General features: G+C 38.0%; 3 protein-coding genes and 2 non-coding genes across 7 annotated transcripts; 2 read left to right on the top strand and 3 right to left on the bottom strand.

Moving 5' to 3' along the window:
- Nucleotides 1–28,476: 28,476 nt before the first annotated feature.
- Nucleotides 28,477–28,584, bottom strand: LOC112752546 (small nucleolar RNA R71). The gene has a single exon (XR_003176978.1). It is a non-coding gene; the product is annotated as a small nucleolar RNA R71 (small nucleolar RNA).
- Nucleotides 28,585–68,811: 40,227 nt separating this feature from the next.
- LOC112750670 (E2F transcription factor-like E2FE) lies at nt 68,812–75,042 on the top strand. 3 transcript variants are annotated; one of them, XR_003175962.3, is made up of 12 exons: nt 68,889–69,127; nt 69,238–69,305; nt 69,392–69,444; nt 69,582–69,659; nt 69,850–69,906; nt 70,243–70,348; nt 70,576–70,643; nt 70,803–70,875; nt 70,991–71,052; nt 71,674–72,112; nt 73,805–73,868; nt 74,712–75,042. XR_003175962.3 is itself a non-coding variant. In XM_025799481.3 (11 exons), the coding sequence occupies exons 1-11, from the start codon at nt 69,027–69,029 to the stop codon at nt 74,798–74,800; spliced, it is 1,194 nt and encodes a 397-aa protein (XP_025655266.1). In that variant the 5' UTR covers nt 68,812–69,026; the 3' UTR covers nt 74,801–75,042. The 3 variants fall into 3 exon arrangements, 1 of the variants encoding a protein (XP_025655266.1); XR_003175963.3 differs by having other exon boundaries at nt 73,805–73,861; XM_025799481.3 differs by lacking the exon at nt 73,805–73,868 and having other exon boundaries at nt 68,812–69,127.
- A 4,152-nt stretch (nt 75,043–79,194) lies between these two features.
- LOC112748884 (protein MAIN-LIKE 2-like) lies at nt 79,195–79,827 on the top strand. The gene has a single exon (XM_025797132.1). The coding sequence runs from the start codon at nt 79,195–79,197 to the stop codon at nt 79,825–79,827; it is 633 nt and encodes a 210-aa protein (XP_025652917.1).
- Nucleotides 79,828–99,504: 19,677 nt separating this feature from the next.
- On the bottom strand, nt 99,505–99,613 carry LOC112752981 (small nucleolar RNA R71). The gene has a single exon (XR_003177386.1). It is a non-coding gene; the product is annotated as a small nucleolar RNA R71 (small nucleolar RNA).
- An 11,183-nt stretch (nt 99,614–110,796) lies between these two features.
- Nucleotides 110,797–134,678, bottom strand: LOC112750671 (uncharacterized). The gene is made up of 15 exons (XM_025799483.3): nt 134,086–134,678; nt 133,609–133,706; nt 133,431–133,531; nt 133,235–133,313; nt 133,028–133,088; nt 132,784–132,830; nt 132,594–132,686; nt 132,393–132,483; nt 132,160–132,208; nt 112,770–112,886; nt 112,541–112,688; nt 112,320–112,412; nt 112,174–112,242; nt 111,354–111,396; nt 110,797–111,208 (listed from the first exon to the last, which is right to left on the bottom strand). Exons 1-15 carry the CDS (start codon nt 134,141–134,143, stop codon nt 111,108–111,110), a joined length of 1,248 nt encoding a protein of 415 aa, XP_025655268.1. The 5' UTR covers nt 134,144–134,678; the 3' UTR covers nt 110,797–111,107.
- Nucleotides 134,679–144,179: the final 9,501 nt, after the last annotated feature.

The following is a 144,179-nucleotide window of genomic DNA, read 5'->3' on the forward strand; positions in this document are numbered from 1 at the left end:
AATAATAGGATTACCATTGCAATTATTTTTTTAGTTAGAGTACATAGTATATAAGGTGTAATAACTCAACAAATATTTTCTAAGGGAGATTTTTCATTCTCTTTAACAATGAGAAGAACTTATTTCTCTCCCTCTCTTAATCCCTTCTGGTTCATCAAATCATCAACATTACAGCTTGAACAGCTTAGGGTATGAGATTTTCTTCATGGTGGGGTGAGCGTGGAGAGCAACCAAGCTGTGAATCAAATTAAAAAAAAAAGTTGTGAATTGAGATCAATCCAATTTTGCCATTTTCTTTTTATCCCTAATTTTTCTTTCGACATTTTCTTTTCCCCATTCTTACCTCTTCCTCCAAACTCATCCAATAGAGTTTGATGAGAGGGTATTTCACAAGATTCTTTCTTGGTGAACATAGCTGTTCCGATCAACGAGTTGGAAAGAAGAAGATCTGAATCCTTATTACTCTGTGATTCATTGATTTCTCAAAATGGCGAACATGGTAAACAGATCCTCCCATTGTAGAGGTTATGGAGCTATATTGGCTTACTCTCATTGCAACAAGCAAGGCCACACAGAAGATGTATGCTATAAGAAGCATGGGTACTCCTCCCATTTCTATCAACGGCAGCAACATAACACCACCATCAATCACGTGATCACTGAGGGGCATGATGATATACTCAGTAACAAATAATCCCAGCTCAATTGTCTCCAAGAGAACACTGAAATATCAAGATCTGGGTTTACTCTAGAGCAAAGATTTGCCTTGTTAGAGTTGATCAAAGACAAAAGTGTGCAGCAACAACCTCATAATGCAAATCAAATTTTGACTAATTCCATTCAAACTTCGACTCCAGGTAAAACCATTTCATTACATTTTAATGCGAGAATTATGAGATTATCACTCCAAAATCTGCACTATAGGTCATTGATTCCAGTGCAACAGATCATGTGACTTTTGACTTAAAAGATTTTGTAAGTTTTCAAAATATTGCTCCAATCAATGTGATATTGCCAAATGGAACTGTTCCGAGGGTTACCTGAAACTGTAGGTCGATCTCGGACGAGATCTGCGGTGGTGGTCGGAGTTGACGTGTCTGACTTGTTGAACCTAGTGGTGCTGCTGATCCTTCGTCACCGGAGGGTGGTGGTACCTGCAAGAGACTCCGATGCTTAAGTTAGCATGGGATTTAAACAGGTTTTTAGTAGAATCAGAGTATGAGTTATACCTGGGTGCTCCAGTGTATTTATAATAGTGTGGAGTGACCTTTCTGGAGATAAGATAGTTATCTTATCTTATCTTTGAGTGAGGTCATCTTATCTTTAAGGGGAATCGCCCTTATCTTTCTGGGCTTTAGTTGCCTTTAGATTGGGCTATGTTCCTTTATTTGGGCCTGCTTGGGCTCCTTGTAGCGTTCTGGCCGAACTCCTTGAGAGGAGGTCGGGTAATCCTGACCTGAAGAGGTCGGTCGACTTGTCTTCAATCAGCCCGGGTCATACAGCTCGACCTATTTTAATAGGGGTGTCGATATCCCTCTCTTGTATAGGATGTTGTTTATGATGGTGTAGTATTGTGCTTCTCGTCTTAATCTCCTCGCTTCCTTCTTATCTGCAGGGAGTGTCTCTGATTTGAGGTAGCGGATTATGGGGGCCATCCACCCTTGATCCTGACCTGATATGGCTAGGACCTCTTCTTCCTCCGAAATTGATGGGCTCTGCAGTATTTCCTGGATGAGGCTTCTGTTATTGCCCCGTGGTTTGGTGCTGGCTAATTTTGAGAGTGCATCAGCTCGAGCATTCTGTTCCCGAGGTATGTGGCGGACCTCATGTTCCCCGATTTGCCCGAGATGTTCCTTGGTTTTGTCCAAGTAATTTTTCATGGTAGGGTCCTTAGCTTGGTAGCTTCCTGCTATTTGTGAGGTGACTACTTACGAATCGCTGAAGATGATAAGCTTTTGGACTCCAACTTCCTTAGCCATTCTCAAACCAGCTAGTAATGCCTTGTATTCAGGCTGGTTATTTGAAGTAGGGAATTCAAACTTAAGGGAGAGTTCAATTTGGGTTTCCTGGTTGCTTTCTATTATTACACCTGCACCGCTCCTGGTTTTGTTTGAAGAGCCGTCTACATAGAGATTCCATGTTGTAGGAGTTTCCGGGGTGTCAGTGTACTCAGCAATGAAACCGGCCAAATGCTGAGACTTGATGGCCGTCCGAGCTTCGTATTGAAGATAGAATTCAGATAGCTCGACTGCCCACTGTAGAATTCTTCCAGCTAAGTCTGTCTTCTGTAGAATGCCTTTTATGGGTTGGTTAGTCCGAACCTTGATGGTGTGAGCTTGAAAATATTGGCGAAGTCGTCGAGAAGTTAGTATGAGAGCGTAGGCAAACTTTTCTATCTTTTGATAGTTCAGTTCGGTCCCTTGTAGGGCTTTGCTGATGAAGTAGATGGGTTGCTGCCCACTTTTATCTTCTCTTACTAACGCTGAAGCTATTGCCCGACTTCCCACTACGAGGTATAATATGAGTGCTTCTCCTTCTCGTGGTCGAGTAAGAATGGGTGGTTGTCCCAGGAATTTTTTGAAATCCTGGAAGGCTTGTTTGCACTCTGTGGTCCATTCAAACCTCTTTCCCTTCCTTAGTGTGGCGTAAAAGGGAAGAGATCTTATGGCCAATCCGGCTAGAAATCTGGACAAGGCTGCCAGTCTTTCGTTGAGTTGTTGTACTTCTTTGACACAGGTCGGACTTTTCATGTTGAGTATAGCTCGGCATTTATCCGGGTTCACCTCGATTCCTCGTTGTGTTAGCATGAAACCCAGGAATTTGTCGGCTTCTACTGCAAATGTGCACTTTGCGGGATTAAGTCGCATGCCATGCTTTCTAATGGTGTTGAACACTTTGGCGAGGTCGGACAGTAATGATTCCTCACTTTGTGTTTTTATCAACATGTCATCCACATATACCTCCATGAGTTTCCCTATATGGTCCGCAAAGACCATATTCATTAATCTTTGGTAGGTAGCTCCTGCGTTTTTGAGTCCGAATGACATGACGACATAACAGTAATTCGCTTTCGGGGTTAGAAATGAGGTCTTTTCTTGATCAGGTGGGTACATCGGGATTTGATTATATCCCGAATTCGCATCCATAAAGGAAAGGTACTTGTATCCGGAGGAGGCATCCACTAGAGTGTCTATGCTTGGGAGTGGATAAGGATCTTTTGGATAGGCTTTATTGAGGTCGGTGTAATCAGTGCACATTTGCCATTTTTCATTTAACTTTTTCACCAATACAACGTTGGCCAGCCATAGTGGGTACTTGTTTTCTCTTATAAATCCTGCCTCCAGTAGGGCTTGTACCTGTTCTTCCACAGCTTAGGATCTTTCTAATCCGAGCTTCCGACGCCTCTGTTGTACTAGCTGAGATCCTGGGTATACTGCTAGTTTGTGGCATATTAGTTTGGGATCTATGCCCGGAATGTCTGCAGCTTTTCATGCAAAGAGGTCGACATTATCTCTTAGGAACTGTATTAGAGACTCCTTTATGTCTCCTTTCAAAGTCGCCCCAATACGTATTGTCTTATATGGGACATCCTCGATCTGGACTTCCTCGATCTCGCCCTCCGGTTGTGGACGAAGTTCTTCTCGACCTCGAACTCCCCCGAGCTCGATAGTGTTGACTTCTCCTCCTTTGCCTCTAAGGTTCAGACTTTCGTTGTAACATCGTCACGCGATTTTCTGGTCTCCTTTTATCGTGGCAATCCCTTCTGAAGTTGGAAATTTCATGCATAGATGCGGAGTCGAAACTACCGCGGCGAGCTGATTCAGTGTTGTCCAACCTATCAAGGCATTGTAGGCTGAGCTAACATCGACTACAATGTAGTCTATGTTGAGCGTCCTTGATTGAGTTCCCTTGCCAAAGGTTGTGTGTAGTGAGATGTATCCAAGTGGTTGGATTGGAGTATCTCCTAGTCCAAACAACCTGTTTGGATATGCTCTGAGCTCTTTTTCTTGTAGGCCGAGTTTGTCGAAGGCGGATTTGAACAAGATATCTGTAGAGCTCCCTTGATCCACCAGTGTGCGGTGGAGGTTGGCATTGGCCAATATGATAGAAATGACCATGGGATCATCGTGTCCCGGGATGTCGCCTGCCGCGTCTTCTTGGGTAAAGGCAATAGTGGGGAGGTCGGGTGATCCTTCCTCTCCTGCAACATGATATACTTCTTTAAGGTGCCTTTTGCGAGATGATTTAGAGATTCCTCCTCTTGCGAATCCTCCATTTATCATATGAACGTGCCTTTTCGGGGTGCGGGGTGGTCGTTCAGCTCGTCCGCCCTCTTCATCCCTTCTTCTTTTTCTGGGTTCGTCTGTTTTGTTGGCTAAGTACCGATCTATTCGTCCTTCTCTTACCAATTTTTCTATGACATTCTTTAGGTCGAAGCACTCGTTTGTAGGATGTCCATAGATTTGGTGGTATTCATAGTATTATGTCCGATTTCCTCCTCCCTTTTTGCTTTTGATTGGACGAGGTGGTGGAATCTTCTCAGTGTGGCATACTTCTCAGAAAACGTCCACAAGAGACACCCGAAGAGGGGTGTAATTGTGGTATTTTTTAGCTTTCTCTCCATGTTGATCTTCTTTTTTCTTGGACTCTTTATCCTTATCCTGGGAGGAGTACGAGAATCCAGACTTTGAGGTTTCTCCTAGCCGAGAGTTTTTTTCCATGTTGATATACTTCTCTGCCCGTTCTTGCACTTCATTTAAAGATGTTGGGTGTTTTTTTGATATGGAATGACTGAAGGGTCCTTCTCGTAGGCCATTGATGAGTCCCATGATGGTCGCTTCTGTTGGTAGGCTTTGTATGTCCAGGCAAGCTTTGTTGAATTTTTCCATGTAAGAGCGAAGATTCTCCCGATCTCCTTGTTTGATTCCTAGTAAGCTCGGGGTGTGTTTGGCTTTGTCCTTCTGAATGGAAAATCTAACAAGAAACTTCTTGGCTAATTCGTCAAAACTTGTGATGGATCTAGGAGGCAAACTGTCGAACCACTTAATTGTTGTCTTTGTTAGGGTAGTCGGAAAGGCTTTGCATCGAATAGCATCGAGGCGTCGGTGAGGTACATTCTGCTTCTGAAGTTGCTGAGATGATGGCTTGGATCGGAGGTCCCGTCGTATGAGGTCATGTCAGGAGCTTTAAAATCTTTGGGAACTTTAGCTTTCATGATTTCTTTGGAGAAGGGATCTTGATCTTTGGAGGTGTTGACCTCGTGACCAGACTGAACTGTTTTAGTTTTGAGATCAGCTTCAAGCTTTAGGAGCTTATCTTCTAGCTCTCGACGTCGTCTAGTTTCTCTCCGGAGGTCCCTCTCAGCTTTGCGTTGGTGTTCTGCTTCCTGTTCGAGCTGTTTGAGACGGTCTTGTTATTCTCGGAGAGCTTCTAGAATTTCTGAATTTGGAGGATGTTTTTCTCCGTTTTGCTGAGGTGTATCTTTCGGTGTAGTGTCCGCGTTCTTATGCGGCATTCTATTTTCTAAATCAGAGTTGTGGTCATTGTCATGGTCGTCCTCCATGGTGATGGGATGACTTCCAGGTTCCCCGGCAACGGCGCCAATGTTTCGAGGGTTACCTGAAACTGTAGGTCATTCTCGGACGAGATCTGTGGTGGTGGTCGGAGTTGACGTGTCCGACTTGTTGAATCTGGTGGTGCTGCTGATCCTTCGTCACTGGAGGGTGCTGGTACCTGCAAGAGACTCCGATGCTTAAGTTAGCATGGACTTTAAGCAGGTTTTTAGTAGAAGCAGAGTATGAGTTATACCTGGGTGCTCCAGTGTATTTATAATAGTGTAGAGTGACCTTTCTGGAGATAAGATAGTTATTTTATCTTATCTTTGAGTGAGGTCATCTTATCTTTAAGGGGAACCACCCTTATCTTTCTGGGCTTTAGTTGCCTTTAGATTGGGCTATGTTCCTTTATTTAGGCCTGCTTGGGCTCCTTGTAGCGTTCTGGCCGAACTCCTTGAGAGGAGGTCGGGTAATCCTGACCTGAAGAGGTTGGTTGACTTGTCTTCAATCAGCCCGGGTCATACAGGTCGACCCAAGGCATGAACAGGAACCAAAACTGTTAGCACCATCATTGGTACAATCATATTCTCTAAAAAAATTTTTCTCAAAAATGTTTTATACATTTCTTCTTTTGATTTTAAACTGATATCTGTGTCAAAGTTAACCTCAAACTTACATTGTCAACTATTAATCAATGATAAGTGTTGTGAGATACAAGATAGATCCACATCAAAGATGATTGGCATTGTTGAGTGTATAGAAGGGTTATATACAATGAGTAGTGTTCCGAGGGTTACCTGAAACTCTAGGTCGATCCAGGATGAGATCTTCTGTACTGGTCGGTGCTGATGTCTCCGACTTGTAGGTGGAGGCCGGAGCCGCCGTGTCCGATTTGTGGGACTTGGTGGTGCTGCTGATCCTTTGTCACCGGAGGGTGGGGGTACTTGCAAGGGACTCCGATGCCTAAGTTAGCAAGGGTATTAAGCAGGTTTTTAGTAGAATCAGAGTATGAGTTATACTTGGGTGCTCCAGTGTATTTATATTATTGTAGAGTGATCTTTCTGGAGATAAGATAGTTATCTTATCTTATGTTTTAGTGAAGTCATCTTATCTTCAAGGGAACCGCCCTTATCTCTCAAGGCTTAGGCTGCCTTTGGATTTGGGTCGTGCTCCTCTGTTTGGGCCCTTTTTTGGGCTTTCCTAGTAATTTGGCCGAACTCTTTGGGAAGAGGTCGGATAGTCCTGACCTGAAGAGGTCGGTCGACTTGTCTTCAATCAGCCCGGGTCGTACAGCTCGACCCAGGGTATGAACAGTGCCCCTGCTTGAGTTTGGTCTTTTTAAGGTCGAGTCCCTTAGACTTCGATCCTTTCCGGAGAAGCCGAGCTAGAGCACTTTTAGTTAGGTCTTCTCTGGGTAGCTTTTTCCACATAGTGGCTTTAAATGCGGAACATTTCTCTCTTTATAGCGCACGTTTTGCACTTTCTTGGGAACGTGCGAGGGTTTTTAAAACCCATTAACCTCCCCCTTTGCCGTTTCCTTTTCCCATTTTGAATTTTTTCCAAAGCCTTTCTCTTCCACTTCTCTTCTCCTTGCTTACTGCAACTTTTCTTTTCTCCTTACTCCCTCCGTTTCTGCGCTTTTGTGCTTTTTCTTCGAGAAGGCGATCGTTAGCGTGGTTATTATTTTAGACTTTTGACTGCTTCACCATTCCCTTTTCGCTGCAGGTTGGTTCTCTGTCTTCCTTTCTTTCTTTCACGCCATTCTTCTTTTATGCTTTGGATATTGTGAAAGTTTGAATCTTTGTTTGGAAAAAGTTGGAAAGTTTGAATCTTCCTTTGCTTGCTATGTCTGATCGTTTCTGCCATGTACGCTATTTTTAGGGCTTCTTTAATTTGTAGGACCCTTCGTTGTTTTCTTGGTAGTTGACATATTTAGGGTTTTTGAAATGTTGTTACTGCTTCTATTTGTGTCATCGCATTTGAGGTTTTGGGATGATGAACTTGTTTGATTCTTTGAAAAGGTTGCTTCTTTGATGATTTCCCTTTGGCATGTTTGATGCATTGATAGTTCCCTTTGCTAAAAAGGCTACGCTTTTGACGACTTTTTTGATTTTGTGACTTTCTTCTCAGAGTGTCTTTTGTTTGAAAGAAGGCTATTTTTCTTGCTGAGGTAACCTCGTAGATTTTCCTGAGTCCTTATTCTGTTACTGCCTCCAAAGGATGCCCCTGGACCTTGGGTTGTGTCCTGGGGTTTCCTTTTGCTATTGCTTCTATCCTTAGGTCGAGTTATATCTGTTTTTGTCCGAGCTGTTTTCTTTGTTATGCCTGAGCTGTTTATTTAGTAATCCCTCTCTCTTTTCTTTGCTGTAGGACTCGTTGACCATGTCTTCTTGCAAAAATATTGTCGAAACATCTTCCAAGGTCCCCGAGGGCATGTCCGACTGGCTGGACTCCCTCGTCCTGATGTGTGTTTCCGTAGTTAATTCTGAGTTCTGCTCGGAGCTTAGAAAACATCACCGAATCTGTAGTAGTAGGGATCAGGAGAAGAACTACGAGTTGGTGGCGCCAGATTCTAGCGAGAAGGTTTGCTTTCCTTCTCTAACCCAGGGGGAACGCCCCTTCTTTTATGCTTACTTTTTCAGCCAAATGAACATCACCCTTCCTTTTACCTCCTTTGAGACCGACTTGTTGTGGTCGTGTAATGTAGCTCCATCCCAGCTCCATCCGAACTCCTGGGGCTTTATCAAGATCTTTCAGTTGCTTTGCCAAGAATTGGATGTCACCCCCTCTCAAACTCTCTTTCTTTACCTCTTTGTCTTGACCAAACCTGGGACTACCAAAAAGAAAGCTTCTTGGATTTCTTTTAGGTCTGCCCAAGGACATAAAGTGTTTTCTATGTACGATGAGTCTTTTAGGGATTTTAAGAACTACTTTTTTAAGGTCCGATCTGTTGAGGGGGCTCAACCATTTTTTTTGGAGTCGAATAATGCGCCTGCCTTTCCCTTATATTGGCAAAAGAAAGTTGTAGTATCTAGATATACATGGGAGATGCTTGATGAGGTCGAGCAGGCCTTTGTGACTTTGTTGGAGGAAATTTGAGGACAACCTCCTCATCTTGACGCAAAAAGATTTTTAGGAGACCCTTTTCCTTGTCCGAGCTGAGCTGGGTAGTGGTTGACTTCTTGTTACTTGGTTTGCTTGTTTTTTGTTTCTGTTTCTTCTAGTTTTGTAACTTGTTTTGTTGTATTTTTCAGAGATGGTTAAAAATAATGACTCCATGAGGGCCTTTAAGAAGGCGAGAAAAGCTACAACTACCCAGAACATCTCGGCTAAGGCTGTAGGGGAGGGATCTTCTCAAGTTCTTCCTAAGAAGCCGATGTCTAGCTCTGTTGGGCCGAGGAGGATGATTCCAACTCCTCAGGTCCATTTGGTTGATCTTCCCTAGACTTCTGCTGCTACTTCTTCTCCTACTGTTGGCCCTCCTCCAAAAAGACAGAGGACTGTTGAGCCTTTCAATTTGGACGCCCCTGACTTTGATGCCGTTGGATTTATTGATCAACAAATTGCTTCTTATGGAGTTGTTCCTACTGACGATGTCTCCCTCCTTCGTCATTTGGACTTCATTACCCGGAGTAGTATTAAGATGGCACATATGGGGGCAGCTTTATGCCGAACTGCCCAGGATCTTCCTATTCATGCAACAAAGGCTTTTATAGAGGAGGCCAAATCGGAGTTCGACAGGATCAAGGGTTTGAAAGAGGAGCTTGAGGTGAAGGTGGTGAAGCTGGAAAAAGAGTTGGAGGGTGAGAAGACTCGGGCTACTGCTGTTGTGGCTTCTGCGAAGTTGGCTGAGGATATGGCGCTGAAGCAAAACGAGAGCTATGTCTTGACTTATGGTGAAATGATGGAGCTTAGGGAGAGTTTGGAATCTGCTCGTGCTGACTATGCCGAGCTTTAGGGCCATCTCATGGGCAGTGTGACTGCTGCTTATGAGAATTTGAAGGATCAGGTCCGAGTTCTTGCTCCCGAGCTCGACCTTTCTCTCTTTAACTTAGATAACATTGTGGAAAATGGGAAGATCGTCCCTGCTCTGGATGAAGATGATGATGATACGGATCCACCTCCTGTGCCATCCACCAAGACTCCTGTTGCCCCGACTTCTTCAACGCCTGCTGCCGAGGTCGAACACCCTGATTCGGATCCCGATGTTCAGATCCTAAATCGGGCGGATGGGACTGTCGACGCCATCCCCCTTCAGACTCGTCCTCCTTCACCCCGAAATGCTGCCACTAGGGAGTCTTTGAATTCTTTATAGTTTTCTTTGGTGTATTGTGTACAGCCCAGTCTGTGGGCTTTTTAAACTCTTATTTCTGTAACTTTGTGGTCTGCTTGACTTGGATATTTTGGTTGCTTTTCTATAGCAACTCTATGTAGAAAAACAAAGTGGTTTCTTTGAGCGCTTGAGGTCAGCTTTTTCGGGTGGCCTCTTGAGCCTTTTATTATGCCAGCTTTGTTCTTTTGTGATATGCTATGTATATAGCTTTTTTCAGCACTCCCTAGTATCTTTAGAGTGTTGGCATCTTAATACCCGACCTCTTTTAATATACTTTTATTTTGGTTTCTGCTTTTGTTCGAAATGGCCTTTGAGGCTAGCTTTGTCCGACTTGCTCTTCTTCGCATTCTTTGATATAATACTTGTAGATTGAGGTCATGGCTTTCTAGGTCCAGCTTGAGTCCCTTATAGCGCACGCCTTCTGTCGGTCGATTTCTTTTGCGAATTATTCTTAGTAATCCCTTGGGATTTACTTTTTATAATTCTGTTGTTTTGCTCCGACTTCTTCATGTCTGTCCCTTCTAAGCTATTTTTGGTAATCTTACTTTTTAGCTGGACCTTGCCAGGTCTCCCTTTTTGCAGCTTCAGTTGGTTTGGGCCGACTTCTTCATGTCGGTTGATGAGCGGATAATTTATACGCTTTTTGGCATTGTTTTTAGTATGTTCTTAGTATATTTTAGTTAGTTTTTATTATATTTTTATTAGTTTTTATTTAAAAATCATATTTTTGGACTTTACTATGAGTTTATGCATTTTTCTGTGATTTCAGGTATTTTCTGGCTAAAATTGAGGGACCTGAGCAAAAATCTGATTCAGAGGCTGAAAAAGGACTACAGATGCTGTTGGATTCTGACCTCCCTGCACTCGAAGTGGATTTTCTAGAACTACAGAAGCCCAATTGGCTCGCTCTTAATTACGTTGGAAAGTAGACACCCTGCGCTTTCTAGAAATATATAATAGTCCATACTTTGCCCGAGATTTGATGGCCCAAACTGGCGTTCCAAGTCAACACAAATTCTGGCGTCAAAACGCCAGAACTGGCATAAAAGCTGGAGTTAAACGCCCAAACTGGCACAAAAGCTGACGTTTAACTCCAAGAAAAGTCTCTACATGTGAAAGCTTCAATACTCAGCCCAAGCACACACCAAGTGGGCCCGGAAGTGGATTTCTGCATCATTTACTCATTTCTGTAAACCCTAGGTTACTAGTTCTCTATAAATAGGACCTTTTGCTATTGTATTTACAAACTTGATCAGACTTTATCAGATACCTTTTGATCTTTATGTTCACGTTTTGGGGCTGGCCTCACGGCCATGCCTAGACCCTGTACTTATGTATTTTCAACGGTGGAGTTTCTACACACCATAGATTAAGGTGTGGAGCTCTGCTGTTCTTTAAGAATTAATACAATTACTGTTGTTCTTCTATTCAATTCACGCCTACTTCTTCTCTAAGATATTCATTCGCACTCAAGAACATGATGAATGTGATGATTATGTGACACTCACCACCATTCTCACCTATGAACGCGTGCCTGACAACCACTTCGTTCTACATGCAAACAAGCTTGAATGTGTATCTCTTGGGTTTCTAATCTAAGATTGGAACCTTCGTGGTATAGGCTAGAATTATTGGCGGTCATTCTTGAGATCCGGAAAGTCTAAACCTTGTCTGTGGTATTCCGAGTATGAACCCTCCTTGCTCACCAAAAAACTGGATGACTTGACTAGGCAGAAATTACCTCTAAAGAGACAAGATCCTGGAAAGTTCTCAATACCTTGTACCATAGGCACCATGACCTTTGAGAAGGCTCTGTGTGACCTAGGGTCAAGCATAAACCTCATGCCTCTCTCTATAATGGAGAAGCTAGGAATCATTGAGGTACAAGCTGCAAGAATCTCACTAGAGATGGCAGACAATTCAAGGAAACAGGCTTATGGACTTGTAGAGGATGTCTTAGTAAAGGTTGAAGACCATTACATCCCTGCTGATTTCATAATTCTAGAGACTGGGAAGTGTATGGATGAATCTATCATCCTTGGCAGACCCTTCCTAGTCACAGCAAAAGCTGTGATTGATGTTGACAGAGGAGAATTGGTCCTTCAAGTGAATGAGGACTCCCTTGTGTTTAAAGCTCAAGGATCTCCCTCTGTAATCATGGAGAAGAAGCATGAAAATCTTCTCTCAATGCAGAGTCAAACAGAGCTCCCACATTCAAACTCTAAGTTTGGTGTTGGGAGGCCATGCTCTGAGTATTTGTGAGGCTCCATAAGAGCCCACTGTCAAGCTATTGACATTAAAGAAGCGCTTGTTAGGAGGCAACCCAATTTTTACTTATCTATGTTAAATTTCTATTTTCTATTGTTATTTTATGTTTTCTGTAGGTTGATGATCATGTGAAGTCACAAAAACAACTGAAAAAGCAAAAACAGAATGAAAAATAGTATTAAAAAATAGAACACCCTGGAGAAGAAACTTACTGGCGTTTAAACGCCAGTAAGGGTAGCAGAATGGGCGTTAAACGCCCAGTCTGGCACCATTCTGGGCATTTAACGCCAGAAAGGGGTACAGAGCTGGCGTTTAACGCCAGAAAAGGGCAAGAAGCTGGCGTTAAACACCAAAAATGGGCAGCAACCTGGCGTTTAATGCCAGGATTGGCAGAGAAGGGCGTTTTGTATGCCACTTGGTGCAGGGATGAAAAATTTTTGACACCTCAGGATCTGTTGACCCTACAGGATCCCCACCTACCCCACCTCTCTCTCTCTTCTTCAACCATTCACTAATCACCTCAATACTTCTTCCCCAAAAATCCCTCACCTATCAAATCCTACCCTCTTCTCCATAAACCCTTCACCAATCCACATCCATCCACCTACCCCACTACCTCACCATTCAAATTCAAACCACTTTCCCTCCCAAACCCACCCTATATGGCCGAACCCCAACCCTCTCTCCACCCCTATATAAACCCATCTTCACTACTTCATTTTCACACAACATAAACACTACTTCTCCTCCTTGGCCGAAACACCAACCCACCTCCATCTCCTCTATTTCTTCTTCTTCTACTCTCTTCTTTCTTCTTTTGCTCGAGGACGAGCAAACCTTCTAAGTTTGGTGTGGGAAAAGCTAAAGCTTTTTGTTTTTCCATAACCATTTATGGCACCTAAGGCTGGAGAAACCTCTAGAAAGAGGAAAGGGAAGGCAAAAGCTTCCGCCTCTGAGTCATGGGAGATGGAGAGATTCATCTCAAGGGTCTATCAAGACCACTTCTATGAAGTTGTGGCCAAGAAGAAGGTGATCCCTGAGGTCCCTTTCAAACTCAAAAAGGGTGAATATCCAGAGATCAGACATGAGATTCGAAGAAGAGGTTGGAAAACTCTCACCAACCCCATTCAACAAGTCGGGATCTTAATGGTTCAAGAGTTCTATGCCAATGCATGGATCACCAAGAACCATGATCAAAGTGTGAACTCAGACCCTAAGAATTGGCTTACAATGGTCCGAGAAAAATACTTAGATTTCAGTCCGAAAAATGTAAGGTTGGTATTCAACTTGCCCATGATGCAAGGAGATGCACACCTACACTAGAAGGGTCAACTTTGATCAAAGTTTGGACCAAGTCCTCATAGACATTTGTGAAGAGGGCGCTCAATGGAAGAGAGATTCAAGAGGGAAGCCGGTTCAACTAAGAAGGCATGACCTCAAGCTCGTGGCTAGGGGATGGTTGGAGTTCATCCAACGCTCAATCATTCCCACTTGCAACCGGTCTGAAGTTACTATAGACCGGGCTATCATGATTCATAGCATCATGATCAGAGAGGAAGTAGAAGTTCATGAGGTTATATCCCAAGAACTCTACAAGGTGGCGGACAAGTCCTCTACTTTGGCAAGGTTAGCCTTCCCTCATCTTATTTGTCACATTTGCAATTCGGCTGGAATTGACATAGAGGAAGACATCCTCATTGATGAGGACAAGCCCATCACTAAGAAAAGGATGAAGCAAACAAGAGATCCCACTCATGGGCAAGAGCATGAGGAAATTCCTCATTATGAAATCCCTGAGATGCCTCAAGGGATGCATTTTCCTCCACAAAACTATTGGGTGCAAATCAACACCTCCCTAGGAGAATTAAGTTCCAATATGGGACAACTAAGGGTGGAGCACCAAGAGCATTCCATCCTCCTCCATGAAATTAGAGAAGACCAAAGAACCATGAGAGAGGAGCAACAAAGGCAAGGAAGAGACATTGAGGAGCTCAAGCACTCCATAAGATCTTCAAGAGGAAGAACAAGCCGCCATCACTAAGGTGGACCTGTTCTTTAATTTCCTTGTTCTTTATTTTCTGTTTTTCGAAAATTATGCTTTATGTTTATTTATATTTGTGTCTTTATTACATGATCATTAGTGTCTTAGTGTCTATGCCTTAAAGTTATGAATGTCCTATGAATCCATCACCTTTCTTAAATGAAAAATTCTCTTAATTGAAAAAGAAAAAGAAGTACATGAATTTCAAATTTTAAAACAGTTTAATTATTTTGATGTGGTGGCAATAATTCTTGTCTTCTGAATGAATGCTTGAACAGTGCATATTTTTGAATTTGTTGTTTATGAATATTAAAATTGTTGGCTCTTGAAAGAATGATGGAAAATGGAGAAATGTTATTTGATGATCTGAAAAATCTTAATATATATATATATATATATATATATATATATATATATATATGCGGAAAAAAAAAGAGAGAAAAAGCAAGTAGAAAAAGCCAATAACTCTTAAAACCAAAAGGCAAGGATAAAATAAAAAGGATCCAAGGCTTTAAGCATCAGTGGATAGGAGGGCCCACAGGAATAAAATCCTGGCCTAAGCGGCTAAACCAAGCTGTCCCTAACCATGTGCTTGTGGCGTGAAGGTGTCAAGTGAAAACTTGAGACTAAGCGGTTAAAGTCGTGGTCCAAAGCAAAAAAAGAGTGTGCTTAAGAGTTCTGGACACTTCTAATTGGGGACTCTAGCAAAGTTGAGTCACAATCTAAAAAGGTTCACCCAGTTATGTGTCTATGGCATTTATCTATCCGGTGGTAATACTGGAAAACAAAATGCTTAGGGTCACGGCCAAGACTCATAAAGTAGCTGTGTTCAAGAATCAACATACTTAACTAGGAGAATTAATAACACTATTTGGATTTTGAGTTCCTATAGAAGCCAATCATTCTGAACTTCAAAGGATAAAGTGAGATGCCAAAACTGTTCAGAAGCAAAAAGCTAAAAAGCCCCGCTCATCTAATTAATACTGATCTTCATAGATGTTTTTGGAATTCATTGTATATTCTCTTCTTTTTATCCTATTTGATTTTTAGTTGCTTGGGGACAAGCAACAATTTAAGTTTGGTGTTGTGATGAGCGGGTAATTTATACACTTTTTGGCATTGTTTTTAGTATGTACTTAGTATATTTTAGTTAGTTTTTATTATATTTTTATTAGTTTTTATTTAATAATCACATTTCTAGACTTTACTATGAGTTTGTGTGTTTTTCTGTGATTTCAGGTATTTTCTAGCTGAAATTGAGGGACCTGAGCAAAAATCTGATTCAGAGGCTGAAAAAGGACTGCAGATGCTGTTGGATTCTGACCTCCCTGAACTCGAAGTGGATTTTCTGGAGCTACAGATATCCAATTGGTGCGCTCTCAATTGCGTTGGAAAGTAGACATCCTGGGCTTTCCAGCAATATATAATAGTCTAGACTTTGCCCGAGATTTGATGGCCCAAACTGGCGTTCCAAGTCAGCACAAAAATTCTGGCGTCAAAACGCCAGAACTGGCATAAAAGCTGGAGTTAAACGCCCAAACTGGCACAAAAGCTGGCGTTTAACTCCAAGAAAAGTATCTACACGTGAAAGCTTTAATACTCAGCCCAAGCACACACCAAGTGGGCCCGGAAGTGGATTTCTACATCATTTACTCATTTCTGTAAACCCTAGGTTACTAGTTCTCTATAAATAGGACCTTTTGCTATTGTATTTACAGACTTGATCAGACTTTTTCAGATACCTTTTGATCTTTATGTTCACGTTTGGGGGCTGGCCTCACAGCCATGCCTAGACCCTGTACTTATGTATTTTCAACGGTGGAGTTTCTACACACCATAGATTAAGGTGTGGAGCTCTGCTGTTCTTCAAGAATTAATATAATTACTATTGTTCTTCTATTCAATTCACGCCTACTTCTTCTCTAAGATATTTATTTGCACTCAAGAACATGATGAATGTGATGATTATGTGACACTCACCACCATTCTCACCTATGAACGCGTGCCTGACAACCACTTCGTTCTACATGCAAACAAGCTTAAATGTGTATCTCTTGGGTTTCTAATCTAAGATTGGAACATTCGTGGTATAGGCTAAAATTATTGGTGGTCATTCTTGAGATTCGAAAAGTATAAACCTTGTCTGTGGTATTCCGAGTAGGATTTGGAAAGGGATGACTGTGACGAGCTTCAAACTCGCGATTGTTGGGCGTGTGACAGACGCAAAAGGATCAATGGATCCTATTCCAACATGATTGAGAACCGACAGATGATTAGCCGTGCAGTGACAGCGCATTTGGAACATTTTCACTGAGAGAACGGGAAGTAGCCATTGACAACGGTGATGCCCAACATAAAGCTTGCCATGGAAGGGAGTATGAATGATTGGATGAAGGCAATAGGAAAGCAGAGGTTCAAGAGGAACAAAGCATCTTCATACGCTTATCTGAAATTCCTACCAATGAATTACATAAGTATCTCTATCTTTATTTTATTTATATTTTATCCATCTTTTAATTATCAATTCTCCATAACCATTTGAATCTGCCTGACTGAGATTTACAAGATGACCATAGCTTACTTCAAGCCGACAGTCTCCATGGGATCGACCCTTACTCACGTAAGGTATTACTTGGACGACCCAGTGCACTTGCTGGTTAGTTGTGCGGAATTGTGACAAAGTGTGATTCACGTTTGAGAGCTCCAAGTCTTTGGCGCCATTGTTGATGATCACAATTTCGTGCACCATCGGTCTCTTCGAAGTTATTTCTAGTAATCCATTTTATTTGGATCTTATGAGGTCTCTTTTTATGGATTACTTTTTATAACTTTTTGTCATTTTGTTAGGCCGACTTCATCATGTCGGTCCCTTCTAAGTTATTTCTAGTAATCCATTTTCAGGGCTGGCCAGGCCTCTTTTTTATGGGTTACTTTGTATAACTTTTTGTCGCTTTGATCTGGTCCGACTTCTTTTATGTCGGTCCATTCTAAGTTATTTCTAGCAGTCTATTTTTTGTTTTAGACCTCGTCAGGTCTCTATTCATGGATTATTTTTTTATAACTTCTTGCATTATTATGTTTTTGTCGCTTTTCATCTTGCCGGTTTTTATCCTCACTTGGCCTGACCTTTGATGAATTCGGTTTTCATCTTCGCCGGCTTTATCATGATCGAGCAGTGAGTTTTGATTTTCACTTTGGCCGATCTGTAGCTTTGTAATCGGGCGATGAATTCTTGCGTTTCAGATTAATGCGTCTTGATAAAGAGAATTTGTAGAAAATCTGAAAAACTTTATTCAAAATAGATATACATGTGGGTGCTTTACCCTTCTAAGTCAGGCAGTTTATAGATCTTGACTTGGCGCCTCATTAAAAAAACTTTTTCAGAAAAAAGAGTGCACCTTATCCCAAGATCTTTATTGCCTCCTAACTATAATACCTTCTTAGGTTGCAGGCGTGCCATGACCTTGGTAGCTCTCGCCCTTCGAGTTCGGACAGCCTGTAGTAGCCCTTTCCGAGTACTTCTATAACTCGGTAGGGTCCCTTCCAGTTTGTTGCGAGTTTTCCCTCTCCAGGTCGACTTATTCCGATATCATTTCAGATTAGGATGAGGTTGTTCTTGGCAAAGCTTCGTTGTACTACCTTTTGATTGTATCTTGAGGCCATTCGGCGTTTTAGCACCTCCTCTCTGATCCGAGCTCTTTCCCGTATTTCTGAAATTAAGTCAAGCTCTTCTTTTTGGAGTTGGGAGTTGGCCTCGTCACTGTAGAAGATCGTTCTGGGGGACCCTTCTTCGACTTCTACTGGGATCATTGCCTCCATTCCATAAGCTAGTCGGAAGGGTGACTCCCCTGTCGTGGAGTGTGGAGTTGTCCAATATGCCCATAGGACTTGTGGGAGCTCTTCAGCCCAGGCTCCCTTTGTATCCTGTAATCTTCGTTTCAGCCCGGCTAATATAACTTTATTGGTGGCTTCTGCCTATCCATTGGCCTGAGGGTGTTCTACAAACGTGAATTGGTGCTTTATTTTCAGGTCGGCCACCAATTTTCTGAAACCTGTGTCTGTGAATTGAGTGCCATTGTCTGTGGTGATAGAGTAAGGAACCCCAAACCTTGTAACAATGTTTCTGTACAAGAATTTCTGACTTCTTTGAGCAGTGGCATTAGCTAGGGGCTCTGCCTCAATCCACTTTGTGAAATAGTCTACCCCGACGATGAGGAACTTGACCTATCCTGATCCTTGAAGGAAGGGCCTAAGGAGGTCGAGTCCCCATTTTGCAAATGGCCAGGATGAGGTTACGCTGATGAGTTCCTCTGGTGGGGCGATGTGGAAATTAGCATGTTTCTGACATGGTGGACATGTCTTTACGAACTCTGTTGCTTCCTTTTGTAAAGTCGGCCAATAGAATCCGGCTCGAAGTACTTTTTTGGTGAGAGCTTGTGCTCCGAGATGGTTGCCACAGATGCCACTGTGTATTTCTTCTAAAACTTCCTTTGTGTTGGAAGTCGGCACACATTTTAATAGTGGTGTTGAAATCCCTCTCTTGTATAGAGTATTGTTTATGATCGTGTAGTATTGTGCCTCCCGTTTTAACCTCTTCGCCTCCTTCTTATCTGTGGAGAGTGTTTCTGTTTTGAGGTAGTTAATTATAGGAGTTATCCATCCTTGATCCAGACCTGTTACGGCTAGGACCTTTTCTTCTTCCGAGATTGACGGGTTCTGTAGTATCTCCTGGATGAGGCTTCTATTGTTGCCTCCTGGTTTGGTGCTGGCTAGTTTTGAGAGTGCATCAGCTCGAGCATTCTGTTCCGGAGGTTTGTGGCGAACCTCATATTCCCCGATTTGTCCGAGCTGTTCTCTGGTTTTGTCCAAGTAATTTTTCATGGTGGGATCTTTGGCTTGGTAGCTCTCTGCTATTTGCGAGGTGACCACTTGTGAGTCGCTGAAGATGATAAGTTTTTTAGATCCGACCTCCTTAGCTAGCTTCAAACCAGTTAGTAATGCCTCATATTCGGCCTGGTTGTTTGAAGCAGGGAACCCGAATTTGAGAGAAAGTTCGATTTGGGTTCCCTGGTCACTTTCTATTATCACACCTGCTCCATTTCCAGTTTTGTTCGAGGAGCCGTCTACGTAGAGATTCCATTCTATAGGGATTTCCGAGGTGTCAGTAAACTCTGCAATAAAGTCGGCCAGATACTGTGATTTGATGGATGTCTGAGCTTCATACTAAAGGTCAAATTCGGACAACTCGACTTTCCACTATAAGATTCTTCCTGCTAAATCTGTTTTCTGCAAAATGCCTTTTATGGGTTGTTGGTCCGAACCTTGATGATATGGGCTTGGAAATATGGGCGTAGTCATCGAGACATTAGTATGAGAGCATAGGCGAATTTTTCTATCTTTTGGTAGTTCAGTTCGGACCCTTGTAGTGCTTTGATGATGAAGTATATAGGTTATTGTTTCGAGGTTACCTGAAACTGGAGGTCGATCTCGGATGAGATCTTCTGTACTGGTCGGAGATGGCATGTCTAGCTAGTTGGTGGCGGCTGGAGCTGTTGTGTCCGACTTGTTGGACTTGCTGCACTGCTGATCCTTGGCCACCGGAGGGTTGGGGGTACCTGCAAGAGACTCCAATGCTTAAGTTAGCACGGGTATTAAGCAGGTTTTTAGTAGAATCAGAGTATGAGTTATACCTGGGTGCTCCAGTGTATTTATAGTAGTTGTAGAGTGACCTTTTTAGATAAGATAAGTTAGTTATCTTATCTTATCTTATCTTTTGGCGAGGTAAGCTTATCTTCAATGGAACCGCCCTTATCTCTATAGGCTTGGACTGCCTTTGGATCTGGGTCGTATTCCTTGAGTTGGGCCCATTTTTCGGGCTTTCCTGTCGATTTGGCCGAGCTCTTTTGGGAAGAGGTCAGATAGTCTGACCTGAAGAGGTCGGTTGCTTTGTCGCCGATCATCCCGGGTCGGATAGCTCGACCCAGGATATGAACAGTGTCCCTGCTCGAGCTCGGTCTTTCTTTTGGAGGTCGAGTCTCAGTTTTAGGACTTCGATCCTTCTCGGGTGAAGCCGAACTCGAGCATTTTGTCGACTTCCTCTTTTGTAGAATCTTTTTTAATGTAGAACGTTTTCCTCTAAAAGCGCGTGCTTTTGTATTAGCACCTTGTTATGGGGAACGTGCGAGGGTTTAATGCCCCAATTAATTTGGCATTAATTGCCCCGTTTCCCTTAACTTCTTTATTTTTGAACTTTACACTCAGGAAACAGTTTCTCTTCTTCACTCTTTCTTCGTAACTTCTCCCTTTACTCTCTCACTTTCTGTTTCTGGCTTTGAGTCCATAGCTCCTTCCTACGACGCTTGCTTTGTTGCTGTTTTCGTGGAAGAGGGGTGATTCTGGATTTTGCCTTCCATTCTTCTGCTTTTTTTTTTGCAGCTTTTCTCCCATTTTCCAGGTTTGGTTCTTCTTCCTTCCTTCCTTTACGCCATTTATTTTGAGAAAGTTTTGATTTTGGCTGGAGAAAGGTTGGATCTTTCTGCCTTTGCTTATGCTTGATCGTGGTGTGTTCTGTAGTTTCTTTGTATCTTTGCATGATTTTTCGCTTTTCCTGTTGCTTGCTATTTTTAGGGCTTCTGCTTGTTGTTAGTGCTTTTGGTTTCGAAGCTTTGAGTGATAATTTTGTTTGATCCTAAAAAAGGAAGTATCTTTGACGCTTCTACTTGTCGTGCTTCGATGTTTGGGGATGCATGCTTGTTCTTTACTGATAGTCTGTAGGAAGATAGTGGTTTTGATGACTTTCTGTGCTTTTTGCGTTTTGTCTTTCTCCTATGAAAATGCTCGCTGTTTGAGGTCTTCTATTCTTGTTTGAGAGATGCTGGAATGTAAGCAGTAGTTTTTTTCCTGAAACGGTGCTTTGTTACTGCCTCCAAAGGATGCCCCAGGACCTTGGTTTGAGTCTTGGGGTTTTCCTTTCCTTTTTGTTCTTCTGTATCATATTAGTCGAGTTGTTTTACCCTTTGTCCGAGATGCTTTTTAGTAATCCATTCTTCTTTTCTTATTGTAGGATTAGTTGGTCTCATGTCTTCTCGCAATAACGTTGTAGAGATGTCTTCCCAAGTTCCTGAGGGCATGGCCGATTGGGTGGACTCAATGGTTCTTATGTGTGTCTCTTTGGTTGATTCCGAGTTTTGTGCGTAGCTTAGGCAGTTTCATAGGGTCTGTAGTAGTGTAGGTGATGAAAAGAATTATGAACTTGTCCCTTCCTCTTCTGAAGAGAGAGTTTGTTTCTCTACTCGGTTGTTAGAGATCGCCCTTATTTCTATGCTTATGACTTCTTCTTTGGTCAGTTGGGTATCACCCTCCCTTTTACTGAATTTGAGACCAACCTGTTATGGTCCTGTAATGTTGCTCCCTCTCAACTTCACCCTAATTCCTGGGGTTTCATGAAAATTTTTCAATTGTTGTGTGATGGTTTCGGTATTCCTGCCTCACAATCTCTCTTCTTCTATCTATTTTTTTTAACAAAGCCTGGAGTAGTAAAAAAGAAGGCAGCTTGGGTCTCCTTTCGATCTTCCCAGGGGAAGAAGGTCTTCTCCATATTTGACGAATAGTTTCGTGATTTTAAAAATTACTTTTTCAAGGTCCGAGCTGTTGAAGGAGCTCGGCCCTTTTTTTTGGATGAAAATGATGAGCCCGCCTTTCCCTTGGAATGGCAAAAAGATGTGAGAGTGTCCAGATACACGTGGGAGATGTTGGATGAAACTGAGTGAGCTTTTGTGACCGTCTTGGAAGAACACTGGGGTCAACCTCCCCATCCTGATACAAAGAAATTTTTAACCAATCCTTCTCTTCTTCAAACCGAGCTGGGTATTTTGTGTTCCTGATTTTCCCTTTATTATCTGTTTATATTGCTTGTAAATGCCTTTCCGACTTGCAGCTTAATTTCTTACTATTGTGTTTTATTTGCAGAGGCAATAAAGAATAATGAATCCATGAAGGCTTTTAAAAGAGCACAGAAGGCGACTGCTGCTAAAAATATCTCGGCCAAGGCGGCCGGGGAGGGATCTTCCCAAGTGCGTGTGAAGCCATCCATGCCGAGTTCTCCTAGGGCGAGGAAGGTGATCCCCACTCCCCGAGTTCGTTTGGCTGACCCTCTACCAACTTCTACCGCTCCTTCTGGTGCTCCTCCCAATAAGAAACAAAAAACGGCTGAGCCTTTCAACTTTGATGCTCCCGACTTCAATGCGATCGAATTCGTAGATCAGTAAATCGGTCCCTACGGTGCTCTTCCTATGGACGATGTGTCTATCCTTCGCCATTTGGAATTTATGGCCCAAAACAGTGTAAAAATGGCATATATGGGGGTTGCTTTGTACCGAACTGCTCAGAATATTCCTCTTCATGCCACCAAAGAGTTTATGGAGGAGGCGAAGCAGGAGTTTGACCGGATGAATGGCCTTAAAGAGGAGCTTGAGGTAAAGGTTGCCAAGTTGGAAGGATTTGGAGAACGAGAAGGTGAATTCTCTTGCTTTGGCAGCTTCTGTGTGGCTGGCCAAGGACACGGCACTGATGCATAAGAATAGCTACGTTACGTCTTATCGGGAGGTGATGCATCTGAGGGGGGAGCTGGAGAGTACCCGGGAAGATTACTCTGAGCTTCAAGGTCATCTCGTTGGCAGTGTGACTGCTGTTTACGAGAACCTGAAGGAACAAGTTTGGGTTATTGCTCCCGAGGCCGACCTTACCCTCTTCAGCCTGGATAACGTTGTCAGGGATGGCAAGATTGTCCCTGATGACGAGGATGATGATGTTGAACCTCCCCCTGTGTCCTCTGCCAAAGTGTCGACTTCTTCAGCTCCTCCGGTTGTAGCCGATCCAGATTGCCAGATTCTGAACCGGGAGGATGGAACTGTGGATGCTGTGTCTATTCAGACTCGCCCTCCTTCTCCCCCTAATGATGCTGCCAAGAAGGCTCCCGATGTTTGCTGATTTCTCTCTAAACATTTGTGTTATTGTTTTGTTAACTGCTGACACTTTCTAGTCGCTTGCCTAGCAACTTTTATTTTGAAAAACAAAGGTAGCTTTCTAGCTTTTTGAGGTAGATTTTGGTGGCCTCTGAAGCTTTCTAACTTTTGTAGATTATATCACGCTTTTTTGCATTTAACTTGCGGCTCGGCCTCTTTGGATTGCTTTGTACTTATTGTTTGTAGCTTGGATCCTTTGAGGTTGTGGTTGTGTGGGTCCAACTTGTTTTTCGGTTTTCTCACTCTTGCTTGTATCTTTAGCACTTTCATAACCGATTTCTTTACGTTAGTCCTCTTTCCAGTTATTTTTGTAGTCCTCTTTTTTGAATCTTTGCCAGATCTCTTTTTAAGGACTACTTTTATAACTTGGTTTTTGTAGGAGGCCGACTTCTTTACGTCGTTCTCTTCTAAGTTATTTTTGTAATCCTCTTTCTTGGACCTTTGTCAGGTCTCTTTCAGGGATTAATTTTATAACTTGTTTTGTAGGAGGTCGACTTCTTTACGTCGTCCTCTTCTAAGTTATTTTTGTAATCCTCTTTCTTGGACCTTTGTCAGGTCTCTTTCAGGGATTTTTATAAATTGTTTTGTAGGAGGCCAACTTCTTTACGTCGTCCTCTTCTAAGTTATTTTTGTAATCCTCTTTCTTGGACCTTTGTTAGGTCTCTTTCAGGGATTACTTTTATAACTTGTTCATTGTAGGAAACCAACTTCGTTATGTCGGTCTCTTCCAAGTTATTTTGTAATCCTCTTTCTTAGATCTTTATCAGATCTCTTTCAGGGATTACTTCTATAACTTTATCATTTTGGGCTGACTTTGTTATGTCGGGCCCTTCTAAGTTAAAGTAATCCTCTTTAATAGGGTTGGCCAGACCTCTTTTCAGGGTTTACTTGTAACTTGGGTTGACTTGGTCCGACTTCTTTACGTCGGCCAGTCTTTAAGTTATTATTTAGCAATCCATAAGACCTCGTCAGGTTCCTTTTTGGATCACTTTTGATAACTTCTTACATTATTCTGTGTTCATCTTTGCCGATTTGTAGAAGGTGGTTGCTATCTTTAGATCGTCTTTTAGGTGAATCGCGTTTTCACCTTTATCGGACGATTGTCTTTATCGTGATCGTGCAGTGAAGTTGCTATTCACTTTATGCCGATCTGTTGCTTTATAATCGGACGATGAATGCTTCAGATTAATGCGTCTTGAAAACTTGTAGAATATTGATGAGCGGATAATTTATACGCTTTTTGGCATTGTTTTTAGTATGTTTTTAGTAGGATCTAGTTATTTTTAGGGATGTTTTCATTAGTTTTTATGTTAAATTCACATTTATGGACTTTACTATGACTTTGTGTGTTTTTCTGTGATTTCAGGTATTTTCTGGCTGAAATTGAGGGACTTGAGCAGAAATCAGATTCAGAGGTTGAAGAAGGACTGCTGATGCTGTTGGATTCTGACCTCCCTGCACTCAAAGTGGATTTTGTGGAGCTACAGAACTCGAAATGGTGCGTTTCCAATTGCGTTGGAAAGTAGACATCCAGGGCTTTCCAGCAATATATAATAGTCCATACGTTGGCCAAGAATAGATGACGTAAACTGGCGTTTAACGCCAGCTTTCTACCCAAATCTGGCGTCCAGCGCCAGAAAAGGAGCCAAAACCAGAGTTGAACGCCCAAACTGGCACAAAAGCTGGCGTTCAACTCCAAGAAGGACCTCTACACGTGCAACACTCAAAGCTCAGCCCAAGCACACACCAAGTGGGTCCTGGAAGTGGATTTATGCATCAATTACTTACTCATGTAAACCCTAGTAGCTAGTTTATTATAAATAGGACCTTTTACTATTGTATTAGACATCTTTGGACGCCTGGTTCTTAGATCAGAGGGGCTGGCCATCTCGGCCATGCCTGGACCTATCACTCATATATTTTCAACGGTAGAGTTTCTACACTCCATAGATTAAGGTGTGGAGCTCTGCTGTTCCTCAAAGATTAATGCAAAGTACTTCTGTTTTCTATTCAATTCATCTTATTTCGCTTCTAAGATATCCATTCGCACCCAAGAACGTGATGAAGGTGATGATTATGTGTGACGCTCATCACCATTCTCCCCTATGAACACGTGCCTGACAAACACTTCCGTTCTACATGAAATAAGCTAGAATGAATATCTCTTAGATCTCTTAATCAGAATCTTCGTGGCGTAAGCTAGAATGATGGCGGCATTCAAGAGAATCCGGAAAGTCTAAACCTTGTCTGTGGTATTCCGAGTAGGATTCAATGATTGAATGACTGTGACGAGCTTCAAACTCGCGATTGTTGGGCGTTAGTGACAGACGCAAAAGGAGGGTGAATCCTATTCCAGCATGATCGAGAACCGATAGATGATTAGCCGTGCTGTGACAGAGCATGTGAGCATATTTTTCACTGAGAGGAGGGGATGTAGCCACTGACAACGGTGATGCCCTTGCATAAAGCCAGCCATAGAAAGGAGTAAGACTGGTTGGATGAAGATAGCAGGAAAGCAGAGGTTCAGAGGAACGAAAGCATCTCCATTCGCTTATCTGAAATTCCTACCAATGATTTACATAAGTACCTCTATCCCTATTCTATTAATTAATATTCGAAAACCACATAACTGTTTTATATCTGCCTGACTGAGATTTGCAAGGTGACCATAGCTTGCTTCATACCAACAATCTCCGTGGGATTCGACCCTTACTCACGTAAGGTATTACTTGGACGACCCAGTGCACTTGCTGGTCAGTTACACGGAGTTGTGAACCATGGTCTTGGCATCATGTTTTTGGCGCCATTTCCAGGGAAAGAAAGAGCAATGAATTCTACATAATTAAAGTGTAATCACGATTCCGCGTACCAAGTTTTTGGCGCCGTTGCCGGGGATTGTTCGAGTTTGGACAACTGACGGTTCATCTTGTTGCTCAGATTAGGTAATTTTCTTTTTGTTCTCTTTTCAAAAAATTTTCAAAGATATTTCTAAAATTTTCTCATCTGTTTTCGAAAAAAATAAAAAAATATTTTTATTCAAAATTTTTAAAGAATGAATTCTAGTGTTTCATGAAGCATGTGAAGCCTGGCTGGCTGTAAAGCCATGTCTAAATTTATTTAGACTGAGGCTTGCAATTTGTTATCAAGAGCAATATACTCTGGTGTTAAATGCAGAAGCTTGGCTGGCCATTGGCCATGTCTAGTGTCTTGGACTGAAGCTTTCATTGAAAGCTTGGCTGGCTAGTGAGCCATGTCTAATTCCTGAAGTGAAGCTTTAGACTAAGAATGCAAGATTCCTGGAATTCATGTTAAAAATTTTGGAATCCTTATTTTTTCTTTTTCATATAATTTTCGAAAAAATCCAAAAAAATTAGAAAATCATAAAAATAAAAAATATTTTTGTGTTTCTTGTTTGAGTCATGAGTCATGTCATAAGTTTGGTGTCATTTGCATGTGCATCTTGCATTTTTCGAAAATTTCATGCATTCATAGTGTTCTTCATGATCTTCAAGTTGTTCTTAGTAAGTCTTCTTGTTTGATCTTGATGATTTTTTGTTTTGTGTTGTATGGTGTTTTTCATATGCATTCTTGAATTCTTAGTGCGTAAGCATTAAAGAATTCTAAGTTTGGTGTCTTGCATGTTTTCTTTGCATTAAAATTTTTTCAAAATTGTGTCTATGATGTTCATCTTGACATTCATAGTGTTCTTGGTGTTCATCTTGACATTCATAGCATTCTTGCATGCATCACATGTTTTGATCTAAAAATTTCATGCATTGCATCTTTTTAGTGTTTTTCTCTCTCATCATAAAAATTTCAAAAATAAAAAATATATCTTTCCCTTTTTCTCTCATCAAATTCGAAAATTTGGATTGACTTTTTCAAAAATTTTTAAAATCAAATTGTTTCTCATGAGTCAAATCAAATTTTCAATTTGAAAATCTTATCTTTTTCAAAATCTTTTTCAAAAATCAAATCTTTTTCAAAATTCTTAGTTATTTTCGAAAATTCCAAAAATATTTTTCAAAAATCTTTTTCTTATTTTTATATCAAATTTTTGAAAATAACATAATCAATTAATGTTTTGATTCAAAAATTTGAAGTTTGTTACTTGCTTGTTAAGAAAGATTCAAACTTTAAGTTCTAGAATCATATCTTGTGATTTCTTATGAATCAAGTCATTAATTGTGATTTTAAAAATCAAATCTTTTTTTCAAAAACTAATTTCTATCATATCTTTTCTAACCTCCTAACTTCTTATCTTTTCAAAATTTGTTTCAACTAACTAACTAACTTTTTGTTTGTTTCTTAACTTTTTCAAAACTACCTAACTAACTATCTCTCTCCATTTTTCGAAAATATCTTCCCTCTTTTTCAAAAAATTTCTTTCTTAATTAACTAATTATTCTTATTTTTATTTTTGATTAAAAAAATTTTTCGAAAAATACTAACATTTTTCAAAAAAAAAAAAACATTTTCGAAAATCACTAACTCTTTTTCAAAAATTATTTTCGAAAATTCCTTCTCTCTCATCTTATTCTATTTATTTATTCATCTACTAACATCTCATCTCACATCTCTGCCATCCTCACAGTTGTGTTTCTTTCTTTACATCACACTCTTTGTCTCCCTCTTTTCTTCCACTCACAAAGGGATCCCTATACTGTGGTATAAAGGATCTCTATTATTATTATTATTTTTCTGTGCCCTCTTCTTTGTCATATGAGCAGGAGCAAGGATAAGAATATTCTTGTTGAAGCAGATCCGGAACCTGAAAGGACTCTGAAGAGAAAATTAAGAGAAGCTAAATTGCAACAATCCAGAAATAACCTTTCAGAAATTTTCGAACAGGAAGAGGAGATGGCAGCCGAAAATAATAATAATGTAAGGAAGATGCTTGGTGACTTTACTGCACCTAATTCCAATTTACATGGAAGAAGCATCTCCATTCCTGCCATTGGAGCAAACAACTTTGAGCTGAAACCTCAATTAGTTTCTCTGATGCAGCAGAACTGCAAGTTTCATGGACTTCCATCTGAAGATCCTTTTTAGTTCTTAACTGAATTCTTGCGGATATGTGATACTGTTAACACTAATGGAGTAGATCCTGAAGTCTACAGGCTCATGCTTTTCCCTTTTGTTGTAAGAGACAGAGCTAGATTATGGTTGGATTCTCAACCCAAAGACAGCCTGAACTCTTGGGATAAGCTGGTCACGGCTTTCTTAGCCAAGTACTTTCCTCCTCAAAAGTTGAGCAAGCTTAGAGCTGATGTTCAAACCTTCAGACAGAAAGAAGGTGAATCCCTCTATGAAGCTTGGGAAAGATACAAACAGTTGACCAAAAAGTGTCCTTCTGACATGCTTTCAGAATGGACCATCCTGGATATATTCTATGATGGTTTATCTGAGCTATCAAAGATGTCACTGGACACTTCTGCAGGTGGATCCATTCACCTAAAGAAAACGCCTACAGAAGCTCAAAAACTCATTGACATGGTTGCTAATAACCAGTTCATGTACACTTCTGAAAGGAATCCTGTGAATAATGGGACGCCTATGAAGAAGGAAGTTCTTGAAGTTGATACTCTGAATGCCATATTGGCTCAGAACAAAATATTGACTCAGCAAGTCAATATGATCTCTCAGAGTCTGAATGGAATGCAAGCTGCATCCAACAGTACTCAAGAGGCTTCTTATGAAGAAGAAGCTTATGATCCTGAGAACCCTGCAATAGCAGAGGTGAATTACTTAGGTGAACCTTATGGAAACACCTATAACTCATCATGGAGAAATCATCCAAATTTCTCATGGAAGGATCAAAAGCCTCAACAAGGCTTTAATAATGGTGGAAGAAACAGGTTTAACAATAATAAACCTTTTCCATCATCCACTCAGCAACAGACAGAGAACTCTGAACAAAATGCTTCTAATTTAGCAAATCTAGTCTCTGATCTATCCAAGGCCATTGTGAGTTTCATGAATGAAACAAGGTCTTCCATTAGAAATTTGGAAGCACAAGTGGGCCAGCTGAGTAAAAGGATCACTGAAATCCCTCCCAGTACTCTCCCAAGCAATACAGAAGAGAACCCAAAAGGAGAGTGCAAGGCCATTGACATAAGCAAAATGGCCGAACCCAATGAGGGAGAGGAGGACGTGAATCCCAAGGAGGAAGACCTCCTGGGACGTCCAGTGACCAATAAGGAGCTTCCCTCTGAGGAACCAAAGGAATCTGAGACTCATGTAGAGACCATAGAGATTCCATTGAACCTTCTTATGCCCTTCATGAGCTCTGATGAGTATTCCTCTTCTGAAGAGAATGAGGATGTTACTGAAGAGCAAACTGCCAAGTTTCTTGGTGCAATCATGAAGCTGAATGCCAAACTATTTGGCATTGATACTTGGGAAGTTGAACATCCCTTGTTCATCAATGAACTAAGTGATCTGGATCAACTGACATTGCCTCAGAAGAGACAAGATCCTGGAAAGTTCATAATACCCTGTACCATAGGCACCATGATCTTTAAGGCTCTATGTGACCTTGGTTCAGGAATAAACCTCATGCCCCTCTCTGTAATAGAGAAACTGGGAATCTATGGGGTGCAAGCTGCTAAAATCTCATTAGAGATGGCAGACAGTTCAAGAAAACAGGCATATAGACAAGTAGAGGACGTATTAGTAAAGGTTGAAGGCCTTTACATCCCTGCTGATTTCATAGTCCTGGATACTGGAAAGGAAGAGGATAAATCCATCATCCTAGGAAGACCTTTCCTGGCCACAGCAAGAGCTGTGATTGATGTTGACAGAGGTGAAATAGTCCTTCAATGGAATGAGGACTCCCTTGTGTTTAAAACTCAAGGATCTCCCTCTGCAACCATGGAGAGGAAGCAGAAAAAGCTTCTCTCAAAGCAGAGTCAACCAGAGCCCCCACAGTCAAACTCTAAGTTTGGTGTTGGGAGGCCATAACCAAACTCTAAGTTTGGTATTGAACTCCCATATCCAAACTCTAAGTTTGGTGTTGGAGAGTCTCAACAAAGCTCTGCACATCTGTGAGGCTCCATGAGAGCCCACTGTCAAGCTATTGACATTAAAGAAGCGCTTGTTGGGAGGCAACCCAATTTTTATTTATCTAACTATATTTTTCTTAATTATATGTCCTTATAGGTTCATGATCATGTGGAGTCACAAAATAAATATAAAAATTGAAAACGAAATCAAAAACAGCAGAAGAAAAATCACACCCTGGAGGAGCATCTGTCTGGCGTTCAGCGCCAGAACAGAGCATGGTTCTGGCGCTGAACGCCCAAAATGGGCAGCTTCTGGGCGCTGAACGCCAGAACAAGCATGGTTCTGGCGTTCAACGCCAGAAATGGCACACAAATGGGCGTTGAACGCCCAAAATGGCCACCAACCTGGCGCTGAACGCCCAGAGTTGTGTGCAAAGGCATTTTTACATGCCTAATGGGTGCAGGGATGTAAATCCTTGAACACCTCAGGATCTGTGGACCCCACAGGATCCCCACCTACCTCCACTCACTTCTTCTCACCACTCTCTTTCACACAACCTATAAACACTCTTCCCCAAAAACCCTTCACCAATCACCTCAAACTCTCTTCCCCATCACCTCTTCACCACTCACATCCATTCACTCTTCCCCATAAACCTACCTCATAAACTCCACCTACCTTCAAAATCCAAAACCAATTTCCCACCCAAACCCACCCATATGGCCGAAACCTTTCCCCCCTCCCTTCCCTATATAAAGCCCTCCATTCTTCATCAAATTCACACAACACAACCCCTCTATACCCTTCTTGGCCGAACCACATCACCTTCTCCCTCTCCTCCATTTCTTCTTCATCTTCTTCTATTCTTTCTTTTATTACTCGAGGGCGAGCAAAATTCTAAGTTTGGTGTGGTAAAAGCATAAGCTTTTTGTTTTTCCATTACCATTGATGGCACCTAAGACCGGAGAATCCTCTAGAAAGGGGAAAGGAAAGACAAAAGCTTCCACATCCGAGTCATGGGAGATGGAAAGGTTCATCTCCAAAGCCCATCAAGACCACTTCTATGATGTTATGGCCAAGAAGAAGGTGATCCCTGAGGTCCCTTTCAAACTCAAAAGAAATGAGTATCCGGAGATCCGACATGAAATTCAAAGAAGAGGTTGGGAAGTTCTAACAAATCCCATCCAACAAGTCGGCATCCTAATGGTTCAAGAGTTCTATGCTAATGCATGGATCACCAAGAACCATGATCAAAGTAAGAACCCGGATCCAAAGAACTATGTTACAATCGTTCGGGGGAAATACTTAGATTTTAGTCCGGAGAATGTGAGGTTGGCGTTTAACTTGCCCATGATGCAAGGAGATGAACGCCCCTACACTAGAAGGGTCAACTTTAATCAAAGGTTGGACCAAGTCCTTATGGACATATGTGTAGAAGGAGCTCAATGGAAGATTGACTCCAAAGGCAAGCCGGTTCAACTAAGAAGATTGGACCTCAAGCCTATAGCTAGAGGATGGTTGGAGTTCATTCAATGCTCAATCATTCCCACTAGCAACCGGTCTGAAGTTACTATAGACCGGGCCATCATGATCCATAGCATCATGATTGGAGAAGAGGTGGAAGTTCATGAGATTATACCTCAAGAACTCTACAAGGTGGCTGACAAGTCCTCCACTATGGCAAGGTTAGCCTTTCCTCACCTCATTTGTCATCTATGTTACTCAGCTGGAGCTTTCATAGAAGGAGATATCCTCATTAAAGAGGACAAGCCCATCACTAAGAAAAAGATGGAGCAAGCAAGAGAGCCCATTCATGGAGCTCAAGAGGTGTATGAAGCTCATCACCATGAGATCCCGGAGATGCCTCAAATGCACTTTCCTCCACAAAACTATTGGGAGCAAATCAACACCTCCCTAGGAGAATTGAGTTCCAATATGGGACAACTAAGGGTGGAACATCAAGAGCACTCCATCATGCTTCATGAAATAAGAGAAGATCAAAAAGCAATGAGGGAGGAGCAACAAAGACAAGGAAGAGACATAGAAGAGCTCAAGGACATTATTGGTTCCTCAAGAAGGAAATGCCACCATCACTAAGGTGGATTCATTCCTTGTTCTTCTTTCTTCTGTTTTTCGTTTTTTATGTTATGTGCTTATCTATGTTTGTGTCTTCATTACATGATCATTAGTAGTTAGTAACTATGTCTTAAAAGTTATAAATGTCCTATGAATCCATCACCTCTCTTAAATGAAAAAATATTTTAATTCAAAAGAACAAGAAGTACATGAGTTTCGAATTTATCCTTGAACTTAGTTTAATTATATTGATGTGGTGACAATGCTTCTTGTTTTCTGAATGTATGCTTGAACAGTGCATATGTCTTTTGAAGTTGTTGTTTAAGAATGTTAAATATGTTGGCTCTTGAAAGAATGATGACTAGGAGACATGTTATTTGATAATCTGAAAAATCATAAAAATGATTCTTGAAGCAAGAAAAAGCAGCAAAGAACAAAGCTTGCAGAAAAAAAATAGGCGGAAAAAAAATAGAAAAAAAAAGAAAAAGCAAGCAGAAAAAGCCAATAACCCTTAAAACCAAAAGGCAAGGACAAATAAAAAGGATCCCAAGGCTTTGAGAATCAGTGGATAGGAGGACCTAAAGGAATAAAATCCTGGTCTAAGCGGCTAAACCAAGCTGTCCCTAACCATGTGCTTGTGGCGTGTAGGTGTCAAGTGAAAACTTGAGACTGAGCGGTTAAAGTCAAGGTCCAAAGCAAAAAAAAGAGTGTGCTTAAGAACCCTGGACACCTCTAATCGGGGACTTTAGCAAAGCTGAGTCACAATCTGAAAAGGTTCACCCAATTATGTGTCTGTGGCATTTATGTATCTGGTGGTAATACTGGAAAACAAAGTGCTTAGGGCCACGGCCAAGACTCATAAAGAAGTTGTGTTCAAGAATCATCATACTGAACTAGGAGAGTCAATAACACTATCTGAACTCTGAGTTCCTATAGATGCCAATCATTCTGAACCTCCATGGATAAAGTGAGATGCCAAAACTATTCAAGAGGCAAAAAGCTATAAGTCCCGCTCATATGATTGAAGCTATGTTTCATTGATAATTTGGAATTTATAGTATATTCTCTTCTTTTTATCCTATTTGATTTTCAGTTGCTTGGGGACAAGCAACAATTTAAGTTTGGTGTTGTGATGAGCGGATAATTTATACGCTTTTTGGCATTGTTTTTAGTATGTTTTTAGTAGGATCTAGTTATTTTTAGGGATGTTTTCATTAGTTTTTATGTTAAATTCACATTTCTGGACTTTACTATGAGTTTGTGTATTTTTCTATGACTTCAGGTATTTTCTGGCTGAAATTGAGGGACTTGAGCAGAAATCAGATTCAGAGGTTGAAGAAGGACTGCTGATGCTGTTGGATTCTGACCTCCCTGTACTCAAAGTGGATTTTCTGGAGCTACAGAACTCGAAATGGCGCGTTTCCAATTGCGTTGGAAAGTAGACATCCAGGGCTTTTCATCAATATATAATAGTCCATACTTTGGCCAAGAATAGACGACGTAAACTGGCGTTCAACGCCAGCTTTCTACCCAAATCTGGCGTCCAGCGCCAGAAAAGGAGCCAAAACCAGAGTTGAACGCCCAAACTGGCACAAAAGCTGGCGTTCAACTCCAAGAAGGACCTCTACACGTGCAACACTCAAAGCTCAGCCCAAGCACACACCAAGTGGGCCCCGGAAGTGGATTTATGCATCAATTACTTACTCATGTAAACCCTAGTAGCTAGTTTATTATCAATAGGACCTTTCACTATTGTATTAGACATCTTTGGACGCCTGGTTCTTAGATCAGAGGGGCTGGCCATCTCGGCCATGCCTGGACCTATCACTCATGTATTTTCAACGGTAGAGTTTCTACACTCCATAGATTAAGGTGTGGAGCTCTGCTGTTCCTCAAAGATTAATGCAAAGTACTTCTGTTTTCTATTCAATTCATCTTATTTCACTTCTAAGATATCCATTCGCACCCAAGAACATGATGAAGGTGATGATTATGTGTGACGCTCATCACCATTCTCCCCTATGAACACGTGCCTGACAAACACTTCCGTTCTACATGAAATAAGCTAGAATGAATATCTCTTAGATCTCTTAATCAGAATCTTCGTGGCGTAAGCTAGAATGATGGCGGCATTCAAGAGAATCCGGAAAGTCTAAACCTTGTCTGTGGTATTCTGAGTAGGATTCAATGATTGAATGACTATGACGAGCTTCAAACTCGCGATTGTTGGGCGTTAGTGACAGACGCAAAAGGAGGGTGAATCCTATTCCAGCATGATCGAGAACCGACAGATGATTAGCCGTGCTGTGACAGAGCATGTGAGCATATTTTTTACTGAGAGGAGGGGATGTAGCCACTGACAACGGTGATGCCCTTGCATAAAGCCAGCCATGGAAAGGAGTAAGACTGGTTGGATGAAGATAGCAGGAAAGCAGAGGTTCAGAGGAACAAAAGCATCTCCATTCACTTATCTGAAATTCCTACCAATGATTTACATAAGTACCTCTATCCCTATTCTATTAATTAATATTCGAAAACCACATAACTGTTTTATATCTGCCTGACTGAGATTTGCAAGGTGACCATAGCTTGCTTCATACCAACAATCTCCGTGGGATTCGACCCTTACTCACGTAAGGTATTACTTGGACGACCCAGTGCACTTGCTGGTCAGTTACACGGAGTTGTGAACCATGGTCTTGGCATCATGTTTTTGGCGCCATTTCCAGGGAAAGAAAGAGCAATGAATTCTACATAATTAAAGTGTAATCACGATTCCGCGTACCAAATATCTAAAATATATTTTATTTAAAGGAAAGTGCAAATATATACATGTGGGAATTTTTCATCCCTTTAAGTCGAATAGTGTCTGAGTCTCAACTTGGTGCCTCATTAAAAAACCTTTTTAGGAAAAAGAGTGCATCCAGTAGTGAGATCTTTACTTTTTCTAGCTGTAGTACCTTCTTAGGTTGCAGGCATACCATGATCTGGGAAGCTCTCTTCCGTCGAGTTCGGACAGTCTGTAGTAGCCCTTCCCAAGTACTTCTACGACTCGGTATGGTCCTTTCCAGTTTGCTGCCAACTTTCCTTCTCCTGGTCGAGTTGTTCCAATATCATTTCGGATTAGGATGAGATCATTTTCTGCGAAACTTCTCGGCACTACCCTTTGATTATATCTGGAAGCCATTCGACGCTTTAGTGCTTCTTCCCTGATCCGAGCTCTTTCTTGGATTTCAGGTAGTAGGTCGAGCTCTTCCCTTTGAAGTTGGGAATTTGCTCCCTCATTGTAATGAACCACTCTAGGCGATCCTTCCTCAATCTCTACTGGAATCATTGCCTCTATTCCGTATGCTAACCGGAAGGGGGATTCCTTTGTGGTGGAGTGTGGTGTCGTTCGATACGCCCATAGAACTTGTAGAAGCTCTTCTGCCCAAGCTCCCTTTGTGTCTTGTAATCTCCGTTTTAATCTGGCCAATATAACTTTATTGGCAGCTTCAGCCTGTCCATTGGCTTACGGATGTTCCACGGAGGTGTACTGGTGCTTTATGTTTAAGTCGGCTACTAACTTTCTGAAGCCTGCATCTGTAAATTGAGTGCCATTGTCTATGGTGATGGAGTGTGGAACCCCGAACCTTGTGACAATGTTTCTATATAGGAATTTCTGGCTTCTTTGAGCAGTGGCGTTGGCTAGGGGCTCTGCCTCGATCCACTTTGTGAAATAGTCTACCCCTACTATGAGGAATGTAACTTGTCCTGATCCCTGGGGGAAGGGTCCGAGAATATCAAGTCCTCATTTTGCAAACGGTCAAGGCGAAGTTACACTGATGAGCTCTTCTGGCGGGGCGACATGAAAGTTGGCATGTTTCTGACATGGTGGGCATGTCTTTACAAATTCTGTAGCTTCTTTCTGTAGAGTTGGCCAATAAAATCCCGCCCGGAGTACTTTTTTGGCGAGAGCTCGTGCTCCGAGATGATTGCCGCAAATGCCGCCGTGTACTTCTTCTAGCACTTCCTTTGTGTTGTTGGTCGGCACACATTTTAGTAATGGTATTGAGATTCCTCTTTTGTACAGGATGTTATTTATGATAGTGTAGTACCGTGCCTCCCTTTTTAACCTCTTTGCCTCCTTTTCTTCTGCGGGGAGTGTTTCTATTTTGAGGTAGTTAATTATGGGGGTCATCCATCCTTGGTCCTGACTTGTTACGGCTAGGACTTTTTCCTCTTCTGAGATTGATGGGTTCTGTAGCATTTCCTGGATGAGGCTTCTATTGTTGCCTCCTGGTTTGGTGCTGGCTAGTTTCGAGAGTGCGTCAGCTCGGGTATTTTATTCGCGGGGTATGTGGCAGATCTTATATTCCCCGAGTTGTCCATGCTGTTCTTTGGTTTTATCCAAAAACTTTTTCATGGTGGGATCTTTGGCTTGGTAGCTCCCTGTTATCTGTGAGGTGACTACTTGTGAATCGCTGTAAATGTTGAGTTTTTGATCTCCAACCTCTTTAGCTAGCTTCAAACCAGCTAATAATGCTTCATATTCCGCCTGATTGTTTGAGGCCGGGAACCCGAATTTAAGGGAGAGCTCAATTTGGGTTCCTTGGTTGCTTTTTATTATCACACCTGCGCCGCTTCCAGTCTTATTTGAAGAACCGTCCACATAGAGATTCCATTCTGTGGGAATTTCTGGGGCATCTGTGAATTCAACGATGAAGTCGGCCAGATACTGTGATTTGATGGCCGTCCGAGCTTCATATTGAAGGTCGAACTCGGATAACTCGACTGCCCATTGTAAAATTCTGCCTGCTAAATCTGTTTTCTACAATATTCCTTTTATGGACTGGTTAGTTCGAACCTTAATTGTGTGAGCCTGGAAGTAAGGGCGAAGTCGTCGAGATGTTAGAACGAGAGTATAGGCAAACTTTTCTATTTTCTGGTAGTTCAACTCGGATCCCTGTAGCGCTTTACTAATGAAGTAGACGGGTTGTTGCCCACTTTCGTCTTCTCTGACTAGTGCTGAGGCTATTGCCCGACTTTCTACTGCGAGATATAATATAAGCGGTTCTCCTTTTCGTGGCCGAGATAGGATAGGTAGCCGTCCTAAGAAATCCTTGAAGTCTTGGAAGGCTTGTTCACATTCTGTTGTCTATTCGAACTGCTTTTCCTTTCTTAAAGTAGCATAGAAGGGGAGAGATCTTATCGCTGATCCTGCTAAGAACCTGGATAGGGCGACTAATCTCCCGTTGAGTTGCTGCACTTCTTTGACACAGGTTGGGCTTTTCATGTTGAGTATGGCTTGAAATTTATCCAAATTTACTTCAATTCATCTTTGTGTGAGCATGAAACCTAAAAATTTGCCCGCTTCTACTGCAAAGGTGCATTTTGCGGGATTGAGTCGCATGTCATGCTTCCTTATAGTGTCAAACACTTGAGCCAGGTCGGATAACAATGTCTCTTCACTTTGTGTCTTTATCAACATGTCATCCACATAGACTTCCATGATTTTCCCGATGTGATCTGAGAAGACTTTATTCATTAGCCTTTGATAAGTAGCTCCCGCATTCTTGAGACCGAAAGGCATCACAATGTAGCAGTAGTTTGCTTTCGGCGTTAAAAACGAGGTCTTTTATTGATCTTGTGGATACATGGGGATTTGGTTGTATCCCGAATATGCATCCATAAACGAGAGGTATCTATATCCGGAGGAAGCATCGACCAGAGCGTCGATACTTGGGAGTGGGTAAGGATCTTTTGGGCAGGCTTTGTTGAGATCGGTGTAATCGGTGCACATTCGCCACTTCCCATTTGATTTTCTCACCAAGACGACGTTGGCTAGCCATAGTGGGTACTTGACCTCTCTTATGAATCTTGCCTCCAGTAATGCTTGTACCTGTTCTTCCACAGCTTGGGATCGCTCTGGCCCAAGTTTTCTTCGTCTTTGCTGTACCGGCCTAGATCCTGGATAGACCGCCAACTTGTGGCACATTAGCTTGGGGTCTATGCCTGGCATGTCTGCGGCTTTCCATGCGAAGAGATCGACATTATCTCATAAGAATTGTACCAGTAATTCTTTTGAGTCTCCTCTCAGGATCGTGCCGATATTAGTCGTTTTGTCCGAGGTGTCTCCGATCTGAACCTTCTCTATCTCACCTTCTGGCTGCGGACGGAGCACTTCTCGTCTCTGAACTCCGCCAAGCTCAATTCTGTGGAATTCTTCTCCTCTGCCTCTGAGGTTTAGACTTTCATTATAACAGTGGCATGCCATCTTTTGATCTGCTTTTATTGTGGCTATCCCCTCTGTAGTTGGAAATTTCATGCATAGATGTGGAGTCGAGACTATTGCCCCGAGTTGATTTAGTGTGGTCCGACCTATTAGAGCATTGTAGGCTGAACTCACGTCGACCACAATGTAGTCTATTTTGAGTGTTCTGGACTGGTTCCCTTTTCCGAAGGTTGTATGTAGTGATACGTATCCTAATGGTTGTACCGGGGTATCTCCCAGTCCGAACAGACTGTTCGGGTATCCCTTAAGCTCCTTGTCTTCTAGGCCGAGCTTGTCGAAGGCAGTTTTGAATAAGATGTCGGCGGACCTCCCTTGGTCTATTAATGTGCGGTGCAGATTGGCGTTTTCCAGTATGATGGTGATGACCATGGGGTTGTCGTGTCCCGAGATGATACCGGATGCATCCTCTTTAGTGAATGTGATTGCAGGGATGTCGGGTGTTTCTTCCTTTCCCTCGACATGATATACTTCTTTGAGATATCTTTTGTGGGATGACTTGGAGATTCCTCCCCCTGCGAATTCGCCGTGTATCATGTGGACATGTCTTTCCGGTGTACGAGGTGATCGCGCGGTTCGTCTGATATCTTCGTCCCTTCGTCTCTTTCTTTAGTCGTCATCTCGGGTGGCTAGAAACCGATCTAGTTTTCCTTCCCTCACCAATTTTTCTATGATGTTTTTTAGATCGAAGCACTCGTTGGTGGAGTGCCCTCGCACTCGATGATATTCGCAATATTCATTCCGGTTTCCTCCTCCTCTTTTGCCTTTGAGTTGTCGAGCTGGGGGTATTTTCTCCGTATGGCAGACTTCTTTATATACGTCGACTAGGGATGCCCTGAGAGGGGTGTAATTGTGGTATTTTTTATTTTCTCTCCTTGTCGATCTTCTTTCCTTTTGGATTCCTTGTCTTTATCTCGGTAGTGGACCCCGGATTTTGAGGTTTCTCCTAACCGAGCGTTTTCTTCCATGTTGATGTATTTTTCTGCTCGCTCCTGCACTTCGTCTAAGGAGGTAGGGTACTTCTTTGATATGGATTGGCTAAAAGGTCCTTCTCGTAGGCCATTGATGACTCCCATGATGGCGGCCTCTGTTGGCAAGCTTTGTATGTCCATGCATGTTTTGTTGAATCTTTCCATGTAGTTGCGGAGGCTCTTCCGATCTCCTTGCTTGATCCCTAGTAAACTGGGGGCGTGTTTGGTCTTATCTTTTTGGATGGAGAATCTAGCTAGGAATTTTTTGGCCAGGTCGTCAAAATTTGAGATGGACTTTGGAGGTAGGTTGTCGAACCATCTGATTGCTGTCTTCGTGAGAGTTGTTGGAAAAGCTTTGCAACGAACGGCGTCTGAGGCGTCGGTGAGGTACATTCTGCTTCTGAAATTGCTGAGATGATGGTTGGGATCTGTGGTACCATCATACAAAATCATATCCGGGAGTTTGAAGTCTTTGGGGATTTTGGTTTTCATGATTTCCCTAGTGAATGGATCTTGCTCTTTGTGTGAACTTTCCTCGGGAGTGGTCTGAGGGGTTTTTGATTTGAGATCGGCTTCTAATTGTAGGAGTTTATCTTCCAATTCTCGTCGCCGCCGTACCTCTCTTTGTAGATCCTTTCTGACCTCTTGTTGTTGTTGGGTTTCTTTTTCAAGTTTCTTTAAGCGGTCTTGAAGTGCTTCTATTACCCCCAGATTTGATGAGTTTTTGTCCCCGTTGGATTCCGGAGTATCATTTAGCGTAGTGTTCGCGTTCTTGTGCGGTGTTCTGTTTTCCAGATCTGAATCGTGGTCGTTGTCATGGCCGTCCGCCATGATGTTGGGATCACTTCCAGGGTCCCCGGCAACAGCGCCAATGTTCCAGGAGTTACCTGAAACTGGAGGTTGATCTCGGATGAGATCTTCTGTACTGGTCGGAGATGGCGTGTCCGGCTAGCTGATGGTGGCTGGAGCTGTTGTGTCTGACTTGTTGGACTTGCTGCACTGCTGATCCTTGGCCACCGGAGGGTGGAGGGTACCTGTAAGAGACTCTGATGCTTAAGTTAGCACGGGTATTAAGCAGGTTTTTAGTAGAATCAGAGTATGAGTTATACCTGGGTGCTCCAGAGTATTTATAGTAGTTGTAGAGTGACCATTTTAGATAAGATAAGTTAGTTATCTTATCTTATCTTATCTTATCTTTTGGCGAGGTCAGCTTATCTTCAATGGAACCGCCCTTATCTCTATAGGCTTAGACTGCCTTTGGATCTGGGTCTATTCCTTGAGTTGGGCCCATTTTTTGGGCTTTCCTGTCGATTTGGCCGAGCTCTTTTGGGAAGAGGTCGGATAGTCTGACCTAAAGAGGTCGGTCGCTTTGTCGCCGATCATCCCGGGTCGGATAGCTCGACCCAGGGTATGAACAGTTGTTGTCCACCGTCATCCTCTCTGACCAGTGCTGAAGCTACTGCCCGATTTCCTACTGCGAGGTACAATACAAGTGGTTCTCCTTCCTGTGGCCGAGTTAGGATAGCTGGTTGTCCCAGGAATTTTTTAAAATCCTGGAAGGCCTGCTCGCACTCCGTTGTCCATTCAAACCTCTTTCCCTTCCTTAGAGTGGCGTAGAAGGGGTGAGATCTTATTGCTGATCCAGCTAGAAATCTGGACAAGGCTGCCAATCTTCCATTGAGTTGTTGTACCTCTTTGACACAGGTTGGGCTCTTCATGTCGAGTATAGCCCGGCATTTATCCAGATTTGCCTCGATTCCTCTTTGTGTGAGCATGAAACCCAAGAATTTGCCAGGTTCTACTGTGAAAGTGCATTTTGCAGGGTTAAGTCGCATGCCGTGCCTTCTTATGGTACCGAATACTTGGGTGAGGTCAGACAGTAATGACTCCTCACTTTGTGTCTTTACTAACATGTCATCCACGTATACCTCCATGATTTTCCTGACATGGTCTGCGAAGACTTTATTCATTAATCTTTGATAAGTGGCTCCTACATTTTGAGTCCGAATGGCATGACGATGTAGTAGTAATTTGCTTTTGGGGTTAAGAATGAGGTTTTTTCTTGATCAGGTGGGTACATCGGGATTTGATTGTATCCCGAATAGGTGTCCATGAATGAGAGGTATTTGTATCCGGAGGAGGCATCTACCAGAGTGTCAATACTTGCGAGTGGATAAGGATCTTTTGGGCAAGATTTGTTGAGATCGGTGTAATCAGTGCACATCCACCACTTCCCATTTGATTTTTTCACCAAGACAACGTTGGCTAGCTATAGTGGATACTTGACTTCTCTTATGAATCCTGCCTCTAGTAGAGCTTATACCTGTTCTTCCACAGTTTGAGATCGTTCTGGTCCGAGCTTTCTACGTCTCTACTGTACTGGCCGAGATCTTGGGTATACTGCCAGCTTGTGGCACATTAGCTTGGGGTCTATACCTGGCATGTCTGCGGCCTTCCATGCGAAGAGGTTGACATTATCTCTTAAGAACTGTATGAGGGACTCCTTTACGTCTCCTTTTAGGATTGTGCCAATATTGGTTGCTTTATCTGGGACATCTCTGATCTGTACTTTTTCTATCTCGCCTTCAGGTTGTGGATGAAGTTCTTCCCGCCCTCAAACTCCCCCGAGTTCGATGGTGTGGATTTCTTCTCCTTTGCCTCTGAGGTTCAGACTTTCGTTGTAACAGCGACTTTCTGGTCTCCTTTTATTGTAGCGATCCCTTCTGTAGTTGGGAACTTCATACATAGATGTGGAGTCGAGACTACTGCGCCAAGCTGATTTAGCGTTGTCCGACCTATCAGGGCGTTGTAGACTGAACTCATGTTGACTACAATGTAGTCTATGTTGAGCGTCCTTGACCGGTTTCCTTTTCCAAAGGTTGTGTGTAGTGAGATGTATCCAAGTGGTTGGACTGGAGTGTCTCCTAGTCCGAATAAGTTGTTCGGATATGCTTTGAGCTCTTTTTAATTCCTCTAATTCGAGTTTGTCGAAGGTGGTTTTGAACAAGATGTCAGCCGAGCTTCCCTGGTCCACCAGTGTGCGGTGGAGATTAGCGTTGGCTAATATGACAGTGATGACCATGGGATTGTCGTGTCCCGAGATGACGCCAGCTGCGTCCTCTTTAGTGAAAGTAATAGTGGGGAGGTTGGGTGCGTCTTCTCCTCCCTCGACATGATATACTTCTTTAAGATGTCTTTTGCGAGATGATTTGGAGATTCCTCCTCCCGCAAATTCTCCGTGAATCATATGGACATGTCTCTCCGGGGTACGAGGTGGTCGTTCAGTTCGTCCGACCTCTTCGTCCCTTCTTCTTTTTCTAGGCTCATCTGTTTTGCTGGCTAAGTAACGATCTAGTCTCCCCTCTCTCACTAATTTTTCTATGACATTCTTCAAATCAAAGCACTCGTTGGTGGGATGTCCATATATTCGATGGTATTCACAGTATTCTATCCGATTTCCTCCCCCTTTCTTGCTTTTGAGTGGGCGAGGTGGAGGCATCTTTTCAGTATGGCACACTTCTCGGTAAACATCCACAAGCGACATCCGAAAAGGGGTGTAATTGTGGTATTTCTTGATCTTTTATCCATGTTGATCTTCTTTTTTCTTGGACTCTTTATCCTTATCTCGGGAGGAGTAGGAGAATCCAGATTTTGAGGTCTCTCCTAGTTGAGAGTTTTCCTCCATGTTGATGTATTTCTCTGCTCGTTCTTGCACATCATTCAGAGATGTGGGATGTTTTTTCGATATGGAGTGATTAAAAGGTCCCTCTCGTAAGCCATTGATGAGACCCATAATGGCTGCTTCTGTTGGCAGATTTTGTATCTCCAGACATGCTTTGTTGAATCTTTCCATGTAGCTGCGAAGACTTTCCCGATCTCCTTGCTTGATCCCTAATAGGCTTGGGGCGTGCTTAGTTTTGTCTTTCTGGATGGAGAATCTGGCTAAAAACTTTTTGGCTAAGTCGTCAAAGCTTGAGATGGACCTGGGGGGCAGATTGTCGAACCATTTAACTGCTGTTTTTGTTAAGGTAGTCGGGAAGGTTTTGCACCGAGTTGCATCTGAGGCGTCGGTGAAATACATTCTACTTCTGAAATGACTGAGATGATGGCTGGGATCTGATGTACCGTCATACAGAGTCATGTCGGGGGTTTGAAGTCTTTTGGAATTTTGGCCTTCATGATCTCTTTAGTGAATGGGTCTTGGTCCTTGCAGGGGCAATCTTCGCGGCTGGATAGGGTATTTTTAGCTTTGAGATCGGCTTCTAGCTTTAGGAGCTTGTCTTCTAATTCTCGGCGTCGCCTAGCTTCCCTTCGTAGGTCTCTCTCGGCTTCCCGTTGATATTCAACCTCATTTTTGAGTTGTTTTAGGTGATCTTGTTGAGCTTGAAGTGCCTCTATGACTCCTGTGTCTGACGGATTCTTGTCTTTGTTAGGCTGAGAAGTATCATCTGGTGTGACATCTGTGTTCTTATGTGGCATTCTGTTCTCCAAATCAGAATTGTGGTCGTTGTCAAGGTTGTCTGCCATGATGATGGGATGACTTCCAGGTCCCCGGTAACGGCGCCAATGTTTCGAGGGTTACCTGAAACTGTAGGTCGATCTTGGACGAGATCTTCTGTACTGGTCGGCGCTGATGTCTCCAACTTGTAGGTGGAGGCCGGAGCCGCCGTGTCCGATTTGTAGGACTTGGTGGTGGTGTTGATCCTTCGTCACCGGAGGGTGGGGGGTACCTGCAAGGGACTCCGATGCCTAAGTTAGCAAGGGTATTAAGCAGGTTTTTAGTAGAATCAGAGTATGAGTTATACCTGGGTGTTCTAGTGTATTTATATTGTTGTAGAGTGATCTTTCTGGAGATAAGATAGTTATCTTATCTTATCTTTTAGTGAAGTCATCTTATCTTCAAGGGAGCCGCCCTTATCTCTCTAGGCTTGGGCTGACTTTGGATTTAGGTCGTGCTCCTATGTTTGGGCCCTTTTTTGGGCTTTCCTGGTGATTTGGCCGAACTCTTTGGGAAGAGGTCAGATAGTCCTAACCTGAAGAGGTCGGTCAACTTGTCTTCAATCAGCCCGGGTCGTACAGCTCGACCCAGGGTATGAACAAGTAGAGAACCATAATTCTCTCACTTTTCTCCTCTTCCAACAAAGCAAGCTTCATTGGCAGCAACTACGACTACTACTCATCCCACCACACTTTCACACAGTGAGCACAACAACATTTGGCATCTTAGATTAGGACACATGCCCATGCATAAATTGATTTTTTTAAAGAAGTATTATCCTTTTATAGATTGTATTGCTTTAAAACTTCCTTGTGATTCATGTCATTTTGCAAAACAAAAGAAATTATCTTTTAATCTTAGTACAACTAAAATAAAAGATTGTTTTGACATAATTCATATGGATATCTGGGGTCCTATTTCTGTCCCTTCTAATGAAGGACATAGATTTTCTTCATATATGTATGTTCTTCTTCGAAAGATGTGTCTTGAATTTGTATAGTTTTCTCTCTCATTAATCTCTTGATGGGTATGTGATCTTCGTCTGATGATATTAGTGTTGGCGAAGTTGGATTTTATAATCAATGAATAATTTAAATTAGAAATAAAAACGATGTCTTGAATAAGTGATTTTTTTAGTATTACCTGTTTTATTTGTTGTAATAGGTGTTAAAGTTCAGTATTTTTGGTTGGAACAAATGTTTTGGTAACAATGTATTGCTGAGAACCTTCTTTGAGATTAAAGTTATTTACTTTGACTTTAAATATAAGTGTGAGGTTGCACAAATTTTTCACTTGGGTGGTGCTTCAATGTCATTACTTTTTTGGAGTGTCATTAGATTTGAAGCAGTTGTGCACAATGTTGAGTTTGAAAAACTTATATGATGATCAAACATTATTAAAATATAAATTAGAAAATTATTAAAATTATTATTAAATATTTTATTTAATAATTTTTGATAAGTTGTTTGATGATTTTTGTTCAAGTGTGCAGGAAGCAAATTAGTTTCCTATTGGGCCAAAGCCACACAAGCCCAAATGAATCATTGAAGAAAATTCAGTCTTGGGCAAAATTATTTGGTTTAATTTGGTTTAATTCCATTCAATGCTTCCTTTGAAAGTTTTCTCTCTCTTCTCTCTCCTCTCTCTTGCTCTCAATCACGTTAATCATCGGAGAAGAAGATAGAAGAAGATATCAGAAGAAAAGTCTATGAAGAAGAAAGGCTAGGAAAGATATTTGCTACAGAAGGAAAGATTTGAAGAAAGGCTTCAAGATTTTCTTTGCCAAGAAAGGAAGAGATTTGCCTTGGTTAGGAAGCAAATCTATCTTGGTAAAAAGTTCATTTCCGTTTTTGTACATCAAAAAAGAAGATAGCCTCTGAGTCTCAAGTAGATAGAAGCGAAAATGGAATGCTTGAAGCTATCTAAGGTCAGAAGCCCATCAATGATCCAAATCCATTCTTGGGGCCAAAGTCAAAATCAATGGCCAAGATGGAAGAAGCTTGAAGAAAAAGAGTGAGAGTGATGAGGTAAGCTTGCATTCATCAGCCTCAGTCGTCTCAATCCTCTTTGATGAAGCTGCTGCTATTCTTTTTAGGAGAAAAAGTTGCTGGGTTAGGGTTTCAACCTTGGAGGCTTCCCCTTCTATATTAAGAGTGAACGGCCAAGAGTTGAGATCAAGGAGAGAAAGTAAAAAAGCACAGAGTTCTCATAGCTACCAGAGCTTCCTGAGTTTTTTTTCCTTCAATGTTGTTCATTTAGTTTCTTTTTCTTAGTATTGTCTGTCTGAGTCTCATGGTAAAAGGCAAACATGGTGAGGTTTGTAAGAAAAAGCCAGTGAGAGGTAAAAGGCAGTGAGCAATATTAGAGAAAATGCCATAGATGTCTCAAAGTTTCTGTGTACATCTGCCCTGTTGTGTATCATGATCCTATGGGAATTCTCTTACAAGTTGGATTAGCACTTTGCTGTTGAAAGCTAGATTGAGGTCTAGTCAAATTCAGATTAGGGTTAGAATATGGATTTGTCCCATATAGGAATGGGTAGTTCCTAGGGAGAAATTGATGTTTGTAATATTGTGAAAACATAGTGGAATTCCATCATTGTTGTGATGGAGACTGGATGTAGGCTACATTGCACCTAGTAGCTGAACTAGGATACATTTGGTGTTACTTCATCTTCCCTACTCCTTTCTCTGTTTTTGTTTATCAGGAGACAAAAATAAAAGTGTCTCTCAACTTGGCATGAGACAAAACAAAAGTGTCTCTCAACCTGATACAAGATAAAAAGCAGAAATATCTTCTAAAGTTATGTGAAAATTAGAAATTAATATTCAGTGAAAAAGGGGCTAAGATTCAACCCCCTTCTCTTAGCCACTGATTACCATCAATTGGTATCAGAGCTTGGTCTCAAAGAGATCAAGCTTTGTAACTTGGAGAAAAGATCCTGATGGAGAACAACAGTGGTACTAATCTGGTAGCCTATACTCTGATAGAAGGGCAATCAAACAACAGACCTCCATTCTTTAGTGGGAAGAACTACAGTTACTGGAAAGAAAGAATGAAGATTTTTGTTCAGTCTGTAGATTACAGACTTTGAAAGATAATCGTGGAAGGTCCACAATTTCCAACCACAATAGGAGTTGATGGTGTGGTTGTTCCTAAGGCTGAGGCAGATTGGAATGATGATGACAGGAAGAAAATAGAACTCAATGCTAAAGCTATTAACCTGTTAAATTGTGCTGTCAGCTTCGAAGAATACCGACGGGTATCAAGATGTACAACAGCAAAGCAAATCTGGAATAAGCTCCAAGTTACTCATGAAGGTACAACTCAAGTCAAAAGATCCAGAATAGACATGATAAACAGAGAATACGAAATGTTTTCAATGAAGGAAGGAGAAACAATCGATGAAATGTTTGAAAGACTCAACATTATCATCACTGGCTTGGATGCTATGGGAATCACACATTTAGAATCTGTGCTCGTGAGAAAAATATTGAGATGTCTCACTAAAGAGTGAGAAACCAAGGCTATAGTAATAGCTGAGAGTAGTGGCATTGATGAAATGACCTATGATGATCTGAGAGGAAACTTACTTGCTTTTGAAAAAAGATACTAAAAAGAAAGGAGTTGCTCTCAGATCTATTACTGACTCTCTGGATGATGAATCCAGCGATGATTTATCTAACGATGATTTTGTTTTGTTTGCTAAGAAATTCAGAAGAATGATGAAGCAAAAGGAATGAAACAAAGGAGGCAGTTCAAGAAAACCTAAGAGGGATTTAAGCAAGGTCATTTGCCACAACTACAGAGAAGTTGGGCATTACAAGTTTTACTGCCCAAAACTGAAGAAGGAGGACAAGCCAAAAAGGAAAAAGAGGAAGGGACTCATGGCATCTTGGGAAGTCTTGGAAAATGACTCTGAAGATGAAAATGAATCTAAGACTAAATCCCAAACTTGTCTCATGGCCGACCACATTGATGAGGTAACCTTCAATGAACCCTCTAATGAAGACCTTCATCTTATGATGGATCATCTAAATGAAAAAATCAGATGCTTCCTAAATGAAAACTATGAACTTGAATCTCAAGTTACCATTCTAAAAGTAGAAAATAGTTTTCTCAAAGATAAATTAAGGGAAGCTGAAACTGCTGTTGATCTTGTTGAAGAAAATAAGCAGTTAAAGGCTGTAATTAAGAGCTGTGAATTCCATCATTCTGTGATTGCAAATCTAAATTATTTTAAGGAAAATGAAAGGTTGCATAATGAGGTAAAAAGACTAAAAGAAGACCTAGCTAACTTTGCTCAAAGTTATGAAAAGTTGAATCAACTTTTAATTAGTCAAAAACCTCTCTATGACAAAGTGGTGCACGGAATTGTGATCACACTTTTCACAACTCTGATACAACTAACCAGCAAGTGCACTGGGTCGTCCAAGTAATAAAACCTTACGTGAGTAAGGGTCGATCCCACGGAGATTGCCGGCTTGAAGCAAGCTATGGTCATCCTGTAAATCTTAGTCAGGCAGATTCAATTGGTTATGAGTTTTGATAATTGAAAGGTAAATAAAACGTAAATTAAAATAAAGATACTTATGTAATTCATTGATGGGAATTTCAGATAAGCATTTGGAGATGCTTTGTTGCTTCTAAACCTCTGCTTTCCTATTGTCTTCATCCAATCATGCGTGCTCCCTTCCATGGCAAACTGTATGTTGGTGGATCACCATTGTCAATGGCTACCATCCGTCCTCTCAGTGAAAATGGTCCAGGTACGGTTTCTGTACAGCTAATCAACTGTCGGATCTCTCGTCTCGAATGAAAAATACCAGGCACAGCTACCGCACGGCTAATCATCTATCGGTTCTCACTTGTGTCGGAATAGGATCTCTCTATCCTTTTGCACACTGTCACTGCGCCCAACATTCGTGAGTTTGAAGCTTGTCACAGTCATCCCGTCCCATATCCTACTCGAAATACCACAGACAAGGTTTAGACTTTCCGGATCTCAGGAATGCTGCCAATTGGTTCTAGCCTCTACCACGAAGGTTCTAATCTCACGGATTCGAATGCTCTATTGGCAGGAGAGGCAAGTCAAATCCGTGGATCAGAGACCCAAGAGACTATACTCCGGCTGTCGTCCAATGAATACGTTGAACATCATGTAGACCGCTTGTGGTTGTCAGGCACGCGGATCTTGGCTAAGCGAGTAACGAAGATAGTGGGTGATTGTCACGGGTCACCCCTTCATTCTGACTTAATTGAATTAAGTACGAGAGTATATCTTGGAGAAGAAGTAAGTGTGAATTGAAAGAGAAACAATAGTACTTGCATTAATTCATGAAGAACAGCAAAGCTCCGCACCTTAATCTATGAGGTGTAGAAACTCCACCATTGGAAAATACATAAGAGAAAAAAGTCTAGGCATGGCCGAATGGCCAGCCTCCCAAATGTGAAAAATGGCATAAGCTCCTGAATACAATAGTAAAAAGTGCTATTTATACTAAACTAGTTACTAAGGATTACAGAAAATAAGTAACTAAGTGCAGATAGTGCAGAAATTCACTTTCGGGGCCCACTTGGTGTGCGCTTGGGCTGAGCATTGAGCTTTACACGTGCATAGGCCTTTTCTGGAGTTAAACACCAGCTTGGATGCCAGTTTGGGCATTTAACTCCAGTTCTGGTGCCAGTTCCGGCGTTTTATGCCAGAAAATGGTCTCTAGCTGGCGTTTAACGCCCGTTTGGGCCATCAAATCTCGGGCAAAGTACGAACTATTATATATTGATGGAAAGCCCAAGATGTCTACTTTTCCAACGCAATTGAGAGCGCGCCAATTGGGCATCTTTAACTCCAGAAAATCCACTTCAAGTGCAGGAGAGTCAGAATCCAACAACATCTGCAGTCCTTTCTCAGCCTATGAATCAGATTTTTGCTCAGGTCCCTCAATTTCAGCCAGAAAATACCTGAAATTATAGAAAAATACACAAACTCATAGTAAAGTCCAGAAATTTGATTTTTGCATAAAAACTAATAAAAATATAATAAAAAGTAACTAAAACATATTAAAAACTATGTAAAAATAATGCCAAAAAGCGTATGAATTATCCGCTCATCACAACACCAAACTTAAATTGTTGCTTGTCCCCAAGCAACCAAAAACAAAATAAGATAAAAATAAGAGAAAATACAATAAATTTCAAAAATATCAATGAAGATTAGTTTAATTAGATGAGCGGGACTAGTTGCTTTTTGCCTCTGAATAGTTTTGGCATCTCTCTATCCATTGGAGTTCAGAATTGTTGGCCTCTTTAGGAACTCAAAAATACAGATAATGTTATTGATTTTCCTAGTTAAGTTCTTTTTTATTCTTGAACACAGCTACTTTATGAGTCTTGGTCGTGACCCTAAGCATTTTGTTTTCCAGTATTACCACCGGATACATAAATGCCACAGACACATAACTGGGTAAACCTTTTTAGATTGTGACTCAGCTTTGCTAGAGTCCCCAGTTAGAGGTGCCTAGAGTTCTTAAGCACACTCTTTTGCTTGGGATCACGACTTTTACCACTCAGTCTCAAGCTTTTCACTTGGACCTTCATGACACAAGCACATGGTTAGGGACAGCTTGATTTAGCCACTTAGGCCATGATTTTATTCCTTTTGGGCCCTCCTATCCACTGATGCTCAAAGCCTTAGATCCTCTTTACCCTTGCCTTTTAGTTTCAAGGGTTACTGGCTTTTTACTCTTGCCTTTTGGTTTAAAGAGCTATTGGCTTTTTATGCTTTCTTTTTCTTTTTTTTCTTTATTTTTCGCATTTTTTTTCACAAGCTTTTGCTTTTCACTGCTTTTTCTTGCTTCAAGAATTAGTTTTATGATTTTTTAGATCACCAATAACATGTATCCTTTTTCATTATTCTTTCAAGAGTTAACTTTTCTTAATTCCAATTTTAAACATGCACTGTTTAAGCATACATTCAGAAAGCAAGAAGTATTGCCACCACATCAAAATAGTTAAACTAATTTCAAGATAAATTTCAAAATTATGCACTTCTTGTTCTTTTGCAAATAAAAATATTTTTCATTTAAGAAAGGTGAGAGATTCATGGAATCATTCATAGCTTTAAGACATAGACTCTAAACACTAATGATTATGTAATGAAGAAATAAACATAGTCAAAACATAAAGCATAAAAACCAAAAACAGAAAAGAAAATAAATAAGGAGATTAAAGAACGGGTCCACCTTAGTGATGGTGGCTTCTTCTTCCTCTTGAAGAACTAATGGAGTTCTTGAGCTCCTCTATGTCTCTTCCTTGCCTTTGTTGCTCCTCTCTCATGGCCTTTTGGTCCTCTCTGATTTCATGGAGGATGATGGAGTGCTCTTGGTGAGGTCCATGAGTGGGCTCTCTTGTTTGCTCTATCCTCTTTCTAGTGATGGGCTTTTGAGATGAATCTCTCTATCTCCCATGACTCAGAGTTGGAAGCAACTGCCTTCCCTTTCCTCTTCCTAGAGGTTTCTCCGGCCTTAGGTGCCATTAATGGTTATGGAAAAATAAAAAGCAAAGCTTTTTTCCACACCAAACTTAAAAAGTTTGCTCGTCTCCGAGCAAAAGAAGAAAGAGAGGAGGAGAAGAAGAAGAAATGGAGGAGATAGAGTGGTGTTTTGAATTCGGCCAAGAGAGAGTTTAAGTGTTTATGATGTGTGAAAAGGAGAGAGATTGAGTTGGGGTAGGTGGGGATCCTGTGGGGTCCATAGATCCTGAGGGTCAAGGAATTCTGGTCCCAGCACCTTTCTGGCATTTAAACGCCCTCTGTTGCCATTTCTGGCATTTAACGCCAGCTCTGCTGCCTTTCCTGGCATTAAACGCCAGTCTGTCTGCCAATTCTGGCGTTTAACACCCAGAATGCTGCCAGACTGGGCGTTAAACGCCCATTCTACTATCAAACGCCAGTAAGCCTGTCCTCCAGGGTGTGCTATTTTTTATGCTATTTTTGATTCCGCTTTAATTTTGTAGCTATTTTTGTGACTCCACATTATCATCAACCTAAAGAAAACATAAAATAACAATGGAAAATGAAATGAAAAAGTAATTAACATAGATAAATAAGATTGGGTTACCTCCCAATAAGCACTTCTTTAATGTCAATAACTTGACAGTGAGCTCTTATAGAGCTTCACAGACACTCAGAGCATGATGGTGGCCTCCCAACACCAAACTTAGAGTTTGAATGTAGGGGCTCTACTTGACTCTGTATGGAGAGAATTGGATGAAGCTTTTCATGCTTCTTCTCTATGTTTACAGAAGAAGATCCTTGAGCCCTAAACACAAGGTAGTCCTCATTCAATTGAAGGACTAACTCTCCTCTGTCCACATCAATCACAGCCCTTGCTGTGGCTATGAAGGGTCTTCCAAGGATGCTGGATTCATCCTCATCCTTCCCAGTGTCTAGGATTATGAAGTCAGCAGGGATGTAAAGGCCTTCAACCTTCACTAAGATATCCTCTACAAGTCCATAAGCCTGTTTCATTGATTTGTCTGCCATCTCTAGTGAGATTCTTGCAGCTTGTACCTCAAAGATCCCTAGTTTCTCCATTACAGAGAGTGGCATGAGGTTTATACCTGACCCCAGGTCACACAGAGCCTTCTCAAAGGTCATGGTGCATATGGTACAAGGTATTAAGAACCTTCCGGGATCCGGTTTCTTTTGAGGTAATTTCTGCTGAACCAAGGTATTCAGTTCCTTAATGAGCAATGGAGGTCCATCCCCCCAAGTCCCGTTACCAAATAGCTTGGCATTCAGCTTCATGATTGCTCCAAGATACCGAGCAGCTTGCTCTTCAACAAGATCTTCATCCTCATCAGAGGAAGAATCTTCATCAGAGCTCATGAACTGCAGCATTAAGTTCCATGGAATCTCTATGGTCTTTATATGAGCCTCGGATTCCTTTGGTTCCTCAATAGGGAACTCCTTATTGGTCAATGGACGTCAAACAAGGTCTTCCTCACTGGAAATCACTGCCTTTTTACTCTCTCCAGGTTCGGCCACTTTGGATATAGTTATGACTTTGCACTCTCTTTTGGGATTCTCTTTTATACTACTTGGGAGAGTACTAGGAGGAGTTTCAGTAACTCTTTTACTCAGCTGACCCACTTGTGCCTCCAGATTTCTAATGGAGGACCTTGTTTCAATCATGAAACTGTGAGTGGTCCTAGTTAGATCAGAGACTATGGTTGCTAAGTCAGAGAGGCTCTGCTTAGAATTCTCTGTCTGTTGCTGAGAAGATGATGGGAAAGGCTTGCTATTGCCAAACCTATTTCTCCCACCATTATTATTATTGAAGCCTTGTTAAGGCTTCTGTTGATCCTTCCATGAAAAATTTGGATGATTTCTCCATGAAGGATTATAGGTGTTTCCATGGGATTCTCCCATATAATTCACCTCTTCCATTGTAGGATTCTCATGGTCATAAGCTTCTCCTTCAGAGGAGGCTTCTTTAGTACTGCCGGATGTAGCTTGCATTCCAGTCAGATTCTGAGAAATTATATTGACTTGCTGAGTTAATATTTTATTCTGAGCCAATATGGCATTCAGAATATCAATCTCAAGAACTCATTTCTTCTGAGTCATCCTATTATTCACAGGATTTCTTTCAGAAGTATACATGAACTGGTTATTTGCAACCATTTCAATGAGTTCCTGGGCTTCTGCAGGTGTTTTCTTCAGATGAAGAGATCTACCAGCAGAGTAGTCCAATGACATCTTGGACAATTCAGACAGACCATCATAGAATATACATAAGATGCTCCATTCTGAAAGCATGTCAGAAGGACATACACCTTCAGATCAATGGCTTGTATCTTTCCCAAGCTTCATAGAGGGATTCACCTTCCTTCTGTCTGAAGGTTTGGACTTCCACTCTAACTTGCTCATCTTTTAAGGTGGAAAGAATTTAGCCAAGAAAGTATTGACCAACTTTTCCCAAGAGTTCAGGCTTTCTCTAGGTTGTGAGTCCAACCATATCCTAGCTCTGTCTCGTACAGCAAAGGGGAAAAGTATAAGTTTGTAGACCTCGGGATCAACCCCATTGGTCTTAACAGTGTCACATATTTGCAAGAATTCAGCTAAGAACTGATGAGGATCTTCCAATGGAAGTCCATAAAACTTGCAATTCTGCTGCATTAGAGAAACTAATTGAGGCTTAAGCTCAAAGTTGTTTGCTCCAATGGTAGGAATTGAGATGCTTCTTCCATAGAAGTTGGAAGTTGGTGCAGTAAAGTCACCAAGCATCTTCCTTGCATCTCTAGCATTGTTGTTGGGTTCGGCTGCCATATCTGCTTCTTTTTCGAAATTTTCTGTAAGATCCTCTCCGGAGTGTTGTGCTTTAGCTTCTCTTAGCTTCCTCTTCAGAGTCCTTTTAGGTTCAGGATCAGCTTCAACAAGAATGCCCTTATCCTTGTTCCTACTCATATGAAAAAAAAGAAAACAAAGAGGGAAGAGGAATCCTCTATGTCATAGTATAGAGATTCCTTTATGTGTTAGAGGAAAAAAAGAATAGAAGAATGAGGTAGAGAGAGAATAAAAAAAATTCGAACACAGAGAGAGGGAGAGAGGTCGAATTATTAGATGAGTAGAAGAGAAATGTTAGTAAATAAATAAAATAAATAGAAAGAGATGAAAGAGAGAGTATTCGAATTTTAAGAAGAGGGAAAAGAAAAATATTTTTATTTTTATTTAATTAATTAAGTTAGTTTCGAAAATATTAAAAGAAATAAAATAAAATTAAAATTTAAAACAATTAGTTAATTAAAAATATTTTTGAAAAAATGGTTAGTGATTTTCGAAAATTAGAAGTGGAAAAGTAGTTAGGTGGTTTTGAAAAAGATAAAAAATAGTAAACTTTTTAAAATTAAAACAAACAAGTCAAGTAGTTAGTTGAAAAAGATTTGAAAATAAATTTTGAAAAGATAAGAAGTTAGAAAAAGATTTTGAAATTAAAATTTTAAAAAGATATGATTGAAGTTTATTTTGAAAAATAATTGAAAAGAAAATTAAAAAGATTTTATTTTTAAAATTAAAGTTGATGACTTGACTAACAAGAAACTAAATTTTAAAAATTTTTGACCAAGTCAACTCAAAATTTCGAAAATTATGAGAAGAATAAGGAAAAGATAATTTTTTTACTTTTGAATTTTTAATGAGGAGAGAGAAAATCAACAAAATGAAATAAAACATAAAAATTTAAGATCAAAACAAATAATGCATGCAAGAACACTTTGAATGTCAAGATGAACACTAAGAACACTTTGAAGATTATGATGAATATCAAGAACATATTTTTGAAAATTTTTAAGAAAAAAAAGATATGCAAGACACCAAACTTAAGAACTTTTGTACTAGGGACACTAACAATTTGAAAATGCATATGAAAAACAAGAAAAGACACAAAACAAGAAAATTTAAAGATCAAACAAGGAAAATCATCAAGAACAACTTGAAGATCAAAGGAGAACACAATGCATGAATTTTCGAAAATCTAAGAAAAATTAAAACATGTAGTTGACACCAAACTTAAAATTTGACACTAGACTCAAACAAGAAACACAAAAAATTTTTTGGTTTTATGATTTTATTAAATTTTTTTAAAACTTTTTGAAAAGAAAATAAAGGTTGAAACAAGAAAGAAGGTTAACTAATCTAAGCAACAAGATGAACCGTCAGTTGTCCAAACTCGAACAATCCCCGACAACGGCGCCAAAAACTTGGTGCACAGAATTGTGATCACACCTTTCAAAACTCTGGTACAACTAACCAGCAAGTGTACTAGGTCGTCCAAGTAATAAAACCTTACGCAAGTAAGAGTCGATCCCACGGAGATTGCCGGCTTGAAGCAAGCTATGGTCATCCTGTAAATCTTAGTCAGGCGGATTCAATTGGTTATGAGTTTTGATAATTTAAAGATAAATAAAATGTAAATTAAAATAAAGATACTTATGTAATTGGTAATTTCAGATAAGCGTTTGAAGATGCTTTGTTGCTTCTGAACCTCTGCTTTCCTATTGTCTTCATCCAATCATGCGTGCTCCCTTCCATGGCAAGCTGTATGTTGGTGGATCACCGTTGTCAATGGCTACCATCCATCCTCTCAGTGAAAATGGTCCAGGTATGGTTTCTGTACGGCTAATCAACTGTCGGATCTCTCGTCTCAGATGAAAAATACCAGGCACAGCTACCGCACGGCTAATCATCTGTCGGTTCTCACTTGTGGCGGAATAGGATCTCTCTATCCTTTTGCACACTGTCACTGTGCCCAACATTCGTGAGTTTGAAGCTCGTCACAGTCATCCCGTCCCAGATCCTACTCGGAATACCACAGACAAGGTTTAGACTTTCTGGATCTCAGGAATGCTGCCAATTGGTTCTAGCCTCTACCACGAAGGTTCTAATCTCACGGATTTGAATGCTCTATTGTCAGGAGAGGCAAGTCAAATTCGTGGATCAGAGACCCAAGAGACTATACTCCAGCTATCGTCCAATGAATACGTTGAACATCATGTAGACCGCTTGTGGTTGTCAGGCACGCGGATCTTGGCTAAGCGAGTAACGAAGATAGTGGGTGATTGTCACGGGTTATCCCTTCATTCTGACTTAACTGAATTAAGTACGAGAGTATATCTTGGAGAAGAAGTAAGTGTGAATTGAAAGAGAAACAATAGTACTTGCATTAATTCATGAAGAACAGCAGAGCTCCGCACCTTAATCTATAAGGTGTAGAAACTCCACCGTTGGAAAATACATAAGAGAAAAAGGTCTAGGAATGGCTGAATGGCCAGCCTCCCAAATGTGAAAAATGGCATAAGCTCCTGAATACAATAGTAAAAAGTGCTATTTATACTAAACTAGTTACTAAGAATTACAGAAAATAAGTAACTAAGTGCAGATAGTGTAGAAATCCACTTCCGGGGCCCACTTGGTGTGCGCTTGGGCTGAGCATTGAGCTTTACACGTGCATAGGCCTTTTTTGGAGTTAAACGCCAGCTTGGATGCCAGTTTGAGCGTTTAACTCCAGTTCTGGTGCCAGTTCCGGCATTTTACGCCAGAAAAGGGTCTCTGGCTGGCGTTTAACGCCAATTTGGGCCATCAAATATGGGCAAAGTATGGACTATTATATATTGCTAGAAAGCCCAAGATGTCTACTTTCCAACGCAATTGAGAGCGTGCCAATTGGGCTTCTGTAGCTTTAGAAAATCTACTTCGCGTGCAGGAGAGTCAGAATCCAACAGCATCTGCAGTCCTTTCTCAGCCTCTGAATCAGATTTTTGCTCAGGTCCCTCAATTTCAGTCAGAAAATACCTGAAATTACAGAAAAATACACAAACTCATAGTAAAGTCCATAAATGTAATTTTTTCATAAAACTAATAAAAATATAATAAAAAGTAACTAAAACATATTAAAAACTATGTAAAAACAATGCCAAAAAGCGTATAAATTATCCGCTCATCACAAAGCTAGATTGGGTTTTCCTAAAAATTCAAAAACTATTTTTGAAAAATCTCCTTTTCATAATATGGCTTCCACTTTGGATGACATAATATTTCAAACCCAACCAATCTGAACAAACAGAAACCTAAAAGGTTTTGTAGATTATGCAATCGGAATGGTCACTTTCCCATTCAATGCTTCATAAGTGAAAGAATGATTGGAGATAAAATTTATAAGATTGTTGTTGAATATAATGGCTTGGGGTAAAGAAGATGGTTTGACATAAAAGGATCCAAAAAGATTTGGATACCTAAGGTCACTTAAGCTTTTTTGTAGGTTTTCCTAGCATCCAAGAGAAAAGATAACATGTGGTATATGGATATTGGATGATCTAGGCATATGACCGGAAAGTCAACATTCTTCATCAAGCTTGATAAATATGATGGAGGCTTTGTTACTTTCGGTGACAATGGAAACGGAAAAATTGTGGCCATAGGTAAAGTAGGTAAGAACTTTTCTTCATTCATAAATGATATCTTACTTGTTGATGGTTTGAAGCATAATCTTTTAAGCATTAGCCAACTTTGTGATCTTAGATATTTAGTTATTTTTAGAAAATTGGATTCCTTAGTTGTTTGTGAAAAATCGGGTGATGTTTTGTTTGAGGCAAAAAGATGAAACAATGTGTATAGACTTACTCCAGAGGATTTAAAAGATCAAAAAGTAACATGTTTTACCTCTATTGAATATGAAAAATGGCTTTGGCATAAAAAATTGGGACATGCAAGCATGTACCAAATTTCTAAGCTTGTTAAGAAAAATTTGGTTAGAGAAATTTCAAACATTAATTTTGACAAAGATATTACTTGTGAAACTTGTCAATTAGGCAAACAAGTAAAATCTTCTTTTAAATCAAAAGATGGAATCTGTACTAAAAGGCCATTAGAAATGTTGCATATTGATCTTTTTGGTCTCACTAGAACTCAAAGTTTTGGAGGTAAACACTATGGTTTGGTAGTGGTCGATGACTATTCAAGATATGGTTGGGTTCTTTTCTTGGCTCATAAAAATGATGCTTTTCATGCCTTTTCTTCACTTTGTAAAAAGATTCAAAATGAAAAGGATTTGAAAATTGCCCACATTAGAAGTGATCATGGAAAAGAATTTGAAAATTAAAATTTTGAAAGCTTTTGTGATGATTTTGGAATAGCTCATAACTTTTCATGTCCTAGAACACCTCAACAAAATGGAGTTGTTGAAAGAAGGAATAGAAGCCTTCAAGAAATGACAAGGGCAATGCTTTGTGAAAATGATGTTCCAAGATTTTTGTGGGCCGAAGCTGTAAATACAGCTTGTTATATCCTAAATAGAACCATCATTAGAAAAGGTTTGAAGAAAACCCCATATGAGCTTTGGAAAGGAACTCCCCCTAAGGTCAAGTATTTTCATATTTTTGGATGCAAATGTTTTGTTCTTAATAACAAAGAAAATCTTGGTAAATTTGATCTAAAATCTTATGAAAGAATATTTGTAGGGTACTCAACCACTAGCAAAGCATATAGAGTTTACCTTAAAGAACATAGAACTATTGAGGAGTCTATACATGTATCTTTTTGTGATACTAACTCTATACCCAGTGCTATCTTAGATGATGATGCAGGAAGTGAACCTGAAGCAAGACCTCAAGATCAAACAAATTCCAAATATGTCCTAGATGTTGAAACTGTCAGTCCAGAAACTTCTCCTCAGAACGGATGAGACATTTCTATTTTGTCTCCTGACCAAGCCAGAGAATCCAGAACAGAGAGCTCATCTGAAACTTGTCAAGGCAAAGCCTCGTCTCAAAAGCCTCGTGAATGAAAATTTTTGAAGGATTACCCTTATAAATTCACTATTGGTGATCTTTCACAAGGTATAACCACAAGATCCTCAAGAAAGAAGCAAGCGGATGCTAGCAACATTGCCTTCTTGTCCCAAATGGAACCTCTCAATGTGAAGCAAGCTCTAGAAGACCCCTTATGGGTTAAAGCCATAGAAGATGAGCTGTCCCAATTTGAGAAAAATGAGGTTTGGACACTTGTACCATACACCAATGGTAAGAAGGTAACCGGTACAAAATAGATATTTTGAAAATAAATTGGGTGAGGATGGCAGTGACGTAGTGTGGTGCATAACAAGGCTAGACTAGTGGCCCAAGGTTACGACCAAGAGAAAGACGTTGACTTTGATGAGTCATTTGCCCCGGTAGCAAGAATGGAAGTAATTAGGTTGCTTCTTGCCTATGCTGCCCATAAGGGTTTTAAAATATTTCAAATGGATGTTAAATGTATCTTTTTAAATGGATTTATTGATAGAGAAGTATTTTTGGCTCAACCCCCCAGTTTTGAAAGCAAAGATTTTTCAAATCATGTTTTTAAACTCTCTAAGGATCTTTATGGCCTTAGGCAAGCTCCAAGAGCTTGGTATAAAAGGCTTAGTGCTTTCTTATTGGAAAATAAATTTCAAAGGGGTACTACGGATACTACTTTATTTATAAAGGAATCTAATGATGACATCTTACTTGTCCAAGTTTATGTGGATGACATAGTGTTTGGTTCGGCAAATGAATCTTTGTGTGAAGAGTTTGGAAAACTAATGACTAGTGAGTTTGATGGGAGAATTAACTTTCTTTCTTAGTCTTCAAATCAAACAAACTCCTAGTGGTATTTTTGTTCACCAAGAAAAGTATGCCAAAGAATTGATTAAAAAATTTGGTTTAGAAAATGCCAAACTAATGGGAACCCCCATGCATCCAAACACTAAACTTGACAAGGATGAAAATGGCAAAGATGTTGCTTCCTTGGAAGTTTACTAAACATGTGGTCAAGCAAGAAGTAAGCCACTGTTGCACTATCCATGGCTGAAGCTGAATATATATCCGCGGCCGCTTGTTGCTCACAGTTAATTTGGTTAAAAACTCAATTAGAGGATTACAAACCGAATATTGATAGTATACCCTTGTTTTGTGACAACATGAGTGCAACAAACATTTCAAAAAATCATGTGTTGCACTCTAGAACTAAGCACATTCAAGTAAGATATCATTTTATTCGAGAACATGTGCAAAAGGGTACTATTGATATTCAATTTGTAAAGTCGGAAGAACAATTGGCTGGCATCTTTACTAAACCACTGTGTGAAGATAGATTCTGTTTGTTGAGAACCAATTTGGGGATGATAATTTAAATTCTGTTGAATGAATGTTGTGTTTTCATGTTTCTGTGTATTTTTGTCTTGTAGGCAGCAGGGAGACATTTCTGGGCAAGTGATAAACATTTCATAAAAAGGGGAAACAAGAAATCTGGTACTTTAGACCTAAGCCAGTTCAACCACCCCTGAGCCTATTCCATGATACGGGCTCATTATTTTTGGTTTCATATATTTTTTATTTTTAAAAAAAGAGGCTTTCACATCATATCTTTTAAAAGTCTTGTCAAAATCAACTTCTTCCCTCTTTTCATGAAAGAGTCTTTTCGGTTATCATGATTCAATTTTAAATTCTTTTATTAAAAATTATTTCATTAAATGCTATTGCTTTAAAAGAGATTTTCTCCGCTATGCATTTATGACAGTTTTCACTTAACCTCTCTCTCCACCTTCCTTACTCTTTGTCACTCCCTTCATCTTCTCTGTTTCTATTTCTTCCCATTCAAGATGAGAAATAAACTTCCCACAAGAAAGAGTAACCGAACACCAATCCCTCCTAAAAATCCTCCATCTTCCAAACAACCTCAAACTCATACTTACATTCACATACATTTACACTCCTCCTCTTTACCCACATCACAATCCTCTGAGTATATGGCACGTAAGGTGATTCATCCTAAAGATTCTACACCACGCAAGGAAGCGGCATCATCGCAAAGGAAAGGATCAAAGGGAAAGGAGCCTATGAATGAAGAAGATGATTCTCCATCTCCACCTTCTTGCCATTCTCCACCTCCTCGGCACTCCACTCCGCATCCCTCCAGTCGCTCTACCCCCTCTCAACGCACTAGGCGTTCTACTCTTCATCCTACCCAAGAGCCTCCAAATCTTGACTCCCTGAATTTCAAGAACAAATTTGGTAAAAATCATTCTCACTATGATCCCTTTCGCTTCATATCTTGTGCAGCCTATGAGTTTCACTCTCATGTTTTGGTAAACCGAAAGTTGTGTGCTTCCTTTGTTATTGATCTTGAAGCACTTGCTGAAAAAGGAATTGATTTTCAATCTTGTTTTCATGATTTAAAATGGTCCCCCATTTTCAAAATCAGAAAACCAATTTATCCTAATATAGTACGTGAGTTTTATGCGAACATGATCTTTCATGAGGGTGAACTTCATTCCTATGTTAAAAATACTCATTTTTCTCTGAGCAATGAAACTATCTGTGCTGCCCTGGGTTATGAAGATGTGGGGTTCAGGGCCTTCATGACTGGGAAATGGGATAACCAGGTTGGTATCTCCCATCAAGAAGCCCTGGCTCGTGTCTGAGAAAATTTCTCTGCTTTAGATGGAACCAATCTCACACACAAGGCCCTTGGACCTATTAGGGCTCTGTTACACCGAATCATTATCCATGTTATAATGCCACAGAGTGGGTCTTACCAAAGGGTGACTATCTGTGACACTCTAGTGCTGTATGCCTCTGTTCTTATTTCTTTTGCCTATCTGATGATCCGGCATATGTGGGAGTGTGTTTGCAGTGATAAAAAGAGCAATCTTCCTTATGGAATATTTTTAACGTGTGTGTTTGAGTATTTTCATGTTGATCTCAGTAATGAGCCTATGGAGAATAGGGTCTCAATGATCAAAGGTGGGGGTGTACCCGAATTTGCCAAAAGGAAAAAGGCTAAATGTTCAAAGGCATCTGTGTTTTCTGAAAGTGAAGATGAAAGTCTTCCCTCTTCTTCTGAAACTTCTGAATCATACAAGCATCACTTTTCCGGAATGGTAAAAAATGTTCTTTTAGAATTATCAATCATGTCCAAGCTGATGGAGAAATCATACAAAGATGCTAGGAAGCAAGCCTTTGAAAATGAAAAAGCTTGGAAAAAGACTCATGAAAGGCTAAATCTGCTCATTAGGCATTTGGATAAGGACATAGATCATTCTGAAAAAGAAGAAGACATTTTGGATTCTAATGCTGATTCCTCTGATGCCTAAAATTTGCTCTCTGATGTTTCTGCTGCTGAACACATTATATTTTGTTATCTTTGAACTTGTTTCATCTGCACTATTTCTGATTGGATGACTGTAACTCTTAACTTTGATACTGTTTATGTTTAAATTATTATGAACTGCATTTCTTTTCATCTATTTTGCTTGCAGGTGTCCCTCCTTGATGACAAAAGGGGGAGAAAAATAAAAGAAAAATTGGAAGGACAACACTGAATTGAAAATGCCTTCAAATCAGGCTGCCCTATTTTAATCTGCTCTGCTCTATTTTATTATATGATTTAGTGCTCTGTTTAATATTTGTGCTCTATTTTGGCTCACTGTTTTGAGCACTTTGTATTAGAAAATTTCAACTTGAGCTTTGATTATATTTGACAAATTTATTTGCTCAAGTATACATATATGTGCTGTCTGAATCATATTGTAATGGCTCGGTATTAAAGGTTCCGTTGTTTGAATTTTTTTTTTTGGAACTCTTTAGAGCTTGTATATAGGTTTTGCTTCCTTGAATATCTTGTTGAATCAGGCACATTAAGGGGGAGTACATTAAACAAAAAAAAGGGGGAGAAATTTGCAAATCTTCAAAGGGAAGTTTTCTACCCTAATCTTTTCAATTCAGTTTAATAATGTTTGTCATCAAGGGGGAAATTGTTGAGTTTGAAAATCTTATATGATAATCAAATATTATTAAAATATAAATTATAAAATTATTAGAATTATTATTAAATATTTTATTTAATAATTTCCAATAAGTTGTTTGATAATTTTTGTTCAAGTGTGCAGGAAGCAAATTAGTTTCCTATTGGGCCAAAGTCACACAAGCCCAAATGGATCATTGAAGAAAATTCATCCTTAGGCAAAATTAATTCAAATATTAATGGCTGAATATTGAAAAAGAAAGAAATCCAAAGTGGCCCATATCACAGCAAAAAAAGAAATAAAAATCAGAAAAGCCAATAGTTCTTTAAACCAAAAGGCAAGAGCAAAAAGTCAATAGCTCTTAAAACCAAAAGGCAAGAGCAAGGATCCAATGATTTGAGCATCAATGGTTAGGAGGGCCTAAAAAAAATCTTAGCCTAAACAGTTCAATTGAGCTGCTTCCCTAACTATATGCTTGTGGTGTGAAGGTGTCAAGTGAATCACAATTCGAAAGGGTTTACCCAGTTAAGTGTCTGTGCCATTTATGTATCCGGTGGTAATACTGGAAAACAAAGTGCTTAGGGTCACGACCAAGACTCTAAAGAAGCTGCATTCAAGAAAAAAAAAGAACTTAACTAAGAGAATCAATAGTATCATCTGGATTCTAAGTTCCTAAAAATGTCAACTATTCTAAGCTTCAATGGAAAGTGAGATGCCAGAACTATTCAGAAGCAAAAAGCTCTAGTCCCGCTCATCTAATTGAAACTGAGCTTCATTGAGATCTTTGAAATTTATTACATCCTTCTATTTCTTTTTATCCTGCTGTGTTTTTGGTTGCTTGGGGACAAGCAGCAGTTTAAGTTTGGTGTTCTGATGAGCGGATATTTTATACACTTTTTGGCATCATTTTCATATAGTTTTCATTATGTTTTGTTTAAGTTTTATTATGTTTTCATAGGTTTTAGTGCAAAATTCACATTTTTGGATTCTACTTTGAGTTTGTGTGTTTTATGGTGATTTAAGGTATTTTCTAACTAAAATTGAGGAGCTTGAGCAAAAGTCTGATTCAGAAGCAGAGAAATGATTGCAGATGCTGTGAGGATCTGAGCTCCGTGCACTCGAAGGAGCTTTTCTGGAGCTACAGAAGTCCAAATGGCGCGATCTCAACGGCTATAGAAAACTAACATTCAGAGCTTTCCAGAAATATATGATAACCTATACTTTACTTTGGAAATGAAGGCCCAAAACTGGCATTCAATGCCAACCACCAGCCCTATTCCTGGCGTCTAGCGCCCACAGGGGAGCAGCTGGTGTCCAACTCCCAGAATGGAGTCCCTAGCCAGCGTTTAACGCCCCTAAGGGGTACTAGCTCATGGAAAACACTCAAGCTCAGTCCAAACACTCACTAAGTGGGCCCCAGAAGTGGATTTTCGCACTACAAGACTAGTTTATCATATTTCTGTAATTCCTAGTTAGCAGATTAGTATATATATATAAGAGTTCACCCTTTTTAGAGGACTCTTACCCATTTTTACTTTTTCCATTGTATTTTCGAACAACATGAGTCACTAACCTCCTAAGGTTAAGGTTAGGAGCTCTGCTGAGTTTCATGGATCAATAATATTACTGTTTTCATTCAATATGTTTGATTCTATTCTCTTATGCAACCTCGTTCTTCATCTTATGAATTGAGGGTGACCCGTGATAATCACCCTTGCTCTACATGGGTTCCGTACGATTCCTGACCCGGATATCGTTGAACTAAAGCTAGAGATTGCATTGCGAATTCCAATAGAGCATCTGAGCAACTTTGGATATGTGACATATAATCCCGTTGACTATGGGTGCATGAGCGAGGTTTCTGTGGTGTTAAGGCTAGAGTCAGAGAAGCACCACTCTCTGATTTGGAAGATCTGCCTTGTCTGTGGCACCTTGAATAAGATCGTGGAGGGGAGTGGATTACTTAGAGCTTCATCTTCTACTACAGTGAGAAACCTAGAGGTGACTTGATGAGAGGACATGAGTCATCTCAACGTGGTAGATTGCTGTAGTAGAGGAGGTTAACTTGATGAGGGGATATGAGTTAATAATCACTTACGGTTGTCATTGAAGGAATCAGAAGGTTATTGAAGAAGACAATAAGAAAAGTTAATCTGGAAAGACAAAGCATCTCCGAAGCCTCTACCATTCTATCACTATTGAATTCCTATCTACCTAGTAACGTTCTATTTATCTATTTTATATGCTTTCGTGACAAACTATAATTTCTATCCGCTTAACTAAGATCTGCAAGGTATCCACTGCTTGCTCAAACCAACAATCTCCGTGGGATCGACCCTCGCTCACCTGAGGTATTACTTGGACGACCCGGTATACTTGCCGGTCTATCTGTCCGAATTCTGCGGAACCAATTTCGTGCACCATGAGGTTTGTAAGAAAAATTCAGTGAAAGATAAAAGGCAGTGAGCAATATTAGAGAAAAAGCCATAGATGTCTCAAAGTTTCTTTGTACATCTGTCTGTTGTGTATCATGATCCTGTGGAGATTTTCTTGCAAGTTGGGTTAGTACTTTGCTGTTAAAAGCTAGATTAAGGTCTAGTCAAATTCAGATTGGGGTTAGAATCTGGATTTGTCCCAGATAGGAATGGGTAGTTCCTAGGGAGAAATTGGTATTTGTAATGTTGTGAAAACATAGTGAAATTCCTTCATTATTGTGATGGAGACTAGATGTAGGCTACATTGCACCTAGTAGTTGAACCAGGATACATCTGGTGTTACTTCATCTTCCCTACTCCTTTCTCTATTTCTGTTTATCAGGAGACAAAAACAAAAGTGTCTCTCAACTCGGCACGAGACAAAACAAAAGTGTCTCTCAACTTGACATGAGACAAAAAGCAGAAATATCTCTTGAAGTTACATGAAAATCAGTAATTAATATTCATTAAAAAAGGGCTAAGATTCAACCCCCCTTCTCTTAGCCACTGATTATCATCACCCAATAATTTTGTTGCTTCACCATCAAATAGTACAAAAGTTGTTGTAGCACTTTGATCTGGAACCTTTAATTGAATTTTGAACCTAAAATAAGTATTGGGTTAGTAACCAATAGTTTGATAGATGGGATTATGAAAAATATATAGAGTTACCTTATTGTTGGATATTGTGATGTTTGATTACATGTGCCATAAATGCAGTTGCCATAAATGTAGTTGTCTCCTTTTTTTTATATACTTTCTTCTGACACTTTTCACATTTAACCTAGTTCCATCCAAATTTGTCATTAATTCCGTTTATAGTTGCTAAAATTGTGAAGATCTTTTCCTATTCCAATATTCAATTTATGTTATCATTAGGTATATGGTATTTGAGTAAGTATGAATATATGATGCATGTTGTGAGTTTTTTTGTCATACTTGATCATCAGATTCTCATTGCATGGTCATTAGATCTTGGATAGTTATTCAATTTCTAATCATTATGCTTTGAAGATTTATGTTGACATTGTCTTGGCTTGGTATCTCCATTATTTCTTCATGATGATCAGTCCTATTTAGAATTTTTTTTATCTTTATTAAATTAAATAATTAAATAAATGAATTAATTTTTGAGAGACTTATTAGTTATAAAATATCCATAAGTCAACTGTGCGAATTCTTCAGTTTGTGATTGATGTAGATTTTTGTACTTGAAGTTGTGCTAACCGAATAATCACCTAAAATATTATAATATATAATAGGTTATATAAAATAAAATTGTGTTGTATTTGTCACATTTAATGTATTATATAAAATATAATTGTTTGAATTAAGAAAAACAATAGATTTAAATTTTTTTGAAAAAGATCTTATCTTTGTATTCACTAATCAATGTTGACGTGAGTGCAATAATTTTTTAGCCCTTTATTTGTGTTGTAATTTTTTTGTTTATCTAACTTGAGAGATTTTTCCACAACGTGACTTTTAATACGATATTCCTAAAATTATTAATATCTTGTTAATAACTATATATATAAATGAAAAATAAATTGCTTGTATATTTTTTTACTCTTTAAGTATCAATTCCATTAGTCATATTTTTGTGGGTTTTTCTTTAATATCTACTTGTTCTTCTTCTTTTAGTGCATGCAATTTTTCAATGACATCTACAATAAAAAGAACAAAAAATGTGTAGATTTTTTTTTGAATAAGTTATTTTTAATAAGAATAATTGAAATAGTATAAAGTGAATTGACCTGTTAATATTTTTTTTGACCCACTCTGTCTCAAGTGATACAAATTCAAAATAGTGTTGAAGAATGTTCAAAATTGAATCTTTAATTTCTTTCACAACAGTTATGAGTAAAAAATTTACTTTTATTGTATCTTTAATTGGTCTATATAAATTATTTGCATTTTATATTTTCAAATTTGTTATAGTATAGTCTTTTTCTTCTTGTAACAAATGTTTGAATTTGTTCATCATATTTTTCTTCACAATTATATGAAGAGATGTTCCTTGTGGTGTTAGTAAATCATAGTTAATAATTAGTTAAAAAAATTGATTATATTTATTTTTTTTAAGTTATTAGAAAAAGAACAATGAATAGCATATTGAAAGAAGTATAATTTTAACGATATTAAAATACAATTATATATAAAGTATTATAAAATAATATAAAAGTATAAAAAACAAAAATAATTAAAGTATGTTTTCGTGAATTCAATTTAAAAATACAATAAATATAATTATTTCTAAGCAAAGAGACTCTTCTTTATTTGTGGGTGTTAATGTTTTTCATAGACGAATTATACGAACTTTGATAAACCAATTGTCTATTTGTTTGGTGATATTGTCTAACGAATGATGCTTCACTGAGTAAGTTTAAGATGTTGTGTAGTTCGAAAATAAACTTTTTATGCTAAATTTGATGTTATTTGAAGGAATAGTGATAAGAGATTTATATAAGTAATTAAAATAGTATGGAATTTGAATATTTGTAACATAAAATTTATTATGATTAATAATATTATTATGACATTTGTAATATGGATGTTTATTACATTTAATGATTTATTTATAGAAATTAATAAATTAATTATTGAGGGTATAAATTTATTATATTGTTTATAACAGTAAGATATAATAAATATAGAGATATGAATTCAATGTCTTTGTAGGTTATAAATTTGGTTAGACACTATTAATTTTAATTATTTTTGCATTTTTTAAATTTTTTGTATATTTTATTTTTTTTGTTGATTTAAAAATAATAGTTAATTTAGTAAAAATTGAGTGATTAATTCTAAAATTTTGTCAAATAAACAAAAAAAATATATCTTAAAAATAATATAGATAAACTTATTCATTTATTTTTATATATTAAGAACAAATAGATACCTAACAACAAACTACTCTCATTTCGTCCGGGTAAAGTTTTCCTTCCAATATACTGGAGGCTATAGGCAATTCATATGGTGGAAAAGTTCCCGCTTGTTAAAACTTTGAAATAACGACAAAAACAAAAAACATAAAAATAAAAAATAGAAACACAGCAGACAAACAAAGAAAACACATACGCCATGTTCCAAAATCACAGCCCCGCCATTTCCCTCCTTTCTCCATCTCATCATTCATCCTTCCCCACTTAACTCTTCTCTCTCTCTTTTTCTCTCTCTTCCTTCAGATCCATGTCTTCTCCAACACATACACCAACACCAACCATGGATCCCTCTTCACGCCACTACTCGTACAATCGCAAACAGAAATCCCTCGGCCTCTTGTGCACCAAGTATTCCATTCTTTCCTTTTTTTCCCCCCCTCTTTCTTGATACTAATTTTCTTACACCTGCTCCTTCTGTATATTTTAAATTAAAAGTATCAAATTTTGTTTGGGTGCAGTTTCTTGAAATTGTATAATAAGGACAGCATCCACTTGATCGGCCTCGACGATGCAGCTTCTCGATTAGGTATTTTATGACCTTCGATACCTAATTACTAATTTCTAATTATTGTTTTTCAATTTTTAATTGTTTTCCGGGGGCAAAATTTTCAGGTGTTGAGAGGCGGCGGATCTATGATATAGTGAACGTCTTAGAGAGTGTCGGGGTGAGGTTTCTTGTTATATTTATTTAGTTTAGTTATTTCTTGAAACAACCTTAATTTTTGTTTCAAAACTTTGTATTAATGATAATAATTGGTTCTTAGTTGTTTGTTTGTTTCGTTTAATGTTGGTTGACTTGTAGGTGCTTTCTAGAAAAGCTAAGAATCAGTATACTTGGAAAGGGTTTGCTGCTATTCCTGGGGCTTTACAAGAACTCAAGGTGATTTTTACCCTAATTTTGAAATTGAATTGTCTGTGCTTTTGTTTCTTCTACTCTTTTCTGCTTTATTTTTTATTTTTTAAATTTAAATTTGAATCACTGTTTTAAATGCAACTTATTTTTATCTTTTTTGCTTATTTATCCCGGGAGTTGGACATTAATGCTTATTTCTACCTTACCTTTTTTTCAGGACGAGGGTTTGAGGGAGAATCCCTATGGTTTTGATGGTGATAATGAAATTGCAAAAGTAGAATTTCTTTCTTATTCTCCTCTAGTGATGTTATTTTTATTTTATTCTATATTACTTGCTTTGATAAATAATCATTTCTCACAATGAGAAGTTTTAAATGCCGACAACTTTAATTATTAAAAATATAAACAAATTCGATACTCATTAAAGATTGGATTGGTTTGATGAAGCTATCCAAAATGTTTGACAAAACTTATCAAATTATCTATTTGATGAGTATTGAGTTAGTTTACATATTTTGTAGTTAAAATTGATATCATTTAAATCTTGGATGGTTTAATGATGTGGTAGTTGATTCCTACTTCCTACTTAGCATATGAATTTCTGTGATAGTTGTCAGATGACGAGGATGATGAAGAAACAATGTCAAATCCCAGTAATGGAAGTCAGAATGACAAATCAAATCCCGATGCCTCACTTATAAAATCATTGAAGCCTGGTATCTTCTATTTTATTTTCAGTTAATTATATATTTGGCAGAATTTTTGGAGTTATAATACGAAACTACTTCGGTCCAACATAGGTAATCTTGTTTAGTTAAGATTTGGATTATTTATTTGGTGTTGAAATATTCCCCAACAGTAACATTAATGGAATATTGTTATCTTGAGACGGACACTGCTGCTATAAATTTATAAAATTTCTTATTTATTTATTTTTGGGCAGAAAACAGAAGGGAAAAATCTCTGGCGCTTCTTACTCAAAATTTTGTCAAGCTCTTTGTCTGCTCTAATGTGAGTGTTTCTATAAGTTTCTTGTATATTTATAAGAGTTTAATTTGATGTTTAAATATTTATCCATTCATCCAATTAAATATTTATGACAGTACTTAACTTCTTTTATTATTACCGATTGACTTTTTAATGTCCAAATTTCCATCAATCGTTCTTCAGATCGAAATGATTTCCCTTGACGAAGCTGCAAAGCTGTTGCTTGGAAATGCCCATAATACATCAATAATGAGAAGTGAGTAAAATACTATATTACAATTCAGATTTTGATCCTTTTCTAAGAAGCATGGAACTTTTTCACTTACATTCTTTACTTTTAATTATGTTTTCCACACATTTTGGACTTTCAGCAAAAGTCAGACGCTTATATGATATTGCAAATGTTTTGTCCTCCATGAATCTAATCGAGAAGGTGATATTCTTCATAGTTTTCATTTTCAAAATTTAGCTCAAAAATATTGTAGTGGGGTTAGTTATATTGTTGTATGCTCATGAAACACGCACACGCACACGCACACGCACACACACATTTATTAATTTTAGTCAATATTTTGGGACTAATACCTTATTTTTATATTATTAGAATTTAGGATTTTAGTGTTTAAGATTTAGAATTTAGTCCTCAGTGTTTAGAGTTGGCTAATTATCTGTTAGCCTTCTATACATAGATTAATCTCATAATCATTTTCAAAATCACAAGAAAAGTTTTATAGTGATAAAAAATTTCTTTAAACCTTAAGTTTAAGAAATATCTAAGAGAGTAAACACCAAATCATCTTTTGAAGGACAGTCCTGTTCTTAATTAAAATTAAATTACAACCCGGTCCTCAAGTACGAAAAATGGCACCATGTTTTGTTATGGTTGATTAAAGAGAGGATTGTTAATTGAGAAAATAGTTAGCGACTGAATTACATTTCACTCTACCTAAAATTTATTTCCTTTAAAAATCAACATTATATTTGATAATGTGTTCTAGATCATGACATTACATTAATTAATCAATCTCACCATGACTCTACTAAATTGATGCAGACCCATACAACAGACACAAGAAAACCAGCATTCAGGTGGCTTGGTTTAAGAGGGAAACCATGGAGTGAGTCAGGTGACTCTGCTCTAAATTCGAATCACAGTGGCGAGTCAAGGAAAAGGATGTTTGGTGAAGACATCACCAACATTAGCTTCAAGAGGAACAAAGTGGATCTGTCTATGAATGCTGAGAATAGCTGCAAGAGTTACTCCAAGATGCAAGACCAACTCGAAAACGACGATGATAGTTGTTGGCAAGCTCACACGGATAAAGGCACCGTGAAACAAGAAGGAAAACAGAATTCAAAGGGCTACCATTTTGGTCCTTTTGCTCCAGAGTATGTTTCCAAGAATGGTGGAGCCTCTGAGAATACTAATGTGAAGCAGGTTCATGATTGGGAGAGTCTCTCAAATGTGTATCGTCCTCGGTATCAAAATCAAGGTAACATTTAATTTTGATCTTTGATTCATTTCTTAGTTTTGTATAAAGAATGGAAACTAAGATGGCTCTTAGTAACTAACTTTTCTTTACTTTCTTCAGCACTAAATATAAATATTTATTTCTTTAATATATACATTTTTTTTTTCTTTTGGAAAACTTCATTCGTTTTAGGGAATGTAGAGAAATACATGACATTTTCCTTTTACAAATTTTAATATATTCCATAACCAAATCCTGGAACATAGATTACAACTTCAGGAGAGTATTCGACACGAATCAGACATGAGGGATGGACTAAGGTTAAAATTATAAGACCAAGTTAGATATAATTTAAAAAAAAAAACATTACTTACAATATCGTTTATGAAAAATCAGCCTATATATCTGTCTATATTTATATGCATTTCACACATTTTTCCAACAAAGCAATCAACCACCAAAATAAATTTTTATCACAGTAAAATTAGACATTCAATAGTAGAATAATCAAAATTTTTTGCAGCAATACAATCAAAATTTTATGACCACCAAAATCAATCAAAGCAGTATATTTTTATTGTAAATATGAATCTAGTTTAATTATATTATTTATGAAGTTTGACTGTAAGTGTGAATCAAGTTTGATTATATTATATAGAGTAATGATATTGTTTTTAAAGTTTGACTATAAATGCATATATATAGTTATTTTGTATTTCAATATATATTCATATACGAGTGAATAATTTTTTGTATCAATGTACAATGATCTTTTATATATAACTTTTCTTCACACTATTAAGTATGGCTAAAAAGGGGTTGATTAATCTGAGACAATTGTACCCATGACTATGCTGGACAAATTCTTTGAAACTTTTTTTGATGGTATTCCTTTTGTTTTCTTTTCATTAATGGCCTTATTTATTAAAGTTTTGTTTTTTCTTGTAAATTCTCCATTGTTGAGGTAAAATTTTAAATCAGGAGTGGTGTTGGTAGTGAGGGAAGAGAATCAGAAAGCGAACTTATAAAATGGTACACAACACATTACACAATGTGCTAACTAAGCTTTATATACAAGCTATTATGAGACTAGCTAAGATAACCGTTAACTAAATAACTAACTATAGTTAATCTTATGAGTTAACTTATCATCTAACAACCTGCCAGTGTGGCAGTTACAATCTGTTACAGCTGTATAAAAGTCTGCTCTCACTAACCAGCAATAACTACCAAACTAGTTTGATAGTTTCAAGTATTGTAAGATGCAGCAAAACCAATTAAGTTAAGGCGGTGTGGCTTGGAGCTTGTTACTAGCAAACAATTTTAAATTGAATATATGCCCATGATTACCAAAGAAAATAGCTGTTAGAAATATATGTTTAACTGTCATCACACCCATATAATGTGTTTTAACTTGACCATTAATATTTGTTCTTTGTTTGTTTGTTTGTTTGTTTGTTTGTTTGTTTGTGTTGTTTGGTTTTGCTTCTTTCCTTTTTTTCCCCCTTTTTATTAAGGGGGAAAAAAAGAATATCCTCTAATGTTTTGTAAATATTTCACTGCAAAGTCACAAATTTGCATGACACAGCAACCTGCAAACCAGCTAACCATGCTGATCCTTAACTACACAAAAAATAAAAAATGGGCAAAATTTTTTAAAGATGCAGTTTTAATGAGAAAATCTCTAAAATGGTCTCTATCTCTCATTATCAGATTGACTCACATTCCTCCTTTGTGTGGTTTGGCTACACCAAGCTTGAAAATAGCAAGGTCTATGGTAAATTACGGTTACTTATGAATTTATTTTTTTTTTCTTTTTTGTTTTTTGGGGGGAGGGGGGGGGGTGGTTTCAATTAGTCCCATTAATTTGATCGCACATCTTTACATATATCATTCAGAGTTGATGCAGCTTCATGCTATTTACATCCACTTTTGTCATTGTAAATTAATTAATGTGATTATTATTTGTACTTAAATACATTGATTGAAAAGTCACCAAAAAATACATTGATTGAAAATGAGAGTTTAATTTTGTTGTATTAGCGGTGTAAAATCTTTTACACCGTCATCCAATCATATCTGCTATTTGTACATTAAAAAATAAATGTTTTAGAACAAGAATTGTATTTAGATACATTGATTTACTAACTTTTTAATAATCTTGTCTGAGCAGTTTATTAAACAATTCTATCGATATTATTCCTGATCAAAGAAGTTTTTATTACTTTGCTTTAAATGCATTTGATTTCAGAACTTAAAATACCTTAATTGTTTAGATTTTCTTAGCCTCACTTTGAGTTGACTATCTTGCATAACTATTAACTGGTAGTAGATCTTTCGTGTAATTAAGTGGGAGATTAAAATTGCAAGTCTTGTTAAAAAAATCAAATGTAGAAAGTTTTGATGATAAAGACAAGTTTAAGTTTCTTTCAAATGTTTTAGCAGTACTTTTGATTTTTGAGCATTGACATGATCATGAACAAACTCAATGGCATTGTGTGATCCGTTTAGTCAACTCTCCAAATGTGATAAAGCATTTTTCTGCTTTTGATTTCTTATCAAGTGGCAATAAAATTCCTGCTTCAAGCTTTGAAGCTAATCTGATGAGTTTTTGATGCAGCTTTGAGAGACCTCTTCTCCCACTACATGGAAGCATGGAAATCTTGGTACTCTGAAGTTGCAGGGAAAAGGCCAATACAAATTTTATAGTTTACTTGTGTCCAGCAATGACAAATAATAGTGCAGCTTTTCTTAAGAGATGATGATTTCATTAGGATCATGGATGCATGTTCTCCATGCACCAACACTAGAATTTCTGTGTAAGGATTTTCTTTAAATTATTGAACCCGTCTGAATGACATCTGCTCTGTATTTCTTGCAGATTCTTGTTTAGAAGCACTGTAAATTTTGGGCTTTTTTTAGCTTTAAACCTATGCATTTCGTTTGTCTCACGGCTGAACTATTCCAGAACTAGTGCCTTCTGTGTGTCATGGGGGTTCGGCTATATTTTTATGTTGGTTGCCGAAGACCTAACACAACCCTCCTTTATCCGGGCTTGGTTGCCTTCTGTGTGTAAGGAAGGAAAATGCTTTGATTTAGGTTTGCTTTCGGCATTGATGTGTAGGTTATTTGAAAACAGGACAAAAAGTTAATACACAAAATGCTATGGGAAGAACCCTAATTGAGTTTCCAACACCTAAAGGAAAAAAAATTACTAAATTGGCTTAAAAAAGTTGATATTGGGCTCATTTGTGTGAATTTCACAAATATGGGTCTTTTGTGAATTTATCAAACATGGGGCATTTTCAAAAAAGATAAAATGGAGGGGTGAATTGCAATTTTTAAATTTCATTTTTCTTTTAATTTTAAAAAATAGGAATTCAAAACAATTTAAACTCAAAAGAATGGATTTTTAGTCAATTTAGTAATTTTCAAAACAATTCAAAATTATAAAGATGAATAGAATAATTAAACCCTTTTTTTTTAATCTCATTTACTAAATTCTATATTCTTTCCTTTGATAGAGAAGAATGGGGAATGATAGATGAAGAAAAGAGAGTGGGTGAATGGATTTTACTAAATAATTTCACAAACATTTTTTATTGAATTATAAGTTAAGTCCATTTTGTTCCTTAAATTGGTGAGTTGTACCCATTTAGTCTTTAAGATTTCAATTGTTATAATTTGATCCTTCAGATTTGAAAAAGTGCACATTAGTCCCTTGTATATTTTTCGTCACTAGAGTTTAACGTCATTAGTGACGTGGCCTAACCTTTGCTACTGGATATATTAATGGCTAGTTGAACTAGATAAAAATATAATTGCACTTATTTGGTCCCTTTTATCTTTTATAACCTAAATCATAAAACATTGTTTCTAATCTTCATTCTTCTAGAAGAAGTTAGAATGTTTATTATGAGATCCATAACAAAAAATAAAATAGATTGGATAAGATGAAAAAAAAAGAATCAAATAATTGGCTACCAATCTTGACTGGAGATAATGTTTACGAGACGTTTAAGGTCCACAGATATCCAACAAATATGGTGGTTGACTTGAGGAAGAAATTATGTATCTACCAATTCTAAATGCTAACATATTATTTTTTATACAATATTCATTATTATTAATTCATAAAAAATAAATTTCGTTTATAATAGCTTAGTTTAGTTTATTAATTAAACTCTCAATCCATAAGGATATTATATCATCATGCATGTGCTGCTTTTGGCAAGGGTCAATAAAACTATAAGAGGCCAAAGGAATTTTGTCACAAATGGGTGACGATAGATGCATATAGGGATATTTATGCACATCATATAAATTCATTGTCTGACCAATCTCTGGGAAAAGTCTGAGTATAGTAGGCTACAATCACCAAAGAATAAAAGAAAGCCTAGATCATTAGCAATGAAAAGGAGAAAAGATTCGGATGAAGGTAATGGAGGAAATAAGAAATCTAAGCCTAGTGGGATATTGAAGAGGTAACTTAAACCATTCACTTGCAGATACTGTTTACAAAAGGGACACACTAAAAGGGATTGTCCTAAGAAGAGGAGTGCTGATGTAGCTACTGCTATAACAACTGCAACTGCTACTAAGAAAAAGGGGTAACAATGAAAAAAATGGTGTATAAGAAGCTGTTGCTCATTCAAGTGTTGCACCATAAATTGCTGCTAAACCTAAACCCTAACAAGAACTTGCTTATGACTTAAATAATGCACCACAACCTACTCAAGCTCCTTCTCCAAATGGTGCATCTCAGCCTACTAATGTCCAGGAAGTTGAGATTGAACTATCTCAACGAAATTACTATGATGCACAAGACTCTCAAGAGGTGGTTCAATTTTACTATATCTATTTAATTTATGTTTATTTGCACAATTTGATTAAAGTTTTTTAATCATTCCTTCAAGTAGGCACTACCAATAAGGCCACCTAAATTACAAAGTAGAAGGAAGTCCTTACCACCACCTGGTTCTGTGCCTGTAGATCCATTTGCAAAGAGCAAGCTCAGCCACATCTTACAAATTAGCCAGTTTCAAGAAGTTTGTGCCAACTTCCAGATTCAAGCAACTACACAAAAGAAGAAGTGATCATGTGGATGTATTTGTATAGTCTATTGTGGATAATGTTAGTATTACGGCACTATGCTTTTTGTTTTGCTTTTGATGGATGGATATTGTCTGTAATTAAAATCCCTTATTTTTGATGTTTTGTTGGACAAGAATTGGTATCTTATTCTGTGAAAAATGTTACTCTTGGTTGCAGATATTACGATATTGATATAGAGTAAATAGTCATTTTTGATTATAAAAAATTAAGCCGCTGACAATACTGATCATGAATAATTTAAATAACTTTGTAATCATCGAAGATTTATTCCGTTTAACATTTCTAACCAAACATCAATTTGTAAGATGCGCCATTTGTTTAACTTCTGACATGGTTGTTACTAATCCAACGTATTAATATACTATTTTAATTTGAAAATAAAATAATAATTCTATTTCGGGCAACTTTGGGCAGCAAAAGCAAAAACCTTTTCTTAGTTCATATTGTTTTTACTAAATTCGCTATCCTCTCCGTCATAATCAATAATCATAATAAAAAAGTAAAAGGAACCCAAATTAAAATCGTTTTTTTCTCTGGGTATTTACTTTCTCCCTCTCCTTTTGAGTGATTGGAACCAACAGATAATATCGCCAACCTCATGCTTCTAATTATTTGTAGATGGGAGAAATCGAAGAAATTGCAATTGATGTTTGGTATGTCTCCAAATTCTTTTTTGTTTTTTAATTCCCACTCACAACTTCAGTTTTTCATGCATGTCGACAGGGGAGACCTTTTTGCAGATGATGACAGCAAAGATCGACATGGCAACATGAAGAGGATGGATACGCGAGAGAGAGGGCCGCTATAGAGTGAGGAACGACGAAGACAGGACATTCGCAAACGAAGAATGCCAGTGAAGAGTGAAGAAGTCCGTTGGGTTAGAGGAGAATGGCAACCACCGTTGATGGAGAAGTTTTTTCTCTATGCGCTAACTCTAACCCTTTTGTGTTTCAACTTTGGAACCCAAAACTCTCAGTTCTCACTTCTCACTCAGGACAAAAGTGAACTATTATTTTATTTTCAAATTAAAATAGTATATTAACACGTTGTATTAGTAATATTCACATGAGAAGCTAACAACGCATCTCACAAATTGACATCTGGGTAGAAATGTTAAACAGAGTAAATATTTTATGCTTACAAAATTTATTTAAATTATTCATGGTTAGAATTCGGATTTTTTTATTTAAATTAAAAATATATAATATTTACTGATTTAAATAAACATACAACTATTTACTAAAATACATTTTGGGTTACATTTTGGATGCAATGGGGGAAACCACACTAAAAGCGTATCATGGATGCACTGCTACCGTGTTGTGACACGCCACGTACTAGTCATATCTCGGATGCACCCGAGATATGAACAAAATTATATCTCGGATGCAGCGCATCCGTGATATGATCATAATTAGTTTTTACTCACTGCATCCGAAATATGCACATTTAGAGTGATCAGGGGCAGTGCATCCGAGATATGGTCTGGGGCGTATATAAACCCACAGCATCCGAGATCAGCGTGGATTAGGGTCATTTTTTTCAAACTTTGAGATTCTGCACGTGTGAAAGCGAGATTCTTCACGAGCTATGGCCCCCGAGCATATGTCCGCATAGGAGACATTAATAGGCTGAATGATACTTGGCATGTAGCTGGAGCGTTGGACTTTGAGGTTAGTGTTTAATAGTTTTTTTTTAATTTAAATCGGTAAATGTTATATTTTTTAATTTAAATAAAAAAATATCCGTGTTTAATAGGTTTAAAATTTGTAGATTTATATAATTATCTTGCAATGCGTTTAGGGTGTTAGTCTTTAGTGACTTAGAAATTTATATATTTCTGTTACATTTAACGTAAACGCATAGGTTGGTACATTATAGGTTGTAGTACTGTTTAGGGACAATTAATGATTTAGATATAACTAATTTGCGTTAGTTATCTATTTTGGGAATTGCAGTGACCACGGTTACTTTTCCCACGCCATGTGATGCTAGGTCTTCCGCCGCCACCCATCCTACTTTCCTATATAAGGGAGGCTGGATTTGGGCATGCAGTGGAGTTGAAGGACTTTTTGTTTGACAGGTGCTTGATCTATGCAATTGTCGAGCAGTGGAGGCCGGAAACGTATACATTCCACCTTTTGTGGGGTGAGGCCAGCATTACGCTTGAGGATGTTGCCTACCACACTGGACTACGCACTGCCGGAGAGCCTGTTGGGGGTTGTACTAGAGACTTCCAGCGGTGGCATGGGCACCCGACATGGGAGTGGGCTGAGGACTTATTAGGGGCCAGGCCGCCACCACCACAGCAGGAAGGGAGGCAGGTGTTTGCAGTCAGGATGACATGGCTCAGGAACCAAGTGGCACATATCCCTGATGGGGCATCCCCGGAGACTCTCAGGCAGTATGCCCGATGCTACCTCATGATGCTTATTGGGGGGGTTTTTATTCACGGACAAGTTGGCAACACTTGTGCCGTTGAGATGGCTTCCACTACTAGAGGATTTCGATCGATGCAGCCAGTTGTCATGGGGGTCCGCACTTCTCTGGATCGTGACAGACATTGCAGGTTGCATGCCTCTTCTTTTATCATGGATATACCACAGGTTTCCGTGCTTTAGTCCAGCGGGTTACGACGTCGTCAAGTTCCCACTTGTGTCCAGGTATACGGAAGTTGTTATTAATTTGTTGATTATTATATGCTACACACCTAATATATGTTATCAATCTTTGCAGGTTGGCAGGGCTTGGGCAGCAGAGCCGAGATCATCATAATGGCAGGATACTTAGTTTGCGTCGTCGGATCGATGCGTTGACATTTGAGCAGGTATATCGTTCATTATTTTTCATTATTTTATGGTTGTATTTTTCATTATTTTACAATCTACCGTTGGTATATCGTTCATTATTTCATTATTTTGCAAACGGTTTCGCTGTACACCATACGACGATGCAGAGTTACGTCAGATTGCCCCAGATTGGCTCATGACTAATGCCGAGCTTTATACATGGAGGGCTGCCGTCCCTATCCTATCACATCGACAGGGTGAAGAGGCAGCTAGGGGGGCAGCAGCACATGCCCGCAGACTCAGTGAATGTTGATGAGTATCTCTTCAGGACGACCAGGGGAGATGACATCTGGTGGCCAGACCAGCATCGGTACTGGTACGATCTATTCAGGGGGCGTTACCAGCCGCAACACTTGGTTACTATCGACGGTCATCCGGATCTTTGCCCGACACATGAGTACATCACCTGGTGGCAGCAGGCCTGCAGAGTGCGACATCTTTCCGGCGATGACATCCTGGCAGATCCCAGAGCAGCAGCCCCACCGGCTGATATCCTCCTTGCAGCTCCTGGTCACAGAGATGACTTACAGTTACTGCACGATGCCCCAGATCGGAGGCGACGGGCGAGGAGGCGACCTCGTGATGATGTCCAGAGACCAGCGCAATAGGCACATGGTCAGCGCGCCCGTAGGGACGGTGGGGATCCTTATGATGCAGACCAGCAGTTGTCAGATGAGGAGGCTGAGTATGCCCGACAAGAGGAGGTACATGAGGATGTCATTCCCGATGCGCATGCAGAGCATCCCTCTGACGCATTCTTCGTTGACCATGAGGCTAACGTTGCTTCGAGGCTTATGCGGGGTACCTCAATTGACCACCCAACTGATGATAGAGCTTGGGAGCAGCCCCAGTTCGACATTGGATCTGATGATATGATGGACATCGATGACATGTTCGAGATCCTCGGGGGACCCAGTCATGCGGTGGATGCCTTGGCCAGTTGTTATTGCCATAGGAGAGACGACACCGACATACCAGGGATGTCGAGCGGTGTTTCCATCCGGCATGGGACAGCTCCTCCAGGGCACTATCAGACTCCTCCACCACCACCGCACCAGTCAGGTTCTGCTCCGTCACCACACTTTCAGACTCCATCCCTACCACCGTCGACTCCACCATCTGGTACTATCTGGAGATCACCTCCTACGCCTCCTCCCATGATTCTATCAGCTCCTCTTCCGCCACCATACTAGCGTCCACCACTCACTTCCAGCCAGCCAGGTGTTCGTCCTCGTCCATACCGTCCTCCCAGGGTGTCCCGTCCTCGTGGATGTCGGACTGGACACCACTTGGATCTTGCCGCTGGATGGCGTTAGTTGCCATTAGTCATATATATATTATGCTTAATACTTATATTTATAGACCTTCATCAAATGTATGACTCTTTTTTAGTGCATCCAAATGTATAATTTGACTTGTTTATCCATGTAAATATATGTTTTTTTAAAAAAATATTGTAATGATTATAAATAAAAATTGTCATGCACACTTGACCATATCTCGGATGCATTGCCCCTGATCACTCTAATTGTGCATATCTTGGATGCAGTGGGTAAAAACTAATTTTGGTCATATCACGGATGCACTGCATTCGAGATATAGTTTTGTTCATATCTCGGGTGCATCCGAAATATGACTAGCACGTGGCGTGTCACAACACAGTAGCAGTGCATCCGTGATACGCTTTTAGTGTGGTTTCCCCCACTGCATCCGAGATGTGACCCAAAATGTATTTTAGTAAATAGTTGTACGTTTATTTAAATTAAAAAATATTATATATTTTTAATTTAAATAAAAAAAATCCTTAAAATTGTCAGCGTCTTAATTTTTCATGGTTAAAAATGACTATTTACTCTATTAATATATTAGATGTTATAGATTTATGGTACTCTTTTCATGTTAAGACATTGTCAACGTTTACTTATTATTATTATTATTATTATTATTATTATTAAATGGTTGGAATATTTTTTTTTTGGAGAGAATTGTGTCAAAGATCAACTCTATAGCATGCATAAAAAGTTAAAAATGTTACCATGACAAATTTTTCTTTTATATGTCATACACTGTCTTCGCTTTCACACTAAATTCTACCTAAATCTTCAAGAACATCATAGCAGCCACCACTAACATTACAAACACAGCCAAAAGTAATAATTGAATCTATAATTTTTGAGTTCTCAATTCAGCTTCCAGTTTGTCAATTTTCCAAGCAAAATCTAGCCTAATTTGGTCAAATTCTCTTGTAGAATTCATATTTTCACTTCCACCCATCTTTTTCTTGTCTATTATCAGTCTATACAAACAATCCACACCACATCTTTTCAGTGTTCTGCAACAATGAATTTTTAGGAGTCAGACAAAACTTATTAATAAAGCTAAAATAATTAAGCACAATTTCTCACATTATAGTTTGGACATCCAAAAAATGGCTTGTTAAGGTTGGAATATGTCATTGACCAGCCAAGAACAGCGCGGCACCCGCAACCACACTACTTTGGTACTCTCGAAGCCCTAGTTCGATTTGGGGACCTAGTGGTTGAGCATATGGAACTCTGGCTACCACCTGAAATCATGATCCCAGACCTGCAGCGATGCAAAATAGAAAAGAACAACAACAAAAAGAAGAAGTAGAAGAAGATGAGGAAGAAGAAGAGAAAGATTGGAAATAATGTTCTGTGATTTAGGTTATAAAAGGAAAAAATGAACTAAATAAGAGCAATTATACTTTTATCCAACTTAGCTAGCCTTTAACATGTCCAATATGGCAAAGGTTAGGCCATGTCACTAACAGTGTTGAGCTCTGGTGACAAAAAATACATGAGAAACTAATGTGGTGCACTTTTCGAATATGAGGGAAGGAGGAGAAACCAAATTATAGCAATTAAAATCTTAAGAATTAAATCGATACAACTTCAAAAACCAAAGTAGAACTTAATTCCTAACATATATATTATCCAAACTATTACAATATATGAGCTTCGGGTCAACTTGATTTGAACTGCCAATTCATGGATCATCACCGAGTTAAGTTGAAGTTCTAAAGAATTGCTTGATAAAATAATCAAGTTAGGTTAGGTTTAGATTTAACTCAACTCATCCAACCCAACCTATGTGCATCCTTATTTTGAATTCCTCAACTTTTTAGTAAGAGTTGCATGAAAATGATTTAATTTTAAATTCTTATTTACACTAAATCCTGAATACATTTCCAACATAATGATACGAATTTTGTGGGATAAACGGAGAACTATCGTATACTAATTAGTCTAATTACAAGAGCAATAACTAAAAAAATAAAAGAAGGTTTTGTAAATATGGCTAAATCATTTATTCAGGAGATGCATCAAGAATTGGACAAGACAATGATTAACAATTATGGAAAGTCAAACGTCTTACTATTCAAGATGCATTGAAGACTCTCGTTAGTTAAGATGAATTAAATAGGCATCACTTTCTTAGTATTTATTTTATGTTTATTTTATTTTAGTTTATTTTAAGCCCAGTTACGCTTTGGCCCATTTTTATTTTAGTGAACTTATGAGTTAGGATTTTAAACTTAAGAGGTATAAAAACCCTCTAAAATCTGATAACCACTTTTTTTCTTAATTTTTTATGAATGAAAATTTCTTTGAGTTTCTTTGAGAAACTTGGGTGTGAACAAGAGAGATAGAGTGATTCCTTGCATCAGGAAATCAAATTGAGGTAGAAGAGTCCTTTCTTTGATTTTCCATCTTACTTTAAGTTACGTTCCGTATCATTTGGTATAAGATTTTAGGTATTAAATTAATCCTTATTAATCTATATTTGTTTTTCTTTATCCTAAAAAAAAGAAATCCTGCATCATTTCCTGCGTCGTCCATTGTTCATCTTCGTGGCTTCCTTCATCTCTTTTTGTTCCTTCTTGTTATTGTCTCTTTTATTGTTTATTATTTTCTTTCTATTCGTGGTTTTCTTTTATTTTCCCATAACATTAGCTTTTTTTGAAGGATCTCTTACCATTACCTTCTAATTCAAATTTTTGTACAAGTTAAATTGAAACATTTGGTGTCAAAAAAGAAAAAAGAAAAAAAAAGCATTCAGTGCAAAAAAATAGAGTTGTGTTATCGTAAAAAGAAACACTCAAAAAATAAAAAATAAAAAATAAAAAACAAACCTAAAAAATATCTTTAGATAATTCATGATTATTATTATTGTTGTTGTTAACTCTTTGTATTCTGTGTCTTTGTCATTTTTTTTCCGGTCTTTTCCTCTTATCGTGGTGTCGAATTCTCTTTATTTTCTTATTTTATTTGATTTCTAAAGTACAACAGCCAAAGAGATTCAAGAATGGTGCGTTCAATAGAAGATAAAAGCCAATTTTAAAAATAAATACGAGTGTCCATCCTTGAGTGAAACACGTGAGAGAGTGATTGTGATGTCCTTTCTATAACATTTTTATTACAGGTTCATTGTTATAGTGCCTCATTCAGAAGATACTTTAGTTGACATGGAGTTGATGTAAAGGGTCATTCAACACTTAACTAATCGCTTGACTGAATTGGAAGCATGGAGGCAAGAGGTGACATAGACATTGTTCAAGAATACTGTTCATACCCTGGGTCGAGCTATCCGACCTGGGATGATTGACGACAAAGCGACCGACCTCTTCAGGTCAAGCGGACCGACTTCTTCTTAAAGAACTCGGCCAAATCGACAGGAAAGCCCATAAAGGGCCCAAGTAGAGGAACACGACCCAAATCCAAAGGCCGTCCAAGCCTATAGAGATAAGGGCGGTTCCCTTAAAGATAAGCTGACCTCAACTCAAAGATAAAGATAAGATAAGATAACTAACTTATCTTATCTAGAAAGGTCACTCTACAACTACTATAAATACACTGGAGCACCCAGGTATAACTCATACTCTGATTCTACTAAAAACCTGTTTAATACCCATGCTAACTTAAGCATTAGAGTCTCTTGCAGGTACCCCCACCCTCCGGTGACGAAGGATCAGCAGTGTAGCTAGATCAACAAGTCGAACATGACAGCTCCGACCGTCTCCCACCAGCCGGACACGTCGGTACCGATCCGTACAGAGGATCTCAACCAAGATCGACCTCCAGTTTCAGGTAACCCTCGGAACATTGGCGCCGTTGCCGGGGACCTGGAAGTCATCCCATCACCATGGCGGACAACCATGACAACGACCACGATTCAGGTCTGGAAGAGAGAACACCGCACAAGAACGCGGATGTCACGCTACAAGATACTCCGGAAACCAACAAGGACAAAGACTCACCAAATTCAGGGGCAATAGAAGCGCTCCTAGATCGCCTAAAACAAATGGAAAAAAGAAACTCAACAACAACGGAAAATCGGAAGAGATCTACAAAAAGAGGTGCGGCGACGTCGGGAGTTGGAAGAAAAACTACAGCAATTAGAAGCCGATCTCAAATCAAAAGCCCCTCGAGCCAATCTCGAAGAAAATTCACGCAAAGAGCAAGACCAGTTCACCAGGGAAATCATGAAAACCAAAATTCCAAAAGACTTCAAACTCCCGGATATGACCCTGTATGATGGCACCACGGATCCCAACCACCACCTCAGTAACTTCAGAAGCAGAATGTACCTCACTGATGCCCCAGATGCTGTTCGCTGCAAAGCTTTTCCAACAACTCTCACAAAGACAGCCATTCGATGGTTCGACAACCTACCCCCAAAGTCCATCTCAAGCTTTGATGACCTAGCTAAAAAATTCCTAGCCAGATTCTCTATTCAGAAAGATAAATCCAAGCACGCCCCCAGTTTACTAGGGATCAAACAAGGGGATCGAGAGAGCCTCCGCAACTATATGGAGAGATTCAACAAAACGTGCATGGACATACAAAGTTTACCCACAGAGGCCGCCATCATGGGACTCATCAACGGCCTACGAGAAGGACCTTTAAGCCAATCTATATCAAAAAAGTACCTGACCTCCTTGGATGAAGTGCAGGAACGAGCAGAAAAATACATCAACATGGAAGAAAACGATCGGTTAGGAGAGACCTCAAAATCGGGGGCCTCTTACCGAGATAGAGACAAGGATCCAAGAGGAAAGAAGATCGACAAGGGGAGAAAATAAAAAAATACCACAATTACACTCCTCTCAGGGCATCCTTGGTCAAGATATACAAAGAAGTCTGCCATACAGAAAAAATTCCCCCAACACGGCCACTCAAAGGCAAAAAGGGAGGAGGAAACCGGAAGGAATATTGTGAATACCATCGAATCCGAGGACATTCCACAAACGAATGTTTCGACTTAAAAAATATCATAGAAAAATTGGTGAGAGAAGGAAAGTTAGATCGATTCCTGGCCACCCGAGATGATGATCAAAGAAAGAGACGAAGGGATGAAGATACCGAACAAACAGAACGATCACCTCGGACACCAGAAAGACATGTCCACATGATACATGGCGGATTCACAGCAGGTGGGATCTACAAATCCTCTCGCAAAAGATATCTCAAAGAAGTATATCATGTCGAAGGAGAGGAGGAAGCACTCAACATCCCGGCAATAACATTCACTAAAGAGGACGCATCCGGCATCATCGCAGGACACGACGATCCCATGGTCATCACCATCATATTAGCAAACGCCAACCTACACCGCACCTTAATAGACCAAGGGAGTTCTGCCGACATCTTATTCAAAACAGCCTTTGATAAACTCGGCTTAGAAGAAAAAGAACTTCAAGCATATCCAAACAGTCTGTTTGGACTAGGAGACACCCCGGTTCGACCACTAGGATACATACCACTACATACAACCTTCGGAAAAGGGAACCAATCCAGGACCCTCAAAATAGACTACATCGTGGTCGATGTAAGTTCAGCTTACAATGCTCTCATAGGTCGGACAACACTCAACCAACTCGGCGCAATAGTCTCGACCCCACACCTATGTATGAAATTCCCAACATCAAAAGGGATAGCCACGATAAAAGCAGATAAAAAAATGGCACGTCACTGTTACAACGAAAGCCTAAACCTCAGAGGCAAAGGAGAGGAGTTCCACACAATCGAGCTGGGCGGAGTTCAACGACGAGAAGAACTTCGTCCCCAGCTAGAGGGTGAGATAGAAAAGATCCAGATCGGGGACACCTCGGAAAAAATAACTAATATCGGCAATATCCTAAAAGGAGATTCAAAGGAATTACTAATACAATTCTTGCGAGATAATGTCGATCTCTTCGCGTGGAAAGCCGCAGATATGCCAGGCATAGACCCCAAGCTAATGTGTCATAAGTTGGCGGTCTATCCAGGATCTCGGCCGGTACAGCAGAGACGAAGAAAACTTGGGCCAGAGCGATCCCAGGCTGTGGAAGAACAAGTACAGGCACTACTGGAAGCTGGATTCATAAGAGAAGTCAAATATCCACTATGGCTAGCCAACGTTGTCTTGGTGAAAAAATCAAATGGGAAGTGGCGAATGTGCACCGATTACACCGATCTCAACAAGGCTTGTCCAAAAGATTCTTACCCACTCCCAAATATCGACGCTCTGGTAGACGCTTCCTCCGGATATAAATATCTCTCATTTATGGACGCATACTCGGGATACAATCAGATCCCCATGTATCCACTAGATCAAGAAAAGACTTCGTTCCTAACACCAAAAGCAAACTACTGCTACATTGTGATGCCTTTCGGTCTCAAGAACGCAGGAGCTACTTATCAAAGGCTAATGAATAAAGTCTTCTCGGATCACATTGGAAAGATCATGGAAGTCTACGTGGATGACATGCTAATAAAAACACAAAGTGAAGAGACATTATTGTCCGACCTGGCCCAAGTATTCGACACCATAAGGAAGCATGACATGCGACTCAATCCCGCAAAATGCACCTTTGCAGTAGAAGCAGGAAAATTCTTAGGTTTCATGCTCACACAAAGAGGAATTGAAGCAAATCCAGACAAATGTCAGGCCATACTCAACATGAAGAGCCCAACCTGTGTCAAAGAAGTACAGCAACTCAACGGGAGATTGGCCGCCCTATCCCGATTCTTCGCAGGAGCTGCGATAAGATCTCTCCCCTTCTATGCTACTTTAAGAAAGGGAAAGCAGTTCGAATGGACGACAGAATGTGAGCAAGCCTTCCAAGACTTTAAGAAGTTCTTAGGACAGCCACCTATCCTCTCTCGACCACGAGAAGGAGAACCACTCATATTATATCTCGCAGTAGGAAGCCGGGCAGTAGCGTCAGCACTAGTCAGAAAAGACGAAAACGGACAACAACCCGTCTACTTCATTAGTAAAGCACTGCAGGGATCCGAGTTGAACTATCAAAAAATAGAAAAATTTGCCTATACTCTCATTCTAACATCTCGACGACTTCGCCCTTACTTCCAGGCCCACACCATCAAAGTTCGCACTAACCAGCCCTTGAAAGGAATATTGCAGAAAACAGATTTAGCAGGTAGAATTCTACAATGGGCAGTCGAGCTGTCAGAGTTCTACCTCCAATATGAAACTCGGACGACCATTAAGTCACAATATCTGGCCGACTTTATCGCAGAATTCACAGATGCCCTGGAAACCCTCACAGAGTGGAATCTCTATGTGGACGGTTCGTCAAATAAAACTGGAAGCGGTGCATGAGTGATAATAGAAAGCAACCAGGGAACCCAAGTTGAGCTCTCCCTCAAGTTCGGGTTCCCGGCTTCAAATAACCAGGCGGAATACGAAGCACTGCTAGCTGGTTTGAAGCTGGCTGAAGAGGTTGGAGCTCGGAAACTCAACATCTACAGCGATTCGCAAGTTGTCACATCACAAATAACAGGGAGCTACCAAGCCAAAGATCCCACCATGAAAAGGTATTTGGATAAGACCAAGGAACAACTTGGACAAATCGGGGAATATAAGATATACCATATACCCCGAGAACAAAATGCCCGAGCTGATGCACTCTCAAAATTAGCCAGCACCAAACCGGGGGGCAACAATAGAAGTCTCATCCAGAAAATACTACAGAGCCCGTCGATCTCGGAGGAACAAAAAGTCCTAACCATAACAGGCCAGGACCAAGGATGGACGACCCCCATAATCAATTACCTCAAAACAGGAACACTCCCCATGGAAGAAAAGGAGGCAAAGAGGCTAAAAAGGGAGGCACAGTACTATACCATCATAAACAACATCCTGTACAAAAGAGGGATCTCAGTACCATTGCTAAAATGCGTGCCGACCTCCCACACCAGGGAAGTGTTAGAAGAAGTACACGGCGGCATTTGTGGCAATCATCTCGGAGCAAGGGCTCTCGCCAAAAAGATACTTCGGGCAGGGTTTTATTGGCCAACTCTACAGAAAGAATCTACAGAATTTGTAAAGACATGTCCACCATGCCAGAAACATGCCAACTTCCACATCGCCCCGCCAGAAGAACTCATCAACGTGACTTCGGCTTGGCCATTTGCAAAATGGGGACTCGACCTTCTCGGCCCCTTTCCCCAGGGATCAGGGCAAGTTAAATTCCTCATAGTAGGGGTAGATTACTTTACAAAGTGGATCGAGGCAGAGCCCCTAGCCAACGCCACCGCCCAAAGAAGTCGAAAATTCTTATATAGAAACATTGTCACAAGGTTCAGAATTCCATATTCAATAACCACAGACAATGGTACTCAATTCACAGATGCAGGCTTCAGAAAACTAGTAGCCAACTTGAATACAAAGCACCAGTACACCTCCGTCGAACATCCACAAGCCAATGGACAGGCCGAAGCCGCCAACAAAGTCATATTGGTAGGGTTAAAATGGAGACTGCAAGATGCAAAGGGAGCCTAGGTAGAGGAGCTTCCACAGGTTCTATGGGCATATCGAACGACGCCACATTCTACCACAAAGGAATCCCCCTTCCGGTTAGCATACAGAATAGAGGCAATGATTCCAATAGAGATTGAGGAAGGATCACATAGAGTAGTCCATTATAATGAGGGAGAAAACTCCCAACTTCAGAGGGAAGAGCTCGACCTACTACCTGAAATCCAAGAAAGAGCTCGAATCAAGGAAGAAGCTCTAAAGCGCCGAATGGCTTCCAGATATAATCAAAGGGTAGTACCGAGAAGTTTCGCTGAGAACGATCTCATCCTAATCCGAAATGATATTGGAACAGTTAGACCCGAAGAAGGGAAGCTGGCAGCAAACTGGAAGGGACCCTACCGAGTTATAGAAGTACTCGGGAAGGGCTACTATAGACTGTCCGAGCTTGATGGACGGGAGCTTCCCAGATCATGGCACGCCTGCAACCTAAGAAGGTACTACAGTTAAAAAAAGGTGAAGGATCTCATTAGTGGATGCGCTCTTTTTCCTGAAAAGGTTTTTTAATGAGGCACCAGGTTGAGACCTAGACCATACCCGACGTAAAGGGATGAAAAACTCCCACATGTATATATTTGCACTTTTACTTTGAATAAAGTTTATTTAGATATTCTACAAGAATTCAAGATGCATTAATCTGAAGTATTCATCATCCGATTATAAAGCAACAGGTCGGCAGAAAGTGAAAAATAATTTCACTGCACGACCACGATAAAGATAAACCGTTCGATAAAGGTGAAAGCGCGATTCACCCAAAGGACGATCTAAAGATGCCAACCACTTTCTACAAATTGGCAAAGATGAACACAGAATAATGTAAGAAGTTATCGAAAGCAATCCAAAAAAGAACCTGACAAGGTCTTACGGATAGCTAAAATAATAACTTAAAGACTGGCCGACGTCCAGAAGTCGGACCAAGTCAACCCAAGTTATAAGTAAACCCTGGAAAGAGGTCTGGCCAACCCTATTAAAGAGGATTACTTTAACTTAGAAGGGCTCGACCTAACAAAGTCAGCCCAAAATGAAAAGGTTATAAGAGTAAACCCTGAAAGAGACCTGACAAAGGTCCAAGAAAGAGGATTACAAAAATAACCTAGAAAGAGATTGACCTAACGAAGTCGATCTCCTACAAAATAAAAAGGTTATAAAAGTAATCCCTGAAAGAGACCTGACAAAGGTCCAAGAAAGAGGATTACAGAAATAACCTAAAAAGAGATCGACCTAACGAAGTCGATCTCCTACAAAATAAAAAGGTTATAAAAGTAATCCCTGAAAGAGACCTGACAAAGGTCCAAGAAAGAGGATTACAAAAATAACCTAAAAAGAGATCGACCTAACGAAGTCGATCTCCTACAAAATAAAAAGGTTATAAAAGTAATCCCTGAAAGAGACCTGACAAAGGTCCAAGAAAGAGGATTACAAAAATAACCTAAAAAGAGATTGACCTAACGAAGTCGATCTCCTACAAAATAAAAAGGTTATAAAAGTAATCCCTGAAAGAGACCTGACAAAGGTCCAAGAAAGAGGATTACAAAAATAACCTAGAAAGAGATCGACCTAACGAAGTCGATCTCCTACAAACAAGTTATAAAAGTAATCCCCGAAAAGAGACCTGACAAAGGTCCAAGAAAGAGGATTATAGAAATAACTTAAAAAGGGGACCAGTGCAAAAGAACCACCGAGAAACAAGTTGGACCCATAAATCACAACCTCAAAGGATCCAAGCTACAAACAATAAAACAAAGCAATCCAAGGAGGTCGAGATGCAAGATTTCAAGCATCAGTAGAAAACAGAAAAGATGCCAAGTCAAAAAATACCTCTTTTACTCTACAAAAGTTATAAAGCCCGGAAGGCCACCAAAACCTACAGTAAAGGGATAGCGAGCTACCTTTTGTTTTTCAAAATAAAAAGTTGCTAAACAAGCAACTAGGAAATGTCAGCAGTTAAATAAAAAGTTTTAAAAGCCCACAAGCCGGGCCAACTACATATCCAGAAAGAGATCAGCAAACATCAGGAGCCTTCTTGGCAGCATCAGGACAAGGAGAAGGAGGACGAGTCTGAATCGGCACAGCATCCACAGTTCCATCCTCCCGGTTCAGAATCTGGCAATCCAAGTCAGGCGCAACCGGAGGAGCAGAAGAGGCCGACACTTTGGTAGAGGACGCAGGGGGAGGAGCAACCTCATCATCATCATCCTCATCATCAGGAACAATCTTGCCATCCCTGACAACGTTATCCAGGCTAAAGGGGGTGAGATCGGCCTCGGGAGCAATGACCCGAACTTGCTCCTTCAAATTCTCGTAAGCAGCAGTCACGCTGCCAACAAGATGACTTTGGAGCTCAGAATAATCTTCCCGGACATTGTCGAGCTCCCCCCTCAGGCGCATTACCTCCCGATAAGATGTAACGTAACTATCCTTATGCATCATGGCTGTGTCCTCAGCCAACCTCAAAGAAGTTGCCAGTGATTGAGAACTCGCCTTCTTGTTCTCTAAGTCCTTCTCCAGCTTGGCTACCTTTATCTCAAGTTCCTCCTTCAACTCCCTCATCCGATCAAACTCTTGTTTTGCCTCCTCCATAAACGCTTTAGTGGCGTGGAGAGGGAGATTCTGAGCAGTCCGATATATGGCAGCCGCCATATACGCCATCTTTACGTGATTTCGGGCCATAAATTCCAAGTGATGGAGGATGGACACATCGTCCATGGAGAGGGCGCCATAGGGACCGATTTGCTGATCCACAAATTCAATGGCATTAAAATCAGGAGCATCGAGGTCGAAGGGCTCAGCTGTTTTTTGTTTTTTATTGGGAGGAGCAACAGATAGAGCGGCAGAAGTAGGGTGAGAATCCACCAAACGGACTCGGGGTGTAGGGATCACCTTCTTCACCCCAGGAGAACTCGGCACTGACGGCTTCTCGCGCACCTAGGAGGACCCCTCCCCAGCCGCCTTGGCCGCAATATTTCTGGCAGCAGTCGCCCTCTGCGCCCTCTTAAAAGCTTTCATGGATTCATTATTCTTCATTGCCTTTGCAAATAAAACAGAAATTAAGCTACAAGTTGGACAAGTCGGAAAGACAGCTACAAGCAACATAAAAGGAAACACAAGATACCCAGTTCAGTTTGAAGAAGAGAAGGATTGGTTAGAAATTTCTTTGTGTCAAGATGGGGAGGTTGACCCCAGCGTTCTTCCAAGACAGTCACAAAAGCTCGCTCAGCCTCATCCAACATTTCCCACGCATATCTGGAGACCCTCACATCTTTTTGCCATTCCAAGGGAAAAGCAGGTTCGTCATTTTCATCCAGAAAGAAGGGCCGAGCTCCTTCAACAGCTCGGACCTTGAAAAAGTAGTTTTTAAAAAATCACGGAATGACTCGTCAAACATGGAAAAGACCTTCTTTCCCTGGGTAGAACGAAAGGATACCCAAGCCGACTTCTATTTTACCACACCGGGCTTAGTCAAGACAAACAGATAGAAAAAGAGAGATTGGAAAGCAGAAATACCAAAACCATTGCACAACAATTGGAAAATTTTTATGAAACCCCAGGAATTGGGGTGAAGTTGAGAGGGGGCAACATTATAGGACCATAACAGGTCGGTTTCAAATTGAGTAAAAGGAAGGGTGATACCCAGCTGACCGAAGAAAAAATCATAAACATAAAAGAAAGGGCGATCATCAACAACCCGAGTAGAAAAGCAGACTCTCTCGTCAGAAGAGGGAGGGACAAGCTCATAGTTCTTCTCATCACTGGGATTACTACAAACACTATGAAATTGCCTAAGCTGCGAACAAAACTCAGAATTAACTAGAGAGACACACATAAGAACCATCGAGTCCACCCAATCGGCTATACCCTCAGGAACCTGGGAAGGCATCTCTAAAATGTTATTTCGGGAAGACATGAGGCCAACTAAATCCTACAAAAAGAAAAGAAGAACGAATTACTCAAAAACATCTTGGACAAGGGGAAAAACATCTCGATGGGCGAATACACAGAAAAGGAAAAACCCCAAGACTCAAACTGAAAGTCCTGGGGCATCCTTTGGAGGCAATAACAAAGCAAGGTATCAAGGAAAATCTACTTACGTTCTGGCACCTCGCAAACAAGAATAGAAGATCTCAAACAGCAAGCATATTTTCATAGGAGAAAGACAAAACATAAACAAAACAGAAAGTCATCTTCCTACAGTCTATCAGCAAGAAACAAACATCAAACATACCAGGCAAAAATCGTCAAAGATGCAACCTTTTTTTAGAATCAAACAAAATTATCATTCCAAAGCTTCAAAATCAAAAGCATTTCACAACATGCAAAAGCCCTAAAGGTATCAAGCAACAGGAAAAGCGAAAAAGACCATGCAAAAGACGAAGAAATTACGAGACGCACAGTGATCAGGCACAGCGAAAAGTAGAAAGATCCAAACTTTTCCCAACTAAGATAAAAACTTTCTCAAAACAAACACAAAAATGGCGTAGAGGGAGGAAGAAAGAAGAACCAAACCTGGGAAAATGAGAGAAAGCTGCAAAGAAAAGCAGAAAGGCGGAAGGCAAAATCCAGAATCACCCCTTCCCCTACGAAAAAGCAAAGTCACAAAGCAACGTCGCTGGGCTGAAACGCGAAAGCTACAGGCGGAGGCTTCAAAAAAATCAAAGGAAAAAAGTTGAAAGTGAGAAAGTAAAGGGAGAAGTTACGAAGAAGAAGCGAAGAAGAGAAACCATTTTTGATCAAGAAATTCAAAATAAAAGCCAAGAGAGAGTGGGGGCAATTAAATGCCAATTAAATGCGGATATTAAAACCGCTTGCATTCCCAAAAAAGCGCTGATATAAAAGCGCGCGCTTTTAGAGAAAAACGTTCTACATTCAAAAGCTGCTACAAAAAGGAGTCGACAAAATGCTTGAGTTCGGCTTCGCTACGAGAAGGACCGAAGTCAAGGACTCGACCTCAAGACCGAGCTCAAGCAGGGGCACTGTTCATACCCTGGGTCGAGCTATCCGACCTGGGATGATTGACAACAAAGCAACCGACCTCTTCAGGTCAAGCGGACCGACTTCTTCTTAAAGAACTCGGCCAAATCGACAGGAAAGCCCATAAAGGGCCCAAGTAGAGGAACACGACCCAAATCCAAAGGCCGTCCAAGCCTATAGAGATAAGGGCGGTTCCCTTAAAGATAAGCTGACCTCAACTCAAAGATAAAGATAAGATAAGATAACTAACTTATCTTATCTAGAAAGGTCACTCTACAACTACTATAAATACACTGGAGCACCCAGGTATAACTCATTCTCTGATTCTACTAAAAACCTGTTTAATACCCATGCTAACTTAAGCATCGGAGTCTCTTGCAGGTACCCCCACCCTCCGGTGACGAAGGATCAATATTGTAGCTAGATCAACAAGTCGGACACGACAGCTCCGGCCGTCTCCCACCAGCCGGACACGTCGGTACCGATCCGTACAGAGGATCTCAACCAAGATCGACCTCCAGTTTCAGGTAACCCTCGGAACAAATACTAAACAAGAAACTTTTCGGAATCGACGTCAGAGTGTACCTTCTGATGATGAATCTGATGGGAATATAACACGTCGACACAAAAGTCAAGATAGTAATATCAATGCCATCAAGATGAAAAATACCACCATTTAAAGGGAGAAATGATCCTGAAATTTATTTGGAATGAAAACGTAAGGTGGAAAGAATTTTTGCTTGTCATAATTACTCTGAGGCAAAGAAGGTTTGTTTGGCAGCAGTTGCATTCTCTGACTATGCCTTGCTTTGGTGGGATGAACTAGTAAAGACAAGACGACAGAATGATAATCACCCTATAGAGACTTGTGATCTTATGAAGCGCCTCATGAAGAAGAGATTTGTGCCTTCATACTACTACAGTGAAGTGCATTAGAAGTTACATCAGCTGACTCAATGCTCCAAGTCTATTGAAGACTACCATAAAGAAATAAAGATGATTATGATCACTGCCAACATAGAAGAGGACACTGAGGTTACTATGATACAATTTGTAGGAGGTTTAAATAGAGCGATTGCTGATGTGGTAGAGTTACATCATTATGTGGAGATGGAGGATTTAGTCAATATGGCAATGAAGGTGGAGAGGCAACAACAAAGAAGAGCACCAAGGGATTGTCTCATGCTAATCCAAAGTGGGAGTCTCATAGTGCTGACATAACAAAGACTAAGGGTGCTAAACCCAAGGAGTTGTTTGATGTTACTGATGAGCGGATATTTTATACGCTTTTTGACATCATTTTCATATAGTTTTTGTTATGTTTTGTTTAAGTTTTATTATATTTTCATGGATTTTAGTGTAAAATTCATATTTTTGGATTCTACTATGAGTTGTTGTATTTTATGGTGATTTCAGGTATTTTTTGGCTGAAATCTGAGAGTTTTGGCAAAGTCTGATTCAGAGGCAAGGAAAGCGTAGAAGATGCTGTCAAGATCTGACATCCGTGCATTCAAGCAAGCATTTCTGGAGCTATAGATATCCAAATGGAGCTTTCTCAACGAATATGAAAAGCTAACATCCAGGGATTTCCAGAAAAATATAATAGTTCATATTTGTCTTTGGAGATGAAGGCCCAAAACTGGCGTTCAACGCCAACCATCTACCCCATTCCTGGCGTTGGACGCCCAAAAGGGAGCAGCTAGCATCCAACGCCCAAAGAGGTGTCCCAAGCAGGCATTCAACACCCAAGGAGCATACTAGCACATGGAGACACCCTTGGCTCAGCCCAAACGCTCACCAAGTGGGCCCCGAAAGTGGATTTTCGCACTACAAGCCTAAGCCTATCATATTTCTGTAATCCTTAGTCATTAGGTTAGTATATATAGGAGAAGATCAACCATGTTTAGGATCTTCTTCCTCCCCCATTATTTTCAAATGCTATTATGTATAGTATGAGCCACTAAACCTCCTAGGTTAAGGTTAGAAGCTTTGCTGAGTTTTATGGATTAATAAAAGTACTACTGTTCTATTTCAATTCGTGTTTGATTCTCTCCTAAGATGTATCTTCGTTCTTCAACCTTATGAATGAGTTGAACCGTCAAAAGTTATCTCTATTCTACATGGGTTCAGCAAGCTTCTTTCATCGGATATCAATGAACCACTAGCTTGATTATACATCTCTTAGATGGCTAATCCACGACTTCGTTGAGGACTTCGTTGGGGACTTCTCGAGACATCAGTTCAGCCGAGGTTTGGAGAGATTAGGGTCTTTGGGGGAAAGGATAGAACCAAGGCACAACATTCTCTGATCCGAAAGATTCATCCTTGTCTGTGGCGTTTTGAGTAGGATCACCAAGGGAATGAACTGTAGGAGCTTCATCCTCATTCAGACTGGATGCGTACTAAACCTGGTGTTCAGCCTAGAGGAAGATTGGTGGCCGCTCAAATCGGCGTTGATCACATACAGCCTACTATAGAAGAAATCATTCACAGTTGGAGTAGACAGTAAGAAAGTATTGATCCAGAAGAATAAAGCACCTCCGAAGCCTTAACCATCTTCTTATCATTTAATTCATAATTAATGAGTAACGTTATCTTTATTTTACTTTTATGCGCTTAAACAACTAAACAACTTTTCTATCCGCCTAACTAAGATTTACAAGATAACCACTGTTTGATCCAAGCCAACAATCCTCGTGGAATTGACCCTGACTCACCTCAGGTATTACTTGGACGACCCAGTGCACTTGCTGGTTCAGTTGTGCGGAGTGTGGGAATCCGTGCACCAAATTTTTTGCACCGTTGTCGGAGATTGTTCGAGTTTGAACAAACTAACAGATTATTTTGTTGCTTAGATTAGGTATTGTCTTTAATTTTGTTTGAGTTTTTTATTTTCTTTTTCAAAAAAATAAAAAAATTTTCAAAAATCTTTTCCTTTCTTTATTAATCTTTATCTTTTGTTTAAGTCTTTTGTTCTTGTTCTTGTTAGAGTTCGAATTTCTTGAGTCTTTTTCCAAAAATTTTTCAAAAATAGTGTCTTTGGTTTGAGTCTAGTGTCAAATCTTAAGTTTGGTGTCTATTGTATGTTCTTTAATTGCTTTGAGTTTTTTGAATTTGTTCTTGGTGTTCTTCTTGGTCTTCAAGTTGTTCTTGTTTTTCTTTTTGTTTTGATCTTTAAAATTTTAAGTTTGGTATCTTTAGGTGTTTTTCTTTAATATTTTCGAAACTTAGTGTCTTTAGATCTAAAAATTAAGTTTGGTGTCATTTGGTTATTTTTCTCTTTCTTCATTAATTCAAAAAAATAAAAAATATATCTTTTCTATCTTTTTACTTTGATTTTCAAAAATTGCAACGAAATTTTCAAATTTTAATTTTAAAATTACTATCTTATCTTAATTTCAAATTTTTTCAAAAAATCATATCTTTTTCAAATTACTATCTTATCTTTTTATCTTTCTTTAAAATTAAAAAATCTTATCTTATCTTATTTCAAATTCAAATTTTAAAATTCAATTTCAAAATCAAATCTTTTTCAAAAATCAAATTTCAAATCTTATCTCTTTCAAATCTTTTTCAAATCTTTTTAAATTTCTATCTTATCTTTTCTGATTTCAAAATTTTAAATCAAATCTTTTTCAAATCTTTTCAACTTCTATCTTATCTTTTCTAAATTTAAATTTCAAATTCAAATCTTTTCTAATCTTCTATCTTATCTGGTTTTCAAATCTTTTCTTAATTAGTTAATTGTTTTCTCTTTCTTCTTTTTCAAAACTTCCTAACTAATTATTCTCTCTTTTGATTTTCAAAAATATATTCTCTATTTCTCCATCTTCTTTTTCAAAATTCATTATTTAATTTTCAAATATTTTTAGTTAATTAGTTTTTATCTTTGAATTTAATTAATAAATAAAATAAAAACAAAAATATTTTCTCCTTTTACTTCCAATTTTCGAATTCTTCTTCTCCTTATAGCCGAATTCTTTCTCTCTTCTCTCTATCATCATTCTTCTTTCTTCTTCACATCTCACAAGGAATTCTCTATACTGTGACATAGAGATTTCTTTTCTTCTTCTTTCTTGGTTTTTTTTTCTTGTTTATGAGCAACAACAGGGATAAAGAACCTCTCTTAAATCCTGATCCTGAACCTGAGAGGACTCTAAGGAGGCGTTTGCAACAAGCTAAGCACAACACTCTGAAGAAAATCTCACAAAGATTTTCGAACAAGAAGCTGAAAGCATGGCAGTCGAGCCTAACAATGAAGGAGATGCAAGAAAAGTTCTTGGTGACTACACCATACCAACCTCTGATTTCTATGGAAGAAGTATCTCTATACCTGCCATTAGAGCAAACAAATTTGAGCTTAAGTCTCAATTAGTCTCTCTAATGCAACAGAATTGCAAATTCCATGGACTTCCACTGGAAGATCCACATCAGTTTCTATTTGAATTCTTGTAAATCTGTGACACTGTTAAGACCAATGGAGTGGATCCTGAGGTCTACAGACTTATGCTCTTTCCCTTTGCGGTTAGAGATAGAGCTAGGATATGGTTGAATTCTCAACCTACGAAAAGCCTGGACTCTTGGAAAAAATTAGTCAATGCTTTCTTGGCCAAGTTCTTTCCACCTCAAAAGATGAGCAAAATCAGAGTGGAAGTTCAAACCTTCAGACAAAAAGAAGGTGAATCCCTCTATGAAGCTTGAGAAAGATACAAGCAATTGATTAGGAGATGTCCTTCTGACATGCTATCAGAATGGTCTATCATAGGTATATTCTATGATGGTTTGTTTGAGATGTCCAAAATATTATTGGACAGCTCTGCAGGTAGATCACTCCACTTGAAGAAAATGCCTGAAGAGGCAAAAAAACTCATTGAGATGGTTACAAACAACCAATACATGTACACCTCTGAGAGAAACTCTGTGAATAATGGAGAAGCTCAGAAGAAAGGAGTTCTTGAAGTAGACACTCTGAATGCCATATTGTCTTAGAACAAGATCTTGACCCAACAGGTCAATATGATCTCTCAGTATTTGACTGGAATGCAAGCTGCAGTTGGTAGCACCCAAGAAACTTCCTCTGAAGTAGAAGCTTATGATCCTGACCAACGCATGATGGAGAAGGTGAATTACACAGGAGAACCCTATGGAAACACCTACAATCCATCATGGAGGAATCATCCTAACCTTTCATGGAAGGATCAACAGAAGCCTCATCAAGGCTTTAATAATAATCAAGGTGGAAGAACCCAGGATAGGTTCAACAACAGGCCACCATTCCCATCTTCTCAAGAACATATGTAGACTCCTAAGCAGAGCCTTTCTGACTTAGTCACTATAGTCTCCAACCTCTCTAAGGCCACTCATAGTTTCATAACTGAAACAAGGTCCTCCATCAGAAATTTAGAGGTACAAGTTGGTCAGCTGAGCTAGAGAATCCCTGAGACTCTTCCTAACACTCTTCCTAACACTCTTCCTAGTAACACTAAAGTAAATCCAAGAGAAGAGTGCAAGGCCATCACTACTAAAGCTGAGGCCGAACCTGAAGGGAGCAATCTGGCGTTGAACGCCAATGATGAGATCCCTAATGGGCGTTCAACACCCAATGATATGGCATTCTTGGCGTTGAACGCCAGTAAGGAAGACCTTACTGGGCGTTCAACGCCCAAACTGGCACAAGAGCTGGCGTTGAAAGCCAGTAAGGAGGACCTTACTGGGCGTTCAACGCTCAAATTGGCAGAGAAGCTGGCGTTGAACGCCAGGGAAGATGTCCCCACTAAGCGTTCAACGCCCAAAAAGCCACAAGAGGTGGAGTTGAGTGCCAGTAAAAGTGTTTCTATTGAGTATTCAACACCCACTGATGAAGTCCCTATCCAAGAATTAAAGGAAACCAAGGCTCATGTAGAGACCATAGAGGTCCTTGCAAGCACTCTTGCAATGCATGAGTTCTGATGAATACTCATCCTCTGATGAGGATGAGAAAACTAGAAAAGAGCAAGTTGCTTGGTACCTAGGAGCTCTCATAAAGCTACACACCAAGTTATTTGGAATAAGGACATTAGAGGAAGAACCTCCAATGCTTACCAAAGAACTCAATGCTTTGGTTCAGCAGAAGCTGCCTCAAAAGCTTTCGGATCCCGGACGCTTCCTAATTCCTTGCACCATAGGCACCATGACCTTTGAAAAGGCTCTGTGTGACCTAGGGTCAAGTATAAACCTCATGCCACTCTTTGTAATAGAGAAGTTGGGAATCTTTGAGGTACAAGCTGTAAATATTTCACTAGAGATGGCAGACAAGTCAATGAAAAGAGCATATGGCCTTGTAGAGGATGTCTTAGTAAAGGTTGAAGACCTTTACATCCCTGTAAACTTCATAATTCTAGATACTGGGGAAGATGAGGATGAATCCATCATCCTGGGAAGACCTTTCCTAGCCACTGCCAATGCTATCATTGATGTAGCAAAGGGAGAACTGATTTTACAACTAGGGGAAAAGTACATCTTGTTCAAGATGCCTAACCCCAACTCTCCCTCTGAGAAAAGAGAGATAACTGTGCAATACTTAGTGTTCCTACCATCTCTTTCAGTGTAGAGCTTTACTAAGCCCCCAAACACCAATTCTAAGTTTGGTGTTGGGCAGCCATCAATAAGCACTGAAACCAAAGGTACTAAGAAGAAAGTACTTAAAGGCTGGAGGGACAAAAAGATCTCCACTGAAGGCCTCTCACCCGGCATGAGAGTTGTCTTCACCAAGAAACCAGTCATACCACATACAGTGAGTCATGTCTTGTCTCTAGAGCATGTGGAGCTCATCCATGAAAAGACAGGAAGGAAGTTCACTGTGAGGGGCGAAATTCTGAGCCCATATCAATCTCTGTAAGGAGCTAAATGTCAAGCTAGTGACGTTAAAGGAGTGCTTGTTGGGAGGCAACCCAACCATAATTATTAATGTTTTTCTTTGAATTTGTTTTTCTTAGTTATTTTCTTTAGGTTCATGATCATGTGCATTAGTTGGAACAGAGACAGAAATTTTTAGAGATGGAAACAGAACACTCTAGAATAAGTATGTTTCCGGCATTGAATTCCAGACAAGGAAGGCAGAGTGGGAGTTCAATGCCCATAAAGGGTAACATTACTAGCGTTGAACGCTAGCCAGGGAGCAAAGGCTGGGCGTTCAATGCCTAAAAGGAGCAGAAGACCTGGCGTTGAACGCCAGGAAGGAGGTCCCTCCTGGGAATTCAACACCTTGAGTGGAGCAGCAAGCTGGCGTTCAGCATGAGTTGGGCGTTCAACGCCCATAAAGGGGGCAGGGAATTTGAATTCCCTAGCCTCTCAGGACCAGTGGGTCCCACAACATCTTTACCTATCCCACTTTCTTCTTTCTTCTTTTCACACTTCCCCACACACTCTTCCCTATAAACTCTCAACCAATCACATCCTTACCTCTTCCCCAAAATCATCATAACTCCCACCAACCCCCACCCACTAAAATTCAAACTTTCCCACCCATATTTCCCCCCAATCTTTCGAAACCCTAACCATACTCTCCCTATAAATATCCCCTCATACCACTTATCCGACATACTACTCATACACCTTTAGCCCTCACTTGGCCGAATTGCTCTCCTCCCTCCATCTCCATCTATTTTCTTCTTCTTCTACTCCATTCTTTCCTTTTGTTTATTTTTTCTCAAGGACGAGCAAATTTTTTTATTTTGGTGTTAGAAAAGCATTGATTTTTGCTTTCCATTCCTACTTATGGCACCCAAGGTCCTAGAACCCTTTAGAAAGAGGAAAGGAAAGGCCATAGTCGTCACCTCCGAATCATGGGAGATGGAGGGATTCATCACCAAAGCCCACCAAGACCACTTCTATGAAGTAGTGGCAAAGAAAAAGGTGATCCCTGAGGTCCCTTTTAAGCTTAAGAAGAATGAGTATCCAGAGACCCGACATGAAATCCGGAGAAGAGGTTGGGAAGTCCTAACAAATCCCATCCAAGAGGTTGGAATCTTAATGGTGCAAGAGTTCTATGATAATGCATGGGTCACGAAAAACCATGACATTAGTGTGAACCCTCATCCTAAAAATTAGAGCACCATGGTTCGAGGGAGAATCTGGGACTTTAGTCCGGAAAGTGTGAGGTTAGCGTTCAACTTGCCTTTGATGCAAGGAAACCCACATCCTTACACTAGAAGGGTCAATTTTGATTAGAGGATGGATCAAGTGCTCTCAGACATCTGTGTGGGAGGAGCACAGTGGAAAAGGGATTCCCAAGGCAAGCCTACCCAACTAAGAAGAATTGACCTCAAGCCCATAGCTAGAGGATGATTGGAATTTATCCAACGCTCTATCATCCCTACTAGCAACCGCTCCGAGGTGACCATAGACCGAGCCATCATGATCCATTGCATCATGCTCGGAGAGGAGGTGGAAGTACATGAGGTGATACCTCAAGAGTTGTACAAAGTGGCGGATAAGCCCTTCACCCAAGCAAGGTTAGCTTTCCCTCATCCTATCCGTCACCTATGCAATTCAGATGGAATTGTCATAGAAGGTGACATTCTAATTGAAGAGGATAAGCCCATCACTAAAAGAAGGATGGAGCATACTAGAGAGCCGGCACATGAACTACAACATGAGCATGTGGAGCCACCTCAACATGAGATCCCTGAGATGCCTCAATGGATGTATTTTCTCCTCAAAGCTATTGGAATCAATGGCATACTTCTATGGGAGATTTAATCTCTAACATGAATCAGCTGAGGATGGAGCATCAAGAGTATTCCACCATCCTCAATGAAATTAGAGAAGATCAAAGAGCTATGGGGGAAGAACAACAGAGACAAGGGCATGACATTGAAGACATTATGCGCTCTATTGGATTCTCTAGAAGAAGTGGTAGCCGCCGTCACTAAGGTGGTCCCGTTCCATCACCCCTTGCTTTTATGTCATTTTTTTTCTATTTTCCATTATGTTTTGTTGTCTGCTCTCATGTTCTTATTGCATGATCATTTCTATCTATGTCTTAAAGTTATGAAATATTCCACATATCTCTCACCTTACTTAAAAGAAAATCTTATTTAAGAGAGATTAAGTTGCATGAATTTCGAGTTGATCTTAAGAATAGTTCAATTATCTTGATGTGGTGGCATTGCTTTTGTTTTCTGAATGTATGAATGAACAGTGCATGTTTGATATTGGAATTAAGAATGTTGGCTCTTGAAAGAATGGTGAAAAAGGAGAAGTATTATTGGTAATCTGAAAAATCAAAAGAAATTGATTCTTGAAGCAATAAAAAGCAGCAAAAAGCAAGATGCAATAAAAAGAAAAACAATTGCATGCGAAAAAAAAAAAGAAAAAAAGAAAGAAGCAATAGAAAAAGCCAATAGCTCTTTAAACCAAAAAACAAGAGCAAAAAGCCAATAACCCTTTAAACCAAAAGGCAAGGGTAAAAGGATCCAAGGCTTTGAGCATCAATGGTTAGGAGGGACTAAAAGAAACAAAATCTTGGCCTAAGAACTCCAATGGAACAGTGTCCCTAACTATATGCTTGTGGTGTGAAGGTGTCAAGTAAAAGGCTTGAGACTGAGCAGTTAAAGTCGTGATCCAAAGCAAAAAGAGTGTGCTTAAGAACTCTGGACACCTCTATCTGGGGATTCTAGCAAAGTTGAATCACAATCCGAAAGGGTTCACCCAGTTAAGTGTCTGTGACATTTATGTATCCGGTGGTAATACTGGAAAATAAAGTGCTTAGGGCCACGACCAAGACTCTAAAAGCTGTATTCAAGAATAAAAAAGAACTGAACTAGGAGAGTCAATAATATCATCTGGATTCTAAGTTCCTAAAGATGCCTACACTTTTGTGCTTCAATGGATAGTGAGATGCCAAAATTATTCAGAGGCAAAAAGCTACTAAGTCCCGCTCATCTAATTGAAACTGAGGTTTATTGAAAACTCTGAGATTTATTGTATTTTACTCTTCTTTTTTATCCTACTTTGTTTTTAGTTGCTTGGGGACAAACAACAGTTTAAGTTTGGTGTTGTGATGAGCGGATATTTTATATGCTTTTTGACATCATTTTCATATAGTTTTTGTTATGTTTTGTTTAAGTTTTATTATATTTTCATAGGTTTTAGTGTAAAATTTACATTTTTGGATTTTACTATGAGTTTTTGTGTTTTATGGTGATTTCAGGTATTTTCTGGCTGAAATATGAGAGTTTTGACAAAGTCTGATTCAGAGGCAAGGAAAGCGTAGCAGATGCTGTCAGGATCTGACCTCCATGCATTCAAGTAAGCATTTCTGGAGCTACAAATATCCAAATGGAGCGTTATCAACGGATATGGAAAGCTAACATCTAGAGCTTTCCAGAAATATATAATAGTCTATACTTGTCTTTGGAGATAAAGGCCCAAAACTGGCATTCAACGCCAGCCATCTACCTCATTCCTGGTGTTAGACGCCCAAAAGGGAGCAGCTGGCGTCCAACGCCCAAGGAGCATGCTAGCACGTGGAGACACCCTTGGCTCAGCCCAAACACTCACCAAGTGGGCCCTGGAAGTGGATTTTCGCACTACAAGCCTAAGCCTATCATATTTCTGTAATCCTTAGTCATTAGGTTAGTATATATAGGAGAAGATCAACCATGTTTAGGATCTTCTTCCTCCCCGATTATTTTCGAATGCTATTATGTACAGTATGAGCCACTAAACCTCCTAGGTTAAGATTAGGAGCTGTGCTGAGTTTTATGGATTAATAAAAGTACTACTGTTCTATTTCATTTCGTGTTTGATTCTCTCCTAAGATGTATCTTCGTTCTTTAATCTTATGAATGAGTTGAACCGTCAAAAGTTATCTCTATTCTACATGGGTTCAGCGAGCGTCTTTCATCGAATATCAATGAACTACTAGCTTGATTATATATCTCTTAGACGGCTAATCCAAGACTTCGTTGGGGACTTCTCGAGACATCAGTTCGGCCGGGGTATGGGGAGATTAGGGTCTTTGTGGTAAAGGATAGAACCAAGGAGCAGCATTCTCCGATTCGGAAGATTCGACCTTATCTATGGTGTTTTGAGTAGGATCACCAAGGGAATGAACTACAGAAGCTTCACTCTCATTCAAACTGGATACGCACTAAACCTGGTGTTCAGCCTAGAGGAAGATTGGCGGCCGCTAAAACCGGCGTTGATCACATACAGCCCGCTATAGAAGAATCATTCACAGTTGGAGTAGACAGTAAGAAAGTATTGATCTAGAAGAACAAAGCACCTCCGAAGCCTTAACCATCTTCTTGTCATTGAATTCACAATTACTGAGTAACGTTATCTTTATTTTACTTTTATGCGCTTAAACAACTAAACAACTTTTCTATCCGCCTAACTAAGATTTATAAGATAACCACTGTTTGATCCAAGCCAACAATCCTTGTGGGATCGACCCTGACTCACCTCAGGTATTATTTGGACGACCCGGTACACTTGCTGGTTCAGTTGTGCGGAGTGTGGAAATCCGTGCACCAGTTACAAAGAAGAAAGGTACTTCTAACTCTTCTTTTGCTATTTCTAAGCATCGAGATATTAAATGCTTCAAGTGTCATGATATGGGTCATTATGCTAGTGATTGTCCAAACAGGAGAATGATGATTTTTAGAGGGGATGATATTGTATCTGATTCTGATCAAGGTGATGATTCTGATCATAATAGTATGCCACCTTTGGAGGATTGTTCTGATGGTGATGTTGAGTTTGCAGTCCATAGTGAATCTCTTGTTGTTAGACGTGCTTTGAATTTGTAGGTAAAAGAAGATAGCCTAGAGCAACGTCAAAATATTTTTCACACTAAATGCTTGGTGGGTGAAAAAGTATGTAGTCTGATTATTGATGGCAGGAGTTAGACTAATATGGCTAGTACACTTATGGTGGAGAAATTGTGTTTGACATGTGTTCGCCATCCTAAACCATATACGTTGCAGTGGTTGAATGATAATGGTGAGATCAATGTTGACAAGCAGGTGACAATTGCATTCTCAATTGGAAAGTATGTTGATAAGGAATTATGTGATGTGGTGCCAATGCAAGCTTGTCATTTATTATTGGGGAGACCTTGGCAGTTCGACCGTTAAGCATTCTATGATGGTTACACAAATTGGTTCTCCTTTGATTTTAATGGTCGTAAGATCACTATTGCTCCATCATCACCTAAGGAGGTTTATCTTGACCAGTTGAAGCTCCAACAGGATACCAAAAAAAATGGAATGTGAGATCACAGAAAAATCAAAGAGAAAAGAGGCTGAGAGAAAAGAATATAGCAAAAGACCCAAAGGTGAGTGAAAAGAAAGAAAAGAGTACATGTCATGAGAATAGTGCATATACAGAGAAAAATAAGAGAGTTGAGAGCAAATTATGTTTCTTTGCAAAAGAAAGAGATTTAAAGAGTACTTTCATAGGCAAGAAAGCTTTGTTTTTGGTTCGGTTTAGGGATGCTTTTTTCTCTGATACTGAACTTGACCCAAATTTACCAAATAGTTTTGTCTCTTTGTTGCAGGAATTTGCAAATGTATTTTCTATTGACGTGCCACATGGTTTGCCTCCATTACGAGGGCTTGAGCACCAAATTAATTTTATTTCTGGTGCTAGCATTCCTAATAGACTTGCCTATAAGAGTAACTTTGAGAAGATAAAGGAGCTTCAAAGGCAAGTGGATGAGTTATTAGCCAAAGGTCACATAAGAGAGAGTATAAGTCCATGTGTTGTACCCGTTTTGTTGGTTTCAAAGAAGGACGGAACTTGGTGAATGTGTGTGGATTGTCGTGTAGTCAATAAGTTTACAGTAAAGTATTATTATCTTATCCCTAAGTTAGATGACATGCTTGATGAGTTATATGGTGCATGTATATTCACTAAAATTGATTTGAAATTCATCAAACTAGAATGAAACTAGGGAATGACTGGAAGACTGCATTTAAAACAAAACATGGGTTATATGAGTGGTTAGTAATGCCTTTTGGACTAACTAATGCACCTAATACTTTTATATGTCTAATGAACCATGTTTTACGAGAATTTTTGGGTAAATTTTTTGTTTATTTCGATAATATTCTCATTTATAGCACTTTGGATGACCACTTGTCACATGTTTTACCTGTTTTGGAAGTGCTTCAAAAAGAAAAATTATATGCCAATTTTAAAAAGTGCATATTTTATATTGATCAAGTTGTATTTTTTGGTTTTGTTGTGAGTGCGAGTGGAATTGAGGTTGATAAAGAAAAGGTGAAGGCTATTCATGAATGGCCAACTCTCAAGAATGCTTCTGAGGTAAGAAGTTTTCATGGGTTAGTTGAGTTTTACAAGAGATTTGTGAAAAATTTTTATACCATTGCTGCACCTCTCACAAAGGTTATCAAAGACGATGTTGGATTTAAATGAAAAAAGGAACAAGAAATTGCATTTCATACTCTAAAAAATTGTTTGTGTTCTGCTCCTATTTTTGTTCTACCTAACTTTGATAAAACCTTTGAGATCGAATGTGATGCTTTTGGGATTGGTATAGGTGTTGCTTTGATGCAGGAAATACAAGCCATTGTCTTTTTCAGTAAAAAGTTGAATTTAGTTCGGCACAAATATTTAACTTATGACAAAGAATTATATGCTTTGGTTCGGGCTTTGGAGGTTTGGCAACACTACCTCTTACCTAAGGAGTTTGTGATTTACATGGATCATGAATCTTTGAAGCACTTAAAAGAGACAAGGTAAGCTTGAAAATAGGTAGAACTCATTGAGACATTTTCATATGTGATTGCCTTTATACAAGGTAAAGAGAATGTCGTTGCTAATGCTTTATCTCGGAGATATGATTTGATTACTACACTTACTTCTAAGTTGTTACGATTTGAGTTTTTAAATGAGTTATATGCAACTGATTCTAACTTTTCTGCTATTTATGCCTCTTGTGAACATTGTGCATTTAACAAATTTTATAGATATAAAAATTTTCTATTTTGTGGTAATAGAAGTGGTGTGCCTGCTTGTTCTATGAGGGACTTATTTATTCTGGAATCATATAATGGGGTTTGATGGGTCATTTTAGTGTGCATAAGACATTGGATGTATTATCTGAATATTTTTACTAGACACACATGCATAGAGAAGTTGAAAAATTTTGTGTTAAGTATATTGCATGTAAATAGGTTAAATCTAAGTTTTTACCACATGGTTTGTATACCCCCTTACCTGTTCCTGTGCATCCGTGGGTTGATATTTTTATGGATTTTGTTCTTGGTTTGCCTCAAACTAGGAAAGGTAGAGATAGTATTTTTGTTGTAGTAGACAGGTTTAGTAAAATGGCTCATTTCATTGCATGCCATAAAACTGATGATGCAACAAATATTGTTGATATGTTCTTTAGAGAGGTTGTGTGATTACATGGTATTTTCCAAACTATTGTTTCTGACCGTGACGTACAATTGTTGAATCATTTTTGGAAAGTTTTATGGGGTAAATTAGGCACAAAATTATTATATTTTACTACTTGTCATTCTCAGACTGATGGTCAAATTGAAGTAGTAAATAGAATATTAGGGACCTTATTACGTGCTGTTGTTGGTAAGAATTTTAAAATTTGGAAAGATTGTTTACCTTTTATTGAGTTTACTTATAATAGAACCATTCATTCTTCTACAGATTTTTTTTCCTTTTGAACTTGTGTATGGTTTTAATCATTTAACTGTTTTGGACTTATTACCTTTGTCTTTGAGTGATCTTATTAGCTTGGATACAGAAGGTAAAACTAAAAAGGTTAAAGCAATGCACTTGAGAGCACGAGAGTTGGTTGAAAAGAAAAATATGTTGACAGTTCAAAGGGTGAATAAAGGTCGATGATAATTTGTTTTTGAACCTGGTTACTGGGTATGGGTTCATTTGAGCAAGGAAAGGTTTCCTAGTAAAAAAAATTCAAGTTAGACCATAGGGGTGATGGTCCATTTCAAGTGCTCGAAAGAATCAATAACAATGCTTACAAGATTGACCTTCCAGGTGAATATAATATGTCAGCTACTTTTAATGTCTCCGACCTATCTCCTTTTGATTTGGATGCAGATTCAAGGACGAATCTTTTTCATGAGGGAGGGAATGATACGAGCTCTGTGGGACAAACTGAGAACTGTCATATACTAATTGGTCCAATTACAAGAGTATCAACTAAGAGAATAAAAGAAGGTTTTGCAAATATGGCTAAATCATTTGTTCAGGAGATGCATCAAGAATTGGGCAAGACAATGATTAACAATTATAGAAAGTCAAACATATTACTATTTACAAGATGTATTGAAAACTCTCGTTAGTCAAGATGAATTAAATAGGCATCACTTTTTTAGTATTTATTTTATGTTTATGTTTATTTTAGTTTGTTTTGTTTGTTTTAGACCTAGTTATGATTTGATCCATTTTTATGTTAGTGAACATATGAGTTGGAGTTTTAACCTTATGAGATATAAAAACTCTTTAAAACCTGATAGCCACTTTTTTCCCCTTAATTTTTGGTGAATGAAACTTTTTTTTAATTTTTTTTGAAAAACTTAGATGTGAACGGGAGAAGTAGAATGATTCCCTTAACTGTAGCATCAGGAAATTAAATTGAAGTAGAGGAGTCCTATTCTTTAATTTTTCATCTTACTCTGAGTTACGTTCCATATCACATAAAATGTGAGGTGAGCTCATCACTTAACAGAAAAGATTTTCTTTAGTTTCAGCTATATAATTGTAACAAGAGTAGGTGAGCTCAAGTTATCATACAGATTAATAGCAGAAGTTAATTTATTATAAATTAACTATTGAAATGAATTAGTTATTAAAATGCCAATAAGTGCAAAATTACAACCATGCAATGTATACATTAAAAATCAGCTACCAAATCAGTCACATGTATAAAATATGTGTTAAAATATAAAATACATATTAAAAATAAATTAAACACCACATGTATTTATACACAAATACATAATGAGCATTTTGTGTCCATATAGTAGTTTTGTAAAACTTAATATCTACTATAAGTCAATGGCTGAAGAAATGTCATATACTTGCTAATAATTTCATTTGATAGCACCGCGGATGTGTGCATGGAATCGAGTACTAAGCACAAATGTAGCCATTTTTGGCTTCAAAACTAGAAATCATACATAATCCCATGCAAGATCACAAGCAAAAGAAGAGGCCAACACTAGGAGCAAAGCAATAAGGGGAGTTTACAAAAGAATCTCATCTTGAACTCTCACATTTAAGGTTTTGTGTGGAAGGACAATGCTATTAACAACCACAACCTCATCCTCTACTATCACAGATTCTCCTGGATTCACCAAATTAACCGAACAAAAATTCGCACAATTAGTACGTTTAATTTTTCTCTTTCATACTTCCTTAACATCAAGAAAATATTGAGGATAAAAATAAATAAATGAGAAACAATATTCAGAGGTGGTTGAGAAAAATACCAAGCAAAGTAACCCCAAGTTTTGCATTGTAATCTCCGCTAGCCTGAATTGTTTTATCAAGTTAGCTAATACATTGAAAAATAAATGAAATATAACGATAGAAGGTGAAAATGTAATGAAGTAACACTGTCAAGAGGTCATGAATGTGGCACATTGCCGTCAACATGATTGATTATAAAAATGTAAGAGGCTAGTTCAGGGAATGGATTTCTTAATTGGAAATTACATTTGATATGGTTAAATGGATTTTCCTGTTGAGAGCTAGAGGGAACATTCATGCTAGGTAAAGGCCAAGAAAAGTATATAATGTTAAATTTCAATGTTGTACAAGATTTAAAATGATTCGGTTATAGTCATAGGGATGTTTGACAACAACCCATATATTGGTTTGACAAAAGTTTCCATTATTGGATGGGGTGTGTGACCCATCCCATGTGGATCTCACGCTCTATCAGTGTATGAAACCAGAATGAGTACAAATAACATATCTCTTGTCAAAATCATATTACAACTAAATGCTAGTTGTTAAACATGTCTTCGAAAAATAAAGCAAACTAGGCCATGCCTTTTCTACGCTTAATGTTATTCGATGTAGTAACAGATTATGCTCTGGTGCTCGGGCTGAAGATGTGTGTAGTACTATTCATAAATGTGAATATCTACTTTCCAAAGTTAATGACATTATAATGAATTATTCTAAGTTTCTAACTGCCTCAATCTATCAGATATACAGATGGGGTACATTGTTCTAAGAGAAAACACAAAACATGGGTTTAGTTTTCAGAATTATTTGAATCAAAATCAAAATTTATAAACTTGCCTGGATACGGGCCCAGCGTCCAATAGAAGATTTCCATCCGACAATTGCATGAATGACAACAGCATTCTCCTGTTAAACAAAACAAAATATAAAACAACATAGTGGAAATGGTGATGCATTTCAAACTGATAACATTGTAAACCAACCTTAATTTCTGCATCATCTAGGATGATACAATTTATGAGCCTTGCACCAGCTCCGATACGAGCATTTGCAGATATTGATACACCAGGGCCAATCTGTTCAATGACACTTGCATAAGTCAATTTGCAATTTTGCATGCCATAAGGTATCTAATGTGGCAGATGATTTTTTTTATAAAATATTTGTTTTTATTTATTTATTTTCAAAGCTCTTAAACATTAACCTTTGCTGTTGGATGCACTTTAGCAGATGGGTGAATATAAACATCACCACTGATGCTGGCTTTCTTATTACCATCTCCATTTGCCAATAGTTGTGGCGAGATGTGACGAAATTGGGAAAGATACAAGGCAGAACATTTTATGGACATTCTGCAGAAATTAAGTCATCATTTCTAATGATAATTCCCCATTAAGGAAACTATGAACAAGTAACTTATTAATCAGGCATACCCAGGAGTTTTGATTTGTTCCCAGAAGTCTTTGGTTTCATAAATGTATAACTGTTTCTTCCCCGCAAGAGGTGAGAGGATATCTTGATCCAATCTGACATAATCGGAAGAAAGATTCCTGCAGAAGAGTTCTTCAAAGTCAGATGTAACAATGAACCATGGTTCTAATGCTACAAAACAGAAAGTAAACTGTCGCTGTAATTTCCTCGCTGTATGTAATTGATTTATTTCTTCCAAAAGCTTAATGATCTCAATATGTGATGAAAAATGTATCCTCAATAATGAAGGCTAAGCTGAGAAACTAAAAGAGAGAAATGAAGCAGGCAATAGCTCGTTATTCACAAGGCTCAAGTTGTACCAAAAGAAGTAGATCCTATATATAAAATTATACACAAAAAACAATTACAAATGGTTTTGAAATAAGAAAAAATTCTTCCTCCCTGGTACTGGCATTGTGGTGCATCTACCATGCATCATACCCCAGCAGCAGGGGTGGAACCTTGTGTTGCCCAATTACCATGTTTCTTGTAAAAGTACCTTCTCTTTTTCTTTTCTTTTCGCTCAAGTTGTTTTATGCATATCATAGTTTAATTACGTATCCAATAGTTTAATTCTCTTTTCCTCTCTTATATTTTTTCTCCACCATAAATGATTCTATACTTAAGAATTAGAACCTTTTATGTTTCTTGTTTGAAATGTATTACTCGTACAATATTTTATGTCACCATTGTATACGAGACTTTAAAATATCCTCTCCCCCCCTTTTTCTCTTTACACAATTCTGTAAAAAAAGACTAGCTCCGCCCCTGCCAGGCAGTGCAGGTAAAATCTACCCAATCAGTTTGCTGACTGAACCATACACCTCATGGTTATTTGAGAATGATGCCATGTGGAAAATATTCCAAACAATATATTTATGCACGACTAAAAATCAACCATGCTACGTGAATTGGCTACTGAGAACAGATACATGTATTTTTGACATCTTATAAAAGAATTGGTTAGACTACTGTACACAAGTTTGATTATTCATCCATTGCAGATTTGGTTATTCTATTATTCTGGTAAATGATTATTTAGTTGAAAAAATGTGTGAATCAATATAAATATATATAAATACATGGTGGGTGATTTAGTGGTTGATTTTTAGTGTACAAGGAGTACTTTTGGAAAAACACCTTATGACTTCATAACAAAACTCAATTAAATTCTTACTTTACCTATACCTAACAACTTAAACTTCTACGAGACATGATTTATAATATGATGTTTGAACTTTTATGATCAAAAGATCTAAAGTGTAAGAAATTATATTATATTATGTCTCGTGTGTGATATGTCTTATTTTATTGGTTTAATAAATATTTATTTAATTAAATAATAAAATAAAAAAAGTTGTATCGTTATTTAAAAAATATAACCAACTTGATAGAAGTTAGTTTTTATGAAAAGAAAGCTAGAATTTAGTCCTGTATTCCTATCAATTAAGTCTTTCTTCTTTACTCACCATTAATAACTTAATTGAAGAAAGAAATAAGGGAAAGAAATAGATAAAGTAAATTCATCCTAATACCATTATCATCATGGATTAAGATTAGTAACTTCTCATTTCTATTTGTGATAATCATGAATTTCAAGATCCTTTTTTTATGAATGATAATTTTATGATGTACACTAAAAAATTATATATTGAGTTTACATGTGGTATTAAAGCTTTTAGGTTATGAAATTTGTGATTATCCATAAAAATAAAAATTTTACTGCAAAACTAATTTAGCACGAAATCTGTAGTTATAGGAACTTGTAACTATATTTTTAGTTTACATGTTTTCGTGTATGATTATTTATTGCAAGATATTTATATGATTATAATGGATTACAATGTTTGCACATATATACGATGAATGTCGTATGAATTAAATGATCAAGGCATGGCATATTACTTTGGTGAAGTTACGTTATGCTATTATGCTTGCATATCATGTTCACATACATAATTGACCATTATGAACGGTAGATTTTGCTTTCTTTAGTAATCATATATTTTATTTAGTAAATGAATGTATATGTAGTATGGTTTTGTCTTTTATTTTTGTAATAATAAAAAAAGTTTTGTATTGAAATTTTGAGATTTGTTAATTACCAAAATGGTCAAATCTAAAAATTTTAGTTAATTCCATGTTTATAAATTTGTGTCAATTACATATAAAATAGATGTTAAATGATAATTATTTTTATGTTAATTAAAGTTCATTATTATGAGACATTTAAAGATCACCCAAAGGTTGATTAGTTAATCTTATAATTAAGGAACATGATTGTTAGCATATGTGTGTTGTTACTAGTATCTAAATATTCAAAGATATTAAATATTTTTAATTGGTGCATGTATCTTTGCTAAATAAAATTAAGTTTATTAGCATCATTGTGTTATTGTATATTGATATATCACTCAAAGAAGAATATTAATATACTTTGAATGTTTCTATGAATACTTTTTGAATATGAATAATGTGTTATCTTATGACTCAATGTTAATATTAAGTATGTATTAATTGTAGCAATTCTGCGTTGCATCTGCATGCTACATCTGTTCCAATGTTCAATGGGCTGAATTTTTTTGATTGGTCTAAAAAAATCCAATTTCACATTGGTGTATTGGATCTTGATTTGGCACTTCAAGTTCAGATAATGGGCTGAATTTTTTTATTGGTCTAAAAAAGTCCAATTTCACATTGGTGTATTGGATCTTGATTTGGCACTTCAAGTTCAGAAACCTGTTGCTATTACTGTTCTTAATAGCAACGAAGAAAAAGCTTATTATAAAGCTTGAAAAAAATCAAACAGGCTTAGTCTTATGCTCATGCAGATGAGCATAGCAAACATCAAGTCAGCTCTTTCCAAGACTGATAATGTTAAATAATTTATGAAGCTTGTGGAAGAGCACTCTTAAATTGTTGATAAGTCTCTTGTTGGGATATTAATGAATACTTTGACCACTTTGAAATTTGATGGTTCTCATACTATGCATGAGCATGTCATTGAAATGACAAATATTGCAGCACTCTTTGGGAATGAATGTGGATAAAAATTTTCTTATACAGTTCATTTTGAACTCATTAAAGTCTGAGTATAGTCCTTTCCAAATAAACTATAATACCATGAAGGACAATGGAATGTGCATGAGTTGCATAGCATGCTAGTTCAAGAGGAAACCAGACTTTAAGAATCAAGGAAATTATTCCATCCATTACTTGAACCATCAAGGAGTTGGGAAGAAAGTTGGAAAGAAGAATGGAAAGGGAAAGGGAAATGGCCATTAATTAGAGACTGCTGAGTCCTCTCCCAAAATCCAAAAGAAAGACAAGTATCATTTCTTCAAGAAACCTGGACACTTTCAAAATAATTGTCTAAAGAAGAAGACTTGGTTTGAAAAGAAAAGTAATAAGCTTAATTATGTTTATGTATGTATTGAATCAAACTTAATTGAAGTTCCTCGTAATACATGGTGGATTGATTATGGAGATACAACTCATGTTTCTAAATTGATGCAGGGATTCCTTACAACCTAAACCATAAGGTCAAATGAAAAGTTTGTCTACATGAAAAATAAAGATAAAGCTTCAGTAGAAGCTGTTGGGACTTATCGTTTGATTCTTGACATTGAATATCATTTAGATTTGCTAGATTTTTTTTTATGTACCAAGTATTTCTAAGAATTTAGTTTCTTTATCTAAATTTGATGTTGTTGGATACTCCTTTAATTTCTTTAATAGTTGTTTTAGTTTGTTTAAGCACAACTATATGATTAGATCTAGCATATTTTCTGATAGTTTATATAAATTTAATCTTGATAATTTATATGCCGAATTACTTATGACTTTACATCATAAAGTTGGCACTAAACATGGTTTAGTGAATGAACGTTTTGCTTGTGGCATAAATGTTTAGGACACATTTCTAAAAAAAGAATGGACAGATTGATAAAAAATGACATTCTTCCAAATTTGGATTTTACTGATCTTAATATTTGTGTGGATTGTATTAAAGGAAAGCAAATAGAACACACAAAGAAAGGAGCCACAAAAAATACCCAACTTAAAATTATACAATTGACATATGTGGATCCTTTGATGTAAACTCTTTCAATAAAGAAAAAATATTTTATCACCTTTATTGAGATTATTCACGTTATGGCTATGTCTATCTACTTTATGATATATCTCAGACAGTTAATGGTTTAGAAATTTATATAAATGAAGTTGAAAGACAATTGGACAAAAAGGTGAAAATTGTTTGATCTGATAGAGATGGTAAATATTATGCAAGATATGATTAAAGAGGATAAAATCCAAGTCCATTTGCTAAATTTTTTGAAAAACGTGGTATATGTGCTCAATACACAATGCTAGGTACACCTTAACAAAACAGTGTATTAGAATGGCAAAACCGTACTTTAATAGAAATGGTTAGGACAATGATGAGTAATACATTTTTACCTATATTATTGTGGATGTATGCTTTAAAAACTGCTATGTATTTATTGAATAGGATTTTTAGTAAGGCAAATCCTAAAGTTCCTTTTGAGTTATAAACCGAAAGAAAACCTAGTTTAAGGCATCTACATGTTTGGAGATGTCAAGCTTTATAATCCACAAGAAAAAAAAAACTTGATGCAAGAACAATCAATGGGTATTTCATTGGTTATCCAGAAAAATCAAAAGGGTACAGATTTTATTGTCCTACTCATAGTACAAGAATAGTTGAAACTGGCAATGCACAGTATATTGAGAATGACGAGATTAGTAGGAGTACAACTTCACAAAATATGGAGATTAAAGAAGAATACAAGTTCCTTCAACTTGTACTTCTACTTCTAGAGTTGTTATTCCATATATTATTGAGCCCAATAACAATCAACATGAACTACACATTATTAATCATGTTGTTGTTGGACTAAATAATAATCAAGAGGAACAAGAACTTATTATTCCCATGATTAATGAGGAGCTGATAATAGAACAACCACAAGAAATGTCATTAAGAAGGTTTTAAAGAAAAAGAAGATTTGCAATTTCTAATGACTATGTGGTGTATTTACAAGAGTCAGACATTGACTTGAGTATTGCTAATGATCCAGTTTCTTTCTCACAAGCCATTAATGGTGATAATGTTGATAAATGGTTAGACGCCATGAAAGATGAGCTTACAATGGAACAAAATAAAGTATGGGACCTTGTGAAAATACCTAAAAGATACAAGAGAGTTGGGTGTAAATGGGTCTTTAAGACTAAGTGTAACTCTCATGGCAACCTTGAACGCTACAAGGTTCGTCTTGTTGCCAAAGGTTTTATTTAAAAGGATGACATTGATTACAGATAAACTTTTCTACCAGTTTCTAGAAAAGACCCTTTAAGAATTATCTTGGTTTTAGTGGCTCATTATAATTTAGAGTTACACTAAATGGATGTAAAAACCGCTTTTTCTAATGGGAATTTAGAAGATGTTTACATGGATCAACTAACGAAATTTTTAGTTGAAGGAAAAAAACATGTTGTGTAAACTTAAAAAATCACTATATGGACTTAAACAAGCATCCCGCCAATGGTTTATCAAATTTAATGATACTATTATATTCTTTGGATTTAAGAAAAATACCGTTGATCGATATATATATTTGAAGGTCAGTGAGAGTAAATTCATTATTTTAGTTCTACATGGTGATATTTTGATTGCATCTAATGATCTTAGTCTATTAAGCAAGATTAAGAAATATCTCTCTAATAGCTTTGATATGAAAGATATGGGTAAGGTAAGTTACGTGATTGGAATAGAAATATTCTGAAATAGATCACAAGGATTATTAGTATTGTCTCAAGAATCATATATTAATAAAGTATTAGAGAGATTCAGAATGACACAATGCTCAACATCACCCGTTCCAATTCAAAAAGGGGACACGTTTAGTCTCATGCAATGTCCAAAGAATGATTTGGAATGGAAACAGATGGAAAGAATTCCATATGCATATGTTGTTGGGAGTTTGATGTATGCTCAGACTTGTACAAGGCTAGATATCAATTTTACAGTTGGTATGCTTGGCAGATATCAAAGTAATACAGGATTGGATCATTGGAAAGGTGCAAAGAAAGTTTTAAGATATCTGCAAGGGACAAATAAACACATGCTTACTTATAGAAGATTTAATCACCTTGAAGTGATTGGATATTCAGATTTAGATTTTGCTAGTAGTGTAAATACAAGAAAATCCACTTTTGGTTATTTGTATCTATTAGTTGGAGGAGCAATATCATGAAAGAGTGCAAAGTAGTCAGTAACTGTTACTTCTACAATGGAAGTTGAATTTGTGGCATGCTTTGAGGCCATAATTCAAGCTAAGTGGTTACGGAACTTCTTTTCAGGGCTTGGAATTGTTAACAATATTGCTAGGCCGTTGAAAATTTATTGTGATAATTCTGCAGTAGTCTTCTTTTCTAAAAATGACAAGTATTCCAAATGTGCTAAGCATATGGAATTGAAATACTTTGTCATTAAAGAAGAAGTTCAGAAACAAAGAGTGTCAATAGAGCACATTAACACCAATATTATGGTTACTGATCCTTTGACCAAAGAGTTACCGCCCGAAATATTTACTAGTCCTACTGAAAAGATGGGTATTATGTGTTTATAGGATCAATGTATGTTTAATGAATTTTGTGTTGTATGAATATTAACAATTTGAGCTCAAATGAATTAATGTTTCTGTATTACCTGATTTTTCAATTTGTTGTATCAATATGAGAATTAGAATAAGTAGATATTGTCTTACAATGAAGGCATTATTGTTGGACTAATTATGTTATATACTTCCTAATTATGGCTCATGTTAAAAATGTAACTAACTTTGTAGTACATAGAAGGGACTATATCGATTAGGTGACGTACAACCGCTATGACTCATGTTAGTTCTATTTTTATCATGATAAATTAAGCTATGCATCTAATTGCTTAAAAATGTGCATTATGATAAATATATTTCTTAAACCATCAATTGAAATAACCGCACATGAGCCAAGTGGGAAAAGATAAGAAATTATATTATATTATGTCTCATGTGTGATGTGTCTTATTTTATTGATTTAATAAATATTTAATTAAATAATAAAATAAAGAAAGTTATATGGTTATTTAAAAAATATAACCAACTTGATGGAAGTTAGTTTTTATAAAAAGAAAACTAGAATTCAATCCCCTCTTCCTATCAATCAAGTCTTTCTTCGTTCACCATCAATAACTCAATTGAGGAAAGAATTAAAAAGCCAAAGGAATAGATAAAATGAATTCTTCCTAATACCATTATCACCATAGATCAAAATTAGTAATTCTTCTCATTTCTATTTGTAATAATCATGAATTTCAAGATCCTTTTTTGATGAATGATAATTTTATGATGTACACCAGAAATTATATATTGAATTTACATAAAGTTCAACTTTTGTTTTCTGCATTTTTTTAAAGTAAAACTCTACCCCGGCTCTTAACCATTTCGTTAACTCTCATTCCGCCCTTCATCGATTGAAAAATGACATTGCAGCACCTAACGATTAACTTCGCTAGACATTCTATCTCTTCCGTTAATGTCTCTGTCTAGAACTAATGGATTTTGCCTATGTATCACGTTAACTGATGATGTGTCAAGGAACCATTCCAAAGAATAAAACATCCCTTGTTGTGTCAGCAATATGCTGCAGTAAAATAGGACAATTAAACCCCTAAAAAAATTTAGGAGACACTTAAATTTTTAACTATTTTAAACATAGACACATAAATTCATAATGAATCATGAAGTAGGACAACAACAACAACAACAACAACAACAACAACAACAATAACAACAACAAAACCTTGTCCCACTAGGTGGGGTCGGCTACATGGATCAAACAACGTCATCGAGCTCTATCATGTATCATGTCTACAGAGAGACCGTTTATATGTAAATCTTGTTTGACCACCTTATAGATGGTCTTCCTCTGTCTTTCACCCCTTGTCCATCTTCCATCTTATCCACCCTCTTGACTGGGTGCTTGTCGGTCTTCTTCTCAATGTCCAAACCACTGGAGACGCAATTCTCCCATCTTTTCCACAATAGGTGCTACTCTCTCTCTCTCTTTCTCTCTTATATATCTTCTATCCTTATTCTATCCAATCGCGTATGACTACTCATCTATCTCAACATTTTCATCTCTGACACACTTAACTTATGTCCGTGCTCTCTTTTGGCCGCCCAACACTCTGTACCATAAAGAATAGCCGATTTGATAATAGTATGACAGAATTTATCTTTAAGTTTTAAAGGCACTATTTTGTCACAAAATCAGACGCACTCCGCCATTTTGACCAACCTGCTTGGATTCTATGATTTACATCCTATTCAATATCTCAATTATTCTGTATGATGCACCTGAGATACTTAAAACTTTTAACTTTTCTTAAAATGTTTTTTCCAATCTTCACCTCTATATTAGGGTTTTTTTCCTTCGACGGCCAAACTTACATTACATATATTCCGTTTGGCTATGACTTATGCGGAAATCATACACTTCTAGAGCTTCTCTTCATAAATCCAAGTTCTTATTTAAGTCTTTCCATGACTCTCCCATAAGGACGATATCATCAGCAAAAAGCATGCACTATAGCACAAGCTCTTGGATATACTCTGTGAGTACTTCCACGACTAATGTGGAAAGGTATGGACTTAAGAATGATCACTGGTGTAATCCTAAACCAATAGAAAATTTCTCTGTCACATTACCTTGAGTTTTCACACTAGTTATAACCCCATCATACATGTCTTTAATTGCACGAATATATGTATTTCTCACTCTTTTCCTTTTCAATCTATAAGACCTACATTGGCACCCTATCGTATGCTTTTTCCAAATCAATAAATACTATATGTAAATCTCTTTTATTACTACGATACCTCTCCATGATCCTTCTTAACAGGTATGTACCTTCAGTGGTGGATCTGTCTAGTATAAAATCAAATTGGTTCTCTGTTACTTGTGTCTCTTGTCTCAACCTCCGTTCTATAACCCTTTCCCATAACTTCATGGTATGGTTCATGAGCTTGATCCTTCTATAGTTTTCGCAACTATATATATCCCCTTTATTCTTGTAGATAGGACAAGTATACCTAAATTTCAACAAGCCATTATATTTGCTGTACTGGTTGCTGGCCTTGGTTGGCAGCAGCCTCTCCTTGCTCCTCCTTCTCTTTCTTTTTCTCTGCAAAGTCCTTATATGAGCATAGTAAAAACTACCTCATCAAGTTCAATTCCTTTCAATTTTTTTTTCTTGATCTCCAATAAAAATTTCATGTCCCCATCTTTGCAATATCCATCTATTAGTGTTGTGAACATGATCCTGTTAGATTTTAAACATCTCACTCATCTCATTCACAAGTTTCTTAACTTCTTTCAAATCGCAAATCTTGCAAAGGTTATTGATCAGCACATTGTACGTGATCAAGTCCAGCTTAATGCCTTGATTGATCATTACCTGATAATTCTTCCAGACCAAATCAATTTTTCATATTTGCATTGTCCATCAATCAAAGTGGTAAAAGTAACACCATTCAAGACCAACCCTTTCTTGCACATGTCATCAAACAAAATCTCTGCAACAGAAGAAGCAACAGCAAGGAACTAAGGCTACTACCAACCAAGGCCAACAACCCGTGCAATAGCAGGTACAATAACTTGTTGAAATTTAGGGATACTTGTCCTACTTCATGGTTCATTATAGGTTTATGTTTAAATTGGTTAGGGGTTTAAGTGTCTCCTAAAATTTTTTTTCAGAGATTTAATTGTCCTATTTTACTATAGCAAATTGCTGACATAGTAGGAAGCATTTTGTCCTTTGGAATGGTTCTTTGACACGTCATCAACTAACGTGATACATAGACAAAATCTGTTAGTTCTGGACGAAAACATTAATGAAGGGAGTAGAATGTCTAACGGACTTAATCGTTAGGGAACCGCAATTTCATTTTCCAATCGATGAGGAGCAGAATGAAAGTTAACGGAATAGTTAAAGGCCAGAGTGAGGTTTTACTCTTTTGAGTAAATGCCCTTTTCGGTCCCTAACCATTTGCCCAATGGACTTTCCACTCCCTAAGAAATCTAAACACCTAAATCGGTCCCTATCTAATAAAGTTAAAATTCATTATAAGATGCAATGTCCCTCTCACCTTTGTCTATGTCAAGTACAATGGAATCCTATGATGGAAATGTGGAGTATAGAGGAAAGACAAACCAAAGAAACAAACATTCATTAATGAGGGAAGTAGTTACATTTCAATTTCTTTCTCATACTTGAATTTTTCCATTCAGGCATAATTACGAGGAAAGCATTTCATGACAATTTCCAATTTCACTTCATCCTCTGGAACTGCTTAAAAATATGCACAAAGTATATGCATCTACATATAGACATACGAATGACTACATGCAAAAAAAATTATATCTAATTAGAAAGGTAAGTAATTAGATATCCAAAGTGTTAGGCTACTTGACCAAAATCTCATGAGCTCCATATCTTGAATTTAGTTTAATCATTAATGAAGACAAATGTAATTTAAAAATTCCATTCATTCGTACTCGAAATTTTTTTCTCTGTCATTTATTCCAATTAAAAAATATAAAATCTAAGAAGGGCACATTTTATTGTGAAAACACCTCATAACATATTTGAGTTACCACCCCAACTCAAAAAATATGAAGACTTAATTCCAACACCTAGAAGCAAGGAATACGTCATCACAAGACTTCAGAAAAGCATCCAAACTAACGAAAAACATTTTGGCTTTAAAATGTGAGCGTGTTGATCAAGCTAGAGCTTTTGAAAAAGAAGCGTTTCTCGGTCATCTACTATAAGTACAAAACAATTTTTCATGTATGTTAAAAGTACTATACAAAGCAAAAAAGTTGTGTACTACTCAAGTACACAGTAAAAGAAAAAAAGATTTTCAATGTCATTATGGCTTACTCTCACTATATATATGTCACGGAGCCTAAAAAAGAACTAAGAAGAATGAGATGCTGCTCAAAAATCTTGCTAAATGTTCATTCTCAAGTTCTCATATTTTCTTCTTTCTTTGGTACACTCTTTTTAGCTCAGAAGAGTTATTTTAACTGTTTGTAATCTAAGTTATTCTTTGTAATATTTTTAACAACACAACATAGAATGTTCGTCATGGATTTTCGCTTTAAGCAAAAATTGAAGAAAATACATCATACGAAGAACCTAAGAACGAGGTGTGTAAAACCTGAGAGATTAGTAAATAATTAGCTATTAATTATTTATTAATCAAGAAAATTAAAAAATTAAATTTTATAGTTTAATGTGGTAGAGAAAATTGAAACGAAAAGTTTGACACTTAATTTAAAGAATTTGGCCCAAGATTGGGTCGAACGGGCCGAACCGAGCAAATCGGGCCCGTATTGGGCCCAAGGCCCAACCCATCTCAGCCCAAGACACTTAAAGAACACCCTCTCTCCTCTCTTAATCATCAAACACGCTACAAGTGCAGCAAGAAAGGAAGAACACTCTTCCAAAGACATAAACCTAGCTTGATCTTTAAATCTTTGTAACTTTTGATTCGGAGTTCCGATCATCGCACCGTTTGCGGCCACACGACCGCAGCGTAGAGCTCTACAAAGCCCATAAGGTTGTGCAAGAGGTAAGCCACGAATTGATTTCAGTTTTCCAGCCCTTGATTTCGAAAATATTAGAATAAAGTGTTGAGATTTTGGGCTCTTTGATGTTATAGGATCCAAATAGCTTGAAGGGAAGGCTTAGTCTTGCCTCTTAGATCCTTGGATAAGGTAAGAGATCTCAAACCCTAGTAAAATTCTTGAATTTAGGCATTTGGGTATTGAGTTGCTATGTTTGGATGTGATATTGTGGTTTAGGTAGTGTGTATGTGTATGTTGGAACTTGGTTGAGGTCTTGGAAAGCTTGGAATAAGCTTTTGGTGTTGAAAATCTGTTCATGGAGGTGTCAAAGCCTTGAGAGCTTGTGAAAAAGTGAAATTGGAAGTGTTCTGAGTTGAGCGGGGAGTCGGCCAAGGTATAGTTTCAGTTTCCTGTATTTAAAATGTAATGTAATGTGAAAACTTAGGCTAGTAACCCTAGGATAGGATTTTGAATTGTTTATGTAATTGTTGGATGATATGGATTGAGTTGAATATATGAATAATGGTTGAATGATTATAAGTGGTGCTAATTGTTGATAAAGCATGTAAAGTTGTAAGTGATATGGATTGATATGCCTAATTGTTGGTAAGGTTGATACTCCTGTTGTGAACATGATTTGGTATGTGATATTGATATGTATACATACTGATTGATGAAATTGAACATTTATTTGGAAATTGAGATGTGAAATGTTGATTAGGAATTGAATTTATTGAATTGAGATTTGGTTAAAAGTGGAAGAATTTGTGGGTTAAGAATTGAATGGGAAGTTGGAAAAATGCTTGATGTTGAATGGCTGAGTTTTGGTTGGTTTTAAAAGGATTGGGAAGTGTATGTTTGAAAATTGAGGCTTGTTGGTTTTTGTTGAAAATTGTGATTTTGGACCAATTTTGGCGGAGCATAACTTAGTCTCCGGACCCCCGATTTGTGTCAAATTTGTTTAGAAATAAAATTGGGTCCGAGATGTTTATGTCGTTCGAAGAACGGAGGAAAAATGTTTTAAAATGAGGAAGTTATGCTCGATCAAAGTTTGGTGCGTAAACTGAAAAAAATGGGACTTAGCAGCTTTTTGTGTTGCTGCATTACATGCGTACGCATGCACCCCTTGCGCGGGCAAAATCGCATGTCCACGCATACGCGTCGCCCACGCGTACGCGTGACATGAGGATTTTGTGTACGCGAAACTCTCGTACGCGACCAGTCGATTCTACCTGGTCCGCATGCATACACGAAATTGAGTAATGCGTACACATAATGGGCCAACATACACGCTCACGCGTACGTGTGACCCTGTTTTCAGCAAATATGATTTTTTGTTTTTTTAAAATAGAATTTCAAACCTATAAGTCTCCATTTGTCATCCTTTTAGTCCTAAGTCTTAATAGTAAGCCTAAGTAATGAGAATAAGTTAGTAAATGTGGTAACTTGTGGATGAAGTAAAGTGAGGATTAATGATAAAACATGATTAATGATGATTGTATGAGTTGCTGAGTATGATGCTGGAATTGTTGTGTGTGTTATGAGCCAGATGACTGTGATAAACATTGAATTATGACTGGGCATGTATATGCATATGATTAATGATTGATTGAGGAAGCTTGAACGTGTGGCGAGTGTGCCGGTGTTGCCTATAGGATTAATGAATGAATCATGATGGAAAGTGTTGGATGTTAATGTGCTTGTGTTTTCTCTCTGGTTTGTAAGGGTGACAGGGCACCGATACCCTCTAATGGTGACAGGGCACAGATACTCTCTAATGGTGACAGGGCACAGATTTTCTCTAATGGTAATAAGGCACAACAGAGAGACTGTGCCCGGGTTAGCTACCGGACACGTCGGGTTGGCTAGATAACCGACAGATGAGACACATCAGCCACTAGGACAGACATGCATCATATGCATTTATATGTTTGTTTGGTGTGATTTGTTTAGAATGCCTAATTGACTACATAAATACTCGCTACTTGTTTAATTGTTGTATCTGCTTTCTGTTTGTGATTTTCTTTCTTGATATAATTGTGTTTGCAATATAAATTTACCGATGGCGGTTGGGAGGTTCGGAGGAGTTGGAAAGGGGAGTTTTAGTTAGACTGAAGATCCTTAGTTAGTTGCCTATTTTCATTTCTCATGATTTAGTTATGTTTATAAGCTTTAATTATATGTTGGAAGTTCTAGGATGAGACACATCAGCCACTAGGACAGGCATGCATCATATGCATTTATATGTTTGTTTGGTGTGATTTGTTTAGAACGCCTAATTGACTACATAAATACTCGCTACTTGTTTAATTGTTGTATCTGCTTTCTGTTTGTGATTTCCTTTCTTGATATATTGTGTTTGCAATATAAAATTACCGATGGCGGTTGGGAGGTTCAGAGGAGTTGGAAAGGGAAGTTTTAGTTAGACTGAAGATCCTTAGTTAGTTGCCTATTTTTATTTCTCATGATTTAGTTATGTTTATAAGCTTTAATTATATGTTGAAAGTTCTAAGATTGCCTAATTGTTGGTAAGGTTGAGACTCCTGTTGGTGAACATGATTTGGTATGTGATATTGATATGTATACATAGTGATTGATGAAATTGAACATTTATTTGGAAATTGAGATGTGAAATGTTGATTAGGAATTGAATTTATTGAATTGAGATTTGGTTAAAAGTGGAAGAATTTGTGGGTTAAGAATTGAATGGGAAGTTGGAAAAATGCTTGATGTTGAATGGCTGAGTTTTGGTTGGTTTTAAAAGGATTGGGAGTGTATGTTTGAAAATTGAGGCTTGTTGGTTTTTGTTGAAAATTGTGATTTTGGCCCAATTTTGGCGGAACATAACTTAGTCTCCGGACCCCCGATTTGTGTCAAATTTGTTTAGAAATAAAATTGGGTCCGAGATGTTTATGTCGTTCGAAGAACGGAGGAAAAATGTTTTAAAATGAGGAAGTTATGCTCGATCAAAGTTTGGTGCGTAAACTGAAAAAAATGGGACTTAGCAGCTTTTTGTGTTGCTGCATTACATGCGTACGCATGCACCCCTTGCGCGGGCAAAATCGTATGTCCGCGCGTATGCTTCGCCCACGCGTACGCGTGACATGAGGATTTTGCGTACGCGAAACTCTCGTACGCGACCAGTCGATTCTACCTGGTCTGCATGCATACACGAAATTGAGTAATGCGTACACATAATGGGCCAACATACATGCTCACGCGTACGCGTGACCCTGTTTTCAGCAAATATGATTTTTTGTTTTTTTAAAATAGAATTTCAAACCTATAAGTCTCCATTTGTCATCCTTTTAGTCCTAAGTCTTAATAGTAAGCCTAAGTAATGAGAATAAGTTAGTAAATGTGGTAACTTGTGGATGAAGTAAAGTGAGGATTAATGATAAAACATGATTAATGATGATTGTATGAGTTGCTGAGTATGATGCTGGAATTGTTGTGTGTGTTATGAGCCAGATGACTGTGATAAACATTGAATTATGACTGGGCATGTATATGCATATGATTAATGATTGATTGAGGAAGCTTGAACGTGTGGCAAGTGTGTCGGGGTTGCCTATAGGATTAATGAATGAATCATGATGGAAAGTGTTGGATGTTAATGTGCTTGTGTTTTCTCTCTGGTTTGTAAGGGTGACAGGGCACAGATACTCTCTAATGGTGACAGGGCACAGATACCCTCTAATGGTGACAGGGCACAGATTTCCTCTAATGGTAATAAGGCACAACAGAGAGACTGTGCCCGGGTTAGCTACCGGACACGTCGGGTTGGCTAGATAACCGACAGATGAGACACATCAGCCACTAGGACAGGCATGCACCATATGCATTTATATGTTTGTTTGGTGCGATTTGTTTAGAATGCCTAATTGACTACATAAATACTCGCTACTTGTTTAATTGTTGTATCTGCTTTCTGTTTGTGATTTCCTTTCTTGATATAATTGTGTTTGCAATATAAAATTACCGATGGCAGTTGGGAGGTTCGGAGGAGTTGGAAAGGGGAGTTTTAGTTAGACTGAAGATCCTTAGTTAGTTGCCTATTTTCATTTCTCATGATTTAGTTATGTTTTTATAAGCTTTAATTATATGTTGGAAGTTCTAGGATTGCCTTCGGCTTTCCCAAGACATTATATGTTAGATATGTGGGCACCTTAACTATATTGAGAATCCCCGATTCTCATCCCGTATAATATAGTTTTTCAGATGCAGGTTGAGAAGCACCACTCTGTATTCTGGAGACGCTGATGAAGCGAAGAACTCTTGGGACTCAGGGTCGTATCTTTGTTTATATTTATGTATGTATATAAGATCTCCACCTTGTATTTTATGTTTGTCCCTCTTAGAGGTTGACTCGGAGAAATAGGTCAATTTTCTATTTTGGTTTACTTTTGGGTTCATTTGTGTGTGTGTGTGTGTGTGTGTGTGTGTGTGTGTGTGTGTGTCTATATATACATATATATGTTTTGGCCGGTTTTAACTTCGTGAGCCGACTCGAAAGCCTTGCTATATGTATCTTTGGAATTCTTCTCTCATAGTTATCGTTTACACGAGTGATGCGATTTTCTGTTTAACGCTTTGCTTAACTCTTCTTCATAGACTTCTACTTAAAATTTCTTTCAACTATATATATATATATATATATATATATATTTACTTTTAGAGGTCGTAATACCTTGCTACCTCAACTTTATGACTTAAGCATAAGACTCTGTGTAGTAGGGTGTTACAAGGTGGTGGCAGATGAAAGATGAGGAACAAAAAAACTTCCTAAGACGAGTAACAGAAGAGGCAAAGTGGGATGAGAATGGAAGTGCGGAGGAGATGTGGAGGAAAATGGCAAAAGTTATTAGAAAAACAATAAAAAAAAAGTTTTGATGAATCTAAAGGGATGGAATCAAGAGACAAGGAGTCCTGATGGTGGAATGCAAGTGTACAAGAAAAGATAAAGGCAAAGAGGGTGTGCTTTAAGGAGTGGTCTTTGTGTCGTAATACAAATAATTGGGAAAAATATAAGACAGCTAAGAAAGAGACAAAAATGACTGTAAATGAAATAAGAACAAGAGCATATGATGGTCTCTACCAGTTTTTAGGCACGAAGAGAGGAGAAAAAAGGTATATTTAAAATCGCAAAGAGCCGTGAAAGAAAAACAAAAGATTTGGATCAGGTTAAGTGCATAAAGAAAAAAGATGAAGAGGTTTTGGCTCAAGAGGAGAAGATCAATGAAAGGTGAAAGAGCTACTTCTACGAGTTATTTAATGAAGGACAGAAGACGCTTCCGAGCCTTGGTCGGTTATGCACGAGGAAAGAAGAGCAAAACTTCGATTACTATCGAATGATTCGAGATTTCAAGTTTAAAGAAGCTCTAAAGCGGATGAAAAATGGCAGGGCAGTAGGATCCGATAATATTCCGATGGAAGTTTGGAAGTGCCTTGGAGATAAAGGCATCAGCTGGTTAACCAAAATTTTTAATGAAATTTTAAGGTAAAAAAAGATGTCAGATGAGTGAAGAAAGAGCACAGTGGTACCTATTTACAAGAATAAGGGGGATATACAAAGTAGTGGAACTATAGAGAGATTAAACTCATGAGTCATACCATGAAGTTATAGAAAAGCGTGCTAGAACGGAGGTTGATGCAAGAGACACAAGTAACAGAAAACCAATTTGTTTTTATACCAGAAGATCCACCACCGAAGCGATATACCTGTTAAGAAGGATGATGGAGAGGTATCGTGGTAATAAAAGGAATCTGCATATGGTGTTTATTGATTTGGAAAAAGCGTACGATAAGGTGCCAAAGAAGATCTTATGAAAGGTTTTGGAAAAGAAGAAAGTAAGGATCACAAATATTCGTGTAATTAAAGACATGTATGATGGGCTACAACTAGTGTGAAGACTCAAGGTGGTGTGACAAAGAAACTTTTCATTGGTATAGGATTACACCAGGAGATCATCTTTAAGTCCATATATTTTCACGTTAGTTTTGAAAATACTCACAGAGTATATATAAGAGCCTGTGTCATTGTGCATACTTTTTGCCGATGATATCGCCTTTATGAAAAAGTCAAAGGAAGACCTAAATAAGAAGTTCGATTTATGGAGAGAAGTTCTAAAAGTATATGATCTATGCATAAGCCATAGTAAGACGGAATATATGAAATGTTAGTTCGACTATAAAGAAAACCCTAATACAGAGGTGAAGATTGGAGAAAACATCTTACGAAAATTTAAAAATTTTAAGTATCTTGGGTGCATCATATAAGATAATGGAGAGATTGAACAGGATGTAAATCATAGGATCCAAGCAAGTTGATTAAAATGGTGGAGTGCGTTTGGTTTTATATGTGACAAAAAAGTGTCTTTAAAATTTAAAGGTAACTTCTATCGCACTACTATGAAACCAGCTATGTTTTATGTTACAGAGTGTTAGGCGCCAAAGCGAAGCAAGAACTTAAGTTAAGTGTGGCAGAGATGAAGATGTTGAGATTTATGAGTGGTCATACACGATTGGATAGAATGAAGAACAAATATATAAGAGACAGAGTTTGAGTAGCACCTATTGTGAAAAAGATGGTAGAATTGCGTCTCAAATAATTTGGACATGTGAGAAGAAGGTCGACAGAGCACCCAATCAGAAAGGTAGATGAGATGGAAGATGGATAAGAGGTAAAAGGCAGAGGAAGACCTAGCAAGACCATCTATTAAGTAGTCAAACAAGATCTACATGTAAACGATCTCTCTGTAAACATGGTACATGATAAAACTCAATAACATTGTTTGATTCATGTAGCCGATCTCACCTAGTGAGACAAGACTTTGTTGTTGTTAATAAGCACATATCTGAATAGTTCCTACACTTGATAATCTCTTAGAACAAGAATTTCAGATCTTGTACATGCAACTATACACACCATTGCTTGTGCTCTGTACTTTGATCTTGTAGTGATCATTTTTAGCCAGAGAAGACTTGAAGCAAGAATATATAAGGTTCTTAAATTTAATGGTGATTTGAATCAAGTTAAACTTGAGAAGGTTTAAGACAATAATATATAAAATTCTTAAACTCTTGAGGATCTGAGTCAAGTTAAGCCTAGGAAGACTTGGAGAAAATATTATCTTGTAACTCTCAATACTTGTTTAGAACTAACCGGAGGCATTATTAGCCGAACCAATATATTTTCTGGTTAACCATCTTTTGAACTCCCTTATCTTTTATTATAGTTTGTTATTTTTGTTTAAGCACCTCAGAAATTGATTTTAAAATGAAACTTAACTTTACATACTGTCTTAATCGTTAGAAATAGGATTTAAAAGTGAACCTAAATTTTCTACTTAAAATATGAATATGTCTAATCTCTTCCGCAGCTCACAAGTCTTAAAACTTGATAAACTTCAAAGTTTCTTTCGATTTCAGGAAAAGGATCTAATCATGATTCAACCTTTTCATGCACTTCTAGTCATTTCAAATCTAAGCTTTAGTTATTTTATGAATTGCTGCTGCTGATGTGAAATGATCAGGACAATCATAAAATATTTCGATCAAAAAATATTTGAAAATTTCTCTCTCTTCAGAAATTATTTGGGTTGTATTGCAAGTCCTATAATAAGTTAATAACTATATTTCACAAGAACAAACCTTGTGTCTGGCTGCATTGCTTCAAAGCTGGAGACACGTCTTAGATTAGCTGAAAATAGAATGCAATATAAATAGAATGAGATTCTATACAATATGACAAACTCAACAAATCTTGAAGTTCCTATAAACGAAACAAATGAATGGTGTGAAGATTTTCAAATGTTTTAATTAAATGCGAGTTCATGTTTAGTTAATTATAAGATATATTTTCTTAGCCTAGGATATTTACTGACCTCTATTTTTCTGCTGAGTAGTAACACCCTCAATTGCAGTAAATATATCTGGTGTAAATATATACACACCACAGTTTATTAGATCACTTACCTGCATTCAGTTGGTTACCAAATAAGATGTCAAAAAATAGCAGGAACAGAGGAAACATTTTCAAACTTTTGTTCGGCAATTCACAGTATAAGCTTATATTATGAACATACAAAAGTTTCAGGTTTCTCAATGTAATGCAACAGTTCATTGGTTACTGGATCAGCCACCAATTCCCCAAATTCACTGGCCGACTCTGGCGAAACCTTCAACATGGAAAATGGATAAATAAAATAAATTGAATGCTAATCACCAAAATTTCATGCTAACAACATAACAATTTTGTGTGTTGTATTGTCCAACCTTAACAACTAATATTGTTCCCATCCCACCATATTTTCTATGAGCATCTGCAAGCACAAGTGCAGACAGTGCCAATTAGTTGTTCTGCCAGCCATGTAAAAATTATTAAGACATTTCAAGGAAGGTTCAGAGTTACAATTCTGCAAACGTAATCCGGAATATGACACAATGAATAGAAAAGGAAGCAGCATCAAAAAGTTGCTTAGACGATAAAGTTATAGTCTAATTTCAGAATAGAAATTACCGAGCATTTCCGGTAGTGGAAAGCTGCAGCAAACATCACAGTTTAGCAAAAAAATATGTGACTGCCATACAAAAAATGTGATCAATGTCATTGGATAATTAATCAGCATGATCACGTAAACCATTTCAGCCATACCATATAGCAAACATATGATAAGCAAATTTATTATAGTCAACAATGGACAAAGACATGGGTAAAGACAAAAACCGGATCATCCTCCATGATTTGATCTCTAAAGCTATAAAGACCACCAGCTGACCCGTGAGGCTTGTCTTCTTTCAGATATCTATTATTAGCATGGAAGACAAAAATAACCAATGCAATCTCAATAAAAAATACTACCATGAAAAAAAAATTTGAAATCCGCTGAAAGTTTATAAGATGATTGGAAGAAACAGCTTACTTAATAGGGACTTTAAGCTCGTTTGAGACGGAGGAAACAAATAATGCAAATTCGCGTTCCTCATGGAAACCAATTAGATAAATCTGAGCCAAATTAGGAATCTGCAAAACACAAACAAGATTTTGAAAACAACATTGCAGACAAGATAGACACGTTTTGAATTTTACAGAATGCATACCCTTTTACAAGCAGAAATTGGGTGATGGACCATGGGTTGTCCCGCCAATGGAAAAAGTGGCTTAGGTATGTCGAATGACAATGGCCTGAATCTAGTACCTTCCAAATCCAAAGACAATACAACACAGAAACCATAGATATCAAAATCCACAAAACGAATCAAGTCCAATTTGACACAAGAAAATCAAATACATCAATATAATATATAATTGCTAAATAGTTTTAATTTGAATTAAAAAAAAAAACAAACAAACAATGTCACTCTACAGGTCTAAACTAATCTAAGATCTGTGGCTCTACTCTTTGTTCGAAGCCTATTGATATCAAACCAAATTGAACAATTGAATCAAGTCCAATTCCACAGAAGAAAACCAAAAATGTGAAATTTCCAAGTGAATATTAGATTAGAAAGATGAGGCGATTAAGAAAATCAAGATTTGGAATGAAAAATCGATGTTCATTGGGGGAGATAACGTACCTTTGGTGGGGCCTCCAACCATGATAACAGCAATGGCTCTTTCTTCTGCAGTTCCCATGTTGACAAAGAGAAAGAGAAAGAGAAGACAGATCCCCCTTCGTTACAGGCTATAGAAGAGAGGAAAGGTCACTTAGTGAGATTGTTTATGAATGAATGAATGAATGGATGAATGAATCTCCTCAACGCAATGAGCACATTGCATTGGGTGTTACTGTTACGTATTTGTTGTTAGGCGCTTAGCGATTTTGTTGTCTTGCAAGTGACACAGAAGGCAACAGAATACCGAAAGTGCAATGCAGCTTCGGAACAGAGAGAGAGAGAGTTTCTTAGCCGAGGCTGTGCTGTTGATGGATTTGTAATTTGTAATTTCTCTAATTCGCGATGAGATCAGAAGACAAAATGGTTCATTGTCGGTACTCTCGGTAGTTACATATCAAACACTACTTCTGATTATTACAGTCGCTTTGGATAATTGGATGGGATGATTTCTTGATTCTTTCTGAATAGCCTGTGTACCTTTTTTTTTTCCCTTTTTATGGAAGAAGAATAGCATGAACGGTGTAATGAGAAAGTCTACCACCACCAGTTTTATTAAAATCTAAGTAGCAAATGGCCAGTTTGGTAAACATTTTAATTAAACTTTTTTTTGACAAAGTAATTTAAATAATAAATAATTATATTAAAAGTAATTTATAAATAAGTTATTTTGTATTTGAATTTTTAATTCTAAAAATATTTATTTTATAGAAATGTGATAAAAAGTAGTAGTATTATGAGAGAGGTTTTTTTTTTAACTTCTCTATAAATTTTTAAATAGTTTTTTAGAAAGTTGTAATTTGGTTTTGAAATTGTACTAGACATTAATAGGCTCAGGATTCGGTGGTCCCAAAATGTTTGGACCATTAAATGGTCCCATAACAAAACATGTTTTTTAAGGTTTTTTAATAATTGCTAAATAGTCATTTTTTAAATTTAATTACAAATTAACTCCATATATTTTATTTAATTATAAAAATGATTTTTTATTTTATAAATAATTATTTTAACCAAAATCTATTATCTTTATTAACAATCAAGAACAAAAACAATAAAGAATTAGATCTTCCATTGATCCTAATAAATTTTTTGGCCATTCTAATCGATTAAAATATTAAATTTGATCTGTCACGTTCGTGAGGAGTCATGAAATCGTGTTTCATTGAAAACCAATCGATTGGACTATCAAACCAATTAATTGAATTTCAGTTTATCACTAAACAATCGATTGCAAATTGCTGGGAAGCATGGTTTGCATAAATCAATCGATTGGTCATAGTAACCAATCAATTGAACAATGAATTAAATGTGGAATTTATGTAATTCAATCGATTGTTTAGGATTTTCAATCGATTGATTTCTTCAAAACAATCGATTGGTCTCACTATTCAATCGATTGGTTATGGCTAAAAATCGATTGAACTTTGCACGTAACTTCTAATTCAATCGATTGGTTTGAAACTTCAATCGATTGTGGAGACTTTCCCATCAAGGTAATACCTAATTTCTTCATCTCCTTTACTTTAATAATGTTTTCTTTAAGTCACTACTTCTTTCTTCCTACCTACCTTGCTTGCTGTGATTTCGTTCATTTGTTGCAGGGAAATGATTTTAGTTTATTTGTTCGTTCACATTCGTTGTGTTCATGAGAATGTACTATAGTTATAGTGACTCAACCCTATCAATTTTCATTTTTAAATTATCCTAGACTATTCATTGATTGGTTACACCCTTTGTTTTTTCGTCAGTGTTGGGCTGCATTGGCGCTTCAAGTTTGATTGGTACTCAATGAGTACCTGAAACTGAAGCTAACCCAAGGAAGAAAACTGCTTGAGATATGACAATTCCGATGACGTTTTCCCAATTTATATTGGCGATGATCGTACGGACGAGGATGCTTTTAACGTAAAAATAAATAATCAAACTTATTGATATTTAATTAATTACACTACTTGTATTACATATCTAACTGACTACCATAATCATCATCAGGTTTTGCGCAACAGAGGTCAAGGGATTGGGAATCTTGTTTCTAGAGTTCCAAAAGACACATAAACTTCATACACATTGAAAGATCCAGCAGAGGCAAGTTCCAACAAATAATTATTATCTTATAAATATAGTATTTTTTTTTTTTGTATTATGGTGAATCTGAACATCCTTGCCCAACCAATATGTTCAGGTTGAGCAATTTTTGCGGCGTCTAGTTGAATGGAAAAGATCGATTACACCAACAAGTGCATAGAGAGATTTATTCCATAAGTAGTATACTTAACTTATTGTAGATTACCTATTTAAGGAATATAAGAGTTTCAAACCAATCGATTGAATTAGAAGTCACGTGCAAAGTTCAATCGATTTTTAGCCATAACCAATCGATTGAATAGTGAGACCAATCGATTGTTTTGAAGAAATCAATCGATTGAAAATCCTAAACAATCGATTGATTTACATAAATTCCACATTTAATTCATTGTTCAATCGATTGGTTACTATGACCAATCGATTGATTTATGCAAAACCATGCTTCCCAGCAATTTACAATCGATTGTTTAGTGATAAACTGAAATCCAATCGATTGAGTTAGAATTCAATCGATTGGTTTGATAGTCCAATCGATTGGTTTTCAACGAAACATGATTTCATGACTCCTCACGAACGTGACAGATCAAATTTAATATTTTAATCGATTGGAATGGCCAAAAAATTTATTAGGATCAATGGAAGATCTAATTCGTTATTGTTTTTGTTCTTAATTGTTAATAAAGATGATAGATTTTGGTTAAAATAATTATTTATAAAATAAAAAATCGTTTTTATAATTAAATAAAATATATGGGGTTAATTTGTAATTAAATTTAAAAAAGGACTATTTAGCAATTATTAAAAAACCTTAAAAAACATGTTTTGTTATGGGACCATTTAGTGGTCCAAACGTTCTGGGACTACCGAATTCTGAGCCACATTAATACTACTAATTTTCATAAGTCAAAAGTTCAAAAAAGTTACTTTTAAAATTTTCCAAACGGGTCCCTAATCTATAAAAAAAAGTGAGTAATCTCACATTATTAGATGTAATTTCATATTATTAAGGCTTAGTTTGGTAAAGCTTTTACTTTTTAAAAGTAGCTTATAAAAGTTAACTTTTAAAAGATGGTTTTTTAAAAGTTGTAGCATTTATATTTGGTAAATCAAATTAAAAATTGCTTTTAATAATCACAAGCAACAACAATTGCATTGCCAATGAGTAATAGCTCAAATGGCATAGTCTCCCCATACTCAATTAAGAGGTTGCGAGTTCGAGTCTCCTATCTTTGATAAAAAAAAAAAAAAAGCAACAACAATTGCATTTGGTAAAATAGCTTTTAAAATTTAAAAGTACTATAATAGACATAAATGCAAGCATTAAATTTGAAAATTAGTTAACATATGAGGTTATATTAGACTTTTAAATTTTGAAAAGCACAAGCCAACTTTGAAAAGCTCTATCTTAGGTGCTTTCAAAAGTACCCCGATCTTTTAAAAGCTGCAAGCACAAGTATATGATCTTTTTTATTTACCAAACACAAAATGAGATATACGTATTTGTAAATATAAAAATATTAATAATATCAATAATCCAAACTTTTAGCATGCAATTAGTACTTAAAAAGGTTGGTAGAAGAGATTAAATTGGATATGTTTGATCAATTAGTACTAAAAAAGAGTATATACAAAATTTTAGATTTAATTATAGATCGAATTGGATTGATTTAAAAAAAACTCGTACGATGTTCAGGTTCTATGATGAGAATAAATACGGTAATTGTGACCACTCTAAAAATTGAAAGAGGGAAAGCGTGAAGTTGATGGATAAATAAAATAGAAAAAAGAATGGGGAAATAACCGTTTTAATTGTGTGTCAGGGAGATAAATAAAACAAGAGAAAGAGTAGGAGATAATCGTTTGCCAATTGTTAGGAGAGGTTGATGGGGATAAATAAAACAGAAGAAGAGTAGGAGATAACCGTTTGCCAATCGTTAGGAGAGGTTTGTCAATTGTTAGGAGATGTTGATGAAAATAAATAAAACAGAGGAAGAGTGAAGGATAACTGTTTCAATTCTCTTCTCATTTTTTTCTGTTTTATTTATCGTGCATCAACTTCATGTTTTCCATCCTTTAAATATATTCCCATACAACAAACAAAATTTAAATATATTTCAAATTTTTATATACTCCCATGCAACAAACAAAATTTGAAATATAATTATATTTAAATTATATTTCAAATTTTTTAAATTATATTTCAAATTTTTATGTACTCCTATATAACAAACAAAATTTGAAATATATATAATTTTTTTGTGACTAAAATATATATATAATTTGAATTTAAAAATTAATATTCAAGAGAGTACATAGAAAATTTAAAAATTTTGTCTGCTAGAAACAATAGTATTATTAATAGTTGGTAGTTAGAAAAAGGTAAAAACGTAAAAACATGCTTATTTTCAATGGACAGTCCATTTTTCATATCATTTAAAATGGACGGTTTATCTTCCCTATTATTTAAAATCGTCCATCTTCTTTATTACTTGAAAAGTTCCATTTTTAAGAGTTTTATCCAAAGATAGTTGTTACGGTCCGTAATACATCGTGCAAAGAGTCGTTATTAGTAATAACTAGTAGAGTGACAAATATTAGTATCCCAACGAGGTGGAGTACAAACAATGGCTGATGAAGGAGAATATGTGGAACCAATAGAACAGGAACATGACGAGGAAGCAACACTTGTTGTGTATGATGAAGACGACATCTTAGAAAGTGTCCAAGCATGCGAAAATAGCATCATTGGGAAGCTAGTAACAAACAAAAACATCAATGTTACATGGATCCAAAAAGCACTATCCAATATATGGAGGAAACCAGCAGGCTTTCGAGTTATAGAAGTTCAACCCAAGGAGACAGATCTGAACTGGGGGCTAAAAGAAAATCTATGGTTCTTCAGGAATGCCTGGCTGCTAGTGAAGAAATGGGAGAGAGCTAAAGACTAGATAGACAAAGGCCTAGATAAGGTGGAGATAAAAATGCAGATCTGGGACCTTCCAGAACACTGCAAAACACCAAAACTTGGAGAAAGATAGCTGCCTGTATGGGAGATGTAGTGAGCTGTGAGCTGTTTGAAGCAGGAAAAGACCAAGTGAGATTTATTAAAGCAACAGTCAAAATGAACATTAATACACCCTTCATGAAAGGAACAATCGTGGAGAGCAAGAAGGATGGCCTTACATGGTAAACTTCAAGTACGAAAGATTACCAACAGTTTGCTACTATTATGGAAAAGCAAGACATGAAGAAAACAGCTGTGAAAAAAGAAAACAAGATGAGGAAAGAGGTATGTATAAATCCAAATCTCTTGGTCCCTGGATAAAAGCAGATATTACTGGTGTTAGAGTTGATATAATAAATAGTAGAACTGAAAGTTGTAGAAGGCTTAGAGAAGGGAGGCTGAATCTATGACCTTCTTTTACTTTAATTAAATAACCCTTTAAAACAAATTTTCAATCTGAATCTGTTTGAACTCAGCAGCGAAAAATTTATGAGACAATTTTATTTTGTCTCATGAATATCAGAAAACATAATAGAGCAAGGAAGAGAGAAGTTGACACCATCATGTATCCTGGTTCGGTTGCCTTGTGCAATGCAACCTACATCCAGTCTCCACCACAACAGTAGTGGAATTTCCACTATAGTTAAAGTAGTACATACACTAATTTCACAGGATTGACACAATCCTTTCACTCTCAAGTTCTAACCTAACTTGACTTGCTTATGTTAATACCTAACTCTTCACTCTTAGTGCTCACCCAACTAAGAAAGGGGTACCTCAGAGGTACAAGATACAAGACACAGAACCAACCTAAAGAAATCTGAAATCACTCTAGGCTTTTCACTCAAGTGTATCACTCTGCCTCTTTCCACTCTTAGGCTTTTACTTGAGCTCTCTCATTCTGCCTTTTACCTCAAGAAATTACAGAAAGATAAATATTAAAAAAAAATTACAATCTGTAAAACATGAAGGAGATTAATGCTTCAACAACCTCTTTGCTATGTGATAAACCAGATTTGCTTGCCTCTGATTCAGTTCCTCATTCTGGTGGAATGCTCCTTTGACTAGGAAGCACTGTCCAAGTTGATGAACTTCTTCAGAGAACTCTTCTCAGAACATAAACCTCAACACACTGGTTTTCTCTTCTTGGCTTCAAAATGATGAACAATCTTCTTTTGTATCTCCTTGCATGTTGTTGAGTTTCTCTCTCCTAGGTCAACTCCTTGAACTGTGTGCTACCAACTTACCACATCACTTTTTCCAGTTAATTCTCAAATTAGAAACTTTGGTTCTGACCTTCTTCCTTGACCAAAAGCCACAGGACAACAGAGAAAAAATATTTTCAATGGTAAACCCAGATCTGAGCCATTGAAACACTACTTCGTCCCCAAGACACAAATTTGACCATAGATTTGCAGCAGAGCTTAACAAAGATTACTTTCTTCATTTATCTCAATTTGGAGTGGCAGAGAGTTAAGGAAGAGGAGAAGAAAGCAATATGCATGCAAGAGGAAATAAGTTACCTTTGGCCTCTGCCTTAGCCTGATGTGGTTTGATTTGGGTGATTGGAATTATGCTTTTCTTGCTTAATCCTTCTCTTTCTTTCTTCTTTGGTGAACAGCCTAGAAACTAAGCTTTTTCTCTCTTTCTCTGAGTTCTGACCGAAGAGAAAAAAGTGAACATTGCTTTTAGTGAAAGCAATTTGGAGGGATTTGCTTGAGAGATGAAATCGGGCTTGGGTTGGTTCTTTTCAAGTTCAGCCCGTTTGCTTTCTATTCATCACCTTTGGGCTTTTATTGTTGTGTAGCCCATCAGCTTTGGTTTTATTTTCCATCCAATTGGACTTCTGCTTTGTTTTTCTTTGGCCTGCAACACTTAATCAAATTCAATTAAAAATTAATTGAGTGTTTAACCCACTAAAAATAATGTTTGCTATCATCAAATTAATTTAGTTAATTTCTTAACTCAACAATCTCCCCATTGATGACAAATATAATTGAGACATTAATAAAAGGAAAATGAATTTGAATAAAGTTAAGGAACTTCCCTTTGATTGTTGTCATTTACTTTTGTGTTGCTCCCCCTTTCCTTTTCAAGGGTAGCTCCCCCTAAATTTATGCTCTTTTCTTCCTTCCTGTTTGTTATTCTTGTAGAGAGTACAATAAAGAGCTATATACAATTCAACTTGACTAAGGGATATTACATAACCAGCAACATAAATCCAACCCAATACTGAACATATCATGTCAGCAACAAAACATGCTAGTATCAGATTTACTTCACAAAAAATGATCACAGCAGCAGCAAGCAAAATTTACAATAAAAAATTCACATATTCATGCTACTCAATTCATGCTATTTATGCTATTACTCCCTCTTTTGTTATCAAGGATGGAAAATAGGCAAGATCAAGTAAAAACCGCACCTTAAAACCTGTAAGAAAGTGTTAATGCAAAGTCTAAACACCAAATTAATTGAAAGTAAATGCAGCATTAGTTAAAATATTATAGTCATCCGAAATAACAGAAAGTAGTTCAAAAGAACAAGAGAAATAGTTCCATGAGACAAAAGTGAAAACAGGGCAGCAGCGATATGAGACAAATCTAGGCATCTGAACCATTTTTCTCAGAATCAACTTCTTCTTCAGCATCAGTGACAGCATCCTCATCATGTTGGAGATTGTCGATGAACTTTATGAAGACAGCCACTCTGTCTCTTGATTTTCGGAGGAAGTTCTTATACTTGCTTGCTAGCTTCCTTTGTTCCTTACTCATGGCAATCATATGATTAGATTGGGAGACAAATTCCTGGACCACATCTCGAACAACATTAAACAGAGCAGATTTTTGTCCAGTGGAGATGGAAGTGCCCTCAGTGGAAGGAAGAAGAGAATCCTCAGGAATGAACTCATCATCTTCATCATCTAGAACCACCCTTTCAGAGCGAGTAGGTCCTTTTTGCTGTTTCACTGAACCACCTTCCTTTAGATATGAATGTCTATTTTTATAATCCTCATTGGACAAGTCAACACCAAAATGCTCAAAAATAGAAGTTAGAAACATGCCATAAGGAAGGGCTTTGTCTTTCTCACTTCTAACAGAGTCAAACATGTATCTTACCATCAAATAAGCAAAAGAAATTTCTATTTTAGTGAGCAGCGCATACAAAATAAGTGTGTCAGTGTAAGATACCCTTTGATATGAACCACTCTGAGGAAGTATGATGTGATTTACAATACAGTGCAACTGAGCACGATCATAACCCAAGGCTTTATGAGTAGGGGTGATGCCATCAATCAGAGAAATATGTTCACAAATATGAGCCAAAGCATCATTGAAAGAGATACCAACTCCTTCATCCCACTTAACAGAAGTATATGCACAAGTCCCAACATCAGTGTATTTCAATGAAACACTGATTGTTTCATTGTTTAGCACAATGTCTCGGCCATTGACATAAGAATAAACACTGCCCTCATGATATGTCATGTTAGCATAAAACTCTTTGACCAAAAGAGGGTACACTGATTTTTTTATGTTAAAAAGGTGATTCCAGTCTAGAAATTCTAAATTTTCAACAAAAAGAAAACCTTTCTTTTTCAGATTTGGTAAATCAGCAAGAAAAGAGGGACACAGGGTACAGTACTTAATAACTCCTTCATAAAAATCATTATTCATGGCAGACTTAAATCTGTAAGGGTTACAGTCTGAGTAGGAGGTCATGAAATGTGATTTATGTGCAAAGGGATCAATGTCTGGTTCTCTAACAGATTTAAGAGGAATACGAGGTTTACCTCTCTGTGAATGAGTGGGAATAGACCTTGTCTTAGGTTGAATGGCCTCAGAGACTGGTTCTTCAGCAGCAAGGCATTTTTCTTTGGATGAACTAGGTTTCGAAGAACTAGCTAGGTTTCGAAGAACTGGGCTTTGAAGGAGGCTCCTTTGGTAGTGGTGTCGGCTTGGCTGAAGATGGAAACCTTGAGGGGTTCTTAGTGCGAGGCATTGGATCCGAGCGAGGAGGTGAAGTAGGAGGAGAAGGAGAAGGGATGAAGGTTCGGTCTTGAGAGCGTGTGAAAGGTTTTTGTTTTACAGGAAGCTTGAAGATCTTTACACGAGGAGGCTTTTGTGAAACAGTTTTCTTCCTCATTTGGTTGGTTTCTGATTTTGAACAAAGAGAAGTAATAAAGGTAGTGGAGGAAACCGAAGAGTTTGAGGAGGAGTTATGAAGGGAGAAGAAGAAGTGTTGGTAACCGTACCAAAATTTTTTTCTTAAAACATGCAACTGCATCACCTCTGATTTACTTTGAAAGGACTTGACATCATAGAAAGAAAGATTTGATTTTATTAAAAAATAAAATGGAAAGTAAATTTAAATTTGAAACTTTTTAACTGAAGGACAAAAAGGAATAAATAAAATTTTATAAAAATAAACTAACATAAAACAAATAAATGGATCTTGTAACACTCATATTGGGCCCAGAGGTGGTTTGGTTTAAGGAAATATATTGGACCACCCAGATTCTGAATTATGAGGTTGGCCCAGATGATTCTGCACGTGCCTCAAAGCTCAGAGAACATTGTTAAGAGAAGGTTCTTCATATGCCCATATTTGTCTCATACCTGATTTTGAGACAAAAACTCCAACAAACACATAAGCAACTTTCAAACAATGAATCATAGCTTAAAATCCCTAGACTAGTCCTAAGCATGAAAAATCTGTCCTCAGCTAGTGGTTTAGTGAAAATATCTGATGAATAGATTTTTGATGGTTTAGAATTCACAAATGAATTATCGTTGCAAGTATAGTTTCTAAACCAAAAAATAATCCTTTCATACAAAAGATTGTTTGTCACAAGTACAAACCCCTAAATTTATAAACCGAAGTATTCAAACCTCAGGTCGTTCTCCCTAGGAATTACAATGAAGTGTTCTTATTATTGGTTATGAGATATTTTAGGGTTTTTGAGATA

Source organism: Arachis hypogaea, chromosome 15 (genome assembly GCF_003086295.3).
Source record: "Arachis hypogaea cultivar Tifrunner chromosome 15, arahy.Tifrunner.gnm2.J5K5, whole genome shotgun sequence".
Classification (NCBI taxonomy): Eukaryota; Viridiplantae; Streptophyta; class Magnoliopsida; order Fabales; family Fabaceae; genus Arachis; species Arachis hypogaea.

Excerpts from the sequence above, each read along its gene's own strand:
- LOC112750671 (XM_025799483.3), bottom strand. The coding sequence starts at position 134,143 with ATGGGAACTGCAGAAGAAAGAGCCATTGCTGTTATCATGGTTGGAGGC. Across the intron at positions 133,532-133,608 it reads CAATTTCTGCTTGTAAAAGG|ATTCCTAATTTGGCTCAGAT; the intron begins GTATGCATTCTG and ends TGTGTTTTGCAG. Across the intron at positions 132,831-133,027 it reads TCCACTACCGGAAATGCTCG|ATGCTCATAGAAAATATGGT; the intron begins GTAATTTCTATT and ends TTGTGCTTGCAG.
- LOC112748884 (XM_025797132.1), top strand. The coding sequence starts at position 79,195 with ATGCTAGGTCTTCCGCCGCCACCCATCCTACTTTCCTATATAAGGGAG.
- LOC112750670 (XM_025799481.3), top strand. The coding sequence starts at position 69,027 with ATGTCTTCTCCAACACATACACCAACACCAACCATGGATCCCTCTTCA. Across the intron at positions 69,660-69,849 it reads GGGCTTTACAAGAACTCAAG|GACGAGGGTTTGAGGGAGAA; the intron begins GTGATTTTTACC and ends CCTTTTTTTCAG. Across the intron at positions 70,876-70,990 it reads TAATACATCAATAATGAGAA|CAAAAGTCAGACGCTTATAT; the intron begins GTGAGTAAAATA and ends TTGGACTTTCAG.